At 42.6% G+C, this 144,179-nt stretch overlaps 2 protein-coding genes and 1 pseudogene across 2 annotated transcripts; 2 read left to right on the forward strand and 1 right to left on the reverse strand.

Moving 5' to 3' along the window:
* Positions 1–2,423: 2,423 nt before the first annotated feature.
* On the forward strand, positions 2,424–45,768 carry HGD (homogentisate 1,2-dioxygenase). Its single transcript, XM_036448305.2, has 14 exons — positions 2,424–2,612; positions 7,675–7,746; positions 8,550–8,638; positions 12,507–12,612; positions 23,830–23,889; positions 25,570–25,661; positions 27,263–27,297; positions 28,114–28,193; positions 29,109–29,208; positions 31,289–31,413; positions 34,092–34,196; positions 36,436–36,562; positions 42,409–42,590; positions 45,407–45,768. Exons 1-14 carry the CDS (start codon positions 2,598–2,600, stop codon positions 45,554–45,556), a joined length of 1,338 nt encoding a protein of 445 aa, XP_036304198.1. The 5' UTR covers positions 2,424–2,597; the 3' UTR covers positions 45,557–45,768.
* Positions 45,769–57,221: 11,453 nt separating this feature from the next.
* On the reverse strand, positions 57,222–66,427 carry NDUFB4 (NADH:ubiquinone oxidoreductase subunit B4). Its single transcript, XM_036448315.2, has 3 exons — positions 66,180–66,427; positions 58,994–59,140; positions 57,222–57,339 (listed from the first exon to the last, which is right to left on the reverse strand). Exons 1-3 carry the CDS (start codon positions 66,357–66,359, stop codon positions 57,277–57,279), a joined length of 390 nt encoding a protein of 129 aa, XP_036304208.1. The 5' UTR covers positions 66,360–66,427; the 3' UTR covers positions 57,222–57,276.
* Positions 66,428–143,115: 76,688 nt separating this feature from the next.
* Positions 143,116–143,346, forward strand: LOC118724702 (annotated as a pseudogene).
* The last annotated feature ends 833 nt before the right edge of the window (positions 143,347–144,179 follow it).

Below are 144,179 nucleotides of genomic sequence, written 5' to 3' on the forward strand. Positions count from 1 at the left end.
TTATTATTCAATTTTTAAATGTTTTCAGGGCCCTCAAAGTAATTTTCAGTCAAGGATCTGTTACCACTCTCTAGGAAATCTCTCACACCTCAAGAAGAACCCAAACACCAAACACCTCTTCGGTCTACCTTCAAAGCTGATTCAATGGAAAGAGCATAGAAAGTTTATGGAAAAATAAAGCAGTAAAGCTTTTCCTTTGTCTCTTACTGGCTAATATTTATTTTATTTTTTAACCACCAAAGACTAACTTTTAAGATCAATAAGATTCAAGATTCAGTGTACTCATAAACAGTTGCAAAAAGTATTTTTCTTGAATTCATGTTTTAAAAATATATTTTTATTGATTCCAGAAAAGAAGGGAGAGGGAGAAAGAGAAACAGCAATAATGAAAGAGAATCATTGATTGGCTGCCTCCTGCACACCCCACACTGGGGATTGAGCTCACAGCCCAGGCATGTGCCCTTGGCCAGAATTAAACATGGGACCCTTCAGTTCACAAGCTGAAGCTCTATCCATTGAGCCAAACCAGCTCTAGCTAGGGCTTGAATTCATTTTTTATTTTTCTTGAATTTACTTTTGAATTTGCAAACTACAGGAAATATAAAAACTCAGCCTTCATAAAGCTGAGGTCTATACCTCTTTCCTCCCAGGTTTGCAGATAAATTGCAGGGAAGCTTATATAATACCACCATGTCATCTGTCTATGCTGATATGTGCTGAGATGCCCTATACTAAGCTGCCTGGTCCACACCAATTGCTGTCAACCTGTCACTTGTTCCTATCAGCATGGCCCCTTTGGTCTGGCTTTCTCTGTCTTAATTCTTTAGACAAAGGCAAATCACTCTGCTGCTGCCATGGTATGAATGAGTCAGCGATTTGGACTCGGTTTAGCTGGTGTTTCTCCAGGTCTCACCTGGAATCACTCATATATCTGCAGTCACCTCGCAGCCTCATTCACATGGCTGGCAGTCAGTGCTGAGCTTTGCCTGAACTTCTCTTCCCATGTGGTCTCTCATTCTCAAGGAGGCCCGCCCAGCTTTGCGTGGTGGTCTCAAGTAGCAAGAAATGAACAAGTCCTAAGGCACAAGACACTTTTCAAGCCTCTGCTTGTGTAGTGTTTGCTATTAAACAAAGTAAGATTCAAGGAGGTAAAAATAAAAAATAAAAATACTCCATCTCCTGATGGGAGGAGCAGCAAAGTTACTTTGCAAAGGGGCATGCACCCAGGATGGGAGGGCACCGGTGGGCATTTTTTGCAGTCTACCACAGTGGTTTTATTCATTCACTTATTTAGTTGCCAATGTTTCAAAATTGGAGCTTCATATAAAAGTCTTCTCTGGGAAAGAGACTTAACCCAATTATATTTCCTGCCTGGTCTGTTGCACTTGGAGTTTGTAATAATAAAGCCTGGCTTACAAGATTTTTTGTGTGAAATTAAATGAGGTAATGTCTGTGGGAAAATCTGGCAAGAGGACGCATTCAATACATGGTTTCTTCCTTCCTGAATACAATTAGCCTCGAAGTTGATACCTGACCATGGCTAAGGAGAATAGCCAAGATGAAGGACAAGGAAGTCATGGGGAAAGTGACTGGAAAGTAATCCCTTGGTCTGTTTTTTCAAAGAAACAAAGGCATTAGGAAGCAAGATTCTTAAAGAACTTATAGGAATTTAAGGAATTGAGGGAGCAGTAGTAAACATCTCAGGTTGCTTTGCTGCGAAAGCTCTGAACAATTCACCCAGCGCATCCTTAGGAGGCACCTGTGGAGAGCTGTCGAGACCCGGTCCCTGTTTCAGGCAGCTGTGCCAGTACCTGTGCCAGAGCACAATTGTCTTCTCACTGCTCTCCAGAGAATGACACTTCCTAGCCCTTCCTGTCCTGAGTCAGGACTGAGTAGAGCAGTGTCTGCCACACACAGCAGGCACTAACTACTTCAGTTCCTTTCCTAGACAGCTTTAAATTCTCTGCCTTTAGGCCCTGGCTGGGTGGCTCAGTTGGTTGGAGCGTCACCCGTACACCAAAAGGTCACGGGTTCCATTTCTGCTCAGGGCACATACCCTGGTCAGGCTTGTGTGGGAGACAACCGATCGATGTCTCACTCTCACACCGATGTGTCTCTCTCTCCCTTCCCCCCTCTCTAAAAAAAATTTTTTTTAAATAAGTCAAAGCCAAATCTGGGCCAAATTTTAAAAAATACAAATAAAAAATAAAAGCATGTCTTTGTGTGAGGATTTAAAAAAAAAATTATCTGCTTTTAGTAATAAGCTTTCTTTTAAACGGAACAAATAATTAGTCAATCTTTACCTCAGGTGAAGAGGAGGCAGGCTCTGAAGACTCTTCCAGAAGCGTCAGGGGTCAGTAAACAAATGCCATTGTGTAAGCAGTTAGTGGAAAGTGAGCCTGCTGGACTTTCTCCCTGCTTTACCAGTTAGGCAATTCTGTGGCCAGTTTGAGCGACGTGCTGACCAGTGCGTACAGCGAAGTGGTGGGAATAAGAGCATTCAGCAAGCGGTTTAAAGAAGAAACAGAAGCATTTAGACTTCATACCCTCTCTGGGCGTGGGTTTCCTGAAATCACCAGGCCTGCAGCTGAAGGAAAATGGATACACTGAAGGTAAGGAACTACCAGATAACTTTGCTGTGGCTTCTTCAGCCAGAACGTATGGAAGCTTCAGAGAATGCCATAGTGTCAGCGTTAGAAAGGACTGGGCCCTGGTCCAAGCCCCCATCGTCAGAGGTTTCACTGTGGCGTCTGTGGACCTGGCTGGGGGCCATGAGTGGGATGAAGGAGAGATGATTTTTAAAAAGGAGAGTTGACGCTTTCATTGTTCATTTCAAATATTGTCTTGGGAATCTGTAGATATCAGAGGGCTCCCTCCCACCATGGCAGACACATGTCTTGCTGTTTTTCCCCAGACCCTTCCATCCCCACACATACTCTCCAATACCTGCCTGGTGCCAAAGCTTCCTGGGATGGCCTCTAGCTCACCAATTACATTTGTTTAATCTACTGGGTCATTTTGAGGCCCTCAACCAGCTCTTGGCCAGTAGAAGTTCTCACAGTCCCTCTAGGAAATCATCCCTTTTCATCATTTTATGTGCAGTTGAATGTGAGGGTTATGTACAAAGGCATGGTATACACAAGCCTGCCTGTTCTGGGGCCCAAGAGTGATTCAGCTAAATCTGAGTTGCTCCAGGAACAGTCAAGTTGAGATTCCCCCAAGAGGTGGTTGGAGGTGTAGACCTGGATCTCAGGGGAGTAGGTAAAGCTAGGAGAACAGATATAGGAAATCATCCAATCAAAGGTGTAGCTGAAGTCTTGGAAGAGAGCATAAAAACTGTGCTTCTTAACGAAAATCCTGTGGGGGAGTTCAGCAGCAGTTGGAAATATCCTTACCATTTATAAATAAATTATATTTAAAATCCTCCCCTGCTGAAATTTCTAAGCAATTTATTATGCACAGAGCCAGCACACCAATGTAAATTGCATGCTGGTCTTTGTTCTTAGTTTCAAAGGCATTCATCCTAGTCTGCTGTCTAAAGGTTAGCTCTAGAGATGAGGAATCCAAACACAGAAAGCCAGATTGCATCTTTCTGATCAATAAGCATTATATATTAAAAAAAAAAAAGTATTTCTCAGCTTTTATTTCTTCATTTTAATAGATATGTCAACACAAAGCCTCATATCAAATCACATTTACATAAAAGCAAAACTAGGGGGAAGAAAATTCAAAAGATAAAATTAAATTAAATTTAAAATAGACCATGCCCTATGTTCTTAAATTGCTTTGCTTCTATAAGTCTTGATTTCCTCTCTCCCTTTCTATTCTCTAAAAATCAATGGGAAAAATGTCCTTGGGTGAGGATTAACAAAATAATAATAATAATTATGGCTAATATGCACAGTGTCCCCACAGGAGTTCAACCAGGAGACCAGGAGACTGGGAGTTCTATCATTCACTATGACATGATCTGACTGCCAGGGTGGCAGTGCAGAATGAAGGAAGGCCCCCGCCAGCAGCCGGAAGGCCCTGATCAGCCCTGATTGCTGGCCAGGCCTAGGAACCCTACTCATCCACTAATTTTGTGCATCAGGCCTCTAGTATAATAATAAAAGGATGAGCTCTTTAACAGGCAGACTTCGGGCCCCACCACCAAGTATTTTGATTCACTAGGTTGGGGTCTGCATTTAACAAACTTCTGGGGTGATTCTAATGATTAGCTAAAGATAGGTCCCACTGGTCTATGTAATTATTATTTCTGCTGTAACAAATTACTATGTATGTAGTGGCTTCAAACTGCACATTTATTCTCTTATAGTTCCCCAGGTCAGAACTCTAAAATCAGTTTTATTGGGCTAACATCAAGGTGTTGGTAAGCCTGCTTCCTTTTGGGTACTCCAGGGGAGAATCTGTTGCCCTGACTTTCCCAGATTCTCCAGGCTTCCTACATTCCCTGACTGTGGCCTCTCACCATCTTCAAAGCACAGCACTCCAATCGCTGTTTTCATCACCTTTTCCTTTTCTACAGTAAAATCTCCTTCTACCTCCCTCTAGTAAGGACACTTGTGATTACATTTAGGACACACCCCAAAAATCTAGGCTTATTCCACCATCTTAATCCTTAACTTAATTACACCTGCAGTAGAAGATCTGCAAAAATCGTTTCTCTTTTGCTATTTAAGGTAACACCTACAAGTGCCAGGGATATAAATATTTATAAAGATATATAAATATCTTTGAGGGTCATTTTCAGCCTACTGCAATTATCTGCAAGTTCCCCTAACAACCTATAGTCTAAGTTCCCAATAGGTGAAGTAGAAATACTGGACTCCTTACAGAGTGAAAATGGTAGCTGTAGCTCCATATCTACCCTGACTCACTCTCTCTCTCTCTCTCTCTTTCTCTCTCTCTCTCTCTCTCTCTCCCTCTCTCCCTCTCTCCCTCTCTCTTTCTGTTTCATGCCCAGTGAAAGGAAGGGAGGTGCACCATCTGCTTGTCCCATCAGGGTGTTACCAGATCAGAGTCAGTAGAAAACAACTCATAAAACCACGCTTTACAAATAAATCATATCCTGGGGACTAGGTGAGAATTAAAAAACTGTATAGTAGGGAGCTGTCAAAGAACTGATGGTACTGAAGTTACATGGAGCTCAGTAATTTGTTCCTTTATTTAGAAAGGATGCATATAATTCTCTTGGAGAGAAATGAAGTCATACTTTTATGTTGGATAAAATTATTCAGAAATCTGGACTGAAGAAAACATATAAGCACACTTGCTAAATGTTAGACTTTTTTTGTATAAGATATATTTGCACATAGCCACTGAATCAGCTGGAGTTGAAGGCTTGGGTTTTTATAGCAAATGTGAGCAGAGTTGGGATTTGCTCCTTGACCTCAAAGCCTTGGGAAAGCAGCTGCAGACAATGGCTTCCTTAATTCAGATACCTTCAGCAGTGAGGGACCTGGAATTTTAAAGCTCTAAAACACTCACCTGCCATTTTTTTTCTCTCAGAGGATTAGGAAAACCAACTGATGTGATAGTGACTCAGCGGTTTCCACCCTCCTCTTCAGTCAGTTCTCTACAGAAAAGGTTGAGAAAGCGATTCAGAACTCTCACCTCTCCGGGCGGCTCCCTTCCAAATCACCAGCTAGCTGTGCAAGCTTCTTTCTTTTCCATTTTCTTTAAAGCAATAGGAAGCAAATGCTTCAGAACTCCATCCACTAGCACTAAATCTCTCTTCCCTTGTTCTGAGCATATAGTAGCATAACCGTGGATTCTGTTCTGAGGCCAGCAGTTGTGAAGAAGGGAGAAGACCCCATGCCGGTCAGATAGATGGGCTGCCTTCCCGTCCCCGCACTCACCCCTCTCGCCTGGTTTGCTGAGAGAAACAATGAGGCAGCTGAACCAAGTAAAGACACTGTGACACTCAGTGGCTTCAGTCACAGATTGGCCCAAATTCCATTTCACAGAATGTAGGGTCATTACCATTTCTCAGCAGCTCACATTCCATCCTGTTCATGGTGAGCAGGAGGTTCATTTAGAGAGAAGGAAAGTGTGCTCGGTGGAGAATCAGAATGCTGGATGGTCTCTGCTGTCTCCCCAAAGAAATCATTCCAAGCTGCATGCCGCTGCTGTTAACCGATCTGTGTATAATAGGACTCGGTGTTTTTAGTGCTGATAGATTTTCATATATATTTTTTTAAATGTGTATGGAGGCAAAAAGAGGAATTTCACTTCCATTGCTTTCTAGGTCATAACATTTCACATTTGATGATCCTTTCCAAATATAGACAGCTGCTGGCCTGCTCTCGCTCACACACGCAGGCCCGTGGCATCAAGCTCGTCCTTCTCCATGCTGCTGAGCACTCTGGAGGACTGGCCCTCCACCCACTTACATCCTTCTTATATCTCTGAAAGGCATGTGCTCAGATGGTGGCATTTCCCTCCCTGAGCAAGGCTGCACTTCCATCCTGGGCTAAAATTAAGCACATGCATTAGGAACAGCTGGGGTGGGGTCGGGAATGGTCCTTTGTTTTGGTGTTTAAGTTAGGAAAACAAGGGGGTTCTAACCTCACTTAACAGCATACAGATATTCTTGGGATAGGATCTAAGTGACTACTAAGTCAAACAATAAATATCTATTGAGTACCTTCTATAAGCCAGGCACAGGGCATATGGAGGTACATAAGAATGTTGTAGTCTCAGACTTCCAGGAGTCAGACAGCAAGCAAAAACTCATAGCTGTGGTAAGTGTTGTAACAATGAGTTTCATGGACTCCACAGGCGTTACTTTGTGAAGAAACCCCCTAACTTTATTTTCTCTGGGTGTAAACAAATGATAATCAGAATAGACTCCATCTTGTAATGGTAGGCAGATTCTGCTTTTCTACTGATCGGTCTAAATTCCAATTTAAAACCAGACGGAGAGAGAGATATAAACATCAATAATGAGAGAGAATCATTGATTGGATGCCTTCTGCATGCTCCTGTGAGATGGAGTCTACAACCATAGTGGAATATGCCCTTGACTGGAATCAAACCTGGGACCCTTCAGTCTGAAGGCTGACTGACTATCTACTGAGCCAAACTGGCTAGGGTTTCAAGCTTCCCATTTTTATAGATGAGCCAGATTATGTCGTCTTCTATCTGCAGTAAGGCTAATTTGGAGAGCTTCCTTTCAAGAATATTGATATCAGAATGGATCCAGGTGCCTCTTACAGTTGCTTGTTTCAGAGTATGAATGGGGACTGGAGCTCCCCAAACCCAAGGAGGTTGCCATCCAGGCCCAGCAAAATCCTATTAATCTGGATGAGGTGATGCATGAACCTTCTGCCCTATCAGGGAATCCTTCATGGAACCAGAATTAAAGAACCTGTTCTTGGAGTAGGATTAGTAAGAACAAGCCCATAAATTTACTAAGTATAGCGAAGGGTGAAGAGTCTATGTCATCCAACATTCTTCTTCCAACTAATTGGTGGTCTTTAAAATTCACACAGAACATATTGTCTTTCCTAAATGCTTCATATGTCAAGACATAGCAAAGGTACTATTTATGGAAAATCATACACAAACACATGTTCATGTAGAAACTCTTTTACCTTTGTAGACCGTCAGTGTTGTGAAATGCTCTTTAAATCCCATTAATGGTGGTCTTTTTGCTTTGGTCACATGCAGTACATTTCTGGATTCGGGAACGAATGTGCTTCAGAGGACCCCCGATGCCCTGGTGCCCTGCCAGAAGGACAGGTACAAGTAAATAGAATATTAGTTTAGGAAGCTCTGAATTACAGGAATGAATGACCAGCCCTCAGGCAAAGCACCTCTACCCACCATAGCTCTCGTAATTCAGCCTGTGAAGTATCTAGAAGTTTTACAATCTTTAAGACAATTAGGATACAGACAATGAAACACAAAGATTAAAGTTGGATGATAGTTACTTTATGACAAAGCACTCAATCCAAAATAAGAAGACTAACCATGGGATTTTCAGCAGGATCTCCTAGGTCCAGGGCTAAGGGAACTGTTTTTATAGTTCCCTTGAACAGCGTCAGATGTGACAATGATGACAAAATAATCAGTCCTAAAAATGTTATGTACAAAGATGTTCACACTAGTGTTGGTTACGATAATAAAAATATGGCAAACCGTTTTTCAAAAAATTTTAAGTATATTCCATGGCAAGAGAAAATGCCTATGACATAGTATTTTCCTCTTTTTAAAAGTCCTAATTATTACAGAACTATACATTCCCATTTTGGAGGACAAGAATGAGGGGAAAAATCAATATGAGTACATTGGATTATTTCTGGATGGTGAAATATGGGTTATATTTTATAAATTTTCTACAATAGGCTTGTGTTACTTTTCTAATAAAGGGGGAAATCACCTTAAAAATTATTACAGAAGTATATATATGGGTGGTGGACGGTCATATTGCAGTGCCCAGTGCATCCCCCATTCAGGACAGAATCCTCTGACAAGTTGCATGGTGGGAGGGTAGGATGCATTTTTGATTGAAGTGATGCTATTTATTGCCTTCTCTGTTTTAGAACAATCCTCAAGTTTGTCCCTACAACCTGTATGCTGAGCAGCTCTCAGGATCAGCTTTTACCTGTCCAAGGAGCACCAATAAGAGAAGGTATGAGGATTAGGTTCATTCCGACCTGCAGACTGTGGGAGCTATAACTGCTGCTTAGTGTTGCCTCTTACACCTGGGCCACAGCCTCCTAGGGCTGCCCAAGAGCCTACTTCTCGCAGACTGTGCTCTGGATCATGGGCCTTGTCTGCAGCTAGAATCAGGTGACTGGTGGGTGAGCTGAGAGAACAGCGGCACAGAGGCTGGGAACACACGTCCACTTCCACTTACAAATTCTCACTTTTACTCAGAAGAAAATGTTCCCAATAGGATTGTCCAATCGAGTTTTGGATTTTGGTTTACTTGTTTGTTTGTTTGTTTGTTTTTTATAATGATTAACTCAAAATTATAGAAGACTCAGCACAATATCTTCCTCAGCTGACTGTTCTTTGCATGAAAAGATTGGCTAATCCAAGCTCAAGTATTTTAAAGGTCATGTATTACAGCCCCTTGTGGTCTGAATTAATAAGGTTTTTACTCTTTGAAATTTGCCTTTGCTGGAAACCAGCACATTCATTGGCACAAGGTGTCATATTCCATGTCTGCTCTCCTCCTAAAACCCGGCCAATGAACCCACTCCCTTGATGAACTCCTAAGGGACAGGTTAGATGCAGTAGTTGTGGGTTGGGAAGGCAGTTTTGATTTAAACATGTAGTGTCTAAATGTAGGAATTTCAGGCACCAGTGAGGAGATCTGCTACTGGAGATTTAGAGAAACAAGCAGGAGGTCTTGTATTGCTTAGTGAAAGGGACTGGGTGTATCTCCACAAACTTCTCCTGAGAAGCAAATAAGATAGTGAGTACAGAAGCATGATGGACCACACAAAACAAAAGACAGATTGCTCCCCTTAGTGGTTAATCATGCCCACTCCGCTGTCAGGCACCCTGAGTTTCAGTCCTGACTTCTCTCCCAGCTATGTGAACTTGGGCAAGTCATCTACCCGCTTAGAGCCTCATGCTCCTCACTTGTCAAAAAGATAATAATAGTGCCTACTTCATAGTTGTCCTGAGGATTAAAGGAAAGAATGTAAAGTGCTTAGCACATTGCCTGGCACATGATAGGTACTCATTTAACATCAATTATAATACCTTATTGCCACCATAGCAGATGAGTTTCTTCCTCTGATACAGAGTATTTATCCCTAAGAGGCTATCAGCGAACTGAGTGTGAGATATGGCAGGTGCTAGGCTACCATGTCAATATCAAATGGCTTCTCTCTCAATAGATATGTGCACGGGGGGAAGGAAGAACTAGTTTCCCATACTTGTAAAAAAAAAAAAATCAGGAGTTAATTCTATTACTATTTGCAAGCCCAATAGTCAAGATAAGGTAAACATAGACAAGCCCTGTCCAATCCAATGTATAACAACTTGACCTCCATGACTGTGTTCTTGACTTTATGTCCCATTCGCTAATGGGACACCTGGATTCTGGATTCTGCTGCCTGCCCCCATTATTCAGCAATATCTTCAGCCAGCAGGAGCTAAGCTCTGATCCAGGAGGCTGAAAATGAGCGGTTGGCATTTCATTAAGAAGCTGGCACCATTCCCTGAATCAGAATTAAATCTCTGTCCAGGGCAATGTATTGCTGCTTGGGGATTTTTATAAACTCAGCTAAAAAACAAGGGATCCTAGGCATGGCTCACCCATCTGTTTAGAACTTTTTAAAGATAGCCACACGAATTTTGCAAAAATGATCAAAATCCCCAAGGAGAAGATGGAACCAATCCCATCCTTAGGTGAGTAAGCCTAGCATGCCTATAGTCACCACCCATGTGAGCCACAGAGTGCAGTGCAGAGCCTATCTTAGATCAGATCGACCAAGAATTATTTTTTATAATATTAATTAACTGACTCCTTAAGTCCTGAGAAAGTAAGAGTCAGGACAGGGAATGTGGAAAATTTTGGACCATCATAAAAGCACAGCTGATTAGGAGTTGACATACAATTCAACATGAGTCTAATAATTGAGCACCTACTCTGCACCAGGCACTCTAGGTACATAAACTCTGAAACCTCACAGCAGGGTCAAGAAAGTGTTTTAACTTGCCCAGGATCACACAGATACATTCACACTCTCAACTCCATAGACCACCGAAAGCTGGAGAAGCTTAGTTTTTCATGGCCTAAAAGTCCAATGTCTGGGGTCACATCATCTAAAGCTGGACAAATCTAGCCTTTTAATCTCTGTAATGGTTCAGTGTGCTGTCAGGCCAACTTCTCCCTCCTCCCCCCCGCCCTGAAATAGACTGTCCTAGGGCTTAAGGACCAGAGCCTGTTCAAGCTTCTCTGGTCTCCCATTGTCAGAAGTAGTATTCTTCTTCCTTTACTCTGTCAGGGTAATGGCCTCTGAAAGGACTTTGTTCCATTTTAGTGAGTTTCAGTGTCCCTCTCAGCTTCTGGAGGGTTGTCCTCCAGGTGTCCTTCAAAGTTTCCTCATCAGAGTCTTCTTTTCCTCCTCAAACCTGAGATCTGGGTCCTGACAGGAAGATCTTTGGCTCAGGCCTTGACATATACAGATAGAAAAACTGGAAGGAAGGAAGGAAGGAAGGAAGGAAGGAAGGAAGGAAGGAAGGAAGGAAGGAAGGAAGGGAGGGAGGGAGGGAGGGAGGGAGGGAGGGAGGGAGGGAGGGAGGAAGGGAGCGAGGAGGGAGGGAGGGAAGAAACAAAGCACCATAGATGTACTATAAGAAAATAAGAACAGATAGTCTTACAATTTTGGAATACAGAAGTGTTAATTTCCTAAACTTCTTACAAATTAATATTAAAAAGACAAATAACCCAATAGAAAAAGTATAAAGCACTTGTACAAGAAATTCATAGAAAAACGACAAAGGTCCAATAAGTGTAGAGATTCTAAACCTTGCTCATAATAAAGGAAATACAAAATTAAAATAAAATATTTTTTTTACTTGTAAGGGCAAAATTATTCATAATAACTTGTATTTGTAAAGATGTGGGTGATTAGACACTTTCACATATTTTTGTTGTGAGAAGTAAATGGTATAATGATTTTGTTCATATATGCATTGGACATACTGAGATAATACACAAGGACATTGTGGAGCTCTCATGCCTCTAAGGATTGGCTCTGAAGGAGAAAGCCATTTACCTTTCAGGACTTTTTAAATTATTTGAATTATTTTTACCCCTGACATGTTTCACTCTTTATAATTTTATATATATTTTAATATATTTTATTGATTTTTTACAGAGAGAAAGAGAGAGGGATAGGGAGTTAGAAACATCGATGAGAAAGAATCATCGATCAGCTGCTTCTTGCACACCCCCTACTGGGGATGTGCCCGCAGCCCAGGTACATGCCCTTGACAGGAATCGAACCTGGGACCTTTCAGTCTGCAGGCCGACACTTTATCCACTGAGCCAAACCGGTTTCGGCAACTCTTTATAATTTTAAGGAATAAAATGTATTTACATATCAAAAGTAAAGAAAGCACCCATATCTTCCAATCTACAAGGATTCGTTGTCCTCACCTTCCAGAGCAAGGACTGGTATTTAATAACATATACAAATTAATGTTTTTCTATGGGTTATCCTACACAAATGTCCTTCAAGGTGCTTCCTTTTCCTTTATAGTTGTCACTGGGGAAGACAGTTCTTCATTTTTGGTCAGTGTGGGAATAACTGAGGGCTAGAGCTTTAATATGAAGAGTTGTGGGTAGAGTAGAAAGGCGAGGAGAGGCCAGGGTAATGGGCAGCAGTGGCTATTAAGGAGTGATGCTGTGTCATTGCTTTTCACATTGAAGTGCATAGATCATTGTTGACTTAAGCATCTTCCTGATAGCGCTTCCTGAGCCAGTCTGTATATCACAACATCTCCCTAAGTCATGTGTCCTTGTTTCCTCCCAGTTGGCTGTACAGGATTCTACCCTCCGTTTCTCACAAGCCCTTTGAATCCACTGAGCAAGGCCATGTCACTAACAACTGGGATGAAGTTGATCCTGATCCTAACCAGGTAAACAGGTTCTGTGAATTGCAACATGCCGTGTATCCAAAGCCTTGAATATAATAGTTAAGTCACTCCTGGGTCTTCAAGAAATTAGTGTTTTTAAAATAAATATTAAGTTATATCTTTTGTTTTACTCAAACTTGGGTAGGATTTTTGAATTTGATTGATTGCAGGAGTGTGTGTGTGTGCGCGTGTGCATGTGCCTCTGTGTGTGTGTGTGTGTGTGTGTGTGTGTGTGTGTGTGTGTTTCTGTAAGCTTGTGTTTTTCTAGCCTAATGGTGACTATGTGGGCACTGAGTGGTTCAGACTTGGCAGGAGTGCCAAGGTGAGTTGGATGAACGGAAATTATACAGGCTAGTGAAAATATCTACATGTCCATAGGTTGGTTAGTTTGTTTTACTATAAACTTACCACAGAATATAAAAAACACATTCAACATTCACTGAAAAAAAAGGCCTCTGATATAGGGATGAGAGACCTGTCTGAGCTGGAGTCTGCAAGTTTATTGTGGTTACAGATTGCCGTCACATTCTCTGCAGTCCTAGGAAATTCCATTTCTTGCTAAACTTCCTTCTTTTGCTTGAGTGACCAGAGGGCTTTTCTTCTGGACATCAGTATTTAGATATTCTCTGCTTTTAGTAATGAGACAGACCCAATGCTACAATGGACTGACTTTTATTTTTATTTTAACCTTCTGAGAACCCTAGTATATCCCCTTTGTCCCTGAGCTTAGGTACATGCCACTGCTAACAGCTATATAGTGCAGGAAGAAAAACAGGCCTGAGTTTGCATCCCTGTTGCTCTGCTACCCACTGTGTCTTTGAGCTGTGGTATTTTACCCGTAAATTGGCATGATGAGCTGCTGTGCAGTGCTGTTGTGAAGATTATGTAAGAGAACAGGTGTGAGCGTGCTTCAAACAGTGCCTGGCACACCAGAAGGAGGTGAGAACCTTGATTCCGATACAGCCATTTGGCATATTCCCTTAAAGACAGTGGTAGGACATATTGTATTCAGAAATTGTATTCAGGTAAATTTGTTTTTTTGCTTCCTATTATTTTTTATCCTGAGTTCCTGTCGGCCCAACCAGCAGAAAACAATTTCGTCTCTGTCTTGGCTGGGAATTGCTGGTCTTAAAAGATGACAAAATAGGAGTGAGGCTTGGGCCTTGCTGGTTGGACCTTCTCCCTAGGTAGTGTTGAGACACCCACTGTTCTGCCGCTGTCTTGCCATGTTTAGGTGTGGAATCATCTGCAAGGCCACTCTGGTCCTGTCGTACTGGATATGCCACACAACCATTCCCTCCTCTGGGAGTTTCCAGGTCACAGGTTCAAGAACCTCCCTCCATATCCAAAGTCCACACAGAACAAGAAGTCTCTCTCTCTCCTCCCCTATCTCCCTCCCCTTTCCAAAGCCCAAGAAAAACATGCTGCCTCCCCTTGGTTTACCAAAACATTATGTCTATACCTACAAATCCCTCCCCCCAAAATGCTTAGGGTTTTTTTGTAGATCCAGAATAATTCATAGTCACTTTTGGTTTTCTGCTCTGTCTCATCTCTTCTCTAGTTATGGAAATCTCAGAGAATTACTGAATGGATACTCCCCTCCAGCAAGAACAGAAAAGACATTCAGGGTGGGGGGAAATAGGAGTTAACAACTTCACATATTATCCACCTCACAACCATCCTGAAACCAGAATATTTTATCTAAACTTCCAGTTGTATGAAGTGTAATGCAGGAAGCAGGCATCCTTCTCAGTTGACCACTGGCCTGTATATTGCATATTAGCTTTTGAACATATTGGAAAAGTCATGCCCAGCTCCATCTTCTAACCCCACAGACACGGTCCCCTGCCAAGACAAAAGGTTGGGCTTTCAGCTCCTGCCCCTGCCCCTTCTGCTGGTCAGGGCCCTTGTGTGGGGGACAATTTGTACAACCAACCTGGGGACTCTGTCTTCACTTCCTCCTTAAGTCTCATCTGGGTTCCTAATCCAATACATCTTACCACCTTCTCTCCCACACTCTTGGGTAAGGAATGTGTCTGGCATACCTTCCTCATTTATCTTCTATATATATAAAAGCCTAATATGTTAAATGTCCAACCATTCAACTGTTCAGCGGTCACTATGACACGCACCACCACCAGTGGGCAGACACTCCAACTAGTAGGTTAGCTTGCTGCTGGGGTCTGGCAGATTGGGACTGGGCAAGATGGGCCAGACATACCCTGGAACCAACCTCCTGCAGTCCCTCCCCAGCCAGCCAATCTCCCTCCATCCCTCCCTATCCTCTAAAATCTTTCTTCTAATTAATTTCAATGTGCATGAATTCATGCACTGGGCCCCTCGTTTACCATATTCAATTAACCATTTACTTCTTCCCTCAGCTCATAAACCATTCTAGGCAAAGTCGCTGTTTATTCTCTGAGAATTAGCCTGACTCCTCAATGGGTTGCATTTCAAATTCTCTAATTTCTCTATTAGAGTTACAATGGCCACATTTGTTTGCTTTTGCTTGATAAATAAACCCAACTGCTTAATGATGTGACTCCATCATCCACTAGAAAATAAAAAGAATAGATAAATGTACTTTGGTAGAATTCCCAGTTGAATTAAATTAAGCATTTATTATATACTAGTTTTGGAAGATTGAGAGGTTATTTAGACCACACTGCGTGTGTTTTTTTCTTTCCTTCAGGCAGCATAGAGAATCCCCAATTAAGTTTCTGATAGTTCCCTTAAATAGAGGGGAAATGTAACAATAGTTAGATGTTCTACAAAGGAACAGGGTGGTTGTAAAATGAGCAAGTAGGACAAAAATTAAGTATAATCAAAATTATCACTGATAAAAAGCCCTTAAATCATCTCCCTCCCCTCTGTATATGATACATGGTTTTGTGTGTGCCACCCTATATGGTAATTCTTTTGTGCACTAAATTTGAGAATCATTGAGCTGGGCTAAAGGAAGGATTACAGGAAAAGTCCATAAGATGTTTGTGAATTCAAACCATGGCCCCTTTAGATAACTATTTAAAAAGGAATGGTTATTTAATAATTAGGAGTGGAGTGGGGAGTTTCAGTGTCCCTGCCTGCTCATGTCATCCACTCTAGTCACTTAAGCCTCTATCACCTTAATATGTGTTCTTAGATTTGATTATGGTTGTGTGGGCAACAGTGGAGCCCACTTATTTTATATATAGGAGGTAGATTTTAAACCTAGCCTTTAAAGAAAATGTGAATCTACTGTGAGTGTGATATGTAATATGTTCAATATTATCCTTTTGTTATATACTAGAGGTCCAGTGCACAAATTCGTGTACTGGTGGGGTCTGGCAGATTGGGGCTGGGCCTGTCTGCGGACTGAAGGGTCCCAGGTTCAATTCTGGTTCAATTCTCCTCCTGGGAGGAGGAGATGGCAGGAAGTTGGCCAGTGGGCCTGCCTCAATTGGGGCCTGATCAGGGCCAGGCCAGCTGAAGGGAGGGGCCACAGGTGATTGGCCAACAGGCCCCACTCCTAATTGGTGGGATAATTGGGGGCGGGGCCATCTGTGGGGAGGGACTATGAGTAGTTGGCTGGCCATCCCTGCCCCCTATTGGGGTGGGGGAGGAGCAATTAGAGGTGGGGCAGACTTGGGGAGGGGCCACGAGAACTTAGCTGGTCGGCCCCACCCCTCAATTTTCCCATTCACTGACTGCAGTGATAGCGACCAGTCATTCCGGTCGTTATGGTGTTCCAGTCACTGGCTTTTTATATTTATAGATCTTTATTTCTATGACTACTATTGTTACATTTTATTTAACATAAATATAGCCTTTTATAAAGATTATTGGGGGGGGGGGGGTAGTACAGGTGGCTCCTCAATGGAAGCTAACCTTGTCTTGATAAAAATATTTCTGGTTTTCTTTTATTATAAAGGTAATAGAAACTTATAAAAACTCAAATGATGTAAAATTAACAAAATAGAAAATGGAAGTCTCCCACAATAGAGAGTCAAATATTCTATTTGGGTATGTTAGTTCATTATTTCATAAACTGAGAGGGACATTTGAAGCAACTGCATTAAAAAGCATGAGTTAATATGGAGGTATCAAAATAGCTGTATCAAAGGTTTCTGCTTACTTTCTAGTAGATTCTCAGTACATATTTATTTCCTTTTTAAAAATATATATATATTTTATTGATTTTTCACAGAGAGGAAGGGAGAGGGATAGAGAGCTAGAAACATCAATGAGAGAGATGCATCGACCAGCTGCCTCCTGCACACCCCCCACTGGGGATGTGCCTGCAACCAATGTACATGCCCTTGACCAGAATTGAACCTGGGACCCTTCAGCCCGCAGACCAACGCTCTATCCACTGAGCCAAACTGGTTTCGGCTACATATTTATTTCCTTCACACTACCCAATGTATCCCATTTAAACCTTTCTTTGAATTTCTCCTTGAGCTTGTTATCTTTCCCCATTTTTGAATTCCTTCAAACACTTTCTATCTGGTGGCCACCAAAGAATTTTTTCTCCAATATTTCCCCTGCTCATTTTTGACCCATGCTCACATACTTTGGGATAGATGTTCCCCAGAACTCAACAATGCCTCTGTCAGCACCAGCCCCATCCAAGGAGCAGTTCATTATCTTCCTCCTCTGTGATTCACGTCACCTGCCATCCCGCATCCCTTGCCATGATGCACGCACCCTTGCTGTTCTTGCTACATTAATGCTTTTGTCTTTTCATTTATAACTTCTTGACAAGTTAACAGCTCTTTCCAATTTGGTGCTTCATTAATAACCACAGCAATTTGCATTCATCACTTTCCCCCCTCATAACCTCTTCTAAATATATATTCTAGACTCCCACCAGGAAAGTCTGAGAAAATTATATTTAGGTACCTATCCAACAACCCTTCCAGCTGAAGTCTGTATGTTAGGTATGTCTTCACCTGTCACAGATCAAAGCAAATGATTCGTCAGCTTCCCCATCTTAGTCATCTCTGGGTATTTGAAGATCTGAGAATTACCTAATGTTTTCTCCATGAGAACATCGTGGGATATGGTATCATCACTATTATCTTGTTGATACCCTTCTAGGAAAACTGGGGACTCTACCCACAACACATTCATTTTCTTTTAGTGTTTATTAAATGAATTATGTAAGAATTAATGTAAACTCTCTTTGAGTATATGCAGATTTAGCCTGTGGACATGACAAGTTCAATCCATTAATCACTTACATAAGAAATACACCTAATTGTGTTCATCATTCACCTTCCTCTAATTTCTGGAACCTCATAATTTAACAAACAAATCTGCGTCCAATTTAACTGATTTCACAGATTTCAATTAGCATTCCTGAGTCAGTATTCTTCTTGAAGGTCAGGTCCTTTAAAGTTTATCTTTTTTTTATTACTAAACACCCAACCTCTTGATTGTTGGAAAGTTAGACTCTTGACCCAATTAAGCCTCAGCTGAGGAAATTACCTTTCAGTTCTCAGTATAATTTGAGCTAAGTGAGAAACACCTCAATGCTAATTAAAGACCACATCATAAAGTTACCTTCCAGGATATGCAAATTATAACAAATGTTTCAAACACTTGTCTGATTTGTCAAACTGTTCAGGCCTCACAATCCTAAAAGTCTCTTTCCTCTAAAACTTCTTGGGTTCTCCACCTCTTTAAGTTGTTAACCCTGTGTAATTCAACCTGCCCTGGCTAGTCTATTGAAACTATGTACACTTCTCTAAACAACAGTAATGCACCCCCCATCGTTAATATATGTTTTTATTTAAGACTTAGATTAAAGTGTCAATACCCAATAATCCCACCAGTGCAGAGTTAACAAATTCTAATGTTCTGGTTTCTTTCTTTCCAGTTATTTATATATATATATATATATATATATATATATATATATATATATATATATATATATATATGACTGGATATGTATATATGTAAATAAATAAGGTCCAGGGCCCCATGCAGCCAGAGACCAAAAATAATTGAAAATAATTTCAAGCTTCACTTGTTTCTCCTGAAAAAAATAAATCAAGAAGACCCACACTATGGGCCACAACATAACTTTTTAAAATCTCCTTCTGCCAGTTTTTCCCAGACTGCAGCCCTCTCACACTCTGAGAACTATGCCTTCATCGTCTTCATAAACCTGCATGGTCCAGCATATGCCTTCTTTTAAAGCAGAATGACTAGAATTTGTTGACAATACTCCCTGATGGCATGGATCCCATCAGCCTGCAAATAGACTGGATTTCATTTCCCTAAATGCAATCATGGGCATTTGCCATCACTGCAGGGCACGTTGCTCTGTTCAGCCCTTTTTGACGGCTTGCTAGCACTTTTACCAGTAATATCTCCATCAACTTGTATTTTACTCCTTAGAAAGAGGTTGGAGCTGTCTGCAAACCAGATTACAGGTATTTCATTGCATCTGTCTCTTATTTTCCGTGTGTAAGAATATTAAATGGGCCCTGTGTCAGGACTTATTCCTGAGGGAAACATTTCTGTTTATGTTTCTCTTCCAAAGTCATTTCTACTTATCCATTTCCTTGTTTTCCTATCAGAAAGTGTCCACAGTGCCAGGATCTTCTGTAATAGGTTCCCCAGGGGGTAGAGACGGTACTCGCTGTTTATCTCCAGAACCGAGCATAAAACTTGGCACTCAGAGAGGTTCAATAAATCATTTGAATGAATTAATGTAAAATGACTGCACAAAAAACATTGACAAAAAAGGACCTCAGCGGGATTCAGGTCCCAAAAGACAGACTGGGCCAGGACAACGTGCATAGGAAGAGCATAAGTAAGGTCAGATTGGAAGACCCAGCACAAGGCCATTAAAAGGAGGCAAAGCCTGGGTTCAGGAGCCAAGGAGATCATGAATAGTTTGGGAAGCATATCAAGACAACCTGAAAGTAAAGGGATTAGGATGTAGGTTACTAAGAGAGTCTGAGAGTACTGGCATCAGGTTTTAGAAAAAAAATATTACTTGGTCTACACCATCTGTGTTTTCACTTCTAAAATAGAGACAATAGCCCTAGTTGGTTTGGCTCAGTGAATAGAGTGTCAGCTTGTGGACTGAAGGGTTCCAGGTGCGATTCCGGTCAAGGGCACATGCTCAGGTGGCTGGCTCTATCCCCAGAAGGGGGCATGCAGGAGGCAGCTGATCAATGATTCTTTCTCATCATGGATGTTTCCATCTCTGTCCCTCTCCCTTCCTCTCTGAAATCAGTAAAACAAATATATTTTATTTTTTTATTTTTATTATTATTTTTTTAATATATTTTATTGATTTTGTACAGAGAAGAAGGGAGAGAGATAGAGAGTTAGAAACATCGATGAGAGAGAGTCATCAATCAGCTGCCTCTTGCACACCCCCTACTGGGGATATGCCCGCAACCAAGGTACATGCCCTTGACCGGAATCGAACCCGGGACCCTTCAGTCCCCAAGCCGACGCTCTATCCATTGAGCCAAACCTGTCTCAGCAAAACAAATATATTTTAAAATAAAACAGACACAATAATAATCATAAGAGTCTCTCAGAGTTGTGATAATTAAATGTCATCCAACAAATATTTATTAAGTGACCGCTATTCTTTCATGCTCTGTGCTGGGTATGGAGTAATGGATTTAATGCCCTTAGCTTTATACTCAAGGGCAAGGCCAAATGGGAATCCAGCTTTTGTTTGTTGGATTTTTTTTTTTCCATGAAAAAAAATGTTATCCAGATCCCACGAAGGCTCGCCTCTTTTGTAGCCTCATGATAGACTTTGAAAGCCTAAATAAAGTACAGTGACTTGCATCCTCCTTGTGCTCTTGTCTATTACTCAAAAGAATTCCAAAGAACTCAAAGCCTGATTTTTCTTCCACATCAATCATGCTACCTTTTCCTCAAATTGCTGAGGCATTCAGTGAGTTACTGTTTTATTCAGTCTCCCACCCCCACACCCTGGCCCTGCCACCTTCCCTATTTGGGACTAAAACTCACGGTAGTGGATTACCCTCGGCCTCTTTTAGCCATAGCAGGACTGACACAGTGTAAGTATTCTATATCTACAAGTTACTTCCAACCTCTTGGGTAGTAATACCAACTTCTAACGATATGTCTATCTCTAGCCACCCAATGGTGTTGAGAGGGTCTAACTCACTTTATCTAAAGTCCAGGGTAATTTTGTAGTGAATCTCAGTAAATCAAAGAATCTTGGTGTTGAAAAGTATATTTGAATCATCCAGTCCAACTACTGATCTTCTGACTCAAAATAACTGAGGTCAATTCTCTTGTTTTCTTTTTCTCCCTGGGCATGAATTTCAAATCTTGATAACTAAATGTTGCCACTGATTCCAGTCTTTCTCCTTTGGTAATCTTTAAAAAAATTTTATTCTAACTTTGGACTCCCTCAAATTATTTTTGATCACCTCATTTCTAATAAGAAGAGTTTATTTTCCAATAAAACTTATAGAATATAGCTGCAACATAAATGAAGCAATGATAGGAGACTGAAAGTAGAATTAGATGAATCCCCTGTTATAGTTGGAGATGTCTACACCTCTCTCTCAACAGCTGATAGAACTGGCCAAAAAATGAAAAGGGATGTGAAAGAATGGATGAGTTTTTATATTTATAAAGAATCAACTTATGTTTTAGAAATAATCATTGTACTTTTAGAAACATTTATCAGTTTACTATTGCCTGAATGTCATTTTGACTTCCAAAAATCTCATAAATTTGCTTTATTCTTGTTCTTTGAGATATTAGCAATGTTCTCAGTACCTTATATTTATGCATTCAACCATTCACCACACAAATTTATTAAAATCTATTAGTATCAAGATATTGCATTGGGTTCTACAATGGATTTCATTATTTTAAAATGTTTAATAATTAAGTTCTTAATTATTAAATTATTATATTGATAAATAGAAGGCTATTTATCAATAATATATAGCATGAGTAAAATAAATGATTAAAAAGTTATAGGACTGCCTAGCTGGTTTGGCTCAGTGGATAGAGCATTGGACTACAGACTAAAAGGTCCCAAGTTCGATTCTGGTCAAGGGCATATACCTTGGTTTTGGACATATCCCCAGTAGGAGGTGTGCAGGAGGCAGCTGATCAATGTTTCTCTCTTATCGATGTTCCTAATTCTCTCTCCCTCTCCCTTCCTCTCTGTTAAAATCAATAAAATATATATATTTTTTAAAAAGTTATAGGACTAAATCAGGTAACAAAAAAAAATCCCCTTTATTACTTTCAGAAGCTCTTTTCTGAAGTGAATTATGGGTTTATAGTTTTTCTTACATGTAAGAAAAAACACAATCCAGGGAGAGGAAATAACTGCCTGAGCTTACAGAGTAAATGGGAGCAGAGGCAGTAACAGAGCTCAGGTCTCCTGGCTCAGCCCAGTGCACAGCCCCCTTTGGGTCAGGGGGTAATTGCCCCACAGCAGGCAATTAAGTTGAACATCTGGAGTTAGCAGATGGTTCTATCCTTTACTCCATGGACTTTTCTTTTTTATCCTTTCCCCAGATCTCCCTCCTTACATTCGGCAGCACATCACACCAAAGCTCCTAACCAGAATCTTGCCTGAGGATACAAAGCCCGCTTCTTCTTCTGGGAACTGGGTTTGATAGAAGCACCTTGCAGTCTTTATTATCCTTCATGATAGGCTGAATTTAGACCCTGTACAATCTTCTGCCATCAGATCCTGCAGGTGAATTACTCCTCTCCCCATACCGTCTCTGTCATTTGAAGGGCATCCCTCTTTGCATTAAGAAAGCTTCTTCGAGGCCCCTGCTCATGCAGGATGTGAGCCTATTGAAGTGCTTTGCTGTGATCCTTCCTAATGTCAGGGGACTATCCTCCTAGCTCAATGGCTCTCAAACAGGGGAAAGTTGTCCCCCAGGTGACATTTAACAATGCAGACACTTTGGATGGTTATAATTTAAGAGATTGCTACTGCGTCTAGTGAGGAGAGGTCGGGGATGCTGTTAAACATCCTATGATGCATAGGACAGCCCCTCACAACAGAGAATTATTCGCTGCAAAATGTCAGTAGTGCCAAGGTTGAAAAACAATTTCTAGATCCTTGTTCTCAGGTTTCCTCTCTTTTCCCAGGAAATATCATTTCAAATGAATTAGTCCTAAATATTTTCCTTCTTTCTGAAGCATGACTTCAACAACGTTCCTTAAATCAACATTTTTCATTCCTTTTACGTAGTCCCAAAATGAGATCATCTGTGTTGCTTTTAAGAAATAAAGGCTGCTGTGTGACTGTGTATATCCGAGAGGCCGGAATAATCCCAGCACTGCCTTTCCATTTGCTGCTTGCTTTCCCCTTCCCACCACCCCAACCATGACTACCTCTCTGAAATACAGAATAAGCTGAGCCCAGTGACTTAATGGGCCCTACCTAGCCGGTGGGGGGAGCAGTTCACTCCACGAAGTGGCCCGAGAATGCTAGGTTTATCAGCTGCCAGCCTGGCTGGGTCAGGCCTGCTGCCAGACTGATTGATAAGTGCGGGGCTGACTCTTTGAGTAGGGCCTGGGCCTGCTGATTTTTCTCCCCACTCCCTTAGATCATTTCATTATTAAATTAAAGATTATTGTGATTTAAACTGAACTGTCAGGCAGCCTGGGGACAAACGTGGGGTTTGGTGAAAAAAAATTGAACCTGGTACTGCATTTACCAAATTCAATCTCAGTTCAATCTCAGCTGGGTGCTTTTTCTTTCACTTCAAGAAATAATTCAAAACTCCAAGGGCTGGCAGGAGAAGTGGAACCTTCTCCTGCAGTGTCCGGGGCCCACACAGAGAGGCTGGCGTGCCAGCAAAGGGAGCTGATTATAAATAGCATTAGAAGCAGCATCGGTCAAAACTCACTGGTGTGCCTGAGCAAAATGCTGAAAGAAATAAACAGTTTCTGAAATAAGAAGCAATGGTCTTTAAAAAAGAAATATAATTCCAAGTGCTAATAATGAATGAAGACAATATATATGCATATGAATTAAACACACACACACACACACACCAACTGAGCCCCTTTAAGGAAATGATGGATAATTATTAAATCTAAAATAATTAGATTTTATTTTAATATCTAATTAAAAATTAGATATTAAAGCAGCTGTCCTTTCTCTGTGTAGCTGGTGCTTTTTATTTAGAAAGTCTATAGCTTCCCCTTGTGAAATCATATTCCTGTATGTGTGTTTTTTTCCAGCTAAGATGGAAACCATTTGAGATTCCAAAAGCATCTCAGAAGAAGGTGGACTTTGTGGGTGTAAGTCAACGCTGCCCACACCTTCCCACTGCTCCTTCTCTCTTCCTCTGTGAGCGAAGCATTTGCGGGCTGAATGCCAGGCCCAAGCAGCCTCAGAGGCAGGCAGCCGGCACAGCACCATCTGCCTCTGCTTTCGGCACTGCCCATTGATGTCTTACTTACGGGCACCATCTCCCCCCTGACACCAAAGGGCACTGGAGGGCTATTTACAACATCTCCCAACAGCCAATGGAAATGGAGCTTTTAACTTCCCAGGTTCCTTTGTTTTGGGGAACAAAGACTCCTTTGGTAGTCTGGTGAAGTCTGTGCTCTTAAATGCATAAAATAAATTACATAAAATGACAAAGAAGCCGATTACATTGAAATGCAATGATGAAAATATTAAAATAAATTAGGTTTGGTCTATAGTAATAAGCATGCTTCCTTATTAATGCACTAAATCACAAAATCTATGAGAAGATCTAATAACTCTGGTTATTAGAAGTATGAGTATAAATGATATTTTGGGATATCTGTAACAACTCTAACGTGATGTAAAATTATCCATGGTTTCTATCAGTTGTCAAGGTTACAGGCATCTCTAATACTGTTGTAGTTTGTTCCTTATGTCCACATTAATTGAAAGAAATGATCAATTTTAGCCATAGATTAGTGAAAACAAATATATGATTTCCCTCCCTCCCCCCATCCAAATTCAGAAACTCTCCAAAACGAGCCCCTGAATAGGATCAATGCAGGCCAGCAATTCTGGTTAAGACAATGCTGCTTAGAAGTTCTGCCGGTAATAATAGGTGCTGAGAGTATAGGAACACCTGCTCTCAGAGCAAGGTGTATTGGGGAGGAAGAGAGGAGCTGTAAGGAGCTGGGGCTCAAAAAAGTCAGTAGGAGATTCTACAGACCAACCTCAGGTTGCGGTTTACACAGGGAGAGTCCCGATGTCCAGCCATAGGCCAGATTGTGTGTATCATGTTGACCTCCTCACTCATATGAAATGCTCCCCTTCGTAGACTCATCTACATAGCTCCCAAACTTGGAACTTGAATTAAAATACAAAAAGAAGTCCTCCACCCTGTGTGAATCATGGATATCTGAAGGAACAGAACGCTCTCACTGTACAAGCTTGGGGCTAAGGGCAGCTTTAGATGGCCTGAGTGTTACAGTTCCTTGGGCTGAGGATGATCAGCAGAGGGTGACAGTTGGTCCGAGTGCTTCCCTTTGCCTTGTTCTGGAGAGATTAGTGCTGACCCTATTCCTAAGCAGAGGAGTGGTCTGGTGTATTTGAGGGGCATTAACTGCTCCCTAATGGTGCAGTCTTCTTCCCAAAGCCTCCTGGATACCTGATTTTACCTCCAATAGAAACTTTCCTTCAGGTTGACCTAAGTACAAAAATGATAAAAATGCTCTAGTCAATTGATGCTCTGTAAGTTCATCTGATGCAGCAATTAAGGCAATCCAAAGTTAGGGCCGTGGCAAGTAACAAAGGTGAACCACCATCTATCAAACATAAGTCAATAAAGTTTGGGCTCCCCATAAAGTTTGGGATCCCGAATGTCCCACTGGTCCCGAAGGGAAAGCGTTTGTACTAGAACCTTTGCCTCATGGTCCTCGGGTGCCAGGAGGAGGGTAGCCTCTTAGGCACTATTCCTGTTCACTCTTCCTTCTCCTTCGGGTCTCTCCCAGGGCCTGCACACCTTATGTGGAGCTGGAGACATCAGGTCTAACAATGGGCTTGCTGTCCACATTTTCCTCTGCAACACCTCCATGGGGGACAGGTAAGTGACTCCGTAGGACATCTCCTTTCCCCAAAAGCTGCTTTGACCATAGCGTAAAATCTGGATTGGGTTTTTTGTTTGTTTGTTTTTGTTATTGTTTCTTCTCCAGCGCAATGTTGACTTGCATTTATTAATAATGACAATAAATGCGTATCTTGACAGACTCCTGTGACATAAACAAGAATGTCACATAACAATGCAAATAGAAAAGTCATGACAGGGCACTGGAAAGCAGTAGTAGTCCAAGAAGCATTTTGTCTTTAACCAGACTTTAGTTATAATATTCTTAATTTCTTAAGGTTCCCAGGACTGTTCTTGAGTCCAAAGTCATGAAGCATGGTCAGCCATTAGGATCACCTGTAGGTGGCAGGTCAAGCAGACAGACTTTTGGCTTCAGCCATCAACTTTGTAAGCTTAAAATTCCTAAATAGAGGAGCTTTGATAATGGATTTTTTTTTTTTAATCAGAAAAGTACGGGAATGGCCTTCCTGCCTTTCCTTTGGGAAGCAGAATATCAGAACCATTCTTGAACCAGACCACTGTGTCCAAAAGCAATTCTACTCTTCCTGAATGACCTTGGGCAAGACATTTAACTTCTCTGAGCCATGAATCAGGTCCAAGACCAAAGCCATACGACAAGGCACAGGAAATGTCCCTTTGGGTCCAGCTCATATCAGGCACCTCCTCCTTCCCCACTTGAGCCACATTAGCCTTCATTCAGTTCTTTCCACCTGTCATGTGTCCTCCTGCCTCAAAGCATTTGCACATACTGTTCCTTCTGCCTGGGATAGTCTCCTCCCTCCTTAAACCCTTGCCTAGAAGATTCTTTCATATCACAAGTCAAATGTCCCCCTTTCTTTTTTTAAATTAATTAATTTATTTATTTATTTTTAATTAATTTATTTATTGATTAAGGTATCACATATTTGACCTCAACTCCCTATCCCCTACCCCCCACCCCCACTCATGCCCCCACCCTCCTATTGTCCTTGACCACTGGTTAGGCTTATATGTGTGTACATAAGTCCTTTGGTTGATCTCTCCCTTTTATCCCCACCCTCCCCTTGAGGTCCAAAAGTCTGTCCCATGGCTCCTTATCTCTGGGTCTGTTCTTGTTCATCAGTCTATGTTGTTCACCATTTCCCCTAGATGAGTGAGATCATGTCCTACTGGAAATATACTTATAAGAATCAAAAATGAGACAAGCAATAATCGTTATGCTAAAATTGGGTCTCAAAAGAACTGGTGGCTCAGAAAGAAGCTCACTACAAACTGATTCATATGCCTTTCAGCAAATGTCCCTCTTTCAAGGAAGCTCGTGCTGATTCCTCAAGCTAGATCATGTCCATTATTTTTTCATTTCCCAGGGCTTAACTTTCATAGTGCTGTTACAGTTTACGATGACATAGTTCTGTTTGATTGCTGTCTGATTTCCTACTAGACCCTAAGCTTCATGAGGGCAGAGATTGATAATTCTGCACATCATTTTATACCCAGTACTAAATCTGGCAGTGTAGGTACTGAACAATAATTTGTGCAGTGAATTAATTTGTCTGGGTGATGTTAAAACAGGAAATCACAGGAATGGTTCTATGTTTCAGATGCTTTTACAATTCAGATGGGGACTTCTTGATTGGTAAGTTTTGAAGATTTAGGCCCTTCGCTATGAATTTAGCCCTAGTCATAAACTTCTTTTTAATTTTATACATACTATTTTCTGTCATCCTTCGATCTGTCTTATTTAGTGGAATCTGAAAACTAAGGACTAAAGATAATTGGAGGTCTGGAAAAGATTCCTCTTATAACTCAAAGCCCTTACTCTAGGTTCTGGTCTCTTTGATTTTGCCCATTTCTATTGGGTCCTTCTAATATGGGAGACCTGAGCAGCTGAAAAGAAATGAAGAGTAATATCAAGATGATGTTAACTTATTAAGATAACTCTATTTGCCTTCATACTCACCACCCAAGTAAAAGCTATCTGTCATTTATAACTGTAATTTAAATACAGATTTTCATGACAGCCCCTAAACTGGAATGTCAATTAGGACTTTATCTAGTCTGCCCCTTCTTTTTGATGGCTTTGGTATAAATATTTTGGAGTGGACACTTTGGTGTAGACATTAGAGATGCAAATAATAGCCTTCTGCTGGAAGTATCAAAAATAGGTGATTTTTCTAACCTATTTCAGTTGCCCTTTTTGGTCAATCCTCAGAATTGTGCACAGTCAAGATCCTTACTTGACAACTAAAAAAAAGAACCCCAAAAAACAGAACCCCATTTTTTCATGCGCCTTCTTCTAGATAATAAAATAGGTAACCTAGATTGTCATAAAATTTTCCCTTTGTGACTCAATAAAGTTCTGTTCGTTGGGAATGAAAAAGCAAATGCAGTCCTTAAGCTTCTGACTCTCCATTAAAAGAGAGACTCACTGCCGCCCTGTCTTTTTGGTTAGTTCCCCAGAAAGGGAAACTTCTCATTTACACCGAGTTTGGCAAGATGATGGTGCAGCCCAATGAGATCTGCGTCATTCAGGTGAGTAATGTGTCCCCTCTCTCTGCCTCTCCCTAATTTGGGAGCAATCAGATGTTGCAGCTGCTGCTATTTCCAACTCTAAAATTTCTCTGTCATGTCTGGGCAATGGGAAGGGAGGTTGAGTTACCCAGAAAGCTCCCTGTGCAGAAGGATGAGCAGGCTTGGGGTGTTTGCTTTGTTTTAAAATAGCACACAATCCCAAAGCAAAGAGCACTGTCAGTTCACCTTCCCGAATATCTACTCACACTCTGGATAAGGCCAGGGATGTGGGTGGAGGGCAGTGAAGACAGATTTCTGAAAATGTTTGCTACATCAGGGCACTGTTATCTCTGAACCAAATAAGATAATACACTAGAGTTGGTTTGGGTCACAGATGTGATTAGGATTTACATTTCTTTATTTCTAACTCATCTTTGAGTTGGTTGTCTCTCAGACCTATTATAGTTCGGCAGACTATAGCTTGTGCATGTGGGGTTGGCTGTGGCTCTGGAGCTTCTTTTTAACTAACCTAGAGGCCTGCTGCACGGATTATGTATCCGTGGGGTCCCTCGGTGTGGCCTGCGGGGATAGGGCCGAAACCAGGAGTCCAACCCCGCCTGCCGCTCCGGCCTGCTGCTCCTACTCATCCCAGCCTTGCTGCACCTGCCACGGCTGCCACTCCACTGAGGTCTCCCCATCTCCGTGCTGTGGCCGCCAGCTGTGAATCCTGCATCTGGCACCCATTGGTCAGCTGAGTGGCACTCCCGCTGTGGGATTGAACTGACCACCAAGGAGCAGCTCCTGCATTGAGCATCTGCCTCCCGGTGGTCAGTGCTCATCATAGTGATGGGTCATTTGGTCCTTCGGTCACTTAGGCATTTAGATATATAGATGTGTGGTCTGGGAGGGCACATGAGTGTCTGCTTCTCATTCCAGAGAGGGATGCGGTTCAGCGTAGATGTGTTTGAGGAGACCAGAGGCTACATCCTGGAGGTCTACGGTGTCCACTTTGAGCTGCCTGACCTGGGACCAATTGGTGAGTCTCCACCACAGGCCTCTAAGCCTGGTTTGACATATAGGACACAGATAATTGCATGAGAGTTAAACATTCTTCTCCCCTCATTACCTCACTCAAACTTTAACTTTCCTCTAGACAACTTCTTCTCTAGACCAAGTACAGTTGGGGAATTTCAGAAGCTCCCTGGAACTCCATGAGTGATGCCAGACTTTCTTTTTAGACCTCTAAGTTCAGGGGCTCCATGTAGTATCACTGATCCAGCTGCTGAAATGGAACCTTCATTTACTAGCTCATCAGTGTATTAACCCACTAGTTTGTTTCAACTCCCATTTGTGCTGAAGATGATGACAGAAACCTCATCGAGGGTAACACAAACCTCTTCCCATACATGAATAATGTGCATAACAGAAAATGACCCAATATAATCTATTACAAATTTCTCCCTATAACAGTACACAGGCCATTGGAGAGCAGTGTAGGTACATACACTCTATTGGAGGTAGAAGTTGGGATACTGTGAGCCAAGTCACCAAGAACAGCTTCACAGAAGAGATGAGCGTTAGCTAATTCTTGTTGAAAAGATGAGGGAAAATAAAAAATAAAAAAAAAGACAGGGAACAGCTTACACAATACGAATGGAAAAGAGCTTTGTGACTAGAAGTTATATCATTGTCTTGAGTTTATTGCTTGTGTGGAGACAGTACAGGGTGGAAGCCATAACAATGGCAGGTGCTATATTCCTATGGAAAGAGGAAACAGACAGAGACACGTAGTCTATGAACCTCACATTCCTGATTAGCACACTCCACAAAATCTGAACACTTAACAGTCAAAAAGGGTACATCACTCAGTGCTATGAAGAAGCTAGAAACCACAGCCTCCATGAGGCACATTAAAACATTCAAAAGTGAACTAAGATGCCCTACTCCTGATTTTTCTGGCCAGCTGGAGGCAGGAAATGCAGGAAAGAATTGGAGGCGGTAGGAGGGGTTGTTCTAAAAAACATCTCTTGGAGTGAAAAGAGTGGTTGGAAAAATTGGCCCTTGGTTTTGTCTTTGGCATGTTTGCTGAAGGTGGTGGCCACACCTCCCAATGCTTCCCTTTTTTTGTTAGCAGCTTTTTTAGAGCCAAACAGGGACAGGCCAGCATGTGCCTTCTGGACACTCCTCTGGGAGGAACCAGTCAGAGGAAGGTGGGAGGCAGCAGGGAGGCAGCTGGAGCCATGGTGAGCCGTCTGTCATCCTGCTCACCGCCCGCTCTTCCCACTTTGGTCTGGCTTCCTGCTGCTCTGCTGTGAGCATAGCCTCCGGGTCTTATGGAACATGTGCCCTCCTGAAAATACATATAATTTTCTAACCAGCTGGGGCCTTTTTTTTTTTTTTTTTTTTAAACCCCAGGAGCTAGAAACTATAAAACACTCCCCAGGTCTCTCTTCTCAGAGTTAAATTAAGTTTTTGCACTTATACTTTTCATTTTTGGTCTTTTGATTTATTTATTCTTCTCTGGAGGGAACACTTGCCAAGCAAAGGAAAGCAAGGAAGTCCCAAATCCTTTCTTCCTGACAGGCTTGTCAGGCTGGAGAGCAGTTTTCCAGACCTGGGTTTACTGTGAGCTCTGTCTGAGGAGCAATGGCTCACCTGGGCCACCAGCACGGAATCCTTTCTTTCTCAAAGACTAAAGATCAAGGACTGTAGATGAGTTCTAGAGTCATCAGGGTTTTCTTGGAAAGAAAAAAGTCTAGTATTTCTATCACATCTTCCCTTTTCCTCTTTTCTAGTCTCTTCTCCTCACTCTTCCCTTCACCTGTAGTGATGGAATAATGTATGTAAAGTGATTTTATAAACCACATTCACTCTAAAATTTTGGGAGATGATGCTGACAATGATGATGATGACTTTCATGATTTATTTTACTGGATCAAATTCTTTGGGTCGTCTTAAAAAGGTACCCTACTGGGAGTCCAATGAGCCTTTGAACAACGAAAGCTCATTGTAGGGTGGCTCTTGATGTAGAAAGCCCTTTTGCTTTGTGCAACCATGAGCATCTTTCCTAAGTGACTTCGAAAGTGTCTAAAAGGCTATTGGTCATTGTCTTCTAGGAGCCAATGGCTTGGCCAATCCTCGTGATTTCTTGATACCTGTTGCCTGGTATGAAGATCGTCAAGTGCCAGGTGGTTACACTGTGATTAATAAATACCAAGGAAAGCTGTTCGCTGCCAAACAGGTAAAGAGGGTCGGTAGGCAGTGGAGGGAGCAAGCACCTACTTATTGCCAAGGCCAGTGTTAAATACACATATCATATTTCTTCAGCTTTACACCACTAAAATACTACAAATAAAATAGTGTTTGTCTTATTTGCAGTCATGAAAACAAGCCAGGTAGTGACAAATAATTTATCAAATGTCATAGTAAAAGGTAAAACCATATCTGTTGCACATGTTCTTTCCATTCACCAAGTAATGAAAATCATGGGGATATAAATGGTGGGGAAAACATAATGTACAGACAGGGTAATATGTTCTAAAAGGGAAATGAGTTAATAGGCAGATCATCCAAGATTTATATTCATCAATGGCCACCATATTTCAAATACTATTAATAACCATACAAAACAAGTAGAACTCAGTTAATTAGCTTGATTTAGTTTATACTACCTGCCTGGTAAACTCAAGAGATAAACAAAGGCATAGATAATAATAAAAATAACAATTTATCACTGTATCTCACATTTATGTTTATCTCTTCCTTCATTTCTAAAAACAATAAAAATAAATAAATAACAATTGTAACATAATATGTAATTTATAATATAACATATGTGAATATTAGTATATATTTTGTATAACATGTAGTATATAATTAGCATATATTATATTATTACTTAATACACTGAATATATATTAGCCTAAAGTGATCATATAACAAACATAATCCTAAGATCTCTTCTACCATTATTTGTTTGCTTTATTTTTGCCCATTTGACTTGTTGCTTACATTTTGCCAAGGCATATTATTGGACAACATCTAGAAGGTATGCTAACCAGAAGAGGCCAACTAGTTTGGCACTTAAAAATTAACTCCTGAGGGCTAATGGTTACCCTCATTGACACATTGTCACCCTCTTCTTCTCTGGGTGGTTTAGAGACCATTTGCATCAGAAATTATCAGGGAGGCTTCTTTAAAACACAAAAACATTAACCTCTGAGAATGGGGTGTGGAACTCTTCGTTTTAAGCATGTCCTCCCTATTATTGTTGACATACAGTTGATAAAGAACCATCATTCTAGAGGCAGCCAGCAGCCCCAATAGTTTCCTCTTTCCAAGTGGACCCTATGCTGATTATTCTCTGTGTGAGCTCCCTCTGATCCATTCTCCCTTCTCTGCCATGATCTGGGCCCTGGGAGCTTGACCTACATGGATTCTATCACTAGGCTTCCTAGCCCACTGGCTTTTGGTTGGGTTCAACTATCAATACTAAAAGGCCCTCATAGGAAACTGGAAGGCAGTTGGTTTTTTTCTCTGTTTGTTTTTAATTTATTTTTATCGTTGAAAGTATTACAGATGTCCCTCTTTCCCCCCCCCCCTCAATGATGCCCTGGATGTTGAAGTTTTTCTTCCCCCTGCTTCCTACTTCTTATGTTTGCAGCCCTTCACAATCTCAGTTCATGCTGGGTAGCCCCAGTGGTATGCTGGAGCCAGCTTATATTGGTTTGTCACCTCTTCCCAGCTTTGTGCTTAATGACAACACATGAGTCGCTCAAAAATGATCCTGGTGAGAGTATTGATACCCCAGAAATCACCAAATGCTATCCATCAGAGTTTTAAATTTTTTTTCCAAGATTGCCATTTGTAAAATATTTATCAACCCACCACTGGGAAGCCCTTTTTCATGTTTTTTTAGCTCTTGCTGGAGTCCTTACCACTTCCTTCCCCAATACCACAGGTCTAGGAGTGGCAATGTCTTCCCGCTATTCCTAGGCTCAGATACCACAATACCCACTCCAATCAGCTCACTTAACACTAGCCATACCCCTGTGAGCAGTCTCTCCAGTGGTCTTTAGAACATTCTGAATTGGATGCTATTGTGGGGCAGCCTTCCCATAACAAAACACCGATCCTCTCCCACCCCAGGGCAGGCTCAAGAAGCATCACCTTAGGGTTGCTTTGAAAACTCAAGTCCTAGAGTAGGGGTGTCGAACTCAATCAGAGAAGGGGCCAAAATCTAAAATCCAGCCTAAATCGCGGGCCGAATGGTTTACTGAACAGTCGTAAACTGTCATTGTGATGGAAACGCAGCGGAGTGCAGTGATGACAGCGCGGTGCGGGCCACATTGCAAGGCCTGGCGGGACGGATTTGGCCCTCGGGCCTTGTGTTTGACACATGTGTCCTAGAGTCTCTGGGGCTGGAACTCCTAGAGACCCTCTCTCCCTCCTGCACTCACCACCCAGGCACTGTGTCTCCCGGATGCTCCTCTGGGCAGCAAGAACCTGGAGGACAGTCACAGTGCGCACCTGCCCTTCGCTCAGATGGTCTGGGAGTTGCTGGCATCCACAGATTCTCACATTTGCGTTAAAAATTGTTGAAAAGGCATTATTTGGAGAATGTGCTGTGCTTCTGTTGCTGCACATGTGACCAGAGGCAGCTGCAGTTACGAACTAAAAAAAAAAAAAAAAAAAAAAAAAAAAAATGGGGCTAGTGGCTAAACTAGGGATAGTTTGAGGGTGTGTGTGAAGCTGCCACAGAATGATTCAGGGTTATGCTTCTCCCCAAGAATGGCATTATTAAATAACAAGAACAAAATCAAACCCAAAAGGAGAGAGAGTCATGCCACTACAAAGTGGCATCACAGCTACAAAAGCATTAGGTGCTAAGATCGCCTTTTCTGCTTCTTGTGCAACCAGAATGTCTCCCCATTCAACGTCGTGGCCTGGCACGGGAACTACACCCCCTACAAGTACAACCTGGAGAACTTCATGGTCATCAACGCGGTGGCCTATGACCACGCAGTAAGTCTGGCCCCGGGGAGGGCCGTGGGGAAGGGGGAACCCATGGGTGAGAGGGGTTTACAGCAGGCCCCTACATGCACAGATTTCACATTTCCAGCATCACCCTTGGAAGCCGGACATACACTCACTGGTCCCTGTGCTCACAGGAATCTGAGTCACCAGCAGCAAGGCTTTGGTGAAGGAGCCATAGCAGAGCTGAGTGAGGAAGCCAGGCCAGACCCCAGCCTGTGAGCACAGCTCCATTCTCTAACACAGTCGTCACAGTTGATGGCTGAAAATTAATTTTCTTTATGGAAAGTTTATCCCCAAAAGAAAACCAACTGCTAGTGACAGTGATAGAGTGATAAGAAAGAAACATTTCTGTTCTTTGTTCTGCCCACAAATGCCAAGAGTCGATTTGCTCTGGCTGCCTACTCCCGGGTCTCCTCTCCTGGCTGTTTCTAGCAGCGAGGGAGCCGGCGGCTCTCTAGTCAAGTTACTCATAATGTTTAGTGCTTGTGAATTCAAACCAAGGAAATTCTAGACTAAGAACTTGGTCGTATTTTTCACTCAGTTAAGGGGCCACAAATAGGCCCCGGGTCCACAGGGCAGGCCCCTGAGGCCCCACATTCTTGATAAAGTTCTAGTCCTGGGGGGAAGCTCAGTGTGTCGCCTCCCTCATAATAGATTAACTTAATCCCCAAGCTGGAGGGATCATTAGAGCAGAAGGGAGAGAACCAAAGACAGACCGAAAGATTACTCTGGGCCAGTGCAGCTTATCTCGGGGGTCGCAAGCACAAAAAGACCTTTCTGAATGGCAGCAACTCTGAATAAAACCAAATAAAAAAGAAAATGAGGCATCATGCCCAAAGCAAAATGAAAAAGGATCCTGCGAGGCTGACGGAGCTTTATTTGAGCCTCGCGCTGCCTTTTCGCTAAGGGTTTCAGGTCATTTCTCATGGCAGAGGAGGTGTTAGCACTCACAGCAATGAGCGTTGGTGTTTTGACTTGCATTTGCCCAGGTTCGGCCTCCTCAGCGCCGCTGCTGCAGTTCCTTTTTCAGAATTCAGATCCGATAGTTCCACCAGTGCAGGAAGCAAACCTTTGCAGGCTCCCTGCGGCTGGGGATTAAGTCTGAGCTCTGAAGTGGGTGCTGAGGCTCCTCACCATCTGGCCATGGACTTGTTTGCCAGTGCCACCTCTTGCCCCTCTCGCCTCTTCACAAAACCTGTGGGCATGTTTATGCCTTTTCTGTTTTCTACGCTTGCAATACCTTTTCCGTTCTTTCCCTCCTTCCTCCTTCTTTTCTTCCTTCCTCTTTCTTCTCTCTCTTTCTCCTTTCCTTCTTCAGCATAGATCTCAAATGTCACCTCCTCTTTGAAGCCTTCCCTGATCCTGTCAGGAAGAGACAGGACTCCTTCCTCTGTCCTCCCTCGGGTCTCTCTTTACAAAGTCAGATTGCCCTTGGCACTTTGCTGTGATTAATCATTCATACACCTGTTTTATTACTCCTTTAGTCACCTACCCCACCTCTCCACCAATAATGCTAAAGGGGGCAGGGAATAGCTCTTAATCATCTCCGAATGGCATCTGAAAGCAAACATGATCCCTGATTTCAATTAAACCGAACCTCCATCTTTTCATTGAAGGATTGTACAGTTCTTTTAAAATTAGTATAGTGTCCCAAAGCCTACTCCCCTCTACACTGTCGTCACCCAAACTAGTGATGTATGTGGTGTGTTTTAAATCTGAGAGTAAAAAAAAAAAAGGTCAGAAAGCAATAAGGATACCATCTGGAGTCTCTGTGACCCCCACCCCCTCAAAGAGAAGCAGATCCTACATTTGTACTAAAGCTTGGATGTTTTATTTCTATCTCCACCTTACTCTGAGCATCCTTTCCACCCAGAGCTCCCTGCGGTTCAGCCCAGCTCTGTCACCCTGACTTCAGGTTGGGAGGCAGGCACCACTGGTTCTCAGGCCCACCGGGTAGTACTTACATGAAATGGGCTCAGCAGGGTGAAAAAGCAGCTCAGAATCCTCCTCGCTGGTGTTAATTCATTTTGTTTCCAGCACAGCAAGGGGGGAAGGTCGGATGAGTGATTACTGCACCTTGATGGCAAGCCCAGACTTCTCAGCCTGGCCTGTGTGGTTTGATCAGAAATTAGTGTCCCTCCAAACCCCTTCTCGTGAGGGAGCCATGTGTGTCCTCACCCAGTCACCCCCTTCCCTCTTTGCTCAGCCTCTCCTTGTACTTTCGCAGGACCCGTCCATTTTCACAGTATTGACTGCCAAGTCTCTCCGCCCTGGAGTGGCCATCGCTGATTTTGTCATCTTCCCACCTCGATGGGGGGTCGCTGATAAGACCTTCAGGCCTCCTTATTACCACAGTAAGTCTCTCTTTCTCGCCAAGTCACATCTGGGAAGCAAAGAGACAGCAAAGCAGTGAGCATTGCCTGTTGGGAATACTGCTGGAGGTGTTTCTGGACGCCCTGCCCTGGCTGGAGTCCAGGACCCTGCCTCCCGAGACCTTTAGATAGCACAACTTCCCCATGGGGTGGCAGCGACACGTTGACCCTGCGGAGAAAACACTTTGTAAAGCCTAAGCTCAGTTCCTCTGGCCCTGAAGAGAGGTAGAAAGGTTGATGGAGTGTGAAGCAAGAGGTTTCTTTACATTTCAGATGCTTTTTTGGAGAGGATTTGTTGTTTTGAGAAACCTCATTACCTAAGTCTGGTGCAAGAACCAGTATAATGTGCCTTCTGGAATTATTTTGGCCGGGTAGTGCAGACTACAGTCCATACTAGGGGAGGGACCCTATTCTGGAAGCAGTTTCTGCAAAGCATTTGTGGCCTAAAAGAGAACTTATGAAATCTATCATTTTTATTTTATTAATATCCTTATTGCTAACAGCTACCATTATTGACCTTGTTCTATGGCTCTGTTGTTAGTTCTTTTAAAGTAGGGGTGTCGAACTCAATCAGAGAAGGGGCCAAAATCTAAAATCCAGCCTAAATCGCGGGCCGAATGGTTTACTGAACAGTCATAAACTGTCATTGTGATGGAAACGCAGCGGAGTGCAGTGATGACAGCGCGGTGCGGGCTACATTACAAGGCCTGGCGGGACGGATTTGGCCCGAGGGCCTTGTGTTTGACACATGTGTTTTAAAGCATAGCAGTTGTCAGAGATAGATAGCATCATTATCCCCTTTGTTTTAGAGCAGGGGTCTTCAAACTTCTCTCATTATGAGAATCACCTGGTGGAGGTGTTAAAACACAGATTCCTGATAGCACTTCTTATAGTTGGGATCCGGGAATCTGTGTTTTAACAACTCCACCAGGTGATTCTCATAATGAGAGAAGTTTGAAGACCCCTGTTTTAGAGGATGAAACTGAGACAAGAAGGATTAGGTACTTGCTCGAGGCCTCACAGCTAGTCCAGTGGTGGAGTCAGGATTGGGTTGCAGGCTATCGGATGCCAGAGCAGATGCTCATGACCACTGACCGATGTGCCTGGCACAGGGCTGAGGCATGATGTGCATGGAATAGATATTTACTCAGTAAGTGAATGCATCACCAAGGACTTCATGGCTGTTTTTAATGAGGCTGGCATTTTTAATTGTGCAGTAGCTAGCTGTAAATGCAACCTAAAGGCCAATATACAATTCTGCTTCCTGGAGATTGCATTTTGTACAGAGAATTCTGGAAAAATTCTGAGCAGGAATGTTCTTTTGTTATTATTGTTATTGTTTTTGTTAATCCTCACCTGAGGATATTTTTTCCATAGATTTTTATAGAGCGTGGAAGGGAGGGGAAGATACAGAGAGAGAAACATCAATGTGAGAAAGACACAAGACACATTGATTGGTTACCTCCTACACGTGTCCAGACTAGGGGCAGGGTTTGAGCATGCAACCAAGGTACATGTATATGCCCTTGATGGGAACTGAAACGGATACTCTTCAGTCTGTGGGCCGACACTCCAACCACTGAGCCAAAATGGCTAGGGCTGGGCAGGAACATTCTTTAAAAAAAAAAATATATATATATATATATATATATATATATATATATATATATATATATTTATTTATTATTATTGATTTTTTACAGAGAGGAAGGGAGAGGGATAGAGAGTTAGAAACATCAATGAGAGAGAAACATCAATCAGCTGCCTCCTGCACACCCTCTACTGGGGATGTGCCCACAACCGGAATCGAACCTGGGACCCTTCAGTCCGCAGGCCGATGCTCTATCCACTCAGCCAAACCAGGTAGGGCAGGGCAGGAATATTCTTAAAAAACTCCCTTCCCTAGTTAACCTCAGGGCCTTCAGTCTATTATGAGGCTCCTCTCTGTAGTACCAGCTCCCACGATGCCAGCACAGCAGGATAGAAAGGTGCACTGAGTGGGCAATTTAGGCATTTGCAGAGGCCCTCAGAGTGGAAGGACACTTCATGGTCAAATCCCAGCACATTTCCAGGTGACACCATTATGCCTGAGAAAAGGATTCAATTAGTTACCATGACAACAACACCAGATGCTTTTGAATCAAGTTATAATAAACTATGTCCTTTCTGAAGAGTGTCAAGCCCCTATCATAGGCCCTAACTGTCCTTCTGAAAATTCATCCCCCAGAGGCCCTTTTGTCAAGGAGAGAGATCTGCTCTGGCCTACAGCCTGTACCTCACACGCTAGTCCTTGATAACACCGCACTTCACGTGGTGCTTGTATTGAGATTGCTCTGTGTGCCTGAGGTAATGGCTTTCAACATTCGCAGGTTCTCAGTGTTAGTCAGGCTATAAGAGGACTTACTGAAACACACGTTCCTGGGCCTCTCCCTCCGTCTTTCTGCTGGGTATGTCCAGGACCCAACAATTTACATGGATTACAAGTTCCCACATGAAGCTGATGCTCCTACTCCAGGGACCATGATTGTCAATGTTTATTCCCAGGACCCACTCCCAGAGAGGTTAATTAGTTGGTTTTGAGGTGGAACTTCAGTCTGCATGTGCACTAGCCAGTCGGGAGATTCTGAGGCAGGACGTGTGCAGTTCCATGTTGAGAAAACAGCAGCCTCAGGCTGCCTCCCCACCCTGGGCGAGGGGCAGCAGAGCAGTCTGACTCAGACAAGTCTGCTACCTGTGCCACAGCTTCAACCCACTCCTTGATTTTGGTTTGTATTAGCTCAGGTTTGATAGCTCAGATTGCCTGAAACAAAATAGCCTTGAGACTAAAGACTCTCAAGTAAATGGGGCCCCGGATAGATAGATCTCCAGAAAGGTATGGTTGCCCCGAGTTAGTTGGAAAAACCATAGAACCCCAAGTTAGAAATTATTTTTTTACTAGACATTTTTAAGACATTGCTTTAGTAATAATCAAAATCTTGCTACTTTAATGTGACTTTATAGTAGAAGTGGGGAATTATTTGTGTAGAAAGATTGCTTTCGGTCATCTTAATGCACCTTGGTCAACTGGTTGCATCATTAATCAGAAAGGCAAAGTCTACCTCCCACTGTCCTTTGAAATACAGAAAATGATACAGAAATGTCATCACCAAACTCATTGCTACCTACATTAATATTCAGATCAAAGCTGAATTCCGTCTTGCTCTCTTCTTAAAATTAGGCTGTGAAGGTGACCCTGAGTATACACAGTGGAGTGAGGAGTGACAATATATCTAAATCACGAGCAGAACTGCTTTTAAAAAGCTTAAAGAGCTGAAACCGGTTTGGCTCAGTGGATAGAGCGTTGGTCTGCGGACTGAAAGGTCCCAGGTTCAATTCCGGTCAAGGGCATGTACATTGGTTTTGGGCACATCCCCAGTAGGGGGTGTGCAGGAGGCAGCTGGTTGATGATTCTCTCTCATCGAGGTTTCTAACTATATCTCTCCCTCTCCCTTCCTCTCTGTGAAAAAAATCAATAAGATGTATTAAAAAAAAAAAAAAAAAAAAAAGCTTAAAGACTTTATGCTTACAGTCACATCTTTGCCTCTATTTTCTCTTCATGAAAAAAACAAATGGAGCCATGACCTGGGTCTTACCTTTTCTATAGGGCCAGTAGCAGCATTGTGTTGTCTGGGCAGGGAGGGTATGGCTGCTCAGTCAATTACAGAATTATTTTGGCACTTGGTTATACTTCACATGCAAGGAAGGGGGGTTGAGCATTTATAATGTCAAATGTTTGGCTGTGCGAGGGTTGTCACTGCCATATCTCTCTACTCTATTCATTGTTTGTACTCTTAGCACTCTCTTGGGACAGACTGTGAGTAATTTTAAACAGGCTATTTCTTATTCATTTCCATCAGTACTTAGCACAGTGTCCAATTATATATATTGGATGGGTAGATAGACAGGTGGAATGGGTGAGACATGGACAGATGAATGGATGAATGGGTAGATGAATGGAAAGGCACTTAAATTTACTCAGATGTTATATTTATTTAATTCTTGCGCTAAATGTGTTGCCATTCTAATAAAAAGCTTAATTTCAATCAAAACCTACTTTTGAAAGAGTGGGAATATGGTTGTTTTTGTCAAATTTTGTGTGACTTCAGAAAACACAACTAGGACCAGTGTGTTTAATTTATGTGAAAGCGAAGTTTCATTTAACAAGAAAGAAGTTTTTAACACTCTCAGCTTTGTTGAGTAGAGCACACAAGTAGTTTAGAGCTCAGTAGCTTTGTTGAGTAGAGAGCTTCCATTCACAGGAGGCATGCAGGCTGAACACAGGAGACCATCTGTTGGGAATGATATAGAAAATTCTTCTGTATTGAGTATAAGTAAGGATCCCTTTCAATTGTAAGATTTTAGAATTCTATGAGGATAATGTCAATGGAAATAGAAAAGGATGAATCTAACAGCCATTTTTAAGATTGAAAGAATAAGATGATATCAGGTTAAGATATAGAAGATAACATTTGTTATAATATAGAATTTATGGACTGGGTTTTACAAATACTAAGATCCTTTTACACAGGTTATCTTAATGCCAGGGGTCTTGACCCAGCATCTAGAAGGGTTCAGAAATCTGGAGAAGGTGCTGTGTGTAAATTAAATAAGAGTCCAGTGACTCTTATTTCCAAAACATAATTTTGGAAGGTATTATGGGGAGCCAGAGAAGCTTGGCTAAAGAAACCAAGTTCTTCTTGTCTCAGGACCCCTTGCTTTTGTATTAACACAATTTGTCCTAAGGCAAAGTAGATATACACTTCAACGGCAAGGGTTTAGTACACAGAATCCATTGTCAGAGTATCAGGTTTGGGAGAAACTGCCTTTGGCTATTCAGGTGTTTTGGCCTGCAGGAGGCAATAACATGTAGATTAAGATGCCTTTAGCTGTCTGGCAGCAAGCAATCATCCATTCCACCTTTTCAGGCTTGAGGACATGCCCTCAGCCATTTCCAGATGATTCAGCTCTGTTGAAATGCTGTCATTGGCTTCCAGCAGTTATCATTTGATAACGAAATCTAAGTCCAGAGTTCTTTCCATTGCATCACCATTCCATACACACACACACACACACACACACATACACACACACACACACACACACACACACACTCCACTTCAGTGTTCTAGATTGGGAACTAGAAATATGGTGAAATATGTGTTACTGTGGGGTTATTTGGGAAGCAACCCAGATCATAAAAGAAGATAATTTTTAAAAAATATATTTTATTGATTTTTTACAAAGAGGAAGAGAGGGATAGAGAGTTAGAAACATCAATGAGAGAGAATCATTGATCAGCTGGCCTTTGCACACCCCCTATTGGGGATGTGCCCACAACCAAGGTACATGCCCTTGACCGGAATCAAACCTGGGACCTTTCAGTCCACAGGCCGACGCTCTATCCACTGAGGCAAACCGGTTTCGGCAAAAGAAGATAATTTTGATATGAGGCTTGGAAGCATAAACAAAAGAGTACATCCTCTTTTTATTACAATGTACATTTTAATTATTATGAGAGTTCTTGTCTGGGCTCTGCTTTTCTGTAGATCTAGTCTACTCTCTTTCAGGCGGTGGAATACAAAATCTCCGCTAATCCACATGGCCAGGAGGGAGTGGGGCTCTGCCTACCAAGAATTTGTTCCTTTGTCAATCTGTATTCTTTATTGATCTTATAAAATGTATCAGATTCTTCAATCTTCTTGTCATTCTGCGGAAATAATGTTTGAAGGTTCTTAATGTTTATGGGTCTGCTTTGGATAATAAAAATAATGCTGCTTCCACCTTCCCAGGGAACTGCATGAGTGAATTCATGGGGCTCATCAAAGGACATTATGAGGCAAAGGAAGGTGGGTTCCTGCCAGGAGGAGGCAGCCTGCACAGCACCATGACTCCCCACGGGCCTGATGCCGAGTGCTTTGAGAAGGCCAGCAAAGCCAAGTTGGTGCCTGAGAGGATTGCTGATGGCACCATGGTAAGCAAGTTAAATGCCAGGCCTCGGTGGTCTCTGGACTCCCCAGTCTTGTTGAGAGAAGAGTCTATTTTTTCTTTTTTTTCTCCAAAATCACAGAGGAGGAGTCAGGAGCAGAGAGTGTGTGTCTGTGTGCCTTTCCCATGTGCTTATGGATGCAACTTGCCATGTGTGTACTAGATTCCCCATGTAGTGAGGGTAGAAAGAACTTTGGACTTAGAGTCAGGCCTTTGTTCATATCCTAGCTCTTTGTTCCTGTGTGACCTTGACTAAGCCATTTAACTTCTCTGCTTCATTTCCCCCATCTGTACAATGGGTATGGTATCCAACCCAGCAGGTGGTTATAATTTAACTTTAAAGACTGTCCAGCCAAGACCGGTTTGGCTCAATGGATAGAGCGTCGGCTTGGGGACTAAGGGGACCCGGGTTCGATTCTGGTCAAGGGCATGTACCCTGGTTGCGGGCATATCCCCAGTAGGGGGTGTGCAAGAGGCAGCTGATCGATGACTCTCTCATTGATGTTTCTAGCTCTCTGTCTCTCTCCCTTCCTCCCTGTACAAAATCAATAAAATATATTAAAAAAAAAAAAAAAGACTGTCCAACACTGTTCAAATGTCAGGATGTATATTTAATACTGAGAGAAGGATCTTCCCTTATCTGCATGCATCCCCGTGTATATGTGCTTGTCTCAGAATCACCTCCTGCTTTTGAAGTGCTCCTCTGGGGCCACAGCAGCTACCAGACGATGCAGATGTCACCTTCAGCCAGTTCTCAAGCCAAGGAGGCTCAGAACTGTGAGCAGCACTTCTCTGCTGTTTCCTCATTTTCTTTTGCTCTCCTTTGGCATGGGATGAAACTGATGGGATTTAAAACCTGTTTTGTATTCCTCTTGAGTCCGGCTGTAAACATTGAGGCTGAACACAATTGCAGACGGCTGCGGTTCTTGATTTTATTTTATTTTTTGCATTCTTGGAGGTAGAGTTTATGGACCACAAGGAGTAATTTTATGCTAAATCACATGCAAATTTGCATTGTCTTTTTCAACAAATGCTTGCGATGCTACCTGGCTTTTAAAATCAACAGCACAGACCCACCGGACTCCATGCCCAATTTGCAAACTGTCTAAGCGGGAAGTTTTATCTGTCCCTCTGCCCAGGGCAATTTGCTTTTACAATAGTCTCCATCCCAGGGCCTGAGTTGGTGCAGCTGGTCTGCAGGTGGAGGCTGAGAAGATTCTCGTCTGCTTGACCTCAGCTCTGCTGCTCCTTGTAAGGGCCTCTGTAGAGATTTTGTACACCCTTGCTTCTCTATGAGGCATGGCCTGAGAATATCAGTTAAGCTTTTGCCTCTGAAGGCTCCTTGAGGTGCACTGGCTACTCCAGAGTTGTCGTTCAATAAACGTTGGGATAGTCAGTGTTACCCGGGAGCGGTGTTCTGCAAGGGTGAGGCCTGGGACAGGGCTGCTTTTGTGAGAGCATGGCTAGGGCTCGGAGCACACACAGATGAGAAAGTGCTCTCCTCTGTGGGGGCCACAGGAGCTGGGAGGCCTGGGTAGCCAGGAAGCCCAGCCTACCTGGTGGGAGAGGGCCCAACACCTTATCTAGACCTAACTTTGGGCCTCCCTCACTATTTCTCGTGGTACAATTTGGACCCAGGCCCATCTATATGCCTCATCCTTATTCCAGTTTGGAATAAATTAACTTTATACAATACCATCTTCATAGCTCAGTGGGGCTGGGGTTTTATTACTCCAGGAAGACAGCAAGGCGCCTATAAGAAGCAGTCAGCCAAGAGACAACAATAATAATGGCCATGATAACAACCTCATATCTGAAGAGTTCCTTATACCGTGTAAGGCACTGCCACGTGATCTCATCCGGTCCTCACATCAAGCCTGTCCCGGGAAGTCGGGAGGGACAGTCAGCTCCATTGTTTTAGGCAGAAACAAGTTAATGTGTATTGGACACCAAACAGTGACATGGGGCCTAGAGAATTTTTAGTTCCTTTTTGCCCATCTATATTTTTTAAATTTCTAATAATGTGAGCACATAAGAATTGTAGGGTCTTATCTTGTTTGCTTGGTTTTTATTATTTTAAAAAGCCATAGAGAGTAGGAAATTCAGCCATCGGTGAAGCTGGAATGTCTACAGAGAACAGAGCACTTACGTATTCTTAATGTGGCGACAAAAATCCTCCTGAACACACAGGACATCCGCCATCCATTCCCTTCTGGGATAGGGTTTCTAAAGGAGCTACAGACATTCCTGCCTCCTACTTCTCTTTTATTCCTCACTCTCTCTTTCCCTCTTTTTCTTTTTCCCAACTCATCTCTTGGTCAGAGTCCTGAAAAAAATAAAGGCTCAAATCCCAGCTTTGCTACTTCCTGCTACCATCACTTTAGACAAGTCATTTCCCAGGGCTGAGCCTTAGTGTCCACCTCTGCAAAATGGGGAGTGTGTCCTCCCTCACACAGACATAGCTACAGTCAGTGACCGCCTCTGAGTGGGTGAATATTCCTAGGACTCTCTCTCCGCTGCCCTAGGATCTAGCAAATCTAGCTCATTAACGCTACAAGGATCATGTGAGGCTTAGGTGTCCAATTTCAGTTTTTAGAGTGAAACTGGATGCCCTGAGAAGTTCGAAGCCTTCCTTCCGTAAGGTACCACCTACTTAAGATGGTAGGGTCAGAGCCAGAAGCCAGGGCCTAGGCCTGCTCTCCACCCCGTGCTAGCATACGAGACTTACTATTCAGAGCTTCTGCCTACTCACCCCTTGTTTTGTTATCCACCTCATCTCTTCTTTCTCGTCATTTCCTACAGGCATTTATGTTTGAGTCTTCTCTAAGCATGGCCGTCACCAAGTGGGGGCTCAAGACCTCTCACTGTTTGGATGACAACTACTACAAGTGCTGGGAGCCTCTCAAGAGCCACTTTACCCCCAATTCCAGGAGCCCAGCAGGACCTAAGTGAGACTGGAGTGTTGCTGCCTAGTTGAGAATGGATTTGTCTCCCTTAGAATCTGGTGACTTCCGGCAGTGTTGGGTGAGGGGGTGGGTTCAAATGAGAACGCACAGGTTGATAGTCAAGTGACTGACACATTGGTAGAAATGTATTTGGGAAGTCCTGTGGCTGTCAGCTTAATTACTCAATAAATACTTCCTGGTGTTGTGTGGAAGTGGCAATTGGTCCTAATCAGCACTTGATGGAGCAGACCTGTGGCGGCCAGCACTGGAGTCCTCACCATTGACTGAGACCCCTTCGCATGCACTTAGCCTGAGACCCTTTATTCCAGAAGCACGAGTCCAGGGCATCTGCCACAGACCACAAGACCAAGTCACAAGGAAGGGCAGGCCAACATAAGGACCAGGAGTTCAGGCTGAAGCCAAAGCCAAGGTCCCAGGAGTCAGCTCAAGCATAGGGAAGCAAAGGGAGTCAGCAGAGCTTTAAGCATCCAGTGTCATCTTTAAACAAATGGGCAGCCAGGGCAGCCACTGTCTAATCTTAGTCACACAGCAGCCAATACAGTAAGGTGACCAGATCGTCCAGGTATTGGCGGGACAGTCCTGATTTCTAACAATTTTTCCTGCGTCCCGCGGTGTTTTAAAAAAGTCCCGATTTTTGGAAAGATTGGAAACATTGGAAAGATTCTTTCCAAAAATCAGGACTTTTTAAAAACGCCACCGGACACGGGAAAAATTGTTAGAAATCAGGATTGTCCCGCCAACACCTGGACGACCTGGTCACCTTACAGTACAGTGATAATGGACAAGAAGCTCAGCCACTGAGAGTGAGCATCATTCACTGAAGGTTCCAACTGCCCTGATTTTCACAATGAAAGCCCCACATCCCAGAAAACCCCTCAGTCTTGGTCCAAGGAGGACAGTTAGTCACCCTACTATTCACTCACCTACCAGCCCATTTGCTAACCATGCTCTGAGTCCTTACTATGTGCCAGCTACGGAGTGAGACGCTGGGGATGAGTGATTGAAAAAGAAGAACTGAGATCATAGTCTGGGAAGATCTGGGTTGAAGACGATAAAGGGCTGCTGTGCTCAGACCACAGCAAAGCAGGTAATGCTGTGTGGGAAAGCTGCTCCTAACAGCTCCCTTCCCAGGGCCAGCAACACCCCCCCCCCCCCCCCCCCCGAGTGCTGGGCTGCCCAGAACTTTGAGTTGATTAGATTCTCCTGGAATGAGGAGACAGGCACATTAGAACAGAAAGGAATGGGAAGTGGCATTTAGTTCTGTCGTTTTAGCACATTTCCCCCACTTTGTTGCCATAGTAGCAGTGTTCATATGCTGCTACCAGATTTTTGTCCAGCGATGTGCAGTGAGCGTCAGCCATGTGTCAGGGTCTGGAAACGAGGGTTGCCAGATAAAATGCAAGACACCCAGTTAAACTGGAATTTCAAGGAAACCCTGAGTAATTGAATATGTGCTTTGTACATACTTGTACTAAAAAAAAAAAAAAAAAAAAAAAAAAAAAAAAAAAAAAAAAAAAAAAAAAATTATTCAGGATTTATCTGAATTTTAAATTTCACTGGGAAGGCTGTATTTTTATTTGTTCAATCTGACAACTGGGTGAGGGGTATGATGGTCAAGCAGATAGACGTGTCCCTTACCCTTACAGAGGTTACGTTCTAGAGAGGGAGACCGATGAAATAACATAAATACAAGCTGTGAAACATGCCAAGAGGAAAACAAACAGGAACTGAGTTGGGAGTAACAGCTGGGATGGGGAGATCTTTCTTGAGAGGAAAATCTTCAATGAAGGAGTGACATTTAGCCAGACCTAAAGGATAGGAAGGAACAAGACCTAAAGGATAGGAAAGGGGAGGGTTGGGCTGGAGTGGGGTCAGGAGGAGGAGCATTCTAAGAAAAAGAAGGCCTTGTGGGTTCAAGGAACTGAAAGAAAAGTGGGTGTAGGGCACCCAGAAGTGACCATTGTGATGGTGCAGGAAAAAGGCAACATTGTCCTGGACCAATGAGGTTGCAGCAGAGACCAAAATTGATGAATTCCAAAATGTTCAGTGAGGACTTACTGTCCATGGTGGCAATTCTGATCATCAGCCCCTATTTGCTTCCTTCCCTCCCACTTCCCCACGCTCCCTGGGCTCATCTCCCAAATAACCCAAACTAGGACAACCACTAAAATATTTTATTCCCAAACTCAACCTTTTCATAATGAGCTCTATCTAACCCTACCTTTATATATACCTAGGTGCATTTGTCTTCTAGCCTTCAATTAGATATTATCAACTTCCTAGAATTGCATCGAAGCCTTCCTAGAGCTAAGGCAACGTTATGGGTTTGCATCCCTTTAGCATCGAAGCCCGTGTACTTTCTTCCCGTTGCTGGCAGCAGCTCGTCAGCTGGAGACAAAATTTCACCCAAGCCAGGCTGTTCACACTAATTAAAAAAAGATTTAGTTTTCTCCTGTTGTGCTTTAGATCGGCTAGAAAGATCTGTACCGTTTCCTTAATTCCCTATTCTCAAATGTCATCGGTTCGTTTGCTGTTTCATTATAGCGATGAGATGCCACAGGAACCTAACTCACTGATCTCAGTGAGCCTCTGGTAACTTTCATTTCATTATTTGTTGTTTCACTTCAAGACACAGAACCTATTGACAACATTCAGTGAGGACTTGACCTTCTCCTACTAGGCTCCCCAAGAAACATTATCTTTTGCTTAGAATTAGAAAATCTTTTATAAAAAGGCACCCTGGTTAGGTTTCCTTTTAGGGAAGGATGGTTTCTGCCAGATCCCCTTAGCATCCTATATAATAAAAACCCTAATATGCAAATCGACTGAACTACGGAACGACTGGTTGCTATGATGTGCACTGACCACCATGGGTCAGATGCTCAACACAGGAGCTGCTCCCTGGTGGTCATTGTGTTCAGCCAGAAGCCAGGCTCACAGCTGGAGAGCACAGGGCTAAAGACCCCTCAGGGGATGTCCTCCTGCCAAAGTGGGCCTAAGTCAGCAGGCAGACATCCCCTGAGGGGTCCCAGACTGCAAGAGGATGCAAGCTGGGTGGAGCTTGCACCCTCTTGTGCACAAATGTCATGCACCAGGCCTCTAGTCTTCATGTATTTTCCTGTTGAAGAGGATGCAATAGAAGCCATCCTTCTCTTTTTTCTTTTTGAGAGATTTCAGGATACTAGTAATGGCTGTAGAGTAGACCAATGGTTCTCAACATGGAGGACTTTGCATCCCCCCACACCGACATCTGGCAAAGTCTAGAGACATTTTTGGTTGTCACAACTGGGGAGGGTGCTTCTAGCATCTAATAGGTAAAGGCTAGAGATGCAGGTAAACATTCTACAATGGAATGATCTGGAATAATTCATTCTACTATAGTTGAGTGTCCATAGTGCCAACGTTGAGAAAGCCTGCTCTGGATACAGTTTGTTTGTCAACTTCAGCTGTTCACTGGATCCTCTGGCAGCATCTAAAACTCCAAGTGCCCAGGCTATACCTCAGATCAACTAAATTAGAAACACTAGACATGAAACCAAAATGAGTTTGTTTGTTTTTTTGGAAACTGCTCAGGAGATCCCAATTGCACAGGCAAGGCGGGGCAGAGGTGTGTGTGTGTGTGTGTGTGTGTGTGTGTGTGTGTGTGTGTGTGATTTTTTGGCATGCTTGTTTTTAAGCATAATTATTAGGTACTAATATAATAGCCATTACATATTAATTTAATTTGTTTGGAAAAACAGTAACTAAGGAATCCTGACCGTGCTTTCATAGCTGAATAGAGTAGTTTAGAAACTACTTTAAAATCGGTATACAAAACACCCTCTGTTCCAACCTCAAATCCTGGTCCTAACCAAGCTTTCCTAGAGTCTACAAAAAGGAGGTGAAAAAGCTCCTAAACCTCCCAATGTTCTAGTAAACATGAAACAGGTTGGAATGTGTAGTGAGGGACTACCCAGGAGGAAAAGCAGGTTATAAGGTAGTGGGAAGGGGCTCAGTGAGGAGCGTGGGGAGAAGGAGGAAGTTAGGAAACCTAAGGCCTAGATGAAAACTGCTTAGAAGTTATAAGTTCATGTGCAGTTTCTGGGTTGAAATTTCCCAAAGTGATGACATAGTTATCACTTCTGGGGTTTGTCCTTCTGGGAAGATATTTTACTACTAAGATGAAAATGAAAAAAAAAGAAGAAAAAAAAAAAAAAAAAAAAAAAAAAAAAACTTGAGAACTGACATTTAGATGTCTTCTGTTTATTTATCAGCTAGCCTTCAATTAGAATCTAATTGACCCACAGGTTGAGAACTGCTAGCAGGGTCACCTAAGGCCATCGGAAAACACAGATATTTATATTATAATTCATAACAGTAACAAAATTACAGTTATGAAGAGCAATGAAAAGAATTTTATGGTTGGAGGTCATCACAACATGAGGAACTGTATTAAAGGGTCATGGCATTAGAAAGGTTGAGAACCACTGAATTATATATTATCAGCTTCATGTAATTGCATCACTAATCTGAGGTATGTCCAAATTTATTTGTGTGGGGGGGAGCCGGGGTCACTAATGTGATACACAGTCAGGAGCATATATTCTAGAGCCACACAGCCTGGGTTCAAATCCAGGCTCTATCCCATCTTACTTGTGTGACCCTGAACAAGTTCCTTAACCTCTCTTAGACTCTGTTTCATTACCTGAAAAATGTGGATAATGATAGTACCTACTTCATAGTGTTAGTGTGAGTATAAAATGAGCCAATTATATTATAGATAAACTAGAGGCCTGGTGCATGACATTCATGCACTTGGGGGAGGAGGGTTCCTCAGCCCAGCTTGCCCCCTTAGCAGATTGGGAACCCTTGGGGGATGTCTGACTGATGACTTGGGCAGTGTGGAAAGTGAAACTAAGCCATCAGTCAAACATCCTTAGTTCTGTCACCACTGCCACTGCACTCGCCAGCCATGAGCCTGGCTTCTAGTGCACTGACCACCAGGGGACAGCTCCTACATTGAGCATCTGCCCCCTGGTGGTCAGTGCACATCATAGTGACGGGTCATTATAGCACATTTCTGGTCACAAATTCGGTCAATTTGCATGTTAGCCCTTTATTACAAAGGATTGCTTAGAATAGTACCTTGTCATATAATGAGCATGAAAAGCAAGGAGCTATTATTCAGGGTTATTGGTTGGGGAAGGGGGAATTTTTATCTTCACATGCTTGTTTTAAAGTATAATTATTAGATACTTATTAATATAAGCCATTGTATATGAACTTAATTTGTCTAGAATAATAACTAAGGAATCCAGACCATGCTTCCATAGCTAAATGAATTGGAGCAAGTGCCTTCACCTCTCTAAGCCTGACTTTCCTTGTTTAAAAGAAGGAAATGATTTCTTTCACAGGGATTTGGTGGGGGTGGGGAATGGGGAGTGTAAGACCAGGCATTAAAGCACCCACACTGCTTTCTGCGCAGTGAGCATAGACATACATTAGCTATTGTTATTGTTAGTTATTGCTATTGTGACTCAGTGAACACTGATTAGTTCCTGCCTCCCAGAGGCTATTGTGCCACCTACAGTAGGAGACACAAAAATGAGTAAGCCAAGGTCCTTGTCCTCAAATAAACTAACATTGAGCTGAAGATTAAGGAATGTATGTACCCTTCTAAGGCAATAAGCAACAGAAGTTAAAAGTCTGAAAAATTTAGAAGTACTGCCTCTTTTTCATCATCTTTTAGGTCTTTAAACAAGAAAACATATTGAGATCAATGGTACATAGTAGGTATTTGCCCCCTCAAAAGGTTATATTGTATAAGATTTAATTTTATATAATTTCTGAGATCCATGAAAAAAAGAGAAAATCATATTGAAGTTCAATTTAAGATCACAACAATGCATATTAATAGTTCAATTAAAGTGAAAGTTAAGATAGAACCTAAAGTGGCTTTGATACAAAGCCCAGTAAGTGCTCACTTCATTAATGGGTTCTTGGGCACTGACTTTGAGTGAAACAACGTATGAAGAAACAATTTTACCATAGGATAACTGCCATAAACAACAGTCACAAAAATATCACTAAACTTCTAAATAAAGACCCAAAACATTTGTTGTTGTTGTTGTTGTTGTTGTTGATAATCCTCATCCGAGGATATTTTTTCAATGATTTTTATTTTTTAGAGAAAGTGGGGGGCGTGTTGGGGGGAGAGAGACAGAGAGAAACATCGATGTGAAAGAGACACATTGATTGGTTCCCTCCCGCATGTGCCCCAACCAGGGCTGGGGATGGAGCCTGCAACCGAGGTACATGCCCTGGCCAGAATCAAGTCCAGGACCTTTCAGTCCACAGACTGACACTATCCACTGAGCCAAACCAGCCAGGGCCCAAAACATTTTTAAGAGTAAACACTGAAGACCCTGAACTGAAAAATAGTGATCTTATTTTTATTAATATTTATTAATGTGAGCTATACATGCATTTAATAAATATTAATAAAAATAAGATCACTATTTTTCAGTTCAGGGTCTCCAGTGACTGGAGCCTATGCAAGGCAGCTCAGGGCGCAAGGTGGACTCAGCCCTGGACAAGACACCATTCCATGCAGGGTGATAAAGGAATTTCCACCATCTCCTGGAAAAAAAAAAAAAAAATGGGTTCTATCAGAAGGAAAGAAAGGGGAGGTGGAGGTCAGTAGACAACAGCCAGTGCCCACTATGAATGCCTTCTTATGAGAATTTGGCAAGAATAATATGGGAGGTATTAGGTTTGAATCCAGTATCTTTACTCTCACAACCCCCAAAGGACAAATCTGCTAATAATTGCTTTACCCAGAAAATGCTCCCTGGTTCCTCTCTAAATCTATGCCCATTTAAATGACTTTTCAAGTCCTCTGTTTGTATAAGAGAAGGAAGTTAGCTGGCAAAGGGCTCAGTCGTCCCAGCAGTCTCATTTCTAATCACAAACCCGTGACATGGGCCATCGGGCAGTAGGTCTTAATCACATCCTGCACTCCTAATCCTTAAATAGACGGGCTTTCTTAAAGAATTGAACAAGTCATGTTTCCTGTCCAAGCATTTCCTATAGCATTAGGATGTGAGACTGGCAGTTCTTTAAAGATCTTTCCAGCTCTAACATTCTATATACCGTACTTACGAACGTGCATAAAATCTAAGCATGCAAGTGGCTGTCTCTGCTCTTGAAGGTGTTATCTATTTCCTTTTTTTTTTTTTTTTTTTCCAATTACAGTTTGCATTTCACAAAGCGTTCCCTCCAATAATTCAAGTGCCCACTTGGCACCAGTTATTGCAATATTGTTGACTGTATTCCCTATGCTGTACTTTACATCTCTGAGCCTATTTTGTAAGTGCCAATTAGTACTTCTTAAGGCGTTATCCCTTAAACCCTCCAGGCTGAGTCAGATGTTTTCTCAGGACTGGACTCCCCACAGCGTTGATCTTTATCCCTTTCAAAGAACCGTTAAAGACATGCCCTTTCTTAGTCAGGCTGCCTAGATTTAAGTTCTGTCTCAGCTCTTATTAGCAAAAGGACTCAAGCAAATTATTCAACCTCACTAAATCTTGCCCGCATAATGGGAATCGTTAAGATATGCTGGGAGGTGTGTTAAGCTCTCACGTTAGCTTAATGCCTGGAACACAAGTAAAAGCATAATAAATGTGACTGCTGTAATTGCTTTTCGTCATTGTGTTCCTCCAAAGAGCTGTATCTCCTTCATATTAGTATCCTCGGTGCTTAATAAATAATCAGGGCTCAGTGAGTGTTTGATCAATGCAGAGGAGATCTAATGGCCAGTGTTCTACTAAAATTCTGTGGGACAGACTCCTCCTCCCCAGTGGCTCCAGGAAATCAACCATCCCCAGTTCCTGCAGGCCAACAGCAGCTCATTCTCCTTGCAACCTGCAGTGGCGTCTCCTCCCAAACACCCTGATGGGACCAAATCACTTGTGTCATCCCTTCTGCAGAGCATGGTTTTGGAGAAGCTGCCTGTCATCTAACAGATGGCTTCAGGTAAATTGACCACTCCCATCCCCATCTCCCCTCTCCCAAGCCACTCCATGCAAAACAAGAATACTCTTCAATGGTGTCTCCGTCTTTTATAAAGTATGAATAAAACCCTCTTTAGAAAGCTTTGTGTTCTTAATTGATATGATACATCCTATATAATACAGATGTAATATGCAAATGGTCATCAACAGATGGTGGGTCAGAGAACTACAGGAGGGGGCAGAGCAGCAAGCTGAGAGGATGCGGGGGGTGGGGGGACGGCTAGGGAGGGCAGGGACAGCTATAGGAGGGTGGCAGCAGGTCGAGAGCTATGCGCAGGGCTACTAGTATACTGTAAGTTCTTAAAAGTGCTTAATTATGCAAATGTAGTTTTAATAGGAGTCCCCTACCACTTTCTTCTCATGCCCACGACAATTTCATATCGTATTGCAGCCCCTGAATCCCTCCTATTGATTTCTGGAGCAGCCTCAGCCAGTTGCCTCCTTCCCTACCTACAAGATTGTTTCAGAGCCTAATTTTTAAATAAGAGATGAATGATTTAAATGTAATTGGTGAAAGAAGTAAAGAATTAACTCAAAATACGATAATAGTTCTTGTAATTATGGGGGAAATGAACTTGAACTTTAGTGACGAGTTTGCTCCAGAAATCACAGATGTTTCACCAGCCATCCACCCCCAGGTACATTCAGAGGTCATATGTCAGACTGTGACTTTAATATTTTAAATCCTGAAGCTTGGCAAGTTTTACACACACTGAATTTTCTTGGGATGATGGTGTCCAAGTATATGCTGCTGCTCAGTGTCTCTCTAGGCCACCGTAGGCATCAGCAAAAGAAGTCTCTCTCTCAGCTGGTGAAATGCCATTAAACAAGGCAAACCAGAGGGGAAACTATTGAAGTATCACAATCATAGTTATAGTGTAAATGGGTCCTCTGATAGAACACAAAATTATATATTTAAGAAGTGAAAAATCAATAAAATATATTTAAAAAAAAAGAAGTGGCGGTGGAAGCTTTGAAAATTCAGAATCTTTGAAAATACTTTATAGCAATATATTTTTATTAACTGTAAAGTGTTGTCAAGGCAGTTTCTTGTACAGATTCTAATTTTTTAAAAAATATATTTTATTGATTTTGTACAGAGATAGTTAGAAACATAGATGAGAGTGAGTCATCGATCAGCTGCCTCTTGCACACCCCCTACTGGGGATATGCCCGCAACCAAGGTACATGCCCTTGACCGGAATCAAACCCGGGACCCTTCAGTCCCCAAGCCGACGCTCTATCCATTGAGCCAAACCGGTTTCGGGTCTAATTTCTTAAAATATCCCATTAATGATCCTGAAGAATGTACATAATCAGTACTCTCTATCTCCCCCAAAGTTATTAGAAGACTGTGTCAGATGCCACTAGGAATGAGAAGAAAAATAAAAATAAGCCAGAACTGAACATGACAGGACTTCAATCAGAGTATGAATGCAATCTTTTTCTCTAGGCAGGATCCACAATAAAAGGTTCAAGAGAACATAGTATTGAAACAGACCAGCCTGTTAGAGACGCAATTTTGTTTCATAGAGGAAGAAAGGATGTCATACAAGGTAAGGACTTATTAAGTAGGCTGGCTTCTCACAGACACGCATAAAAGGTAACGAATAGATAATATATTTAGACTTTCATAAAGCTTTCAACAAGTTCACATCCCAATGAGTCATCCTGCAATTGGCAGAGATCCTCAGGGATCCAGAATGACCTTCCAGGAATGCAAGTTCAATCAGCTTTCTCCTGCTTGCTACCTTCAATGGCTCCCATTGCTATCTGAAGTCTAAACTTCTTAACTGTGATAAGGGACCTATCTGGTCCTGGTTACCTCCCTCAGTACATATTTGTCACTTGTTAGCTCAGTATTTGAATCACTTTCTTATGTTTGAGAATTCCTTACCTGCCTCACATTTTAGAGATGAACATGCCATGTGCCTGCTTTTTCAGCCTTCTTGCAGCTAGGACTCAAGCAACATAACCTACACTTAGCCAATCATATTCTCCTGGACTCAGAGAAGGTGATGAAGATGAGTTTTTGACCCAACAGATGCAGGGTATGTGCCCAGTGCCCAAAGCTAGTCAGACACAGCACCACTGACTGCTCAGATGAGGCCATTGCTGTCCTTACCAGACCGCTTCTGGGTGTGATATGGGTCACTGTTTGTGATTTAAAAAATCTTTTAAAATTAAACTCTTAAGAACATATACTGCTCAATAATTCTCAATGTTAAAAAAAATGTTTTAAATATTCTGACTATGCCTCTCTGGGTAGTTTTTCTTTCAAAGCTTAGGCACCAAAGATATACTGTAAATGTTTTTTGTTTTTTTTTTTCTTTTACTAAGGTGTACTATAGTAACTCCAGATGAAAGGTGACTGGTATGATCAAGGACTAATATCTTTTTTTAATATATTTTATTACTTTTCCACAGAGAGGAAGGGAGAGGGATAGAGAGCTAGAAATGTCGATGAGAGAGAATCATCAACCAGCTGCCTCATGCACACCCCCCACTGGGGATGTGCCCGCAACCAATGTACATGCCCTTGACCGGAATCGAACCCGGGACCCTTCAGTCCCCAGACCAATGCTCTATCCACTGAGCCAAACCGGTCTCGGCAAGGACTAATATCTTTATCTTGCTTATGCCTTAAAATCTTTAAGAAAAAAAAGACATATTACTTCAAAAAAATTGGGCAGTGGATTTGAGCAAGCAAAAAACAAATATAAATGAACAAAAATGTTTTAAAAAAGTGAGGCCTCAATAATAAAATGCAAATTAAAACTTTCATCAATCAGGTTTAAAATAATGTAAATACTCACTGAGATCTGAATGTGTGCTTCTAAATTCTTTCAATAACTTACTAATGAGTTCAATAACAATATTCCTATATTGTTTTAAAGATAAGGAAACTGAGACAAGGAATCAGATACTTTCCAGCTCAGCAGGGATACAAAGCCAAGGAGATAGGGAGTGGGACTGAAAAGTTTCAACCCTCTAACCACAGGGCTGGTTCTCCTGGCAACCTGCCCTCCTCAGGTAGGGTCCAAAAATCACCTAATTAACATAACAAAAGCCACCTTTATCTCATCACTTAGGAAATCCCAAGGGTTTTAGAAGCTCCATGCTAGAAACAGGGACAAATATATATATATATATATATATATATATATATATATATATATATATATATATATATATATATAAAATCAATCATAGTTATCCCAGGATTTGGCTTTAATCTGAAGCTATAATATCACCTGATCATTTTCAGTTCTTGCACCTGAGGAAAAGTAGACAAAAAACGCACACCACTACAGTTTTCAGAGTTGCTGTTACACAGGAGAGCAGGAGGGGATAGGCCTGGAACCCAGGGGATTCACTAGTGCATCTTGGTGCTCCCATAACTATAAACAGGCAACTGCTTCAACAATGGCCTGATGATGCTAAAGTAATACTGTGCTGGCTTAGTGTAGGCACCTATTTGTTGAATGAGAAAACGAATAAGATGCATCTGTTTCTCCATTAAACTATGAATGCTCACAAAGTTCTACAATGTTCAGTAAACGTTTGTTGAATCAAGGTAACATTAAGAATGAGAAACTATTTCATGATTCATAGATTTATTAAACAATAATATATATAGTCATCATTGTCAGCCTTAATAGGAGATGTTATATTTTCGGTCCAATTTTCCTTCCTGGATAAGTTTTTCTTTCCTATCCTGAGTAAACAGAAAACAAACAAACAAGCAAACATTAAAAACAATGTATTCTGGCACAACCCATGATACAACTCTAAAAACAGGACTGAAATGCTCCAAACCTAATTCCACCTCCCTCGTTTTAAAACCTATGGAGCATGAGTGAGGAAACAGTAGTCTGAAAAAAAGTAAAGAAACTAATGCTATTGGAAAATATCTTACCCACATTTTAGTAAATAAAATTGTATTACTCCACTAAAAAGTATATATAGCAAGCAAAATGCAAATACCCGCTGAGTAAGTGTGGCCTATCTTCCTGTTAAGCAATATTTATCAGATAATCAAAAAATATACCCTCTGATAGGAGAGTGGATTGGCTGGTTTCAGGCACAGCTACCCTGTTTCCCTGAAAATAAGACGGTGTCTTATATTAATTTTTGCTCCCAAAGATGTGGTAGGTCTTATTTTCAGAGGATGTCTTATTTTTCCATGAAGAAGAATTCGGTACACATTTATTGTTAAATGAAAATAAAGGAAATTTATTACCTGAATACGGTACAGTAGTACGGTAGTTGTCAACACAAACCAGACAAACTGTGAATCCTACAGTATCAAGAATTTACTTTTATTCAATGACAATTATGTCATCATCTTCTGGAACATCATCATAACAATCCAATTCCTGAATTTCCTGGTGAATTTCTTGTGACTCCATTTCTTTCAGAATCAGTGGACCAAATCTCTCATGTTTAGCAATAGCACTATCTTTAAATGAGTAACGTCACTGGTTGCTAGACACCAGTTGGGGCGGCCCTAGCAACCAGTTTATGGTAAATTAATTTTCATTCTGAGACAGAGCCTAGAGGGGCATTATTTTCGGGGGGATGCCTTATATTTCACTCAGAAGGAAACCTATAAGTAGGTCTTATTTTCGGGGAAACACGGTAGATAGGTGGCACTAGTGTAGATGGCACTGTGAGGCCTAGAAGCTGGGACAGGGGTTCCAGCATTAGAGGGTCCAACGTCAGAGGTAAGCATGGCTTTCTCTCAATCATATACCCAAGCATCTGATGGCAGTGATGGCCAGCACGGGCTGCTTTTGCTTTCTAGTGTTAGCCTATTAATATTTTTTAACATTAATTTGCAAAGTGTAACCAATATAACTAGAATTCACATAAATAGGGAACACACTAAATGATTTGCATATTTTGTTAATATTTACTCCCCAAAAACATCTTTGTAAAATAAATGAATTCAGAAAACTAATTGCAAAAATTTGCAAAAATGATATCTACAGGTGAATCAGAATAAGTTTAACTTCTACACATCTTCTAATGAGAAAAAAAAGAAATTAAACTTCTTAAAAGTTATATTTTATATTCTCTTGTGTAATACCCACAGTATAATTTCCTCATCATCTAAAATACATCAGGAAAACTCTTTCTTGAGTAAATTCCAGTTTTAGAAACTTAAATTGACCATTTTATTACTTTAAATTCTAGAGCATCTGTTAAACTTGAAAGACCCAGAGATCAGTGATTTTTAACAAAGCATATTTCTATGAGTTGAAATGATAAATAAAATCAAACATATAACTCAATTATGTTTTATCTTGTGCTGGAAAAGAATAAAAATAAAAGAGCACAAAAACTAAACCTCAGGTCCTGATACTTACTCTGTCAGTTTTGAAAACATAATACCAGAAGAAGAGGGGCCCAATCCCCACCACAGCTCCGAGGAGGGAGTTTTTGGGAGTGGGTCTGAAATTGGGATAGACATTTGCTGTTCTTGCATAAGTCCAACGAGCCAAGGCAGGATCTTCCTAGAATTAATAACAAAAAGTAACAGAAACTTAAGCAGGGCCACACTAAGAAACAACCTCATCAGGACTGTTCTTGATACTTTCCTTTTGTTCTCTACTACAGTTAAAGGTACGCTCTGAATATTCCTAAGTAGCTTCAAGGAAAATCTTTTATTTCTATTGGCTGAATAACTCTCTGAAATTTAAAAGCACTTTTATAACAACCTTAAGCTTTTTATTTACTTAAGATTTAAGAATCCTAATTTTTTTCTTTTCTTTTTAAATATATTTTTATTGATTTCAGAGAGGAAGGGAGAGGAAGAGGGAGAAACATCAATGGCGATAAAATCATTGATTAGCTGCCTTCTGCACATCCTACAATGAGGATTGAGCCCACAACCCAGGCATATGTCCTGATCGGGAATTGAACTGTGAGCTCCTGGTTCATAAGTTGACGCTCAAACACTGAGCCACACTAGATAGGCAAGAATCCTAATCTTTTTAAAGCTGTCAGAGAAACTACTTTTTCTTTGATCATTGTGATCTATTCTTTTTTTTATTGTTTTTAGCATCATCATTCTTCTTGAAGTGTGACCAACAAAAGCACATAGTATTCCCAATGACGACCAATAAATTTCATATGCTCTGTCATGCTTTGTACTTTGTTGCCAACTCTTTATAATGTTACCTCCACACTGATCTTTCCAGGCTACAGATAACTTGCAGGAAGGGATAGAGTGAGGTAGGCTAACTATGAACTTTACGTTTTTTTGCTGATATTTTTAAGAGCAAAATATTATATTTCATACTATTAAATAGTTTTGTAGCAAGAAGAATGCTGTTTTTGAAAAATAATCAGTCTTTTTTTAAAAAAATTAATTGTTCATTTCAATATGTTTACTAGAATAACAATGTAATAACAAATATACTCCAAATACATAATTTAGCAAAATCCCCAAATGATTTTACAAAATTACTCACTCCAATTAACTAATTGATAAAAATAAGCAAACAAAATAAGCTTTAAAATCTTAATACTAAGCAGTAAGAACATTCAAGGTCCTAATCCAATGGTCGGCAAACTGAGGCTCGCAAGCCACATGTGGCTCTTTGGCTTCTTGAGTGTGGCTCTTCCACAAAATACCACATGCAGGGGTCGGTTTTCAGCTCTCAAAATAAATTTCAATCGTTGTACTGTTGGTATTTGGCTCTGTTGACTAATGAGTTTGCCGACCACTGTCCTAATCAATACCAAGAAGTCATAATTGGTAGGACTAAATTACTTAAACTGGATCTTTCACAGTAACATTTACAACAAACTGTTTGCAGAAACAGCAAAAGTGAAGACATCAGATATAAATTCAAGGTGAAATTTGAGCTTAATACATCTATTCTTTTACCTATCCTTTCTGCTATTAATGTATTTGAATGACTCTCCCATGAATTATCAAATGGCAGTCAGCTCTCTACACTTTGATATGTGATAGATCTGCCTTCTAGAAACACATTTCATAAAAATGAAATACCCCATGACCATAGTTCACTGAGCCCAGTACTGTTAAGAGATGTTTCTATACACACAACATGGGGAAAGGTTCTCCTTTACCACCACTTCACATCTGGACTACCAGCAGCATGTGACATGGGGAACAATCCTTCCTGAAATCATGGCTTTCCATGACATACACCGGCTTAATTTTCCTCCTTTCTCATCATTCCCTCTTAGTCTCTTTTGCTCTTCTTCCTTACTCGCCAATCCTATATAATACAAGGCTAATATGCAAATAGACAAAATGGAGGAACAACAAACAACCGGTCGCTATGATGTACCCTGACCACGAAGGGGCGCACGTGAAATATGGCGGGAACGTGTTACCAGGGGTGCCAGTCACGGTGGGTCGCTGGTCACTGTCACTGGGGCAAGCTTCTGGTGGTTACTGAAAATTCTTTGCTCCCATGTGCCACAATCCTGCCTGGTGCTTGCACCTGCTGCCAGCACTGGTCCAGATCGCTCGGCGTCGTCAGTGGGTGCAAGCGGCAGCTGACAGTCCCAATCACCACTGAGGGCTTCTCCACCTTCCCCTGCTCCTGAGGGGTGATCAGGGCAGCTGCCACTCACACCAGCTGACAGTGCTGGCCCCATTCATACCCGCTGCTGGTGCCGGCCCCAATTGCTCTGCACCGTCAGTGGGTGTGAGCAGCGGGAGTGGGGCTGCTGACAGATAAGGGACCAGGGGCAGCAGTGGAAGGGGCCAGGTGGGGGCTCAGAGGATGGGCCAAGACCTGCCCCTGTGCCCACTGCAGCCTCACGGCCCACAGTTCCTTTCAAGGTGCATGAATTCATGCACTGGGTCCCTAGTCTTGGACCTCAAAATTTGTTGGCCATTCCTATTTACTTTCACTCTATTGGTGATCTCCAGTCATATGGCTTCTAACATCCACCTATAGCCCTTGATCTCTACCCTAAACTTATACCTGTAGCCCTCGATCTCTACCCTAAACTCCAGACATAATATCACTATCATGCTGTCTAACAGACATGTCATATGTGAGGTCTCATCCCAAAGTGATTTCTCAGCATGCACTCCACCACTATCCCTGCTCCTCTCATTCTTCTTTATCTTGGTAAAAAGCAGGTTCATTTTTCCCATCGGCTAGTTCAAAAACCTTGGAGTCATCCTTGACCGCCTCCATCTCTTACACTTTCCATTCAATCTGCCAATGACTTACAAGGCCTGGTCTGATCTAGGCCAGGTGTCCTTCTGACCTCATTTCTTCCTACACTGCCCTCATCTTTCTCCCCATTAGCCACAATTTCTTCAGTATTTTTGCAATTAAGTAAGCACACTACAGACAGTCTTTGGGTTATGTTGGACTCAACATACGTCGTTTTGCGGTTACATCACCATCTTCCATTTATTTATATATTAAAAAAAAGTTCCATCATTTTTATGTATGTACATATGTACTTTGTGTTTGTTTGTTTTTAATTATTTATTTACCACAAGTAAAGGTCAGGAGTTATCTTTTATTTATTTATTTATTTTTACTGTTTCACTTTATTACTGCTGTGTATGTGCTCCATATGATATAGTTGTTTACCTAGGTGGGTTCCAACTTACTGTGAAAATCAAGTTACACTGCGCCATAGGAACGGATCTCCAAAGTAACCTGAGGACCTACTGTACTATCTAAGGACCCTTGTACTTGCTGTCCCCTCTGCCTAAAATGCTACTTTCCTAGCTCTGTCCCCTCATCTTTCAGATCTTCACTCAAATGTCACTTTATAAGCAAGGCCTTCCCTGGGCCTATCTAAAACTGCCGTTGCTCTCTCTTCCTACACACAATCTTAATCCCCTTCCTTGCTTTATTTTTATTATCATGGTCACTATCTAAATTGCTAAATGATTATTTTTTTAACTTACTACTTGTCTCCCCCACTAGAAAGAAAGCTCTATACGGACAGGAGTCTCTGCCTGTTTTGTTCTCCACTGTTACTGCAACATCTAAAACAGGGCCTGGCCTATAATAGATCCTGAATAATTATTTATACACTGAGTCAATCATTCTTAAAGATCAGGCAGGTAATTTTCATGTATTGATCGATCAGTACATAATTAAGTATGAGACACTCAATGAATAGAAGAACCAATTAGGCAAGTATTACTATCTCTGTTCTAAATGACAAAATTGAAGTTGCCCTAGGTCACAGAACTGGAAAAGAGAAACTCTATGGAGCTGAAACCTCAACTCTGGTTCAAGTCCTTATCATTTTTAATGACATCATACTATCTGGCACATCAAAGCTAATTGTGTATATATATAATAAATGTCTCGCTCTGCACCTTTTTTCACAAATAAGTTTTGGCAAGAGATGGTACAGCCAACTGGTTCAGCAGATGCTCTGTGTTACTTAGACCAAAGTTCAAATTCTGCTCAAACACTTGCTAAAAGAGTATCCTATCTATTATAATAAAGAGGAAATATGCTAACTGACCATCATTATATCAGAAAGATGGCTGCACCCACAGCTGAGGCCAAGTTCCCATAAGGAGCCTTAACAAGAAATCAGCAGGGACCTGAGGTTATACCCTCCCCTGCCTCCATGGGGCTTGACAGGGGACCTCAGGCCACACCCCTCACCCTGGTGTCAGGCTGGGGGACCTCAGGCCGCACACACACCCCCAGTGCCAGGCCAGGGGACCTGAGGCCTTGCCCCCTGCCGAGGGCTTGATGGGGAGGGGACCTCAATGTGCACTTCCGATTCTGGTGCTGGGCTAGGGGACCTTAGGCTGCCCCCCCCCCCCACCCACCCCAGCGCCAGCCAGGCTGGGGGACCTCAGGCTGCGCTCCCCACCAGGTGGGGCTTGACAGGGGACCTCAAGGTACACTTCCAGTGCTGGGTTAGGGGAACTCAGGTCGTGCTCCTGCCCAGCAGAGCTTGACAGGGGACCTGAGGCTGCACCCGCCCCTACCTGGCAGGGCTTGTCAGGGGAATCTCAGACCGTGTCCCCCACCTGGTGGGCCTTAACTGAGGACCTGAAGCCACACCCCGCCGTCCTGGCACCAGGCCAGGGGACCTGAGGCTACACCCCCTGCCTGGCAGGGCTTGTCAAGGGTGGGACTGGCCAGGTCTGATCTAGCCCAATGGGGGGGGGGAGGGGCGGCCAGGTCTGGGTCTCACATGATTTTGAGGTGTATGTGGGTGGGCAGGGACTTGACTCTGGATCCTGTGGTGTGCCCCAGACTCTGATAGGAGGAAGGTTTTCATTTACATTTTACTAATTTTCTTTCATCTCTGACACTTCTATTATAGAGAAAAGGCAAATAGCAATGTTAAATTATTTCCTCCAATTAATCCCCTTTTAATGTGCACAAATTTTGTGCACTGGGCCACTAGTCTATATTAATAAAAGGGTAATATGCTAATTAGGGTGGGTGTCTTCTGGACGACCATCCAGCCGTCCTTCCAGATAAAGCTGCAGCAGCTGTGAGGGCTGAGGCTCAGGCAGCCCCAGGCAGCCTGCAAAGGTCCGAGGCACAGCTTCAAAGGGCCCAGGCTTAGGCCCACCGTGGCAGCAGCAGTGGGGTAATGGGGGCGGCACCTTCCCCTGATCTGCCAGGTCCCCTCCTGCAGAGGGAGGCCAGATTGTGGCTTAGGCTGGGGCCAAATTAGAGGCAGTTAGGGGTGATCAGGCAGGCAGGCAGGCAAGCAGTTAGGAGCCATAGTCCTGGACTGCGAGAGGGATGCCCTGTGGGATTGGGCCTAAACCAGCAGTCGGACATCCTTCAAGGGGTCCCAGGTTGGAGAGGGTGCAGGCCAGGCTGACGGACACCCCTCCCCCCTGCCCTGTTGCATGAATATCGTGTCCCGGGCCTCTATAACTCTATACACTTCTTGTCCTTCCCATGTTGTCTTCTCTTCTGTAAAACAGGGATAGTAATAGAGTTTAACTCTAAATAATTGTGATATTTGAATAATATTCAGGAAAGTTTAGATAGTCTCTGGAACAATGCAAATTTCTTTCAATTCTCACAACTTCCAAAAATTCCTACAGAATACCAATGCAACTGTTGGGTAAAGAAGTCTTTAAAATCACATTTCACATCATATTTCTGCTCTTGTACAGAAAATTACCAAAAAGCACCCCTGTTAAATAAAAATAGCTATCAGTTTGATGGGCATATATTATGTACCGGGAATTTTACACAAACTACCTCATTTAATCTCACACCGACTCTAATAAAAAAGTTAATACCATTCCCATGAAGATCAGAAAACAAAGGTTCAGAATGGTTCGGCAAATTGCCTAAGGTCATACACAGGGTGGGGCAAAAGTGGGTTTCAGTTGTTCTTATGGAAGATAAAACAATAATAATACATGGGCCCTGGCTGGGTAACTCCTCCCACCATAGATCAAGGATGTGGGTTGGGTCTCCTTTTAGGGCACATACAAGAATCAACCAATAAATGCATAAAAAAGTGGGACAACCAATCGATGTTCCCCTCTCTCTAAAAGTCAATAAATAGCCGAAACCGGTTTGGCTCAGTGGATAGAGTGTCGGCCTGCAGACTGAAAGGTCCCAGGTTTGATTCCGGACAAGGGCATGTATCTTGGTTGCGGGCACATCCCCGGTGGGGGGTGTGCAGGAGGCAGCTGATTGATGCTTCTCTCTCATCGATGTTTCTAACTCTCTATCCCACTCCCTTCCTCTCTATAAAAAAAATTAAATTAAATTAAATTAAAAAAAACTATTTTAAAAAAATTAAATTAAAATTAATAAATAAAAATTAAAAAAAACAAAAATAATAATACAAGAACAAACTTGTGTTTTGCGTGCTCACAACCTACCTTTGACCCACCCTGTAGTTTGCTAATATGTAGCACCTTGGAGTCTGACTCCAAAGCCCAAAACTTCAACAAGCCGCAGGGTCTTTGGGTCTTTAAAAATACGAAGTGAAGAATCACTGTGTTCCCATCAGGTGGGAGCAGCATTACTATGAAGTGTGAGCTGAAAGGTGGGAAACAGCTTAAAATAAATAAATATATATATATATATATATATATATATATATATATATATATACACACACACACACACACACACACACACACACACACACACACACACACACTTTCAAACACTCATTACAAGCCCGGCAATGTATTGGTCACGTGCTTTATCTCAGTTAATCCTCCTAAGATGGGAGGACTGCTCCCATTTTTCAGGCAGGAAAACTGAGTGCAAGCGGCAGAGTTGAGTAACTTTCTCAAGATCATCAGGTGGGAAGCGATGCAGCCAGAGCTCAGCCCCAGCCGGGTGCCAGGGGTGGGAGCCCCCAGCCCTTCCTTCTCTGGACCCCCAGCCTCTCCGCCCAAGGTTAACGGGCTGGTGAGCAGTCCTGCTCTCTGGGCCTGGACGAGGGCCAAAGTCTAAGACCCTGACCCGGGACGGCGGCCGCCCCGCCGCCAGGCCCCCCGGGGCGGGTCTGGGCTGCCCCGCCGGAGCGGAGCGCCCCAACTAAGACCCACGATTCCCGCCCTGAGACCCCACTCACGATGAGCCCGTGGCGTTTGGGGTCGTTGTACTGAAGCAGGTACTCCCTCTTAAGCCGAGATCTTATGGCCAACCGCTCGGCTTGCGCCTTCCGGGTTTCCGGAGATATGTCATATTCAGCTGGGTCAAGCGTAGGGGGCAAAGTGGCCAGGCGCGACGGCTTGTACTTGGGGTGCGACATCTTGGGACCCTGGCGCGCGACTGCGCCTGCGCGGCGCCCTGTCTTTCTCCTGACCTTACGCCCGAGGACGTGCGCCTGCGCGCTGGCCGGAGGTGGAGTTTAGCTGCGAGTCAGCGAAGTTCCTCCCCCTCCTTCCGGGCCGCTGAGAGCGATCTGCGCGTGCGCGGTGCTTTCTTCACCTAATGACCCGCCTCCACTTTCCTTCTATGCCCTTTTGCCCTTTTTATCGGTCTCTGGTTGTTTTGTGTGTTTTTTTCTAGCAGCCTTGTCTACTGACCTGTCAGGCCTTATGCTGCGAGTTGAACTGTGTGTGATCACTTGCCCAAACAGGAAGTGGGGACTGGTTGTGTCAATGTGGACCCATCCAAGCAAGCTGTGTGACCTTGGACAGGTCACTTAAAGTCTCCTATGCATGCATATAAATACAACCAATGGACACAAAACTCTGGGGAGGGAGGGCATATTTGGGAGTGGGGAGGGAGGGGCCAATGGTAAGATATGTACAAAGATAATAATTTAATAAAAAAATAATAATAATTTTTAAAAATAAGGTCTCCTAGTTTCCTTGTCTGGAGATAATGACCCCTACCCTGTCCACCTAGCAAAGTTGTTGTGAGGATTACAGGAGACAATGAATAGATGCCAAAGTGCTTTGCAAAATGTAATTACCTAGCCAAAAGACAATAAGAGTAAGCCTTTCTGTATGTTGCAACATTAGACCCATATAACATAAAAGAGTGTGCTTCATAGGCACAAAATAATCTTTAGTAGGAGAATGATGTTATAAGACAAGTGTTGCCTGCCTGACTACAGTAAGCAGACAAAAATTGAATAAAGCTCGTGAAGAAACAATGATGGTTAAAATGCCAAAACCTCTTACCTAAAATCCTTAGCACTGTTCAGGTGCTAAGAATGAGAAACACCCATAGAGATATGAAAATATGCATAGGGGAATTGTATCTTACTGAGAAAGATGATTTAGGGAGAAAAGGAAAGTAACCTAAAATAAAGCCTTCTCCATCCCTATTGTCTTTCCCCCACCCCTACTATGGAACGAAAAAGCAACTTCAGGTAGCATGGCAGAATCTTTAGGTGCCAACCGGATATTCCTCAAGGGAAAACAAGTAAATAGTATTTCCGTAACTCGGGCAAGGAGAGTGGGATCAAAAGAGAGCTTCAGCTTGGATGTACTGTCTGGGGACCTGCAGGTATGCTGGGAAAATGGTTGCTAGGCAGAGAAAGGACCTAGAAAGTGTTGGCACTTGAAGTGATGAAGAGCAGCATTGCTGTCAAATTTATTCAACATTTTAATACTGTTATAAAATATTTATTAAGTCCCCACGGCGTGAAGCATACTGCACACTAGCAATCAATCTCCTAGGCTCAATGGGGGAAATACAGAAGAACTGAAGGATGTGATGTTTGTCTTTGAGGAGCTGACAATCAGGCAGTAGAGAAAGAACAGACAGAATATGATAATATTTGCAAGACAGTTTAATGTCCAAATGATTAGAGAGCAAAATGGGCTCCTGAGAATGCAGGCTAGGGGAATGCAGAAAAGAAAAGGAATTTAAGACAAATCACTTAAGCTCAACTTTAAAGGAGAAAAGAGAAATTCTGTTTTTTTCAAAGTTGTTTTCAAATATTAAAAATATAAAATAAAATGAAAAGCAGGAGCAGGTTGTAAATTCTAAAAATTCTAAAGGCTACATTAATAAAGTTTCAAAAAATCTGTTTATAGATTAGACACTGATCTAGGAAGAAGGGCAGTCAAAAGAATGAAAGAAAAAAGAAAGGAGCCGAAACCGGTTTGGCTCAATGGATAGAGCGTCGGCTTGGGGACTGAAGGGTCCCGGGTTCGATTCCGGTCAAGGGCATGTACCTTGGTTGTGGGCATATCCCCAATAGGGGGTGTGCAAGAGGCAGCTGATCGATGACTCTCTCTCATCGATGTTTCTAACTCTCTATCTCTCTCCCATCCTCTCTGTACAAAATCAATAAAATATAGTTTAAAAAAAAAGAAAAAAGAAAAAAGAAAGAAGTGCAATGAGTATAAGCCAGCTGACAAAGATAAAAGCGACCTTTAAGGCTTAGAGAGAGGGAGACTGAGAAGATAAACATCATTTTGCTTTAGTTAAGGTGGTTATTCCCACACTTGCTGAATTATCATAAGGCTCTCTTAAGATGTTAAGAATATGTAATTCTAGGTTGTTTTTTGCTCTTGGAAATTCAGATATGGTCTGGCAGGGGAACCCAGGGGTCTGTATTATTTTACAATTTCCTGGGAGGATCCTAACAATATTGTGTATTTGAGAAACATAGAGATGGGTATAAGAGGTCTTCTTTCTATCTTCCTTTTCCCAGAAAAGGCACCCTTAGAGAGAATCTATTGAAGATGGAGACCTAGATTCCAGAATGAAAGAAAAAGACTTGATTGGGATGTTATCTTGCAATAATGCAACCAAAGAATTATGAAAATGAATTAATCTTTTTTTTCTTTATTGACTAAGGTATTATATATGTGTTTTTATCCCTCCATTGCTCCCCCAACCCCCATCTCTTCCCTCATACCCTCACCCCCCTGGTGTCTGTGTCCATTGGTTAGGCTTATATGCATGCATACAAGTCCTTTGGAATTAATCTTATATTTAACACATTTTAGGTTACAATTACAATTATATGCTAAGCTCATTATTCTTTACTTTGCATTTGATTTTTGCAGTAGGGTCATTTTTTAATAAGTTTTGAAGGCTTTATCCAGTTTTCCCAAGGCCCTCTCTTAATCCTTTAAAACAAAATTACTTCCTTTACAAGCATTGGTGTAATTATCTTGATTATTGATTTTTTCCTCCCATTTGTTATCTGTCCTGAGTCTGTGAGATTCTCCTTATTAATGACTTTGCATCAGTCAATTCACCAGCATTACTTCCATCAATTTCATGAACTTTCACATCTTTTGCAAGATTTTTTAATATACTTACTTGTATTGTATTTGAGGGCTGGATATTCCCAAATGGATGACCAAGACTTTGTTAGAGGTGGGTGTAGGCACTCTGGTTAGTAGATGGAATAGTTTAAGTGGGCAGCAATTTTACAAGTGGTCAGTAGATCAATGTATATTTCATGTTTTGAAGACTCTTACTTTTCTAAGAAATCTCCCAGTAGAACTTATTGGAACATGGGTTAGAAAGATTAAATATATTTACCTGCATTTGGCTGGGATGGGGAGAGTATTGGAGGAGGAGAGAAGTGTAGATGTGCAGGGTGGTCAAGCTGTGTGAGTGTGGCAGAGTTTCAGGGAACAGAGATGGACAGGTGAGTGCAGAAACTGTAAGAAGCAGGCAACTCCCAGCTTGCAACACTATGAAGAGCATTTCTTCTTTTAATTGGTAGGATCACAGGCACATTTGTGAATAAATTCCTAACTTTGGGTTGAGAAATGTAAATGCCAAAAGAGGTAGAAGCCCTTTATCAAAATTAAGAAAACCCTTTAAGAAAATTCCCTTATATTCCCTGTCAAAAGTTTGGTTTTTTTAATCATAAATGAGAGATAATTGATCAAATGCTATTTTTACATTTTTTATCTGTCATCACATTTTTTTTCTCTGCTAATATGGCAAAGAAAGATGGAAAACCACCGAAGCTGGTTTGGCTCAGTGGTAGAGCGTCGATCTGCGGACTTAAGGGTCCCGTGTTCGATTCTGGTCAGGGGCATATACCTTGATTGCGGGCACATCCCTGGTAGGGGGTGTGCAAGAGGCAGCTGATCGATGTTTCTCTCTCATCGACGTTTCTAGCTCTCTATCTCTCTCCCTTCCTCTCTGTTAAAAATCAATAAAATATATTTTAAAAAAATAAAAAATAAAATAAAATTTTAAATATGTTTTTACTGATTTCAGAGAGGAAGGGAGAATGAGAGAGAATCATTGATCAGCTGCCTCCTACACACCCATACACTGAAGATGTGCCATGACAGAGAAACGAACCTCCTGGTTCATAAGTTAATGCTCAACCACTGAGCCATGCTGGCCGGGTTTTAACAAACTTTTTTTTTTTAATTAACATAAGTTTAGAAAAATGCACAACACAGCTGGGTTTGCTTAGTGCTTGAGTATCGGCCCAGGAATCAAGAGGTTGCAGGTTTGATTCCTGGTCAGGGCACATGCTGGGTTGTGAGGTTGATCCCCAGTGGCAAGTGTGCAGGAGGCAGCCGATTTATGTTTCTCTTTCATTGATGTTTCTATCTCTCTATCCTCTCTCTCTCTTTTTTCCTCTCTCTAAATAATGTCAATGGAAACATATTTTTTAAAAAGAAAAATGCACAAGTCATACATATGCTGTTCAATGAATTATTACAAAGTGAACATACCCTTGAACTCATACATAATCATTTTTATAATAGTTCCATCTGAATTTAAAAAGAATGTATATCCATAGACATTCAGTAGATTTGATATCTTATATCTGTATTCATCTTTGTCTACTTGATCTATTTCCAATATAATGGCATATTATAGTTTCCTGTGCCATTGTGGGCTATTAATTTCTTGACCAAGTCTAAAATACATGGGATAAATTGAATTGATATGGAAACATTTTAATGCCCAGGCATCTGTGAATTGTTTTTACCATAAAGACAAAGCAATTCATACTAATGCCTGGTTCATTCCATCCATTTAGTGTGCTGAATACAAACCAAGCAAGAAGAGAGAGAGAGAGAGAAAGAGAGAGAGAGAGAGATTTCTACTTAAAATACACAGTACACTTAGAAACACATCTGTCATGTAGACATTTCCAAAAGCTTATGAATATTACATTTTGCATTCCTCTTCTTCAAAGACAGTTTTTTGTCTTAGTCTTAGCATAGATCTGTTCTTATTAATAAAGTCACTTACATAAGCATATATTTATACTTGGAAGGAAAAATAAATTTCCTACAAAGTGTAAGGTGATATTTTCTTGCAAATTATCAATTTAACATAAAATTAATCCTTTTAGCTGAGGCTCTGTCATGGCTTTGGGGCAGGGGAGGGATAAAGTACTACCTTATCATTATCTTTTACTTGGGGAAAGCAATAGCCTCCTAGCTGGTTTCCTTACATTCACACTTGCTATATTCCCACTTCTTTTCCACACAGCAACCAGAGTGACCTTTTAAAATATACATGATCCTAGCTTCCTAATTAAACCCATACATGACTTCAAGACCCCGGTGAGGCCTGCTCCCTGCCTCTTCAGCTCCTCTTGGCTTCTTGCTCCCCATCTCTGTCTGTGCTCCAGCCACACTGACCTCTTCAGTTCCTTCCTTCCTCAGGGCATTGGCACTTACTCTCCACGCTTCCTTAAACATTACACGCTCTATTCCTAGTCATCCTTCAGAACTCACTCATTTCTGCAGGCCCTTCACTAACCAACAAGGTCAAACTGCTTTATGAGCTGTCATAGCACTGTAGACCTCTCCTTCATAACACTAACTACAATGCCAATGCTGCATTTTTATTATTTAGTTAATCCCTGCCATCCTCTCCTTGTCCCTTCCCCTCCACACACTAGAACGTAAACTCTGAGGGCCAGGAACCCATTAGGCTTGCCTCACCCAGCATCCCAGCGCTAGCACGTGCCTGGCACATCACAGCACACGTGAATGAATACAGGACCAGTTGCCTTTCTTCACTTCAAAGTGAGTATAGTAAACAAATATAACTACACCCCTCTTGCAGCCTCTGCTTTCATCCCATGCTCACTGAAATATAATGGCAACCAAACTTTGGTAAAAACTGCTGTTTGAATTTTAACCCTTCTATTTTGGCTCTTGCACCTGATTAAACATGGGGGGGGGGGGGGGGGAAGCTACTATTTGCCTTAGCTTTCAGGTAGAGACTTGGAGGCTAAGGCAATTTCCCTTGCCTGGGACCAGGACCATAGGAGATTAATTCCCACTAACTCAGTAACCTTCAGAAATAGAAACTGTAGATAACCTCTGAGCTCTCCTTCTGTGTTATCGGCTATCGCAAGATAGGGCCACATTCCAATGTCCAGCAGGATGTGACTAGCAACTACCCTGCGGGCTAATCCCAGTCTTTAGAATGTAATCTTTTAAGATTTAGAATTATAGAACAAAGGAAAATTCCCGTGGTTTGAACCTTTAAAAGGGACTGCCTACCCCTGAAACAGGGCAGTCCTGTGGAGACCACCTGCGTGTGGTGCTCTCGCGGCTGTCCTGGCCAGGTATTTCAATAAATTCTTGCCTGCTTTTTTAATCAATCATCAGCTTCCAGTGGTCTTATTTTGAACCCAGGGTTCGACCCCACAACACTCACTTCCAGGCATACGCCACACTCATCAATCCTCCCCCTTTCATTCTCTACCTTCCAAATTAAAAATTCAAGTCCAAAAACATTGTCGAGTAATGTAGATGTTTCACTGAAGATTTTGTGTGGTTAGAGAGAATGTGCTACATTTTGCTACAAAGCAAAATTTCCTAACAATGCCCTTTGGAAAAAAAATATTTTATTGTTTTGTTTTGTTTTTACAGAGAGGAAGGGAGAAGGATAAAGAGTTAGAAACATCAATCAGCTGCCTCCTGCATACTCCCTTCTGGGTAGGGGCCCACAACCAAGGTACATGCCCTTGACTGGAATTGAACCTAGGACCCTTGAGTTTGCAGGCCAACGCTCTATCCACTGAGCCAAACCAGTTAGAGCAACAATGACATTTCAACATCTCTGCCTTTCCTTCTAGTCCTATCTGCAACATCAGGGGCTCTCTTCTCCCTCTTCTTTTGCCCCCTTACCAAGTCTGCTCTGGGAACATCCCCAGCTAATCTGCTGCGTCCTCCACCTGCTCCCAAGTCTATATTCAACAAAACAAATCATAGCCATAAGCCATGCCATGATGCATAGGGTACTTGAATTTTTAAAAATTTGGAACAGTGTGGGATCCCTTAACCCAACCTGCGTGGTTCAGGGCCCACTCAGGGTCTGATTTCTGGAGAAGGTCGCACACTAAAATGAAGAAGAGACTGGAAAACAGTTAATTTGGGAAAATGGGGGGCCAGGCAGAAGTCAACCTCTAGTGGGAAGACTACCACCAGGCTCTGGTCTTGCTATCCCTTTTATTGAGGCTATGGGATACACCCATTACCCGTAAGCAGGTTTGGGAGACACCCATAGCCCTTAGGCAGGTAATAAGCAGATTTTCACATCAGTAAGGATTTACATGATTATTCTGACCTTTCAGAGCTTCAAGGTTGACCAGCCTTTTACATCTTTCTATTAGTGAGACAATGATTGGTTTCCAGCAGAACAGAACCTGTTGTCCTTTTTTTCATTTTTTCTTTTGTTAGATGATAGTCTTCCTCCCCCCACCCACCAATCAATGCCATCCTAAGCTCTTCCTGCTGTGTGTGGCCGATTGAAATCTTTTGTTCATCAAGGTCCACTTCAAATGCCCCATCGTCTGGAAACCTTTTCATAAAACCCTTAAGTAGAGGTGATTTTTGCTTCCCTAAATATGCCAACTACTTTTTTTCTTCTACTTTACAGTCAATGTTATGGTTGTTTTTTCTCTCTCCCTTAAAAGCAATTCTGTTTCTTACTCTGCATATCCCCTGACGGGTCTTGCTCCGGACCCTGTGCACACCACAGGCTCCAGTGCTGGCTGAATGGTAAAGAAACTTTTTATATTTCTTTTGTTGTTATTGTTAACTATCCCCAGAGGACATTCTTTCCACTGATTTTCAGAAAGAGTGGAAGGGAGGTGGGGAGAAAAAGGAGAAAGAGAGAGAGAAAAATCGATGTGAGAAAGACACTCGATTGGCTACACGCCCCTGACTGGGAATTGCACCTGTGACCTTCCTGTGAATGGGCTGATGCTCCAACCATGGCTAGCCATGGCTACCGTATTTTTCGGACCATAAGACGCACTTTTTTCCCCCAGAAGTGGGGGGGGGGGAAAGTCCCTGCGTCTTATGGTCCAAATATAGCCTACACATATACTTTTTAAAAACAGTTTTTTTACTTGCACGGCTGTGTGGTCTCTTGTGCTTGCCCGGCTCTAAAATGGTTCTAAATGCTGCTGTTTACTTTACAGGGTTGATTACATGTGTTTATGACTGTGATGTTGGGTTTTAATGCACATAAAATATTTTAGGACACTATTTGTTTCAGAATCTTTTTTTCTTCATTTCCCTTCTCTAAAAACTGATGCGTCTTATGGTCCGGAGCGTCTTATGGTCCGAAAAATACGGTATATATTTCTTTTATTAGGTTTTGATAAAAGCCTTTTCAAGAGAGCTATCTAATGTCACGTTCCTGAATGATAGATTTCTAATATTTCAACTTCAGAATTAGTCAGCAGAAACCACTCTCCCTTGTGAAGGGAGATATTGTGAGTAGATGTAGTATATTTGCTTCAATAATCTTGGAGAGTAGGTCTCTATCTAGGTAAAAGATACATTTGACACATTTACCGGTTTTTGTAGTTGGCAGTTAAAAAACACATGAGCAGAATGTTTCTCTCTCAGGAGGATCCAAGATGGCTGCACAGGTAAACACCTTACCACAGCCGCACACAACAATTTCAATAAAATACAACTAAAATATAAAATGGACAATGCCCAGAGCTACAGGAAGTCAACTGACTGAAAATTCTACAACAAGAAGGAAAGAGAAAACCAGAAGGAAAATCAGAGGAGCTGTAAAAGCCTAAGGTACGGAGACATGCTGCACGCTCGTGCAGAGAGGACGGAGCCGGAGAGGAGGGGAGGCTGAGTACCTCCTTTCCCAGCAGGAAGGAAATAAAAGCTCCGGACTGGGCTGAACCCCAGTCCAACAGCGCTGAACCCCAGTTCTAGGCCAGACCCTGGGGACCCAGGCTCAAACAGAGGGAGACGGGGCTGTGAGGCAGAATCCCAGGGGAGTGGCGCAAAGCAGAGCCCCCGCAGTCACGCACATTGCGGGCAGATTGTTGACTCTGATGCTAGATTGCCCTAGCAGGAAGGAGACAAAAGCTCTGGACTGTGCTGAGACCCACTTCCGACTGCTCTGAACCCCAGTTCTAGGCCAGAATCTGGGGACCCAGGCTTAAACAGAGGGAGCCTGAGCTGTGAGGGGGAACCCCAGGGGAGCAGCGAAGGGCAGAGCCCCTGGAGTTGTGCACATTGCGCGCAGAGGACGGACTGTTGACTCTGGTGCTAGACTGCCCTGGCGGGAAGGAGACAAAGGCTCCAGGCTGGGAGGAGCACAATGAGGAGCGGGAGCCACCGCCGGCAAGCCGGGCACTGGCAAGGAGCTGGGCGACAGGGCCCCTCGGGGGAGGTGCCGCTGGACCCTCGACCGCTGATCGCCGGCCACGGAGCCAAGGCCGGGGGCTGCTTCCTGGGTGGTGCCGACCCTGGAAACAGGCTGAAGCCACGCAGGAGGCCGAGGAGAACAAAGGGGCGCCCCGGGCCAGCCTGCTGAGCTTTCAGGACGAGGAGGAAGAAACCAAAGAAGTTTTCAATGAGAAGAAATCAAGTTATAGCAAAAGATAGTAAAATTACTTAAGAAAGAATACAAAGAAGATCTTGAAAAATCAAAGATTAAGACAGAACTCAACTCAGCAGCCAACATAGCAATATAAATGCGTTAAAAAAAAAAAAAAAGGACAGAATGTTGGAGCAGCAGCGGCCAGGCCCAGAGTGGCCAGGCCCAGGGCAGTGGCAGCCAGGCCCGGAGCAGCAGCAGCCAGGTCGGGAGCGGCCAGGCCCTGAGCGGCCGGGCCCAGAGCATCCAGGTCGGGAGCAGCCAAGCCCGGAGCAACAGTATCCAGGCCCAGAGTGGCAGCAACAGGGCCCCAAGCAGCAGTGGGCAGACCCGGAGCAGCTGGTTGTGGATCAGCCCGGAGCAACAGAGGCCAGGCCCAAAGCAGCTGGCCTGGAACAGCTCGCTCCTCACCTGCCCATGCCCCGGGGCTGCTTCTCAGACATGGCTGGAAACTTTTGGGGGCACTTGAGGGTCTGCTGAATCAAGTGATGAAGGCTTAGATCTGGATGTGCTGAGTTAGTATAGCGCTGGGGTGTTGATCTGTGAGTGCCTTGTGTGGGGCCTAGATGAGGTTGGTTGATCTATTTGGAAATGTCTTTTGTGTGAAGTGTATCCTTGGGCATGTGGAGGTATTATTGATTTGAGAAAATGCTAAGTAATTGATTTACTACCTGAAAAATTTAAAGTTCTGAAAGTTTAAGGTCTCTTGCCAAAAAGAGGTTTTAAAGCTCACACCTTAATTTTAATGGAGAAAGGGGAGGACAAGCCCTTCCCACCCAGAACAGGTAATCCAATTCCAGCCAGCAGCTATCTTTAAACAATGTGTTCATTTACATTTGAATGGCTACACCTTTTGATAGCCTCAGGGCAAGTTTACATGTAAACAAGTTTGCTTCTCAGTTCCCAGGGCAGAAAAAAACAAGGCTTAAAATTATTAGATTTTAAAATTTATTCTTAAAAATATAAAAGTTTATTAATTTAAAAAAAACAAGGAAATTAAAAAACCTGATGAACAATATTAACTGTTGATTATAATACAATCAGAGATACGGGAGGGGAGTGGACTGACAATTCTCAGGGAAAAAGGGGAGTGGTGGATGAGGGAAGAGACTGGGCATAAACTGTGCACCTATGGATGAGGACAATGGGGGGTGGGGAAAGGGCAGAGGGTGGGGTGGGAACTTGGTGGAGGGGAGAAGAAATGAGGAACCTTTGTAATAATATGAACAATAAAGATTGATTTAAACACACACACACACACACACACACACAAAAATAAAATAAAATAAAATAAAAAAACACACACACACATGAGCAGAGCAAGGACAATAGGCCAGGTACAGGAGGTCACCAGGTTTGGTTCTTAGCAATGGACAAAAAGCAGAAAAAAAAGACCTCACCACCAAGGTAATCTTTGCTCTCCTAGCATATTACTGGTCATGCTATTTAGAACCCCTGACCTTTCATATTGATGGTCATGGGGTTTGGACCCTCCCCTGACCTTTCTTCCCTTGGTGTGTTGCTAGTCATTTGAGTTAAACCCTCTAGAAGGGAAATGAACAAGGAGGCCAGAGAATAGCCCTTGCACATTAAGCTTCCAGGATCGTGAGGTTCTGAGCCACATCAAATGCACCTCAGTTGTGCTTCAGCGCCAGGCCCAGAGAAGAACCAAAACCAGACAAGCGATGCCATGGCTAACATCAGAACTAGCTGCATGGACTAATGACCTCTGCCCTGGTGCTGACCAACCAGTGGAAACCTCCACCCTGTAAGGACACACCTGGAAAGCTGATGAATATTCTATTGAGATTCCTCCTCCTGCCCAAGACCTCCCCATCCTTAAAAATCCTTAGGATGGAGCACTCAGGGCACTCTCCTTCTCAGGAACAGGCAGTGCATTCCCTTTGCCCTTCTCTCTCCTAAGCTCCAGGAGCCCCATTTTTTATTTTGCCTCTGTAACTTGTTTCCTAAACACATTTCTTCTTCAGCTCACTTCTTCTGCCTCATTGATTTTCTAGATAAACTTTATCTTATCGTTTGAGTCTTGACTCTGAATTCTTTCTTAGCCAGAACTCAAAAACTGAAATAGCTGAACTGAGGTCTGGTCTGACTCCACTGGTCTAATACCTAGTGCCATTATTGCTGCCTATAACTTGACTCTGGCTTTCTAAAATGCAGCACCAGTCTGGCCCCTGAAAAACGATCAGGGCCCCTGCAAGAGTTACAGGCTAACTTTTGTGACTTGTTAAGATTGCCAAGGAGATGGCTGACTAAAAATGTTGGCATATGAATGTAACCCGCTGAGGTATATAGAGATCCCTATTGTAGTGGTCTATGTTCTGTTTTCACTAGTGTGATCTCCAGGTGAACAGATTTCTCAGTGTTTCACAGTCATCTGATTAGTGAAGAGGGTGGAGGCCCAGGGATGAGGGTTGCTTCCTGTATCTATGGCTCACTGAGGGCAGCTAAGATAAAACTTATGGTTGCTTTCTCAGATTTTCTACCAAATTTTATCTCCTAAATGTGAAACCATAAATAAAACCTTAAACTTCTTTACCCTGGATTAAACAAAGATAAGCAGTAAGAGGAAGTTCTTTGGTTTATTTTTTAACATTTTTATAGGAAAATAAAGAATGGAATGAAAATTTTAAATATTAAAAAAAAATTATAGTTCTACAAGCTAAGGACAATCCCACAATTTTTGACAGTTTTTTTTTAATTTCCTTCCAATTATTATTTCCTTCCAATCATTTTTTTCCATATCTCTCTCTTTCCCCTCCACCCCCCCCCACCCCCCAGATAATCCCTTTATTTCAAAGTCCCATTGTATGAATAGACAGAAGCAGAACGTGCCAAGTCGGTCAAGTCTGAGTTTAGATCCCAGGAAACCAAAACTCTCCTTTGCCCCAGAGCAACTATTTTTGTATGTGTGACGTTAACCGCTTTTTTTTTTTTTTTTTTAAATCGTGGTCTCTATTACAGATGTTCCCCATTTCCCATCTTGTTCCCCCTCACCCTCTCCCAGAGTAAATTTTGAATACTAATCCATTTCCCAGAGTCTAAAGCTGATTACCTATTCAGATCTCATTTGCATACCTAGAGCACATTGCAAACGACGTTTTCCAAGTTTAAAACTTCTTTCCTACTCGAGTTCTCTAAGCATGAAAAGGTTATTTTCAGAAAAAAATAAACGTTTGCTGGCAGTTACTCTTGTGATACATAGTCACCATCAATGCTTTAGGAGTTGCCCTTTCCTGGAAAACGCGTAACAGACACCTAAGCTTCTTAGCTTTTCTCGGGGGCGTGGCTATCATTATTTCCTTTAAAACTCCAGCCCAAGGTCCAGATCTCTGCATTGCTGGCGCCAGGCTCTGGGCTTGCGGATCCCTGGGTTCTGGTTGTCCCAGGGTTCAGGTTTTGGGCACTGGTGTCCTTTTGTAGGTTGCGGGCGGTACTTGGGTTCTGGGTAGGAAAGAATTCAGAGCCAAGACCCAAACTGTAAGAGAACATTTGTTTGGTTCATAGCTGTGTAGAGGTTTCGAAGCGGGCCGCGGGAGTTGGGTGCAGGACGAGCTGCACTTGGGCTGAGCGAGCCGCGCCTGTCCCAGTTCCTCATCCGCAAGTCATCGATATGCGGGCTGGCCGGGGACTTCGCCCTGGGGCTGTGGCACGAGGTACCTCTGGAGGCGGCGACGGAAAGGAAAGGCCAGCTCAGGCAGCCGAGCGCGAGGCCTGCCTCCTGCTGGAGAACAACCCCTCGTACAAGTTGCGGGAGGTCAGCAGTGAGGAGCAGCTGAGTAGGGCTGGGAGCAGCCTCCAGAAGATGCGTACACTACTGGAGCACCTCACGGAGAAGTGCGAGGAGGAGACGGAGGAGGAGACGGAGGAGGAGACCGAGGAGGAGACGGAGGAGGAGACCGAGGAGGAGACGGAGGAGGAGACCGAGGAGGAGACCGAGGAGGAGACGGAGGAGGAGACCGAGGAGGAGACCGAGGAGGAGACCGAGGAGGAGACCGAGGAGGAGACCGAGGAGGATTCAGAGGAAGAGGAGATGGAGACGGAGGAGGAGGAGGAGACGGAGGAAGAGAAAGAGGAAACGGAGGAAGAGGAGATAGAGGAGGAAGAGGAGGAGGAGACAGAGACAGAGACGATGGAGACGGAGGAGGAGATGGAGGAGGAGGAGGAGACAGAGGAAGAGGAGACGAAGGAAGAGGAGACGGAGGAGGAGATGGAGACAGAGGAAGAGGAGGAGGAGGAAGAGGAGGAGGAGGAGGAGACAGAGGAGAAGACGGAGGAGATGGAGGAGACGGAGACAGATGAGGAGGAGACGGAGGAGTTGGAGACAGAGACGGAGACGGAGGAAGAGACAGAGGAGGAGGAAACAGAGAAGGAGGAGGAGACGGAGACGGAGGAAGAGACAGAGGAGGAGGAGACAGAGAAGGAGGAGGAGGAGGAGGAGGAGATGGAGACAGAGACGGAGACGGAGGAAGAGACAGAGGAGGAGGAGACAGAGCAGGAGGAGGAGACGGAGGAGACGGAAGAGGAGATGGAGGAGATGGAAACAGAGGAGGAGGAGGAGGAAGAGGAGACGGAGGAGGAGATGAAGGAGAAGGAGGAGATGTTATTCCGTGCAGTCAGGGCTGGTTTTGTTGCTTATCTGAGCCTGGAGCTGGGGCTTTCCTTCTAGTGACCTTCCTTGCCGAAACCGGTTTGGCTCAGTGGATAGAGCGTCAGCCTTCGGACTGAGGGATCCTAGGTTCGATTCCGGTCAAGGGCATGTACATTGGTTGCGGACATATCCCTGGTGTGGGTGTGCAGAAGGCAGCTGGTTGATGTTTCTCTCTCATGGATGTTTCTAGCTCTCTGTCCAGCTCTTTTCCTCTCTGTAAAAAAATCAATAAAGTGTATTTTTAAAAAAAGGATGATTACCTGTTCAGATCTCATTTGCCTATCCAGAGCACATTGCAAACTATATGTTTTTCAAGTTAAAAACTTCTTTCCTACTCGAGTTCTCTAAGTATGAAAATGTTATTTTCAAAAAAAAAATACAAAACGTTTGCTGGCAGTAACTCTTGTGATACATAGTCACCATCAGTACACTATGAGTTGCCCCTTTCTCGAAAATGGGTAACAGGCACTTACGCTTTTTAGCTTTTCCTTTGGGCGTGGCTACCACCGTTTTCTTTAAAACTACGGGACGAGGGCCAGATCTCTGCCATTGTTCGCGCCGGGCTCTCGGCTTGGGGATCCCAGGGTTCAGGTTTTGGGTATTGGTGTCCTGTTGTAGGCTGCAGGCGATACTTGGGTTCTGGCTAGGGAAGAATTCAGAGCCAGGACCCAAAGTGTAAGAGAACATTTGTTTGGTGAGTCACAGCGGTGTAGAAGAAGTCATCCCTGAAAAAAATGGGCGACCTGCCCAGGGGCCAAGTGGTGGGTCCCAAAGTGGAGCTGGAGCGCTGGGTGCAGGACGAGCTGCACTGGGTGCTGGGGCTGAGCGAGCCAGCCTGGCCCTGTTCCTCATCTGCACAGAGGTGCGAGACACCCGTATGCTGGACCTCAGCGGGCGGGCCAGGGACTTCGCCCTGAGGCTCTGGCACAAGGTGGAAAGGAAAGGCCAGCTCAGGCAGCTGAGCTCGAGGCCTGCCCCCTGCTGGAGAACAACCCATCGTACAAGTGGCGGGAGGACAGCAAGGACTGCTGTGAGCACCGGTGGGTAGGGCTGGGAGCAGCCTCCAGAAAACATGGAAACGACAGGAGCCTCCATGTCTTATGCATATACCATCCTCTGTTTTATCACTTAGGTTTTTAAATAAGCATTTTCTACAGTCTTCATTATAGATAACAATACCATAATATTATCCTACATAATAAAAGGCTAAAATGCAAATTGACCCAATGACAGAATGACTGGTTGCTATGATGCGCTCTGACCACCAGGGGCAGATGCTCGACACAAGAGCGGCCTCCCGGTGGTCGGTGCGCTCCCACAGGTGGAGTGCCGCTCAGCCAGAAGCTGGGCTCACAGCTGGCAAGCACAGGGCCAGTGGCGGGAGCCTCTCCCACCTCCACAGCAGCGCTAAGCTGGCAGCCGGACATCCCCCGAGGGCTCCTGGACTAAGAGAGGGCTCGGGCTGGGCTGAGGGAACACCCCCCTTCCCCCAAGTGCATGAATTCCATGCACCAGGCCTCCAATGGATACATACTATTGTATTTCAGTGAGAGGATATAATTATAAATTACAATTTAACTATCATCTTTACTTGACCTTCAGGCTGGCTTTAAAATATTTATAAGAACTTAAATAAACACAGCTTTTATAAACATTTTACATTTCTCATGGAATTATTTGCTTTGTGATAGTTCATTTTTTTTCTTTGCTTCTTACCCTTGTTGACTCTTCTAGGTGCTGCTCTCCAACCTGAAGCACCCCTTGTTGATTCCATGAGGTCCTGGGTACACAGGCTCTCTGCTTCCTTGACACTCCTCGCTTGTTCTATGGACTTTTATCACCCTATCATCCCTGCCCAAGAGGGCATACTCTTTTTAAAAATATATATATATTTATTGATTTCAGAGAGGAAGGGAGAGGGGAGAGAGAGGTCGAAACATCAATGATGAGAGAGAATCATTGATTGGCTGCCTCTTGCACTCCCCCTACTTGGGACTGTGGCTGTGAACAGAATGGAACTCGGGACCCTTCAGTCCACAGGCCAATGCTCTATCCACTGATAGAGCAAGAGGGCATGCTCTTAATTTCTCTTGATTTAGGTTCTCAATTCCCAAAAAAGTCCTTTCAGTGGGAGCCCATGTGTGAATGACCTCTTCTCTGAATGGCAGGCATCTAGGGCCAACCACTGAGGTGAACAAGTCTGAAGACTGCAACATAGCAGACTTTGGAGCCAGTCCCATGGAGCTCCAGACCCAGTCCCCTCTCCCATTCTCCTGTTTGCCAACCTGTGGTCTTTAGGCAGAAGCCCTGACAGTTCTAGGCCTCAGTTTCCTCATCTGTGAAATGAATCCCTAGACAGAGTTTTGAAGATACAATGAGATCATGCATATATAGTACCTACTGCAGGATAGCACCATCCTGGAGGAACATGATCAAAAATCATTAGGATTAAACAGTGGGTGAAATGTATAATATTTTACCTTTTTACATCTGAATCCTAGTTTCTTCTCTCTTTTAATATCCAGTTCCTAACAAGTCTGTTCCTTAAAAGGACTAGCCTTCCTTTTCTTGTAAATAGTCTTAAAATATAAATCCAAACCAACGTTTTAAAACACATTTTTGTGGTTGTATTTCACAAGTGTTAAAGATATTTGAATATGATATCCTCTCTGGAGCATTTTTAAAATATCAAGGTTACTAGGTTACTTCTATCTTTTAATATGGAAAGATTTCAACTACACAGAAAAGTAGATGGAATGGTTTAATGAACCCTTTGTAATTATCCCTGAGCTTTTATAATTTTAAATATTTTTATCTATTCCCCCAACATACACAGTTCACTTTTCTTTTTGCTGGATTATGTTAAAGCAATACCTAACAGTGTTTCGTTTCACCCATAAATACAGTACTTCAGCATGGGCTTCTAACAGTTAAGGAGTTTTTTCCCTACATAACCACAATGCTATTATCACACATAACAAAATTATCAATAATCTCAGGAGCATTTTAAAAATAGGATTCTGGAAAAAGCCAGCCAAAGAAATGAGTAATATAGAATTTCAAGCACTGTGGTAAGCAGTTTGGGAAGATGTTTTTGGCAAAGGCAGTACTTTCACTCTTGCAAATGACATCACAGAGCCAGATGCCACATTCTCCTACTTATATGAAACTAGAGGTCTGGTGCATGAAATTCATGAAGTGGGGGGGTAGGGGGTGCTCAGTCTGGCCTGTACCCTCTAACAGTCCAGAAGCCTCATGATTGATAGCCCCCAAAAGTAGGTCCCACCCACCCAGCTAGGACTCCTAGATGGACCACTCTAAAGAGGTAGGCCCTGCCCACAGGGCCAGGGCTCTGCAATGGATTGCACTTGCAAAGGAAAGCCCGCCCACCCACTGCAGCCCACCAATCGGTGGCCTGGGCCTCCTTCTTTGGGGTGATCATGGGACAATGGCTGGGCCCCCGACCAATCGCATTGCATCTGCCTTGGCTGGCCTGGTGCCAGTGGGTGTCACAGCGAGATCATCTGGAAGGTCTTCTGGAAGGATGGTCGGAAGGTCGTTCAGGTGTCTGGTCTAATTAGCATATTACACTTTTATTATTATAGATTAAATTTACTTCCTTACCTCCAAACCTATTCCCTAGTTTAGTTCAAGACATCAGCACCCACCCAGGAGTTCAAGGTCAAGACCCAGAATCCTTGTAGAGTCTTTCCCCCCATCTCCTCTCCCTGACATGCCATTTAACCAGTTTTGAAGTGTTACATCTCAGGGTAAATACTGCTCATATCAACTCCTCCTCCCCATTTCCACTTCTCCCATCATTAAGGCCCCCATTATCCATCTCTACACTGAGGTACTGAATGGTGTTCCTCCAGAAACAGCCTGAGACAAAGATTTGGGTAGACAAAATTGACCTGAGAGGCAATCCTAGGGGACTCTGGCAGCTGAGTCTGGGAGTGAGACAGGTAGATGAAAGAAGCCAATACGTACAGCGTGTTATCAAGTCCTGCAAGATGCTGGTGCTCCATCCCACTGGGGAGTTCTGGGAGATGGAACAGAACACACCTTGGAATTATCTATCAACTCTCTACCCATCATTGTTTCATGGCTGCTCTCAGGGGCATGAACTCCCTAGCATTTCTGTGCCGTGTAGGGCTCAGCAAGCAGCCAGAACAGAGAGGGTCACAGGCCTTCTGTGTGTGGTGGTGAGTTCCAAGGGTACGTGGGCAGGGCACAAACAGCACCCACAACATCGCCTCCCTGCTTGCTCTCTCCTCACACAGAGGCCAGGGACAACTTCTCAATATGATGCTGGCACTCCCATTCAATGACAAAGGTATGTGGATGGTGCTGAAGACCAACCTTGCTTTTTAGACTACTTTATAGATCACAAACGTGCTCCTGACAGAGGTGACTGTCTTGAGGGGTACTGAACCCTCTGACCCTGGGCACCTTTGGCATACCTTCTGCAGATGGCAGAAGTTTGGATTGGACTTTGCGTAAACTACCTGTGAGTTTAATGGATAGATAGCTTTACTCATGTTTATAATTAAAACCATGTTTATTTACAGAAAACGTTGGGAGGGGAAGGGACAAATGACTATCTCATATCGATTTCATTGGGCAGGCCTTAGTTCCAACAGTTTTGCATGACCCTCCCCAGACAGGGCCTCTGCACCAAAGCTATTGTGAATACTTAGTTCTTCTATTAAAAAAAAAATTAAATATGTTTTTATTGATTTAGAGAGAGGAAAGGAGAGAGGGAGAAAGAGAGTAAAATATCGATCTATGAACCGGGAATCAAATCGGACAATCTGGGAATGTGCCCTGACCTAGAATTGATCCGGCGATCTTTCCGTGCACAGGACGATGCTCAACCAGCCAAGACACACTGGCTGGGGCTACTTCTTTCTTCCTTACGCAGTCACATTATCTGGGAATCTCAGTGTGATTTACCAGCTTACATAACTCCCCAAATGAGTCAGCATAGTGGAGTGGAAAGAACACGGCATTTGTGCCAGAGAGAACAAGTTCAACGCTTGCTTCTGCCACTCCCTAACAGTGCGTTGTCAGACAAGTGGCTCTACTCTCAGAGCCCCAGTTTCCTTCTCTAACAAACAGGGGTGTCAGTCAGAGCGCTACCTGGGATGGAAGGAGGTAAAGAATACTCAGTGTGATACAGAAGAAGCCGGACTCTGTTCACTTTCGCCATCCTACATACTGATTTTATTTTTTAAAAATATATTTTATTGATTTTTTTACGAAGAGGAAGGGAGAGGGATAGAGAGAAACATCAATCAGCTGCCTCTTGCACACCCTCTACTGGGGATGTACCTGCAACCAAGGTACATGCCCTTGACCGAAATCAAACCTGGGACCCTTGAGTCCGCAGGCCGACGCTCTATCCACTGAGCCAAACCGGTTAGGGCCCTTGATGCTGATTTTACACATCTAGGCAGCCAGTTATAGTTCTTGAACCTCACTGACCTGCAGTGAGCAGAGAGTGCTGATTTATTCTCTGTCTGAATTTAGACGCAAATCCAAACCAGCCCTTTGTCCAGGAAGAGGAGAGCTCTTGCTCCACTCTGGCAAAGCAGCCACATGCGAGTGAAATAGATCCGTCCCAGAAAGGGCCCGGCGCTCTAGGAAGGGCAGGGCTGGCACAGTCTGCCCGGGCTCCGACTGCAGTGGCAGCCAAAGATCACAGGCATGGCATTCGAGGCGACTCTGCAGGCCCTGGCGGCCAGGAAAGCAAAATGCGCACAGAGGACGTGCGCTGCTACCCGGTGAGCAGGTAGGGACCGAGCTGAGCTGCAGATTGCCTTCCCCCAGACAAAGCTGCCGCCGCCGCGGCATGCCGATGAGGGTGCTGCTGCGCCAGCCAGGGCTGGGGACGACTCCGGACCTGCTTTTGCAGAGTGGTTGGAACAGATGCCTGCGAGGTAAAAATAAATAATAAATAAAAATCCCTGGTCAGCAGCTGGGCGCTATTGCAAATGTTCCTCCCTGCTGGTGGCCACGCTATTAGGCAGGATTGCCCGGCAGGCTCATTTCCAGGATCTTTACAGCCAGTATCACACGCAGTTAGCAGTCAGCGAGGTCAGCAGAGAAAAGTATTTATAATTAAGGGGTGATCGGTGAGCGGGTCCGTAAGAGCAAAGACACCTCTGAAACAAAAACCAGGAGCCAGTGTTCAAGCGTAGAACTTACAGAATGTTAGAAGAGGAAAGCCTCTTTCAGATCATCTGGATGTTCTGGTGATTTTTAAATGAAGAAAAAATAAAAACAAACACAACAACAACAAACACACTCACACCACACAAATATACAGAAAACCACTACCCCCAAATAAAATCTTATAGCTCCTCCCCCCCCCCCCCCACCTCTTCTGAGTAGGGGAGAAGGACCAATCTCCACCAGATGGCCAAGCATGGTCCCCATCTGCCCTGAGAATCCTGAGGCCCCACTGAGCATGGTGAGAAACCTGTGATTAGTCTACCACACACATTGTACAAATGAGGAGTCTAGGCTCAAAGAAGAGAGATGGATGAATGGTCTAAGGTCACCCAGCAGAACGATGACTAGAGTCTAAACCTCTTGATTTAGTTCCTTACTCTCTCCTAAAAACCATCTCCTCTTAAAAAAAAAAAAAAAAAAAAAAAAAAAGTGTCTTAAGAGAAAACAACCTCATGAAATCACTTGTTAAAATAAACGAGGAAGCCAGAGACATCCAAGTGCAAATACTGGCTCTGGAAGGGATCTGATTCTATCTTCCTGCCTGCTGGACCCAATTGCAGCTTCCTGTTGCATTTATTTTTAAGACCTTTAGCACAGCGGTCACAAAATCCAAGGAACCGTGCTAAATCAATGGTCTCTAGAGCCAGGATAAGGCTAACCAGTGCACGCCTCCTAGAAAACAACAACGTGAAATAACTACAGTGACTTAGCATCTTGACCATTTTTAAAATGATGCCAGCACAATAAGGAAGAAATTGAAAACGCATGGCAGATGGAAATGGCCACACCAAAACTCTCACACCGTGGAGCACAGTGCATTTCAGACTCCTGGCTGCTTCCCACTGTGAGACCTTGGGCAAGTCACAAGCTCTCTAGATTTCAAATTAAAAAAAATCATTAAATCATTAAGTCATTAAAAGTCAATAGTCAACACAACCCTGGCACAGGACTCCCCAGGAAGCTGAGTGAGCGAACTTGTGCCTATGTCATGTAAACAGTGTCTGTCTCCAAGCGTGAAGAGCTGGCAGTGTAATTGCCACAGAAAGAGAAGCAGCAACTTGGAGACAGAGACAGCTGTGGGTTAAGAGGAAGAGGAAGGAGGGAAGCAGATGGAGAGAAAAGCAAAGGCTCTCCTTTCATGCTTCAGAGGACCGGATTCTTGGCCCGGATTTTGGTCAGCTTCCATCCCGTAGATTTATGTAACACCTTTCACCCCGAAGTCCTCTAAATGGCAAAATAAATAGCACATGCCTACGCAGAAAAGCCTGTGAAGACATAAACAAAGTGCTAACCGAGTTTTCTCTGGGTGATACGATTATGAACACCCTGCATTTCTTTCTTTCTACCTCCCTCCTGTCCTCCTTTCTTTCCTTTTTTCCTTCTTTTCTCCTTATATATATTTTCTAAAGTTTGTGCCTTACCTATATATTACTGCTTCCCCACCAGAGGGTAAGACCCATGAGTACAGTAATTTTTGTCTCTTCTATTCAGTGCTGCTGAAGCATAGTAACCTCCACCTTGTATTAAAAAAACTGCTGTTTGAAACTCTCTGCTATTAAATAGTCCCTAGTCCTGAAAACTCCATCATTGTAAACTCTGTTACTTTAAGACAGCCCCTTATTTTATAAAATTTGTTTTTAGTTCAAATAATAGAAAAAGATAAAGTTAACTATCTGACCTTGAAAGCTAGCCATCCAATGTAATAGACTAATATAGACTAATACTGATAATAATTCCCATATTCTTTTTTAAAAATATATATTTTATTGATTTTTTACAGAGAGGAAGAGAGAGGGATAGAGAGTTAGAAACATCGATGAGAGAGAATCATTGATCAGCTGCCTCTTGTACACCCCACACTGGCACCATTTGTTTTTTAAAATGCAGTATCCTAGGCATTTTTAAAATGTTCTTCAACTAAATCCTTACTACAACTTTCAAATTAGGTCTCATTTTTTTTTTCCTTTCCATTTTGCAGATCTAGATGTAGAGAGTTTAAGCAACTTTTTTAAAAGTTACAGGTGTTTTGTAGAGCTTGGACTGTAAACTCCCCATGGACAGAAGCTGACTTTCTCATGGTGCTTCTCTTGTCAGTGCCTAACACAGTGACTGATCCACAATAGGTGATCAGTACATTTACTAATGGAAAAACGGAAGGAAATGGCCAAGTGTTCAATGCAGACCTACTCAACTGCCGAATGCAATTCTTTCACTACTGAACTCAGATCCTTTGTTACAAACCATTGGTGTTTGGACAGTTGTTTTTAACCCTTATTTACTGCATAATAAATGTAAATAAGCTTGTGCTCGAGCTCTTCCTGTCTCCAATGTCTATTTGGAGCTCTAGTTACATAATTAGCTTACTCAATTCCCATCTCTTGGTTGAATCTATAATTAGGCAGGTTTTGTAAGACAAACACAGTCCCCAGTACCTTAAAATGTATAACATTCTCCCAGAGGACCCATCTTAGAGAAAAACACAGGACTGGAAAATGTTTTTAATCATACTCCAGTATCATTGCTCTCCCTGGTCACCATAAGCAATTATAGAATAGACAAGTGTGTGTGGTTTTTTTTTTTTAATCAGTAAACACAAATTTTAAAAGGTATTTTCATAGTTTTTTCACAATGCAGTTTATTTTAAAATATATATTTTTATTGATTTCAGAGAGGAAGGGAGAGAGAGATAGAAATATCAAGGACGATGAGAGAATCATTGATTGGCTGCCTCCTGCGTGCACTCTTCTGGGGATCCAGCCCACAACCAGGGCATGTGCCCTTGACCAGAATCAAACCTGGGACCCTTTAGCCCGCAGAGCCAAACCACTGAGCCAAACCAGATAGGGCCACAATACAGTTTACAAGTGAAGCCAATTACGATTAGATAGCACACAACAATATAAATATATTACAGTTTCTCTCCAGGAATTGGATGAAGATAAGAAATGGAAGCGACGCCAAGCATGCTGTACCGGAAGAGCGTGCTCCTGTGTGCCTGGAATCTTGCTCTGCTTAATGCTTCAGGACTCAGCAAGTCAGGCCTTGTGACTTGTGAATGGGCAGTTCTGATAAAGAGGCACGAACAAAGTCATTCCTCCTTGTCTTTCTCACTCAGAGGTAGTTCTTCTCTGATGTGTTGACCAATGCTGTGCATGGCTCCCACCGTCCCAGAGTACTTCCTTGGGCCTTTGCAGTTGTATGCTCATCTGTTCCTTGCTCCTCCACTTTTCCAAGTATTTCCCAGCTGCTCTCATGAGCTCAGCCTCCCCAAGGTGCTGTGGGGTTACGGGAGGAACAGAGTATGAGCTCTAGACTCAGGGTATCACTGATAACATACCTGGACCTTGAGGCCCCAGACGCTGAGCTGGTGATATCACTGCTATCACCTCCCTTCCTTGCCAGCTCTTAAGAGCTTTGGAAGTCTTTCTTGTTATTATGACCCGAGAAGTGATTCTCCCTTACTTCCCGCTGCATAGAAAGTCACTGTGACAGCAACACAAACATGGTCCTGTGTCCTGGAGTGAAAGAGCATCCATGTTACCATGGCTGTACAACCAGAAAGGTACCAACTTTTCACAGTCAGTCAATTGGAGAAAATGCAGTATCAGTTCAGCTTTGTGGATAATTCACGCTTCCTACACTGAGTTTGGCTATCTCTATTTTCAGCTGCACTAAATTTATTGATTTTACATATATATATATATATATATATATATATATATATATATATATATCTCCTATCTACTAAAAGAGTAATATGCAAATTGACCATCACTTCAACACACAAGATGGCTGTCCCCATGTGGACACAAGATGGCTGCCACAAGATGGCCAGCAGGGGAGGGCAGTTGGGAGGGACTGGCTTGGAGCTAGGACAGGCTTTCCCAGAATTCAAATATTCTTTTTATTTCCTGCTCTGAGTTTCTTTCTATAACATCTGTCCTGCTCAAATTACTTTTTTAAAATAACAGTTACATTGGGATTATTCACCCTTTTAAAGTATACAATTCAGTAATTTGGTGGTTTTTAGTATATTTGCAGAGTTGTGCACCAGAACATTTCACCCCCAAAGAAATCACTTATTTATTAACAGTCACTCCCCATTCCTCCCTTCCCCCACCCCCTGGCAGCCACTAATCTATTTTCTTTTTCCAAGGATTTGCCTATTCTGGATATTTTATGTAAATGGAATCATACAATATGTAGTCCTTTGTGACTAACTTCTCTCAATTAGCATAAGGTTTTCAATGTTCATCCATCTTGTAACATGTGTCAGTACTGCATCCTTTTTTGACTGAATGCTATTCAGTTGCATGGATATGTCACATTTTATTTATCATTTCATCCATCAATGGACACTTCCTAGTTTTTGGCAGTGATGAATAACACTGCTATGAATATTCAGGTTTTGTGTAGACATATATTTTCAATTCTCTTGGGTATATATCTAGAAGTGGAATTGTTAGGCTGGCTTTTTAAAAATACATATATTTTGTTGATTTTTTTACACAGAGGAAAAGAGAGTTAGAAACACCGATGAAAGAGAAACATCGATCAGCTGCCTCCCACACACTCTCCACTGGGGATGTGCCCGCAACCAAGGTACATGCCCTTGACCGGAATCAAACCTGGGACCCTTCAGTCTGCATACTGATGCTCTATCAACTGAGCCAAACCGGTTAGGGCTGGCTCAGATGGTAAGGAAACATTTCTAATGGTCTTCACTCCTACCTCTGTTTCCCAGAGAAAAGGATTCTCTATATTTATTAAACCAAAGGGAAGGACCAACAGCAGGAGCTTCTTCACCAAATCCTAGACACAGCACCTGCCTTTCCAGGTCAGACACAAAGACCAAGCACCTCCGCTCCAAACAGTATGTGGCTTAGAATGACTGGAAGGCCCGGATGGGGCCAAGGCACTGCAGTGGCTCACAGTAAACAGCAGCTCGCAGCACCCAGGGGAGGTACAGCCTGTTCTGGTTGGGTCTTCATCTCAGCAACCAAGGCACATGAACAGACAAGCCATTCCCTGCTCAGAAATGATTCCTTGGAAGCTCATCTCTCGGGTCCTGTCGGGCATCTTGGACTATGATCTCCAGCAGTTGCCAACCTTGGAATCCTCAATTGCCCTTTTCCCACCGTCCCCTCTGCAGCCTCCGTTTGTAACGGAAGCCTGCCCTCTGCTGGTCATGAGCGGCCCAGACCACCACTGCACAGCTGAGCAGTTTTCTTCTAAAATCAGCTCTTCTCCAGAAACATTTTGGAAATAGCTACGATTTAATCAGCTGTAGCAATACAGAGAAACAGCATTTTCTACAGGGAGCTCCTCTTTTATTTCTTACATTTTGACGTTTGTGGTTCTTTTCTCCTTTTATTGACAGAAGCAGACCTGGGCCAGTTTCAGTTATTTATGAGCCACTCTCATTTGTGATAAATACCCAGTATTTGTATCTAGGCAGTGCCTACCAAGGCCTTCCGCTCCTACCGACTCACGAGTTACTGAAATACTTCTCTATGGCCCTGACCGGTTTGGCTCAGCTCGGGCCTGTGGACTCAAGGGTCCCAGGTTCTATTCCAGTCAAAGGCATGTACCTTGGTTGCGGACACATTCCCAGTTAGTGGGTGTGCAAGAGGCAGCTGATTGATGTTTCTCTCATCCATGTTTCTAACTTTCTATCCCTCTCTGTAAAAAAATCTATCCTTCCTCTCTGTAAAAAAAATCAATAAAATATATTTTAAAAATAAAATGAAATACTTCTCTATGGTAGCAGTGGACAGGGCTAGCTGGGATAGGAGATAATATGATTTATGGGCTGTCTAGTCATTGTCCAGAGGTGATTTATAGGCTGAGTGCTGAGTAAAGAAAGACCCAGAGCCTGATACTTCTCAAGGTCTGCCACTATCCATTTGCCGTGTTAGTACTCTGCAGGGCATCAGACATTTAGGAACCCCAAGAAAGCCTGGCAACCCTTTCATCCCTTCCTTCCACAGCAGCACGCTGACCGGGCCAGCGGGTCCAGGAGGGGCATGAGAGGTGAGTGGGGAAGGAAGCCAAAGCCTGGGAGAGACCATGAGACACTGTGAGCCAAAGACTGAACCAGCAATAAGAGGAGAGGAGAGAAGCTAGGGGAGGGGAGGGGAGGAGGATCAGAGACAGAAACAGTGGTCAAGGGCGATCAGGGGACTAAGGAATGAATGCCTCTTGCCCAGAGAGCCAATACCGCCTTCTGCAATGCAAATAACTGTAACTGACAAAGGAAAGGGAAGCCTTTCACCCAAAGTCCTTGAAAATAACCCTACGCCTCTGACCTACTGTTTTAGGAACATTTATACTTTTACAGCCCTGAGAGAAACACAGCATTTTTATTAAAGGAAACTCAATTTTTAGAGAGATGATTGGAGTCTCTAACCTCTGCCAGGAAGTTTTAGGATTCCCTTTTGAGAGCATAATCCTAGTCAGAGGTCTGGAGATCTGTCCTTCTCCCCTAAGGTGATCCCCAGGCTCTGCCAGAGTGGGGATCCACGGCTGACCCCAGGGCCAGCCCCGGCAGTCTGCTTGGGGGTGTAGAAGCCAGGGCTCAGGGTGCAACAGACATTCTGTGTCCTGCTCTTCCTCTTCCCCTTTTCCCTCTTGCCTCCTCTCTCTCCCGTCCTTTTGCGACCCTGCGGATTTTTGTGCTCTCCTGTCCCAATGCCCCTCTCCTGGCTTTGTAAATCAGACCTCAAACACTGTAGAAAAGCCAAGGCACACTGCCTTCCGATGACTGGATGCTGTCCCTTTAAAATCAACCTCATCTGAGAGAGAGAGGAGAGAGGACCAGGTCTCCTGCCTTTCCTCCCAGAGATAAAGGCTATTCTTAGCAGCAAAATCCACTTAGCATTCGGGGAGACTTGTGTCTCTCTCCTTCCCGCCCCAGGGGCTTTGCACATTGCAATCCCTCCCCTTCTTGCAGAGAAGATGAACGGGGTGGAAGAGAAGGAAATGGAAGAGGGAAGGGTGACCACACTGTTGGTGCCCCTCAGGACTGAAGGCTCCTCTAGGACTTGTTTTGGAAGTCTGGTCCAGTTGGTCAGCCCTCACCCCAACCCCAGAAGGCCAGTTTACTATTGTAGCAGCCACTTTTGAGGCAAGAAGACAATAGGCCAAATGAGCTCCCTTCAGACCTTGCCACAGTACTTTGTTTGTGGCATGTGTTCCATAGTGTTTGCCCAGCCAGCCTCCTGTGGGCACCCTCATTAGAATGGGTCTCTCAAGACTGTCCTCACTGGCAGATAGGACCGGGGCAATCTGTCAAGACGTTCAAACCCCAGAACTAGACATCAGGCTTAGGAAAATAACAAAACAGAAAAAAAAAACTTGGTAAATGAAAACAACAACAAACAAGCAACAAAGAAAGAAATGGGGGAAATGGGTGGGCAAAATTCAAGACTTACATAATTCCATTCCACTTTAGAACCAGATGGTGAAAATCTACAGAGCTGCCAGCAGGGGGCGCTCAGACAGTGTCTCAGAAAGCCAGAGCCAATGTTGCCTGGAGCCCAAACCTCTGGACAAACAAAACAATGAGCCTTTGTGGTTTCTCTTGAGTTTTTAATTCAAGATGCCCGGTCTGATCTTCATCCTGGGAGAGCCAGCTAGATCCTTGCATAATACCGCTTTAATAGGTCTCAGTCTCTCCCTCCTTCCCTGCCTCCCTCCCCCAAATTGTTTCCTCTCTGGGTTCCTCTACTTATAATCCCGTTCTCTCAAGCTCTCTCAGTATCTCTTTGTGTGGATTTCTTTTTGTAATTCTGTTTTCTTCTAAATCTCGGTTTCTGTCTGCTTTTTGTTGTTGGTATGTCTCTGTATCATCCTAGATTCACTAGTAAAATGTTAATGAAAAATAAACGGAGATGAACCCATCCACAGGCTGAGCTCTGAGAGATTTCCATATCTGGCAAAAGCTAACGCTTTGAAGAAAATTTAGACTATGCAGAATATCATACACAGCAAAAGTGCCTAATTCTGCCAGCACTTAGCTGTGCAGTCAAGCTTTCCACATATATTTTCCCATCTCTGTCCTCCCGACCTGCAGCCCTTACAGGCCTACAGTCTCTCTCCTGCCCTGGGGTTGTCGGGCTGCTGCTCGCTTTTCCCAAACCACTGACGGCCAGTGGGCATCTCCCTCCCCAACTGGCAATACAAGGTCTCCCAGGCCTTTTAGAGAAGAAGCCCACACTAGAAGAGTTGTTCCTCTAATGTAGGGGTGTTGAACTCAATCAGAGAAGGGGCCAAAATCTAAAATCCAGCCTAAATCGAGGGGCCGAATGGTTTACTGAACAGTCATAAACTGTCATTGTGATGGAAACGCAGTGGAGTGCAGTGATGACAGCGTGGTGCGGGCCACATTGCAAGGCCTGGCGGGACGGATTTGGCCCGCGGGCCTTGTGTTTGACACATGTGCTCTAATGACTCAGTTTCTTGCTTCTTAAGAACCAGCCCCCTCCTTTCCAGGACACACTTTTAGGATTGGGGGCTGAGGGGTCCAGGTGACAAATGGAAGGACTCAGCCCTGCTCTCTACCTGGGACCTCTTGTCCAACATTCGGGTGCACCAGCTGGATCTGGTCCACTCTGCCATGGTGACTCATGGTGACCTTTTTTGGGGGCCGGGGTGGGGGTTCCTTCCTTATTGTCTTTCTCTCCAGATTGACCTCTGGGGGCCTCTGGCTCATTATACAATCTGTATATAACTGACCCCTTGGCGGGGACAGAGTTTAAATTCTCTTTCTAGGCTTTCAGCCTTGGGGAATCAAGAACTGTAGCTGAGCATGTGTTTTAAGGTTCCATGACAGTCAAGAAGCATCCCGGCATCTAATAGACAGCTGCTTTACCCAGAGCCCACAAAAGCCAAATGAGGACCCTGAGCATGGGCAGTCTATGACGGCTCCATGGCAGCGCTACTCAGCAGGAGCTTGCCTCAGTTCCAGCCCCCAATACTACCCTGTTTCCCCAAAAATAAGTGTCTTATATTAATTTTTGCTCCCAAAGGCACTAGGTCTTATTTTCAGTGATGTCTTATTTTTTCATGAAGAAGAATACGGTACACATTTATTGTTAAATGAAAATAAAGGAAATTTATTACCTGTATACGGTATGGTAGTACAGTAGTTGTCAACACAAACCAGACAAACTGTGAATCCTACAGTATCAAGAATTTACTCATTTATTCAACGACAATCATGTCATCATCTTCTGGAACATCAGCATAACAATCCAATTCCTGAATTTCCTGGTGAATTTCTTGTGACTCCATTTCTTTCAGAATCAGTGGACCAAATCTCTCATGTTTAGCAATAGCACTCTCTTTAAATGAGTACTTCTTGTCAAGGTAGTAGCCTGGTTGCAGTGCATTTGCAATGCAACTGTCTACTCCGCCTCCACACAGCAGTGACGTCAGGACTCTGCATAACATCCCTGGTTGCTAGACGCCAGTCGGGGTGGCCCTAGCGACCAGTTTACGGTAAATTAATTTTCATTCTGAGACAGAGCCTAGGGGGGGGTGGGAATCTTATTTTTGGGGGGATGCCTTATATTTCACTCAGAAGGAAACCTGTAAGTAGGTCTTATTTTCGGAGAATGTTTTATTTTCGGGGAAACACGGTATAGCTAAAGAAGTGATGGCGATATATCCCGCCATTTCTACATTTCATGGTCCCTTCCTCCAAATCTATTCTGTTCTGTCCAGGTTCTCATTATTTTTCAGATCCTAATCATGTGTCTCTTTGAGGGACAGATGGTCCCATAGACCTAGTTAGACATGATACTCTTCAATCTTAGCGCTTGAACTTTGTTTAAGCCTTCTGGAGGGGAAGAGGGTGGTTGAGGTATGATCTAATTACACCTGCCCCTGCTATACTCCATACTCAGTAACCATTATCGCTTCCAGTTCTAGAACCTATTTGGACTAAGTTTAAGAGCAAAGCAGGGGTCAGATAGGCTACACAATGCAATCCAACATGTAAAGGTACTTACCCTTTGTTTACCCTTCCTAGGCCCTGGCCTCACAGAGACTGAACAAGACATGGGCTCTGTCCTCACAGAGCAAACGCTTCCCGTAGGCTGACCCACTGTGTCTCTGAACGGGAATAAAAACGAAAGTGCTGCAGAAAAACCAAGTGCTGCAAAGTGCTAACATTATCAGGCAGGTTGCCTCTGCAGTGCAATCCACAATCCCTGTGACTTCCAGAACCAAAAGAATTGTTATATGGCTTTCTATATTAAGCCTCACATGTCTCTGGAAACTTACAAAGCATTCCTTCCCACAGACACTGTTCTAGAATCAAACAGTTTGTGCTTGTACAGCTGCTGAAACGCTGGTGAACTGAAGATGAAAACGTTCTTGGGGAGAGAGGTGAGTGCCTAAAACGGAGAGGGGGACACTGTGAAGGGGTGTTCTTTTGGGAGGCGGTTGACTAGCAGGGGGTCAGGTAGAAGAGATTATAAAACAGTTGGAGAAGGTTATAATCAAGTAAACGAGTGTGTTTTAAATTCTTAGGTCTGGATAAGTATAGGTTGAGGAGCCATTATGGTCAAGTATTTGAAAGCATACGTTTAAGTGGAAACCTTGGTGAGGGGCTATCACCCACTTCTAATTAGTAGGAGCCAGAGGAAATACACAAACGGGTAAGGTGGTATCTAAAGTCACTGGGGGGCCCACTTTCCAAGCTCTGACCACAGTGAACGCTGGAATGGGTCACAGAGAACAGCAGGGCACTCTGCTCAGGGAGCCTTTGCCGAGAGAACAGAGCCTTGGGTTCTGCAGTGCTGCCGGGAGCAGCCAGGGTAGAGACAGAGACAGGGCCTGGATGAGCCAGCTCCCCAGGTCCTCACCCAAACCGAGAAAGAAAAGAACTCATAGAGCGTTAGGCACCTTTAGCAGCGGCTGAGAGAAATGGACCCAGGAAAGGCCTGTGGTCCCCACTGGCCATGTCTCACCAACATGCCAGGGCCCCTTCAGTCAAGCTCTCTCTCTCTCATTTGTTTCATGACCTTGTGCCTAAATGTTGCTTGAAGTTACGTGAGCCATCTTGGCAGAAGGTTCTTTAGAAAACTCTCCCTCACAGAAATTCTGCCTGCAATGTTTGGATTGCACTGCAATATTTACATTGGCTGCCAGGTCTCTCACTTTTCCGTACAAGCTGTCCCCGGCTTATCTCTGGATCTCTCCCAGACGGGCACCAACTATTTGATGATGACATAACATGAAACCCAGAATCCCTTTGGAAGCTCTTAAAAAAAAAAAAAAAAAAAAAAAAAATATATATATATATATATATATATATATATATATATATATATTATTGATTTTTTTACAGAATGGAAGAGAGAGGGACAGAGTTAGAAACATCGATGGAGAGAATCATCGATCAGCTGCCTCCTGCACAACCCCCACTGGGAATGTGCCCGCAACCAAGGTACATGCCCCAGACCGGAATCGAACCTGGGACCCTTCAGTTTGCAGGCCAACGCTCTATCCACTAAGCCAAACCGGTTTCGGCTGGAAACTCCTTTCATATAATAGAAGCTGGCTGGGTGATAAAGAGTGAAAATGGGGATTGAAGCAGAGTAGAGTGAGGAGGTAAAAAAAATCCAGGTTTAGCCAGATAGCATTTTCCATGAGGCTGAGGGAGCAAGAGGCTCTGCCTGCAGCAAACAGGGACTCCCACTCACAGAGGCTGTGAGCTGCTCTGGACACTGGCCGCCTGGCTCGCAACAGCAGAGCCTTAAGGAGGCTGCTCTGGTCTTGCCTCTGCCCCAGATTAGCTATTTATCCTTAAGCCACTTTTCCTCTTTCATGGTTTGCAAGAGGAAAATATTGGCATAAACATCTCTAAGTTCCTACAAACTCTATGTTCTGTCATTCAGAATGGCCTTGTGTTTAGGTTTTAAATATCAATGATATTTATTACCTATATGGTGTTTTATGATTAAGTAAGTGGGACAGATGTCTGTTCCCATGTTTGACCACTTGTCCTACAAGAACTGGTGTCCTTGTACATGTTCTGCCCTCGACGGCCATCTGCCTGCCACACTGTTCCCCAAATTCCAGAACACAGCACAGGATCCCATGGTGGCAGCAGCAATATCCTCCTCGGCATGATTTTCCAGGTACAAGATGGGCTCATAAGCACAGAAACATGGCCTCAGTGATCTCACCCACAGGAGCCTGATGTCAGTGAAGAAGGCAGACTGGCTGCCTTAGCTGGAAAGTGGGTTTGATGGCCGAAACCGATTTGGCTCAGTGGTAGAGCATCCGTCTATGGACTGAAAGGTCCCAGGTTCGATTCCAGTCAAGGGCATGTACATTGATTGGTTGCAGGCACATCCCCAGTAGGGGCTGTGCAAGAGGCAGCTGGTCAATGTTTCTCTCTCATCGACGTTTCTAGCTCTCTATCTCTCTCCCTTCCTCTCTGTGAAAAATCAATAAAATCTATTTTTTTAAAAAAGGAAAAAAAAAGAAAGTGGGTTTGAATTAGTGGGGCAGGTTACTAAGAGCTTCATTTGAGAGGGAGAGGTGGTGCTAGAGCAGGAGCGTCTAAGGAAAATTGCAGAGGGCATGAGGTGAAGGAGAGAGTGGGAGGGGCCGGCAGGCCTGGGGAATGCACCAATAAGACTGAGCCCATGGCCTGTGTGGTTCTCTGACCACGTGCGCTGACTTGGCACTAAGCCTCAGTGCACTCTTGCTTCATCTCGCTAGACCTCTATCTACCCTCATCTACATCTGTGACTTCAGTCCTTTCATCAGGATGGCAAAGAAGGAACACTCAGTGATAATTCAGAAGCTAGGACAATTGACCAGATAAACAGAGGTGGCTCTAGTTCAAGACCTATGCCCCATTGTTACCCTGCCACCTCTTCATCATCCTATATCCCAAGTCCTTACTTTTCTCAAATTTGGTGGAGACAGAGAAAGATTCCAAGACTATAAGTAGGGCCACTTCCAATAAATGAGACCATCCCATACCCAGGGACTGACTGACTTGAGCTTTACTGGCTAGAAGAAGAGTCTTAATTCTGGACAAATGAAGTCCCTGTCTTTCCCCTTATAGATACCAGTGACCCCCCAGTATGAGATGAAATTTAGGGTGATAGAATATTAGAGACAGCAGGGACCCTAGAGGTTACATATTGATCCAACAACCTCAATGATAGATGAAAAAACTTGAGAATATGGTAATGACATCAGTGTCCCAGGCCACTCAGAAAGTTAGTAGAAAAATCTGGACTACAACTTGGAATTCTTGACCCAATACCACACTAGCTCCTCTACTATTTTACCTCACCCTGCCCTATTAGATGCCAAAGGTTTCCACCCAGAGCCAAATCTGAGCAGCCAAGCAAGAAGGTCTGAGTTTGAAAAACTACTTTGTGGAAGCAACTGCTGTTTAAGAGACTTCTTTGTGTTACAGCCAGCCCTGGACTCACCCTGCCTCTCTGCCTCCTGCCAAATCACTATTCTAAAAGTCCATCTGGCTGCCAAGCCTGCCCCTTTCTGGCCAAACACAGCACCTGCGCAACCTATAAACCAGACCTGGTGCCTCCTCCTAGTGTGAGAAGAGTGCACTGACAGGTGAAAGGTGGAAGTGGAGCACCTTGCACAGACGTTTTGTAAATGTTCTTCAAGTGAATAACAAAGGTTTCAACACCTCTACACGCCCTTTAGCTCACCACTGCCATAAGCACTCAACAAACTTGCATTCAACCTGTGGGTCAAATCAAGTCAAATAAACAGGTATTCATTGAGTTACTATTGGAAAGGCAATGTACCAAGTGCTGAGCATTGTACAGAGATAAGCCTGAGTCCTGTCTTTAGAGAATTCACAGGCTAACTGGGGAGACCAGATGAAATCACATTTGAAGTTAATATCACAAGGTGGCCATACAAGAAGTGTTATGAAGGAACAAATGAGCATTTGCACAATTATTGGGGTAGATAGTAAGAACCACTGGAACATAAGAGAATGAGGGAATGGTCCAGTGGCATTGGGGAAAAGAAAAAATCTGATCAGGGCTTTAAAGGATAGGAAGAATTTAGAGGGGCGGAGAGAAGGGAAGACCATTCTAGAAATTGGTAACAGTGAGAAAAGGTATAAAAGTAGAAAAATGAAAATGTTTAGAAGATAGTGAGTAATCACAATCATAATAGTAGATGATGCTTACCATGTATTAGACACTTTTCTCAGCAACTAACATTTATTAATCCTCTTGATTTTCATGCATTTCAAATTATTACTATTATCCCATTTTTATAGCTAAGGAAACTGAGGCAAAAAGAAGTAACCCGAAGTTTTAGTAACTTATGGCTTGTAAGTCACTGAGCTGGGATTTGAGCCCAGAGGCTATATTCTTAGACACTGTTTTTTACATCTTTTCTCATTTTGGCTGGAGGAGTTGATTTATTGGAAAGGTATATTGGAAGAACATCCCAGAGGATCTCGAATACTATGTTAACAAACCTGGACGTAATTTTTGTGGGTGGTAGTGAATCACTAAAGGTTTCTGAACAGGAAGGTAGAGCTGGATTTAGGTGTTGTTGTTTTTAATTGAAACTCACAGAGGAAGAAAATCCTAAGGACCCGTTCCCATAGAAATAAGCACAGAGAATTATATTACACAGATAGATGCCCTCCTCGGCATAGAGTTCCTTGTCCAGAGGAAGCCTTTCAGATCTCAGACAAACAGGAGTTTGAGTCCTTGGTGTGTGGCACTGAGGGAACACCAAAAAGTAAGCAGCCTTCCCATCTACCCAGGCACATGCTCAAAAGCATAGACAGACTTGGAGGATGGTATGTACAGGGAGGATGGTATGTACAGAGACATCAGGAGAGAGTGGAAAAGGTGGTGGGACAGAAGAGGCCAGCAGGTAAGAGGTCAGCAAAATGAGTCGGGAACTTGGGTGTGTAATTCATCAGTATCTTAAACATGGCTAAAGCAAAGTTCTGGAAAAAGAAAAAAAAATATCGTCAGCTATCTCCTTGATTATTTTGTAATAGTAGGTCATCTCTTTAGTTCCTTCCTCTTCATCTACTAAAATGGAAAAACTTTTTTCATGCACAGAATGCATTTCTTTCTTGCTCTGTTTTTTTTTTTTTGTTTTGTTTTTGTTTTTTTTAATTCAATTTTGCTAATACATTCCATCAAGGACTATAAAGCTGAACTTGTTCCCATGACCACTCCCGAAATGAATGTGGGACAAATGAAGTAACGGGATCTCGGAAAGGGTGGTAATTGAAATAAGAGCATCTCACTCCCGCCCCCCAGGAACTGTATGCACAAAGGAGCCTGCTCTCCCCAATGGAGTAAAACCATTAGGTAATTTGAATCCTGAGCACAGATTAGATAATTGTCTTGGATGGGATTTTGGGAATAGTCACAGGAGATGAGACATCATCCTGTCAAGATGGTCTCCAAGGAATACTGGGTCTGTGAGAATGTTGTCCGGCTCCGGAGTAACAAAGCATGGGTTATTTGCCTTAGTCCGGGTTCCAGGCAAAGTGTGCTTTTTGTAAATTGCAGTATTCAGTATAAGCATTGCCTCAAATCATGGTTATGCCTTCATGACCCCAGTTTTGGGAATGGACTGCAAATCTGGGTTCCAAGCAGCTGCTTTATGTCCACTCACAAGAAACCAACAGATAGATGTGTGGGTGGTACAGAATTGCATGTAAGTCCCCAAATCTTGTTCTCTTGAGCAGAATTTTTTTGTTTGAAGAATTAGTTCATTAACTTGTGCTTAAATCATTCTAAGAAAACAAAATGTCATTGCATAGACATTCCCTCCACAATCACAAGCACGGCCCTGGAAAACACAGCCTGCTGGTCTCCTGCCTCTGCTTTCTTCTCAGCTGCTACTATTTGAAAATATTAAGTCCATGACCCTGAATCATTTCTGGTTGGGGCTGTGCATAGGGGATTGGAAACAAGTCCCATTCTCAGACTCAAGTTCTAGGAACCAAGATACTGCTCCGTATTGATCCCAAATTTTCTTCCCTTTTAGCCAGATCTGGAAATATCTGGCACCAAGAACAAACCTGAGTACTCGTGTGGCCCCAGAGCCACAGTTCACCAAGTCCCACAGGTGAACTGTTACTCTGGTACCTTCCTCCTGCCCCGCCTCCATAAGCTCTGGCTTATGGTCCCGTCTCAAGCTCTGCTTCTCCTTCTAAACCTGGTCACTCTACCCACGTCTCATCCAGCCAGGCCCCTTCTTGCTGACAGCCAGGGTTTTCTGTGATGCAGGTCATGGAGTGATTGTGTCATAGGACAGGGAACGTTTGGCCTATTGGACCTTCATATTGACTCCTGTTCATTTACTAGTAGTGTCTCTCAACAGGAGAAATACCACCCCCTAGGGGAAGTACTGGAAACTGGAGGGGGCATCTTTGTCACAGTTGTTGGGAGGGGCACGAGTGGCATTGAATGAGAGGGAACAGCTATCCGGGCATGTGCATCACAGGCACCACAACCAAGAAGTGCCATGTGTCCTGTGTAGCCATCAAAAGTCACACCGGACATTTGTGCAGAAAAACCCATTTATAATTGTCTGGGTTGAAACTTAATCTCATTTTACTTGAAAATACAAGTGATCCCTTTGCATAGTTTTAATATACACTGTTTTTTTTCATAAATGCCCTGTATTTTAAAAACAATCAGATTCCCTTTCCAGTAGAGAGTTTGTTGTTGTTGTCGTCATTGTTATTTTAGTGACTTCCTAAACTAATTCTGTGGTTTCTCATGTGACCACTGATGTGTCTGCTGTTAGCTTAGTGGTCAGCTAATGACAGAACGGAGATTTTTCTTAAAAGCCTTACACCATAAGTTCTCCATTCCCGTAGCTTCTCCTGTTCCTCCCCTGCCCAAAGCCCCATTATCCAAGATCGTTGTGTTTATATGAGAGACTAGCTAAGACCAGCCAACAACCTAAAATTCAGTATGAGATATCACTCTTTGTAGATAACAATCAGGAAAACTGCCCCTACCAACCCTAATGGGCTCTTCCCGCCCCCCCCTTCACCCACCCCATTGCTCCTTCCTCAACCTCCCCCGTCCCCCTAACCCCTCCCCCAGCCAGCTCCACCCCTGATTGGCCCCACACACACCATTTGGAAGCAGGGCCAGCCAGCCCACTGCCCACAGCCCCTCCCAATGGCCAGCCAACCTCCAGCTGTCTCCTCCTCCCAACAGGCCAGGCCTCAATCTGCCAATTGGGGCTGGACCAGCTGGACCCCATCTGTACATGAATTCATACACTGGGCCTCTAGTTATTTAATAATAGAATAATTACTTCAGGTAAGATGATGATTCCAGAATACCTTGTCATTTCAAGCACAAAAATACGACGAGACCAATTTTTAAAAAGTATTGCCTATCTATGACATTAGACTTTTAAGATTGACACCTTTGAATATGTTAGGACCCGTTACATTTGCTGATCACCAAAGGATTTATTTGTGCCTATAGCATCAGCATACATAAAAACTACTCATTGTATCTTTCCTATTTAATAGTATGCTTCTATTTCCTCTTCATTCTTCTAAAACCATGGATAATGACTTCACTTGGAAAACAAGTTAGCTAGCTGTGCCAAAGCAGACCACTTCCATTAGCTTAATGAAATAGTTCAGGGACAAGACCTTCATCAGCTATATGTATCTTGGTTGGAGTTCACTCATTACCTGTCTTTAAAAATATAACTTTACTGTAGTTTCATGTTCAGCAATTTTTTCTAGCCACACATCTAGCTTCTAGTATATCCTTTTCCTGGAAGCATATGAAGGTAAGCTATGGAATTTCTTAGAAATGTCATGTTCTATCACTATTTTTCACCAAGCTCTGAATGTCATCAATCAGAAACCACATATGGCTCAGCGAGGTGCTTTTTCTCATAAAAACTCTTTAGTCTTCCTGAGCTGGAGCCAGAGTAGAGACGCTCTCTAAACATTGAACCAGGACTATTCACTGTAATTTAAGCAGAATGTGTCCATCATTCAACAACTTCATTTGAGTCAGAACCAACAACGAAATGGAGGAGCAGTCGTTTCTAAGCCTCGATGCCTTATCAACTGGCCAAGCTCAACTCTACTATAACACTGGGAGATTTGAGATGTGGCCAGAGTGCAGGGCTCTCAGAGGAGGGAGAGGTTATTAAAACCCTGAGGAGGCATTCTATGCGGTGAAGAGTTAAGACTTTTGGTTGATGGAGCAGAAGAGGACTGGGGAGAGGAGCATAAAAACCTTGGCCTCCCTCTCTTCCCTCTTTCTCACTTCCTGCTAGTACTCCCTATTGACTAGACACAACTGGAAAATAGAAGACAAGCTTGGGGCAGACTCCTTGGGTGCAGAGTGAGCTGGAGAAGGGATCAGAGGAGATCTGGAGGGGGTCGGCAAGCTAGCTAGCACAGGGTGCTGCTACAACTGTCTAGATAAGAGACCACCTACGGATCGGTTGTAAACTGTATGCCTGTGACTTTGTGGAAGCCAAGTCTCTGAGACACGGTGTCCTATTCTGATAAAATGAGGGCAATAGTTTCTATCTACCTCACAAAGTTACTGTGAGGAGAAAGCTAATATGTATAGCATGTAGTGCAGTGCCTGGCACACAGTAAGTGCTAGATGCATGATGTTATCTTCCCTTCTTGGTTAAACTTATCCTCTGCTTCTTTTAAGGCAAGCCTAGATGTTTACTTTCTTTTTCAATATTAGCATACTTTAGCAAAATCCTCTTATTCCTCAAGGCTCTGGGGGAGTGTCAGGATCATTCCTATGTCAGACACATTACAGTAATAATTGCCTTGGGCCGGGATACTATTTAAGCAGAAAAGCATTCGTTTCTTTGTTCTTCCGAAATGCTGTGCACACACTGCAAGGGACTAATTCGGCCCTTAGCGAATAATTCTACATAAATTACCCACTATTTATCAGAAGCAGCAGTTCATTTCCAAGACTGCCAGACCTGACATGAGCTCTACCCTATTTGTTGTGTCAGGTAATGAGATGCTGGGCATGCAGAACACTTTCACTGGATCATTATTTGGGGAAGCTCAGATTTGCTGCAAGCCAATTGCTTGTTCAAGGATCCGAGCATTTTTATTATTATTATTATAAACCACACACCAATTTGCAATGTCATTTCCAAGTTCTGATGGAAAGTCTATAATGTATTCCTATAACCATCTAATGTTTTTTTTATAGATGACCCTGCAGGCTGGAATGTTTTCTGCTAATTCATTCATCTGGAGTAATTCCAAAACAATGATGGCTGCCCTGCTGGCCAGGCTTCCAGAGGAGTCTGGCCCATGTGCAGGCTTTTCTTGCAGGGCACTCTGAAGACAAGGGGATGAGACGGGTATTGAGTGCAGTGCTGAGAAAATGTCACAAAATGATAATAATGTTTACATAGGCATCCACTTTCCACTTCACTAAGTGACTTCACGGCCATTATGTTGATGGAGATGGGGATAATTACCTCCTTCCTCTTTACTGATGAGAAAACTGACTCTCAGAGATTTTAAGTAACGTGCCCAGGGCCCTCTAACTATTTGGGTTGGCACAAGGATTAGAATAGAGGCTTTCTGATTCTAACGTACTTGTCCAGGGATGTAAAAGTAAGTTGATATCCTAGAGTCATTTGCTGACTGCCTGCTCTCTGTAAAAGAATGAAACAAAGACCACCAGAGCTTAACAGTAAAAGAAGCAGAGTTTAGAGTTTATTTATTTGCCTGGCAAGAAAATACTCATCAGTAAAAAAAAGAAAAAGAAATTCACTGGCTATTTGGCAAAGGGTGAAAAGTTAGAATGCTGTTAAGTGTTTTAGAAAGATGGAAGAGATTCAAGGTGGCTAAACCACGGAAGCATTGAAAACTAATGCTCTAGAATTCAGTGGTTCTCAACCTTTCTAATGCTGCAACCCTTTAATACAGTTGTTCATGTTGTGGTGACCCCCAACCATAAAATTATTTTCACTGCTACTTCATAACTGCAATTTTGCTACTGTTAATGAATTGTAATGTAAATATCTGTGTTTTCCGATGGTCTTAGGTGACGCTGCTAGTGGTTAGAGCCTAAGACCATCGGCTTAGTGCTTTCCACGACCCACAGAATGAGATTTAACTGCTGGTGAGAATGTGGTCGCGACCCACAGGTTGAGAGCTGCTAGTAGGGTCGCCTAAGACCATCAGAAAACACAGATATTTAAATTATAATTCATTAACAGTGCAAAATTACAGTTATGAAGTAGCAATGGAAATAATTTTATGGTTGGGGGTCACCACAACATGAGGAACTGTATTAAAGGATTGTGACATTAGAAAGGCTGAGAACCACTGGTCTAGATCGAATGAAGTCAAACCATACATTTTATATGATTGGTTAAAGCAAGTCCCATTGTCCATTGGTCTGGAGAGTCTTCCAGTAAGCCTAGTCTGCGTCTGAATGAGGGGGTCACTAAAAGTTGATATTTCTTTCCCAGCTTCAGCTGGTTGTAATAATTAAGCACAGCATTCAGTTTTGGCAACTTCTCAAACTCTTAAACTTTTCAAACATTCATCAGAATCGCCTGGGGAACCTGCTAAAACACAGATCGCTGGGCTCAACCCCAGAGTTTCTGATTCAGAAGGTTTAGCATAAAGCCTTAGAATCTGCATTTCTAACAAGTTCCAAAGGAAATTTTGTGGCTGAGAATCACTACCCTAGACACCATAATTCTCAGAGGAGGAAACTACTCTTATTGGGGGTGGGAGGTGGGCAAAGAATTGCTTCTGAAATCTAAAGTCAACACAACTTCATACCACAACCCTGATCTGTTCATTTCACTTCCTTAGGAGGAATCAGTACTAAATTATTTGACTTTTAAAAAAAATAGTATTACATGCATTGATTCAATCTCATTACATTTATAGTTTGCTTTTATTACCTTATCCTCCCTAATCAATAATCACATTTTCTTATGCCTATAACTTTCTCCCATCTAAATTTTGGTCAGTGTAAAATCTGATTTATTGCTTCTGTGACTCAGTCTTATAGTTCTTCAAGCTTACAATTCTTCTTGTAAAAATCCATTGTTCTCCAATTATACCTTCTTTGTTCCTTTGTTGAGCACATATCCCCCATTGTCCCATGGTAGTTACTTGTGCACCTGTTTCTGTCTTTCAGTGGAATCGTGTCTACAGAGAGAAGGAACTGATTATGAGGCTTTGTTTTCCTCATACCTACTAATCCAGGCCCTGCTCATAATAAGCACTCAATAAATATTGATTTGGATTCTTTGGCAGTTTCAAATCAGATATGCCTTAACTGATTCTTTTTTTATTCACACAAGTGAAATTTTTATGCCTTTTGACACATAGTTCTGACTCCTGACAAACACACAGAACCATGAAACCACCACCACAATTAGGATAGAGAATAGTTCCATTGCTGTAAAAACTACCTCATACATGCTGCCCTTTTGTAGTAAAAACTTCCACTTTCCCTAAGTCCCTGGCAACTATTGGTCAGTTCTGTCCCTGTAGTCTTGACCCTCTCTAAGTGTCATATAAAGGGAATCATGTGGGATATAGCCTTTGGATACTACTTGCTTACTTAGAAAAATGCTTTTGAGTGCCATCCATGTATCAATAATTTATTCTTTATTACTGAGTGCTATTCCATTGTATGGATGTATCCATTTACCAGCTGAAGGATATTTGTGTTGTTTCCGGTCTTTGGCAATTACGGGTAAAGTTGTAAAAATTTGTACACAGGTTTCGGGATAAACATGAATTTTCATTTCTCTTGGATAAATACCTAAGAGTGGGATTGCAGAATAATATGATAAATCTATGTTTAACTTTATAATAAACTGCTAACATTTCTAATAAAGTAGCTGTACCAATTGTATTCTTATTAGCAATGTATAAGACTTTCAGTTGCTCCACATCCTCATTAGCTCTTGGAATTGTCAGTTTGTTTTGTTTTAGACATTATAATCAGTGTCTACTGTTATCTCCTTGTGGTATTAATCTACATTTTCCTAATAAATCATAATATTGAGCATCTTCCCATCCATGTATTATCTTCTCTGATTAAATATCTGTTCAAATTTTTGTTTATTTTTTAATTAGCTGTTTGCTATTTCTTTTCTTACTGTTGAGTATATATGTATATATATTGAGTGGCCAGATTAATATGATCTCTGAATGCATAATAATCTAACCACTCAGTTTGTGTGTATATGTGTGTGTGTGTGTGTGTGTGTATATATGACATAAAAGTCCTTTGTCAGATGTGATGTGCAATATTTTCATCCAGTTTGTAAGTTATTTTTCATTCTCTTAAAAATTCCTGTGCTAAACAAAATTTTAAATTTTGATAAAATCCCATTCATCAATTTTTAATTTTATTTTAGGGATCATGCTTTGCTATTCTAAGAACATTTTGCCTAACTTAAGCTCTCAAAGATTTTCTCCTATGCTTTCTTCTAAAAATTTTATAGTTTTACATTTTATATTTAGGTTCATGACCCATTTTGAGTTAATTTTCGAATAATGTTTGGAGTGTAGTTTGAGGTTCACTTTGATGCATATGAGTATTCAACTGTTCCTACATATTTTGTTAAAGGAATGTTCTTTCTCCATTCAATTGCATTTGAACTTTTATAAAAATCTACTTGATCATATTTGTGTGAGTCTATTTCTAGAGTCTGTATTCTGTACCTTTTTTCCTCCTATACCACACAGTTTTGAATACTATATCTTTTTAGGAAGATAACATAAATCTTCCAAACTTATTCTTTCATAAAATTGTTCAGACTATTCTAAGTCCTTTGCTTCTCTATATAAATTTTAGAGTAGATTGTGAATATCCACAATCTACCTCAGTTGATTAACTGACACTGTTTACTTTGGTAGCCTATGGTTCTCAAACTTCAATGTGTTTAAGAATATAAAAAAGCAGGAGAAAAGGCATTTGCATTTTAGCACTATCCCTAAGTTGAGTTAATGTAGGTGGTCATGCACAGTAATTTGAACCTAGGAAATGCTCCACAGGCTTTGAATAATCTATATATAATAAAAGGGTAATATGCAAATTGACCAAGTGGCAGAACGACCAATTGCTATGATGCACACTCACCACCAGGGGACAGATGCTCAATGCAGGAGCTGCCCCCTGGTGGTCAGAACACTCCCACAGGGGGAGTGTCACTCAGCCACAAACTGGGCTGACAGTTGGTTAGCCTCTCCTGCCTCCCTTCCACCATCAGCCGGACATTCCCTGAGAACTCAGACTGCTAAAGGCTGCAGGCCCGGCTGAGGGGACCTCCCACCTCAGTGCACAAATGTCATGCACTGGGCCTCTAGTTACATATTTATTACATCCACAAACTTGGTAAAAGAGTGTTGCATTAAGTTAAATCTAATAGCTGATAATATAAGTCATATAATATTATGGCAAATCAGTACTGTCCAGTCAGTGCTGGAATACAAACCAGAACCTCATAGATGTCTAACTGCTCTGCTTTAGGCAATGAGAATAGTGAGGTGGATTTCCATGTCTCATGAGCAGCTCCTCTGTGATATTTACCCCTTGGGCCAATTCCATGAACATATTCTTATACTCAGGACAGCATTTCTAAAACAGTCTCAAATAAGGAATAACTAGGTTGGACAGATTCACAAAGTAAGTGAAAGGGTTACAAGGAAAAACATTAATCAAATAAATAGATTCTCCTGAGATAAGTTAATGACTGTAACTATTAACTTTGTTTTACATTGAAACATGGATTGACCAGCTTGCTTTGGGAATAGTACAATCTTGTTAATTTCATTTTCTAGGTAATGGAAAATGGAAGGTTAACTGGAAAAACCTTCCATTAGAAAAATCTCTCTAAAATGGATTAGTGTACTTTTCACATCAATTTATTACTAAGCATTCATTGCTTTGCTTGTTTCCTAAGGGCAGAGCATAGCAATTTAGAAAAGGCCAAAGTGAATTTAAAAGGCTTCTCACAGGTCCCTTCGTCCAAGAGGCTCGCTGAATAGTCTTGGAAAATAGGTGGGAAGAAATTTTTAAAATTATTATAGAATGCCACCGAGGAAGTAAACTCCTTTCCAGGTGTTAATAGGCCAAGGCTGCTTAGAAAGGGGAGCTGAGGGTAACAATTTAAAGGGAGGTCAACCTTCACACTTAAGACAGAGAAGCCCAGAATCAGCAGCCCTCGCGAAGAGGCCAGGCACGTGGGAGATACAAATAGGCAATCCCACCCAGCACAGGACCCTTTTTTGTCTAAAATATTTTCAAGTAGCAACCTTATTTTGAATCTTCCAATAACATTTCTCAAGGCACCACTGGTAGATTGATAAATCAATGGGTAGTATTTTCTAGGGATTTCTAGGTGGGCTTCAAGCCTTTATTCTTTACCCTGCTTTATTCTATACCACATGTGTCAAACACAAGGCCCGTGGGCCAAATCCGTCCCGCCAGGCCTTGCAATGTGGCCCACACCGCGCTGTCAACACTGCACTCCGCTGCGTTTCCATCACAATGACAGTTTATGACTGTTCAGTAAACCATTCGGCCCGCGATTTAGGCTGGATTTTAGATTTTGGCCCCTTCTCTGATTGAGTTCGACACTCCTATTCTATACCCTGGCTTCATCGCCTGCTGGTGAGTTTGGAAAAGTCACTGTACTTCTCTATTCCTCAGTTTCACCATTTATAAAATGGGGGTGCGGGGAGTGGGGTGGGGGTGGGGGACAGCACCTGTCTCAGAGAGCTGATTGTTATGTGAAGCGAATGTGTTAATGTACAATTATAAGATCCTCAGAACATCCCTGGATAGTAATTGCTAGCCATCAGTACCAAAACAGTTATGTTGTTACAGAAAACTGGAGAACCAAGCAATACTTTGAGATGGAGTTACATTTATTATGCACGGGTCCAGAGGAAAATGTCTCTCAAATTCTGGGCCCCAACATGGAGGAATTTTCCCTATTTATATGTTTTTACCTTCTTTGTCTCCCAAATATGAGGTGTTTCCGGCCTCCTTTGCAAGTTCTTAAAGAGCCCCTAAGTGCTGGGGCCTTGAGACCTCAACCAAAGGCTTGGCCTGGTGCCAGCCCTGATAACTTCATCTGGGGAAGGTTTAATGGCCTCTCTGAAGTGGGAGTAGTCTTATTTTCCTTATTATTAAGCAAGCAAGCAAACATTTTCAGAAGCCAAATAGCAGGATTAAAATTTCAAACAGCAGTTTTTATATAAGATGGATGCTTCAATGTATTTATGAGAAAGGATTTAAGACAGAGAAAATATACTCTCTGAGGAAAATGGTATAGAAATTGAAGGGCAGGTGTGGTTTCTCTTTTGCTTGAGTTGTTATGTGTGTATGAGGTAGCCGCATAACAAATATTTGTTATGTGTGTATGAGGTAGCCGCTGTCTTAGGAGAGAGAATGCTAAGGCTTGATGAAGAGCCCTGTGGGAAATGTGCCTCCTCCAGGCTGACAGAAGAGGACATCCTGCTGGGGATCACCTTGTCTTCAGGGTCTGTCCTTTTATACCGAGCACCTCCTTGGCAGAGGCTGTGATCAAAGCATAGATGAATGATCCCTTGCCTGAAAGCTGCAGCACGGCATCCTCAAGGCAGATTGTTCAGATAAGGCTGAACTATACACTGGGGAATAACAAACGGGGAAAATGAACACCACCAAGCAAGACAATATCTAAGTCATATGTGTGGCTTGTTCTCCAGCCTTAAATCTCTCCCATTCCTTTCAATCTTACAATAAAAGGGCTCTTGCCTAAGTCCTTGTACTCAGACAATAAAATCTTTAACCCCATCCAACCTACAGTCCACTCATAAAAAATAAGGCCCCTTGGCATCCACCCAAGGACAGGTGAGGTCACCTCCAGCCTGCCTATAGCCCACCCTCTCAGTTAAGTCTTCCATGGCTAATTTCCTGCCACTTGATTGGGAAATGGGTAACTGTCTTCAACTATTTCCATGCCTACCTGACATTCATGTTAGCAGCAAAAGTATTGCCTTTCAACCTCTGGTGCTATGGCTTACCAAATAATCTTAAATAAATTGTACTGGAAATAAACCAGAGATAAAAAATATTCTGAGGAGGTGGAGATGACACAAAATACCTCTCAAGAGGTTGAAAGTAGAAGAAGGTGCCTAGTGGAGCCAGAGAACCCATGGGTTTTCCCCACAGGCTTTCCCCATGGAGGGAGATCCAGGGATGCAAAAGCATCAGCAGGGTATCCTACTTCACTGGGTACTGAAGAGCACATGTTCTTTTAGCCTTCAAAGCTAGCTTCCCCACGAAGGGGACTGCTTTATTTTACAGACAAGACCTTCTTCCCTTCACTTTCAAACTAGATTTCTAGGCCCCCTGATGCTGTGTCGCCCTGCAAAACCACTGTAAGCAAGGATCAGTGACTGTGCATAAGAGGGCTGAAAGTTAGTATCCTAGTGCCAGGGGCCCTGAGTCAGCATGCTTTAGCAAGGTGAGGGCATGGAGGTGTGCTGCTCAGATCTTCCTTCAAGAAAGAACTTGCCTCTCAGCTGCAAAGAGCCAGCTAGTCAAGGGCCTGTAGCTTCCATGCTAAGGCCACACTCTTCCCAGGGAGCCCCCAGTCAAGAGCTTAGCATGGCTGGGGCCAGGGCCTGGCCATTCCTACTGAATGCAAAACTCCTCTAGCAGACCATCTTTGATACAGAGCTCCCCCGTGGGCTGGCTAAGACTGTCAGATGGGCATTGCAATCTGACACGTGCTGCCCCCAGGCAACGAGGACCCACTGTGGATAGTATTGTAAGCAATGGGAGATGCAGTTCTTCCCAATAACATCCGTCTTCTAAGTGTCCCCTCAGGAAGAAGGGCCCACTGCAATCCCAGAGGAGCTACTCCCTGGATAGAGAAGACTCTCCTGGTGGAGGGAGAACTGGGGCAGCCATGAGGCTCTCCACTTGGATCTCCCTTTGAGAACAGACTTGGCACTCAGCTGTGAGTAGTGCAGTTTCCTGACAGTCTCCTGATGCAGCACCATCGGGATCAAGCCCAGGTCATGCTCCTCCCAGGTGCCCATTGCAAGACACCTCGAACAAGAGTCTTTGCTCCAAATCTCTTCCCATTGGGTTGGCCAAGACTGATCTGCAGCTCAGTCTGAGGCTCTCCTTGTTCACTTCTGCTTCTTCTCAGCTTTCCTTTCCCAGGTGTCAGATCTGCCTCTCACTCTGAAATCCTTTCCTGCCCTAGCTTGCTTCCTCCCCCTTATCTTGGCTCTTGAATTCTTGACTCTGTCCTATCACAATTTCTGGAGGGCCCAAACCGACACCCAGGGCTCACTGGCCCCTGAGAACTCCAGGCTATGAGCCCACTGAGCCCTCCCTTGAGAGGCAGTGCCCATCCTGAATCCCCTCAGTGGGCGTCACTCAGAAAGAGGCCCCTGAGCTGCTGGCAGGAAGGTAACAGGTGGAGGATTGATTCCGCCAGCATTATCTCAGCTGTTCCAGTTGAAAGCTGTGCCTTTGTGGGATTAAGAAGATTACTAGAATGGAAAAGGTGTCTCAGAAGAGGGTGTCAATATTTTTCTTTTCAACTCTGATTTATAATACCAAAATGACAGACTCCTGGCAAGCAAGAAATTTATGTTAGGAAGATTTTAAAAAAAATGTTTTAGGGGCAAAGGTGACTAGTCAAACAGCTTCACATGAAGTTTGAAGGAAAGGAAGAAAAAAAGGCTCAGAAGAAACTTCTAAGTCACATAAATGGAAGCTAACATGAATGGTATAGAAAGATTTCTAGTGAGAGAAAGATAAGCAGTGTAATTCTAAGAAAATGCCAGAGAACCAGTACTGGGAATAATATTTAAGGCTCAATTATTCATATTTCATATTTCAATGCACAAGATAACATAATATAATAAGATAATATGAGCAGCCAGGCTGATATGGCTCAGTGGTTAAGCGTGGGCTTATGAACCAGGAGGCCATGGTTTGATTCCCAGTCAGGGCATATGCATCAGTTTTAGGCTCCATCCTCAGTAGGGAGCATGCAGGAGATAGCCGGTCAATGTTTCTCTCTCATCGATGTTTCCATTACTCTATCCCTCGCCCTTCCTCTCTCTAAAATCAATAAAAATATATTTTTTTAAAAATTAGCAGATTGTCCCAGTTTGGGTTTCTCAGGAAATGGACCCTGAGATGGAGATTGGCTTGCAGGAAGCTTATTAGGGATTGGTCTTGGGAAAAGAGGGTGGAGGGAGGGAAGAGAAAGAAGCAGAACTGAACAGAGGGAGAAGTGAGCTCCATGCCATCAGTGGAATGCCTCAGTGCCCTTCTGAGGAGTTCTGAGATGACCCTGCAGAGCTGTCCTGACTTGGGGTGAGGCCTTTATCCATACATCAATCAATCATTGGACAAAGGCCACTCTGGAAGGGGATGGCCTTGGGAGATGAGGCTCTCTCTTAGCCAAGGCAGTTCGGAAGAGACCACCTTGGATGACACTCCCACTTGCTGGAATAATAATTCCATTACACCTCAAGGGGAACCGGTGGTACGCCATAGCCTCCTTACACAGATAAACCTAATTTCCTAGATGTTCCTTAGACTTGGGGAAATGGAATTGGTTTAAGCAATGAAATGGTATGTTTTCCAATATCAAACAAATCTGATAAAAATGGATATATAGTACCTCCATGTGTCAAAACTGCAAATATGTGAACCCAAAAGTACAGCATAACAGCATATGGAAAGGATTAAATAAGCGTGAAGAGCGTATGCTATTTGTGGGAGCATGCTAAGACTGCCAGGCTAAATTAAAGAGCTGAAGAATGCTTTTTTAAATCACATGATAGAAACGTCACAGAGTTAAGATATAATGCTGATGTGTCACTTCAACTACTTAGATATCTATTTAAAACCTCTAGAATTTAATACATTCTTGTTTTGTCTTTCTAATAATTCATCTTTCTTTTTTAAAAGAATATGTTTTTATTGATTTTCGAGAATGTGAGAGAGAAAAAACAACAATATCAAAACATTGATGAGAAAGAGAGAAACATCAATCAGTTGCCACCCATAGGGCCCAAACCAGTGATCTTTTGGTACACAGGATGATGGTCAACCAACTGAGCCACATCAGCCAGGGCATAACTTCATTTTTCAAAAAGTACAAAAAGGCATCAAGGGAACTGCTACACTAGACTCAATTCTGACCAGCACGGAAGGATTTTTTGCTGATGTTTAAATGATAAAAATATTTCAACAAACATATGAAATAAAATGTATCTCTTACCTTCCTGAAGATGAAAGGGTTCCTGTCATCCCAGAACCTGTAAGAGAGAGAAAACAAAACAAAACAAAACAAAACAAAACAGACATGTAATTGAGGCTTTAGGAAAACAAACTTTAACAAGTTCACATAAATATAACCTCAGGGCGATGATAAGAAATATATTGAGCCCTAGCTGGTTTGGCTCAGTGGATAGAGCATCAGCCTGAGGGCTCAAAAGTCCCAGGTTCGATTTGGTCAAGGGCATTGTACCTTGGTTGCAGGCACATGCCCAATAAGGAATGTGCAGGAGGCAGCTGATCATTGTTTCTCTCTCATCAATGTTTCTAACTGTCTATCCATCTTCCTTCCTCTCTGTAAAAAATCAATAAAATATATATTTTTAAAAAAGAAAATAAATATATTGGGGGTTTTTTAATTGTCAAACTGAGCAATTGTTAGAATAGTAACCATTATCTGGAGAATCTGATATGAGCCCACATGGCATTCTCTGATGAGTCTATATTCTGAAATGACACATCCAAAAGATGAAAGGACACAGACCAAGGTGAAATAGAGAGTTATACCAACCCTAAAAAAAAAAAAGTGACAAAAGGCAAAAATCCAGAATGAGCTGAGGAGTGCTAAATGACAAGGACCACAGAAAGGGCTTTAAAAACACACACATGGTTTGAAGCAAGAAGATGAAGGGAAGGATAAGCTGGCTGCTTAGGGAAGATTCTGTTAAATGATAACAGAAAAAAGGCAGAGCTACTCAATTGCTTCTTTCTTCCCCAGCAAGAAACATGATCTTCAAACCGAGAAGAGTATAATAGATACACAGGGAATAATTTGAAGCCCAGCCTAAATGAGGAGTGAGTCAGAGAGAACCCGGTATACAGGCTTTGCAGACTGAACAAAAGAATATAAGTCTCAGAACCACTGCCTCTCATCTCAAAGAAATTGAAAATAGGACAAGTGCCAGAAATCTAAGGCAGGCAGAAATACAGATTTTCTTGAAGAAGAAGAAGACGAAGACGAAGACAAAGACGAAGACAAAGATGAAGACGAAGACGAAGAAGGAGGAGGAGGAGGAGGAGGAGGAAGGGGAGAGGAGGAGGAGGAGGAATGGAATCTATAGAATGAGAAAGCTTAGCATTATTTTTTGCAATATTATAGAATGCATATTACATAAACACTTGTTAACTAACCATTAAAACAGGGTAAACTAATTTCATATAGAGCTAAAAGATAGATTTGGCCCTGGCCAGGTAGCTCAACTAGTTATCAGTAGAGCATTGTCCTGATATGCCAAAGTTTTGGGGTTGATCCCCAGTCAGGGCACACACAAGAAGCAACCAATTCTATTGTATATAATAAAAGCCTAATATACAAATTATCTGAATGGGAGTTTTACTGCTTGCTATAATATGTGCTGACCACCAGAGGCAGCGTGGAACATGAAGAATGTTGGCGATGCAGCACTGGCAGCAGGCAGCAGTGGAAGCACTGCCCAGCCTGATGGGCCCCAATGAGAACAAAACTTTGGCAGGATGGTGGGGCAGATGACCAGGCAGCACCAGGCCAAGGTGGGTGCAATTGGAGGCCTGATTACCCTGCTGATCAATCACCCTGCAGATGGCAACCAGGGGAGGTGGTTGGGGGGTGTGGCTGCTGCCCAGCTCCCAGTCACTGTGGGGCTGTGAGGCTGGGGCACAAGCTGGGGCTCAATTCCCACAGGCCACCCTGAGGGACCCAACCCATACACGAATTTGTGCACCAGGCCTCTATTGAATCCTATATAATAAAAGAGTAATATGCAAATTAACTATCACTCCTCAACAAAATGGTGGCTCCCATAGCCACAAGATGGCGGTGCCTCCAAGTCCAGCCAGCAGCAGCAGTCCAAGGTGTCTAGCTGGGAGGTGCCTGCCCCCCACGTAGCCATTCCTGCCCAGTGGCTGCAGCCTGGAGTGTTTGGCTGGGAGGCACCAGCGCCAGGCGTGATCCTGGCCGGCGGCAGCGTGGCTGGGGTCTCAGACTGGAGGGCCTTGCACCAAAGCTACAGGGGCAGCATGGGCTGGGATCTCAGGCCGGCAGGGCCACCCATCCCCACCACACAATCTTCAGGTCAGCGGCAGCAGCCAGGGCTGGAGTCTCAGGCCAGTAGGGCCATGCACCCCCACTACACGAACCCCCGGCTGTAGCAACAGCTTGGGCTGGGGTCTAAGACTGGCAGGGCCTCGCACCAAAGTGCACCAAAGCCGCTTGATCCCCCAGCCATGGTGACAGCATGGGATCTCAGGCCAGCAGGGCCTCACAACCAAGCTGCATGATCCTTGGCCGCTGTGGCAGCCAGGGCTGGGGTCCTAGGCCAGCAGGGCCGCGCACCCCCACTGCATAATATCCCCGCCGTAGCAACAGCTTGGGCTGGGGTCTCAGAATGGCCAGGGTGCAATCGCCTTCCAGTGGTGGCAGACTGGGGTCTCAACCATTGAGTCACACCAGCCAGGCAGATATGGAGGAATTTTAAATGTTCCTTTTTAAAAAAATATATTTTATTGATTTTTTACAGAGAGGAAGGGAAAGAGAGAGAGAGCTAGAAACATCGATGAGAGAGAAACATCAATCAGCTGCCTCCTGCACATTCCCTTCTGGGTATGTGCCCCCAACCAAGGTACATGCCCTTGACTGGAATTGAACCTAGGACCCTGAGTCTGCAGGCCAATGCTCCATCCACTGAGCCAAACTAATTAGGACTGTCCAATACGTTAAAGAAAAAGCCCTATCTAATAAAGAGGGAATATGCAAGGGAGGGTTTGGGGGTGACTGGGGTTTCAGTGGGGAGGAGGGCAGTTGGGAACAACTGGGCTGGTAGGGGAGCAGTTAGGTGTCGATCAGGCTGGCAGGGGAATGGTTCAGGGGTGATCAGGCTGACAGGCAGAAGCGGTTAGGAGCAATCAGGAAGGCAGGCAGGCAAGCAGTTGGGAGCCAGCAGTCCTGTATTGTGAGAGGGATGTCTTACTGCTTGTTTAGGCCTGATCCTGGCCTAAATGGGCAATTGGACATCCCTCAAGTGGTCCCAGATTGGAAAGGGTGCAGGCTGGACTGAGGGACACACACACACACCCGTGAATGAATTTTGTGCACTGGGCCTCTAGAAATAATATAATTATGAGAATATATATTAAAGAGAATAAAATAAGAACTCAATAGAAAGCATCAAGAGTAGACTAGAAGAAGCAGAGGACGGCATCAGTGAGCTAGAAGACAAGATGGAAAAAAATACCTAATTAGAACAGCTTCTGGGAAAAAAAATTAAAAAGCAGAAGGAAAGTCTAAGGGAACTTTGGGACAAAACAAAACAATATTAGAATAATAGGGGTTCCAAAAGGAAAGGAAACCGAGGAAGACATAGAAAACGTATTTCAAGAAATAATGACAAATATTTCCTGAGATAGAGAAGAAAAAACCCATACAAATCCAAGATGCTCGCAAAGTCCCAAGCAAAATGAACCCCAGAAGACTGATCCCAAGGCACATTATAATTAAACTGGCAAATACCAACGAAAAAAAAGAATTTTAAAAGCAGCCAGAGAGAGACAGATAGTTACATATAAAGGAACCCCCATCAGACTAGCAACTGATTTCTCCACAGAAACTTATCAGGCCAGAAGGGAATGGGATGAAATATACAGTCATGAAAAGGAAGGGTCTGAATCCAAGAATACTGTACCCAGCAAGGCTATCAATCAAAATTGAAGGTGAAATCAGGAGCTTCACAGACAAAAACAGACTAAGGGAATTTATCTCCACCAAACCAGCAATGCAAGAAATGCTAAAGGGTCTACTGTAAAATTAAAGAAATAGAAAGCAAAGAAGGAACACAGGGGTATAGAATAAAAATGGAGTCAAATAAGTACCTATCAATAATAACTTTAAATGTAAATGGACTAAATGCTCCAATCAAAAGACATAGGGTAACGGATTGGATAAGAAAACAAGACCCATATATCTTTTGTCTACAAGAAACCCACTTCAGAAAAAAAGATGCACACAGACTGAGGGTGAAGGGATGGAAAAAGATTTTCCAGATGAATGGAAATTAAAAAAAAAGCTGGGGTAGCAATAATTATATCTGACAAATTAGATCTCAGAGTGAAGGGCATAACAAGAGATAATGAAGGCCACTTCATAATACTAAAGGGAGCAATCCAACAAGAAGAAATAACCCTGGTAAATATATATGCACCCAATATGGGAGCACCCAAATACATATAAAAAAAACAAAAAACTGCTGGAGGACATTAAGGGAGAGATTAATAGCAATACAATCATAGTAGGAGATTTTAATACCCCACTGTCACCCTTTGACAAATCATCTAAACAAAAAATCAGCAAAAAAATATCAATCTTAAATGACTCACTAGACCAGATGGAATTAATCGACATCTTCAGAACATTCCACCCCAAAGCCACAGAATATACATTCTTCTCAAGTGCACATGGGACATTCTCAAAGATAGACTACATTTTGGGACATAGGCAAAGTCTCTTCAAATTCAAGAAGATAGAAATCATATCAAGCATCTTCTCAGATCATAGTGGCATAAAACTGGAAATTAACTACAATAAAAATAATCCAAAGAAATCAAACACATGGAGACTAAACAGCATGCTATTAAACAAGGACTGGGTTACCAGAGAAATCAAGGAAGAAATTAAAAACATCTTGGAAACAAATGACAATGAAAACACAACTATCCAAAATCTATGGGACACAGCAAAAGCAGTTTTGAGAGGGAAATTCATATCCCTACAAGCCTATTGCAAAAAACAAGAAAAAATGGTAACAAATGATCTAACTCTACAACTCAAAGAGTTAGAAAAAGAGCAACAAGAAAAGCCCAGTGTAAGCAGAAGGAAGGAAATAACAAAAATCAGAGCGGAGATAAACGACATAGAGATCAAAGAAACAATACATAAGATCAATAAAGCCAAGAGCTGGTTCTTTGAAAGTATAAACAAGATAGATGAACCTCTAGCCAGGCTAACCAAGAAACAAAGAGAGAGGACTCAAACAAAATCAGAAACGAAAGGGGTGAAATAACAACAGACCCCACCGAAATACAAAGGATTGTTACAAAATACTATGAACAACTCTATTCCAACAAACTGAACAACCTGGAGGAAATGGACATATTCCTAGAAAAATACAACCTTCCAAAACTCGATCAGGAAGAATCTAAAAATCTCAATAGACCAGTGACTTGGGAAGAAATTGAAATAGTCATCAAAAAGCTTCCAGCAAACAAAAGCCCAGGGCCAGGTGGCTTCACAGGAGAGTTTTACCAAACATTCAAGGAAGAACTAAAACCTATCCTCCTCAGACTATTCCAAAAAAATTCAAGAGGAAAGAACACTTCCAAACTCCTTCTATGAAGCCAGCATCACCCTAATACCAAAACCAGATAAAGGTAACTCAATGAAAGAGAATTACAGGCCAATATCCCTCATGAACATAGATGCCAAAATCCTCAACAAAATTCTAGCAAATTGGCTCCAGCAGAGCATCACAAAGATCATACACCATGACCAAGTAGGATTTATTCCAGGAATGCAAGGATGGTACAATATCCGCAAATCAATAAATGTGATACATTACATAAACAAATTGAAAGATAAAAATCATATAGTCATATCAATTGATGCAGAAAAAGCATTTGATAAAATCCAACACCCTTTCCTGATAAAAACTCTCAACAAGGTGGGAGTACAAGGATCATACCTCAACATAATAAAAGCTATATATGATAAACCCACAGCTAGCATCATACTCAATGGGCAAAAACTAAAACCATTCCCTCTAAGATCAGGAACAAGACAGGGATGCCCACTATTGCCACTCTTGTTTGACATAGTACTGGAAGTACTAGCCATTGCAATTAGACAAGAAGAGGAAATAAAAGGCATCCAAATTGGAAAAGAAGAAGTAAAGTTATCCTTATTTGCAGATGACATGATATTGTACATAAAAAACCCAAAAGACTCCATTACAAAACTAATTGACTTAATAAATGAATTTGGCAATGTAGCAGGATACAAAAATAACGCCAAGAAATCTATGGCATTTCTATACACCAACAGCGAACTTATAGAAACAGAGACTAAAAAAGCAATTCCATTTACCATCGCACCAAAAATATTAAAATACCTAGGAATAAATTTAACTAAGGAAGTAAAGGACCTATATTCGGGAAACTACACAACACTGAAAAAAGAGATAGAGGAAGATGTAAGGAGATGGAAGAACATACCATGTTCATGGATTGGTAGAATCAACATCATCAAAATGTCCATACTTCCTAAAGCAATCTATAGGTGTAATGCACACCCCATTAAAATACCAAAGGCATATTTCACTGACCTAGAAAGAACTCTCCAAAAGTTCATTTGGAACAATAAAAGATCCCGAATAGCCACAGCAATCCTGAGAAAGAAGAGTAAAGTAGGAGGGATCTCAATACCAAACTTCAAACTGTATTACAAAGCCACTGTTCTCAAAACAGCCTGGTACTGGCACAAGAACAGACATATAGATTAATGGAATTAAATTGAGAACCCAGATATCAACCCAAATCACTATGCTCAGTTAATATTTGACAACAGAGGCACAAATATACAATGGAGTCAAGAAAGTCTCTTCAATAAATGGTGTTGGGAAAATTGGACAGATACATGTAAAAGAATGAAACTAGATCACCAACTTACACCATACACAAAAATAAACTCAAAATGGATACAGGACTTAAACATAAGACAGGAAACCATAAAAATACTAGAGGCATCCACAGGCAGCAAAATCTCAGACATATGCCAAAAGAACTTCTTCACTGATACTTCCCCTAGGGCAATGGAAGCTAAAGAGAAAATAAACAAATGGGACTACATCAAAATAAAAAGCTTTTTTACAGCAAAAGAAACCATCAACAAAACAACAAGAAAGCCCACTGTATGGGAGAACATATTTGCAAATATTATCACTGATAAAGGTTTAATCTCCAACATCTACAAACAACTTATACAACTAAATAAAAGGAAGATGAATAATCCAATTAAAAAATGGGCAATGGATCTAAATAGAATATTTTCAAAAGAAGACAGAAGGAAGGCTAAGAGGCACATGAAAACATGCTCAAAGTCACTAATTATCTGAGAGATGCAAATCAAAACAACAATGTGGTACCATCTCACACCTGTCAGAATAGCCAACATCAACAAATCAACAAACGACAAGTGTTGGCGAGGTTGTGGAGAAAAAGGAATCCTTGTGCACTTCTGGTGGGAATGCAGACTGGTGCAACCACTGTGGAGAACAGTATGGAGTTTCCTCAAAAAACTCAAAATGGAACTCCCATTTGACCCAGTAATCCCACTCCAAGGAATATATCCCAAGAAACTAGAAACACCAATCAGAAAGGATATATGCACCCCTATGTTCATAGCAGCACAATCTACAATAGCTAGAATCTGGAAACAGCCTAAGTGCTCGTCAGCAAATGATTGGATCCAAAAACTATGGTACTTCTACACAATGGAATACTATGCTGCCATAAAAAATAAGGAATTCTCATCATTTGCAGAAACCTGGATAGAAATAGAGAACATCATGCTGAGTGAAATAAGCCAATAAATGAAAGAGAAATACCACATGACCTCACTCATTTATGGATATTAAAGAACATTATAAACTGATGAACCAAAAGTCAGATATAAAGACAGTAAAGCAACAAGCAGACTGTCAAATAACAGCCGGGAGGGTAGGGAGATCTGGGGGAGATAAGAGATGAACCGAAGGACTTGTATACATGCATATAAGTACAACCAATGGACATAAAACTCTGGGGAGGGAGGGTATGTATGGGAGGAGGGGGCAATGTTAAAATATGTACACAGATAATAATTGAATAAAAATATATTAAAAAATAAAGAGAATAAAACAGCCGAAACCAGTTTGGCTCAGTGGATAGAGCGTCGGCCTGTGGACTGAAAGTTCCCAGGTTCGATTCTGGTCTAGGGCATGTACCTTGGTTGTGGGCACATCCACGGTAGGGGGTGTGCAAGAGGCAGCTGATGGATGATTCTCTCTCATCGATGTTTCTAACTGTCTATCCCTCTCTTTTCCTCTCTGTAAAAAAATCAATAAATTTTTTTAAAAAGAGAATAAAACATTTTTTAAGACTGAAGATAATGCAGTTTCCACATCCATCATTCTGAAGATCCGTGATGACAAGCATAATCCCTAGACATAGGAGAGTAGGTTGAACCTATACTGCCAGTTGATTTTTAAAAATGTGTTACCTTTGTATGACCTTGTTTCCTTGGGATGTTCTTTTTCTAAGCAGAGTGCAGTGGAAGCTTCCATTGATTTGTTGCTGTGTCACATTAGTAAAAGTGTTATGTTCAGAGGATTCTGTGTTACAGGTGGCAGAAATGGCTGACATCTGTTAGATTGTGGGAGGAAATTACCCATCAATCAGAAACAACTGGGGAAAACAGCTATTTAAGCAAGGAAGCCCTTTGTAGAGTTTTATGAGAATCCAGACACATGTAATTTTTCTCTGTGTTAAAGAATTCACTCAGGGTGCTAATTCAGCCTTCTCATAGTGGTCCTCTCTGAGGAGGCACTGTTTCAATTGTAGTGTGGGCAAGGCAGGAGCAGTGTGTACCCCTGTGTGCTGCTTCTGGGACTCCTTCTCCTCAGCTGCTAGCAGCGGTTTGCCGCAGAACCAGCCAACACACATTTACAATACCTCTATATGGCCCATCTCCCTCCTGTACCGAAATGGGCCTCTAATTCATGATTTTTTAGAGCTTTTAATGCCGTACTGCCAGGACTGGCTATAGCTGTAGACAACAAATTTTAAAACCCTGATGACAGAGGCCCCCTGCTGTCATAATTTAAAATATTGTCTTCCTCTAACTCAGCCGGTAATTGGGTTTGAGAAGGCAACAAAAGGAAATACATGACAGCACTCTGATTGGTGAGATGGGAAAGCAAGATGCAGGCATGTGCCCCAGTGGGGATAGAGGTGTTCTTCATGATCTAGGCAGGGAGCTGACAGAACATGAAAATGGGACTGAAGAGTTTAAAAGAAGCTGTTTACAAGGCGTGGAGAGGGGTAAGGGAAGACACAAAGGTTGGATAAGTGCCCACGGGTAGCAATAGTGGGGACCCTAGTCCTGAAGGGACAAGAGAAAGGGGTGGTAGCCAGGGCTCCCTCTGCAAGAGAGGCCACCCCAACAAGGGCCTTGAGGAGAAAAACAACCTACAATCCAGCCAGGAGGAAATTGAGAGACTAAATGCCGAAACCTTGTCCTTCTACCTTGCCATCCCTGCCAGCCCTTCCCACTGGCCAACCCAACTGGAGGTGGAGAGCAAAAAAGCTGATCCATGCAGTGCATATGGTCAGCCTCCAGGGCACAGCACAGTGGGGAGGAGGGTGGAGAGTGCAATTAGAGGGATAAGTGGAGAATATCTAGCACAATGCTGGCCTTGCCCCATATGCAACCCCATGGGAACTTTGGCTTCTTTGTTTGCCCATTTTCATTTATTAAATACTAGATGCCCCTTACAGGAAGATTCCTGTAATACGGCTTCCTGCTGCAGTCTCTGGTGCCCCCCAGCTTCTCTTTCTTCTCCCTGCCCTGCCTGCTTCTCTGCCTTCTCTGCCACCCCACTTGCTTGCTTCTCTGCAGCTTCTCTCCCTTCTGCAGTGCTTGGCTTCTTTCCACACTGCCTTCAGTCTTCCTCTGACCTGGATATGCAAATTAATCGCCATATTGGTTTGGTTGATTTGCATACTCACACTGATTGGCTGGTGGGCGTGGCTGGTGGGTATCACGAAGGTACAGTCAATTTGCATGTTTCTCTTTTATTAGAGAGGATAAAAAACATTGGCAAACTCTCTAGTTGCCTGATACCTGGACTTTGGTGCTATATTGGGGGAACTTTCCACATTCAGAACCCTGGTTCTCCAAGAAGGAAGACAGCCCCTCATTTGCAGCTGGCTTGTTAGCGTGCGAGCCATAGTACATCAATTAAACAGAGCCAGCACAGCGCTTCCTGCTCCAAGAAGGAAGCTTGGCATGGAACCCATTTTGCTGCCGAGGATGGTGGGAGAGGACACTGGATTTCAGGGCTATCAGGGGCTACAGCTGAGCCCCCGTGACTAGAGTAGTATAAATACTCTGCACAGTTCAGAGGGTGTCTGCTGGAGGCTAATGCCAACATGTCAGAATAAATGTAAGAAGTCCTCAAAAGGTGAAGGGCTTCTATATTCAGCAGGGCTGAGTACATATTGTTGCCTGCTGGAATGGCTGAAAGCATTTCCCCAAACCTGAAAAAGATGCATATATTATTGCCGACTGCCAGCCAGCTGAGGGCATTTCAATCTACATGGTATTACCTGCTAGCACAACAGCTGGGGGCAGTTTCCCCTACCTGAGAATGCCTACTGTATACCAAACCTTAACCTTGGATATGCATATCTGCTTTGCTTTAGAGAAATTTGTGTTAATAAAATTCTAGGGGTCCAGAGATTCAGAGAACTTGATTCCTGAAGCTAGGTCTCCTCTGGCTCCCTAAATGCCTTCCAAATTTATATTTCTTCTTTAGTCTCTTTATTAATTTACACGCAGCCCTTCTCCAGATTCCCGAACCCTTCTAGATGCAGGGAGAAACACCCTGGCAGGTGTCCTTCACAGAGCGGCGTGCTCTGCACAGAAATGGCCTTGCTGTGGTGGCAGCTGTAGTTTCAGAAAAAGCCAAGTTCCCGTAAGTGCCTCGTTTGCTATAGCATCTAATGCTCAGTGCTTGCAGCAGGAGTGGTTTTCTCAGAAGGCTAGTTCTGAAGTATGAAGCCTTTTTCTGGAAGCTTATCTTCAGGCCTGATTCTAGCCTCCCCAACAATTTCTTAAGCTACACAAAACCCTTGTAATAAGTTACTTTCCTGCCAAACCAGCCAGAGTCAGTTACCTGTAACCATGGACCCTGAAATGCAATATACTTCTATTTTCATCTCTACTTTTATTTTTTTTCAGTCTCTTATGTTTATCTAAATTATACACTTTGCAGGACATGGACATATGCGAGACTAAGGATCTTCCTGGCTACCTCTCCTTTCTATCCAGAGCATGAAATGATGCTATGCACATATTTGCTTTTAAAAAATCACATGGTAGATTGAAATTGAGAGCTTATGAAACCTGGATGTGATTTGTTCTGTGAAATGCCTCCACAAAATTAAGTGCTGCAGTAGAAACCATATATCAGCATCCTGGTTCTATCACTTCTAATTTATACTATGGACAACTTTGTTGGAGAAATACAAACCTAGTTTAATCCACTTATTCAAGCATTAGCTTTTATTACCAGTATATCACATAACCTTGAGCAAGACCTTTCATCTCTGTCTTTGTTTTCAGTTCCAGAAGTGAGGGGCCAGCAATATATGGTCCATTGAGTTCTAAAATCCTACAGCTACCCATCTTTTAAAAAAATCATTAGCATTTTCAGGATTTTAAGTCTTGAGGGACTACAAACTTTGCTAATCAATTCAGATACAATTTTTGATCCAGTGAGAACCATTTGGCCCATGACAGGAAAATCATGTCCTATTATGTTATTATTTATTGGGATAATATTGGTTTGCAAAACCATACAGGTTCCAAGCACACAACTCAACAAAATATCATCTGCACATTGCATTGTGTGCCTGCCTCCCCAAGCAAAGTCTCTTTCAGTCTCCTTTGTCCTCTTCCACCTACTCCTTCCCTCTGACTATCACTACACTGTTGCCCCTTTCTATGTGTTATATATAAACTAGAGGCCCGGTGCATGAAATTCGTGCAGGGTTGGGGGTCCTCAGCTTGACCTGCACCCTCTCCAATCCAGGATCCTTCGGTGGATGTCCAACTGCCTCTCACAATCCAGGACCGCTGGCTCCTAACTGCTCTCTTGTCTGCCTGCCTGATCGCCGCTAACTACCTCTGCCTGTCTGCCTGTTTGCCCCTAACTGCTCCTCTACTGGCCTGGTTGCCCCTAACTGCTCCCCTGCTGGCCTGATCGCCACTAACCAACTCTGCCTTGCCTCACACCCAGGACCCAGGATTTCCTTCCTCGAGCTAGTCCAGGCACTCAGCACCCAGGTTTCCCTCATTTGGCTGGCTTCACCTGGGCTGGCTGTAGCCACAGGGGACTGTGGGCAAGTGGCTTTGCCCAGGCCGCAGCCCAGGCACCCAGCATCATGGGGTGGGTGGCTTGTACCTGTCCGGGCCACAGGTGGGCAGCTTGTCCCTCTCCTGGGCCACAGCCTGGCTGGTCCCCATTCCTCTCTTGTGAGCTCATTTGTGCATGGCTGGTTCCCATTCCTCTCTCCTCAGTGTTGAGTGTCTGAGGAGTTCCTGCTGGAGGGTGTGAGGGTGTGATGACCATTTGCATATTAGGTTTTTATTATATAAGATGTGGTATTTTTTTTAATCCCTTTACTTTCTTTTATCCAGTTTTCCCAAACCCCCACCCTTTTGATAGCTATCAGTCTGTTCCATGCTCTATTATTTTATAACCAGATGTTCTAAATACAAAATTCTCATTTAGTACTTAAATATACAACCCACAGCATGTGTACTAATTAATGGTCACTTGTCTATCACAGAAAAATATATACCCCACAGCATGGGTACTAGCTAATGGCAGGGTATATTTTTAAAACAGCTGCTGAACTTCTAATAAGATGGGATAAGAAATTCACACTGGGATATTTCGGTTCTTTTGCCAAATATATGGAAAAGAGAGAAAAACTATTTAAAAAAAATAAAACAAAATAGCATTGCAGAGTTGAAGGGCGAAATAAAGATTGCTAACTGCATGAATAAATTTAAAAAAGCAACAGAATGCCAAAGAGCTGAGCCAAAGCCATGAGCCTGTTGGTCTGTAGGTCCAGAATTAGGGGATAGTGGCTGCTTCACAGCCTATTCCACTTAAGACAAGGGACCTGAATTAGGATGACTTCCTTAGCCAAAAACTGCCCGAGCTATGACTTAGGAGAGGCCAACTGTCTAAGGAGCTGGGAGGATACAGATCCAGCCTTGAAATCAAGACAAGAACCAAGCCACTTGTTGGTCAGTGACTGAACCTGAGAGATCCCTGACATCACCATGACCAAGACCCTGAATTGCCTTTATAGCATCTGATTCTGAAGTAGAATTCTAGGGGGCCAAGCAAAAAGATAACCACAAACCAGTGGATTTAGAGAAACAGGCATGGGAAGGAAAGGATAAAATCAGACTGAAAACAAACAAACAAAAAACAAATCAATTCAAAATAAGCTTGCAAAGAAAAATCCCAAAATCCATAAAGTCTAATCCTAAAAAATGCAATCAATAAACTATGAAATCCAAACATAAATTTGCTACAGAAAGAAATTTTGATGAACAGTATAACAAATTGGTTAAAACAAGGAAGTGCAAGGAGATAAATAAGAGTATAACTATAAAGGGAACTTAGTCATTATGAAACAAAAACAGGAATAAATGGGGCAAGAATAGATGGAGATGCAAAATAACCAAATGGAATTCTTAGAAATTAAAAGGTAGCCTTTGAAATTTTAAAAATACTTAATAGGTGGAATGAACTTTATACCTAGTAAAGGAAGTACTGATCCCTGGAAAGGTCAAACTGAGGAGTTTACCCAAAATTCAACAGAGATAAAGGGTAGGTATATGCACATAACATGAGTACCAGGGGGAAAAAGAGAAGGAAAAGAATGACAGAGAAGCAATGTAAGTTGCTTAACATAAAAATAAGGGCTGATAAAATTCTCTAGAATAAAAGAAAGATGTAAATCCTCAGATTGACAGTTTACCCTTTTAAACAAAAGGATAAATAAAAATAAGTCCCCACCTACGAACACTGTAATGAAACTTAAAACAGAAAGAATAAAAGGAAATCTTAAATGTGCCAGAAATAAAACCCAGGGGGAAAAAAGTGCATATATATAAATGTATATATATAAAGAATAACGTTGTCAGACTTCTCAGCAGCAACATTAAATGGTACAAATTATGAAGAAAGCAGTCTTCATAGTGCTGAGTGAACAAAACTCTCAACTTAGACTGTTATATCCAGCTCAATCACAACTTAAATGGGAGAAAATAAAGATATTTTCAGACACACAAACCTAAAACTGTAATCTGCAGACTCGACTGAAAGAAACTCCTTTGCTAACCAGACTTCCTACCCACCCCTCCCTCAGCAGTTCTCCACTGCCAAACCACCCTTTCCCCACTCTTCCTCGCCTATGCCATGTGTGTGCCCTGTTCCTGCTCATGTTATTAACCCTTTCCCTAGGGTTTCTCACTACTCTTCTTCTCTAACCTGGATCTCCTTATCCCCACAGCATGAGCGCCAAGCAACTTCATCCTCCTACATCTCACACCAGAAGCCAGCAGCCACACCTCTTACAGCCCAGAGTTTCTGCTGTCTTCTTCCCTAGAGCATGCAGGACTGGAAGCATTATGCATTGGAAGGATTATGCTGCCCCATTATCCTTCAAGTACCCACTTTGTGCAGGGCATGGAGTAGAGTGCCAGGGAGAAAAGGAGAAGTTTCAGGTAATGGACAGAGATCTGACAGGAGGGAACACTGAAAATTCCTACTACTGCTGTAATGATAACTATCTCTACCTTTGCACTAGTGTGTGTGTGTGTGTGTGTGTGTGTGTGTGTGTATGAGTGTGAGAGAGAGGGGGAGGGGGAGGGAAGGGAAGAGAAGGGCAGGGCAGGGCAGAGCAGAGCAGAGCAGAGCAGAGAAGAGAAGAGAAGAGAAGAGAAGAGAAGAGAAGAGAAGAGAAGAGAAGAGAAAAAGGAAATAGAGATTTTTTGTAGTCCTTTAACACATGTGTCTCAAATCAGGAGCAGTTAGTATAATAACTTTAGTTTCCTATCTTAGATAATGGGTTCACGGAGTTTTCCATCTAACCAAAAGCCATTCTCAATTGTGGTGGAGAGGGATCCTCCCACACAAGAATGTACTAACCTGATCTTTCTCCAGTGCTCAGTCTTACAGGTCAAAGCCTCAATTATCCATCTTCAATGAAGTAGCTTCATCTGTGCTCCGAATGCAGGAGCACTCTGGTTTAGCATGTGTGTCTTCTTTTCAGTTTCTGGGGTCTGCATGTTGCTTGGAGGGTGGAGTTTGTCCACGGAGGTATTTGTAGTAACAAAGGACTGTTTTATTTCAGGTCTGGTGGACACTTGACCAATTTAACAGCCTATTAACACCATCTAACAACTCTTAAAGAGGCTTCCCAGAAACAAAATAAAAGAAAATTCTGATTACTTTGGCACAATCAAGTTTATTTCCCCTAAACACCACATAAGTAGAAGACAGAAAACTTCCAAATACATTAGGAAGTGACAGATATTTTATAAAAGTGATGAGAACTATAAGCAGTAGGTGCAGCTCTAAAAAGCCAATTTGAAAGCTCTAGTTTAAAAATAAGAAATTAAAATATGCACCATCTCTCAGCAGATTTTGCAAACAAAATGTCCTTTTGTGGCATTTATTTCTCTTTTCTTTGATTACAGAGAACGTATGGAAAAGGGCAGAGAGGGGGAAATGCAGTTTTTTGGCAATGCCCTAGAGACAGCCATGATTAATGTTTGGAATCTACTATTTTTTAACTTGCTATTTTCTCTTAATATATATGACTAGAGGCCCAGTGCACAGATTCGTGCACCAATGAGGTCCCTCGGCCTGGCCAAACCAGCTCTCTGACATGCCCTGAGAGGTCCCACATTGTGAGGGGGCAGTTCTTGGGTGATGCACCCCAGAATTGGGCTCCTTGCTCTCTGGTTCCGGGTGCATCACCTGAGACCCACAGCAGCCAAGTCACTACAGCTCCGCAGCTCCTGCATTGAACGTTTGCCCTCTGGTGGTCAGTACGCATCATAGATACCTGTCAGCTAGGAGCTTAGGCTTTTATTTATAGAGACTAGTGGCCCAGTGCATGAAATTCATGTATGGGAGAGGGATATCCTTCCACCCCGCCTGCACCCTCTCCAATCTGGGACCCCTCGGGGGATGCCTGACTGCTGGTTTTGGCTCCTAACTGCTCACCTGACTGCTTGCCTGATTGCCCCTAAGTGTTTCTACCTGCCAGCCTGACTGCCTCCTAACTACTCCCCTGCCAGCTTGATAGCCCCCAACTGCCCTCCTCTTCCAGGACCCGCCTCCTCTGCTGGGACCCACCTCCTCTACACAAGATAGTAGAAATGCAGGGACTGGCCTCTTCTATGCTGCACAGAGCCATGGGACCTCTGGGCTTCACCGTGCAGAGCTGCCACCGGGCCCCACCTCGACTATGTATATGGCCATCATGTGGCAGCCATCTTGTGGTGGCCATCTTGTGACAACGTTGCACGTGAGGACCACTTACATCTTTATTAATATTGATAATTAGCTTAACGTATTATAAAAAAATTTTATGAACTCTAATCTATAATAATAAAAGTATAATATGCTAATTAGACTGGATGTCCTTCCGGATGACCTTTTGGATGAAGCTGGGCTGCAAGGGAAGCCCAGATCCCAAGTACCTGCTGGCGGCCAGAGGGAAGCCTGTGTCTTGGGTGCCTGCTGGCAGCTGGAGGGAAGCCTGGGTCTTGGGTGCCAGAGGGAAGCTGGTGCTGGCAGCCAAGGGAAGGAAGGCCTACTCTTGCACAAATTTCATGCATCAGGCCTCTAGTATTATTGTCATACTAGAGGGGGCATGACCTGTGGGGATTGTCCCACTGTGGGAGCACGGCTCATCCCAGTTAGCCAAGTGGCTGCTGAATGAGGAAATTAGTCTGAGCTAATATTTTGGCGTAATGTCTTGGGTAAAGGCATGGTCTGTGTCCTGGAAAAACCTGGTGGAGAGCTTTTCACCCCAAAGCTCTTGATGTGTGATGCCAGGTCGGGGACACCATCAGGGATGTTCAGGGCAGCCATGCTCCAGGATCCTCAACCACCAAGACAGCCTCCTCCGGGGGTCCACATTCATGTCCCCTCTTTCTATCTGCCTATGCCAGCTCCCAAAACTCTTTCTATAACAAACCTTAGAGGGCCAGCATCAGCTGGTGGGGTCAGACCAGAGTCTGGATTGTCTCAGGTATTTGATAGGTGCAGAGACTCGGCCTCATCTTGGGCCTGCTTGCTCCCACTGCAGGAGCAGCCACTCATCCAGGTCAACTGAGCAGCTCTCCCACTGTGGGAGCACACTGACCATCAGGGGAAGCTCCTGCTTTGCGTGTCTTCCCCCTGGTGGTCAGGGAGCATCATAGCGACTGGCCGACCAGTCGTTCTGGTCATTCTGCCGTTCGGTCGCTGGGTTTTTATATATATAGATTACTTTTTATGATTGCAGAATATCCTATTGTTTCAATGTATCATAATTTGTTTAACTAATCCTCTTTTTGGCTATTTGGCTGTTTCCAATTACTCTTTGTGATAAATGATGTTTCAATACCCACCCTTTTACAAAAATCTTCTTTGCACATCTTGGATTATCTTTTAAGGTGACTTCTGAAACTCATTATTTTTTTCTTCTTAAAGGTTGGAGTAACTGAGTTGAGAGAGAACTTTAAGTGCCAATTTTATTCTAGAACAGGCTCTCCCAGGAGTGTTGACTTTCTGGTTCACAGTGGTGCCAATTACCAGAAAGCTTGATGTTAGTAGCTAAGATAGCTGCATCATTCTTAATGGACAGGCTCATGACTAATAAACTCTTCATTTCCATCCTGAAACCCTAAAATTTTTTTGCCCCCTTTCTATTCAAACCAATTAAAAACAAAACAAAATAAACCCTGGTACTGACTCACATGCCAACTTTTTGATGCAGCTGAAATTAATTTTGATGTGTTTAATATAAGGCTGAGAACCGTTCTCTGAGAACTGTTATTTTTAGAGTTTTAGTAACTGTTCCTATGCCTTCCAATGCCAATTTTTTTGTTAAGTTTCTCAGATCTGTAATGTACCTTTTAATTAATTCCATGGTTGAGCCAAGTAAAATTCTGCAAAACGTAATTGAAATTTTGGAGAAACTTGATGGGCATCTTAACACACAATTCAATCTTATTTAGCATGAGTCAGGAAAAAAAAGGAGACATCTTTGGCTCATGAAACTGGTCCTTACATTAGTAGTCTCTCTTAAACCCAAGCAGACAGAAAATGAAGTCACTTTGGACCAAAGCCTAAGAACACAATGACTTCAGAACACAAAATCTTTGCTTAGGGAGGAGTTTATAACAGTCATCCTAGAAAGAAGTAGAATTTAACTCTCCTGGATTTTAGTGACAGTTTATGTTCATAGCCAAAAAAGATGGAGGAAGAGGGAAAGGGAATAGACATTTCTCCTATTTATTTGTTTCATTTCATTTCTTTTTTTCTTATTTTAAATATATTTTATTGGGCTTTTACAGAGAGGAAGAGAGAGGGATAGAGAGTTAGAAACATCGATGAGAGAGAATCATCCATCAGCTGCCTCTTGCACACCCCCTACTGGGGATGTGCCCGCAACCAAGGTACATGCTCTTGACTGGAATCGAACCTAGGATCTTTCAGTCCGCAGGCCGACGCTCTATCCACTGAACCAAACTGGTTTCAGCCCATTTCATTTCTATAATTTTTTTTTTGTACAATATCTAAATGCATTATTATGAACTACAATAGTTCTCATAATTTCATCACAAATAAAGAAGAAGAGGAAAATGCAAGTTTATCCCAGCTGACCTAATTACTGGTGAACTAAACCTTATTGGTTAAAATAATTTTTTTTCTGAATATAAGTAATAATGTTCTGAGCATCTTAGATTTCCAAGATGCAGCAGCTGAAAATTAAGTTTATGGCTTAGGGCAAAAGAAACATATCTCAAACATCAGCTTTTTATGGCTGAAAACAAATAATTAAAGAAAATGGGCATAATAAAAGCATAGAATTTCCAAGTCATCTGCTAATATTTTTAGCAGTCCTGACCCCAGAAGAATTATAACCAGTTTTTAATAAAGGCCAATTCAAAAGCAGCAGTGTGGAACTTGATGTTCATGACACCTTTCATAATCATGGCTTGTTTTCTTCTTATAACCCTCTATCATTTGGTTTATAAAAATTGGAAAACACTGTCTGGCTCAATAACAGTTTACATGAGTTCAGACTGAAAGGATGCCAGAGAAAGAAAAGGTTCAGAAGGGCTGGGCAAAGAATCCAGAGGAGAAACAGAGGCTGTGCTGAATCCTTGGGAGAGGGAAGACTTGGGGTTCAATTCCAACCAACCACACCCTCCTCTCCCATCCCTGAGTCAGAGCAACATGTGGGAAGCACAAGAGTGACTTCAAGATTTAAAGCTCCCTCGCATTCCCTCTTTATGATCAAAATGAAGGAAATTATGTGATCTCTCATCATCCATTTGTAACGCAAGGTGAATTAGAGTTGAGGAACTAGGGAGAATGCCTGAGGTCAATGAGCACAAGTGTTGCTGCGACTTTGGGGAGGAAGAGCAGGATCAGGATCTAACAAGATGAGTCTGGGCATATTGCCAAGCTGGCCAGGCCAGCAGGATGGGCTTGGGCTTCACCATGAGGGATATGAGCATATAAATCACCTGATGACAAGGCACCATTTCCTGACTGAATGCATATTAAATAGGAATCACTGGGGAGAGGGTTCATGAGGTTTACACACCAACAGCAATAATAAACAAGACCAGCACTTTAGAGTGTACAGAGTGCTTTCATCTTTGTTTCTCATCTCTATTCCATGGACTCCTCACATTCCCAACCAGGGGTAAACTCGTAAGAGACATGATGCCCTATTCCCAAGCCAGGGAAAGGTTTGAGGGAGTACTTAGCACACAGCAGTGTGAAGCACTGGACTGGGCTGAGCTGGTGGGCTCACTCAATAGGCTCATTTTGTTCTGCTTCCCTAGGGTCTTCAGAGAGATAGAATGTTCCACTACTATGGAGAAGAGCATGTTTAGACCACTTTTACCCAGACTGTGATAAGGAGCCAGTAGACGGGACTGGGAAGACCTTGCTGCCTGCAAGCCTTTATTCCCCTCCCAGGTGGCCCCATGACATTTCCAGAGGGAAAGAACACAATTCATCCTTTTTTCCAGTCTAATGAGGCTGGCACCCCCACATGGGTGAGTCAAGGACCAAGACCATACTCTCTTCCACACCTCAGCTTCCCCGTGCATGACTTGGTTCTGGGAAAGAAGGATCCATATTGATATAATAACGCTCATGAACTTTTACAAGCAGCGTGCAAATTCCAGTAGCAAGTCTTGCCTTCAGTGTCATACCTGTGTGTTGTTAACACACACCTACTTCATCTATGAGAGGTAGTAACTCATGGAGAACCACTTTAGGCACCAGCTCTTCAATGTTACCATAGCAGGTTGAACTATTTCAAGAATTAACCAATTCATGGAGCATAAGGGGAATCTTTTTTTCTTTCTTTTTCTTTTCTTTTTTTTTTTTTTTTTTTTTGAGACCCTTTCTAAACTAACCATGGAGACTGGCAGGGACTGGGTGGCTCTCCTTCCCTATGCTCTTTACTGGGTGAGGAACACATAAGGGGAATCTTTGGCTTTAGGTGTTGGAGAAGGCAGTCAATGTCTCTCTTTTCTCAAGCTTAAGTAAGTCCACATTCATCCTAGCAGCCCTGGGAGTGCTGGAGAGAGGTCAGAAATTCTCTAGGCCTTGCAGTTAAGCCTGCAAGTTGGTCAATTTGGTGATAAGGGACCAAGGACTGCTGGGGACTATATAAAGCCAAATGGTGGCATGCAGGACTTTAGAAGGCTCCATCTCAGGTCCTGCTAAGCTTCTCACTATTCTAGGGGCCACACAGTCACCCATGAGCACTAGGAAAGGAACTATAAAGGACTCAGCAAGAGAGAAGTAGCAAGGGAGAAGAAAGGCAACAAGAAAGTTGAAGAATGAGCAATTTAAGCAACTGCAAGGAGGAATAGGACAGAATATTGAGAAAGAGCAGTTACTATAGTTGCACTCACTCTGTGGCTCTCAGTGTCTGATACACACAATTTGCAGACTACTTTCTGACCAAGATTTTTGCAGTAACAGGTAAAGGTAGACATGAAGGGTCAGGGCAGAAGTGTCCTTGCCCAAGAACACACAGTGAAACAGTCCATGATTTCCCCAGTCCCTCGCTTGTCCTCTGACCTTTGGAGACTAAAATGCATATTGATTAAACCATCGCCTACATGTTCTCTCAACCCTTTTCCTCACTGAGTTACAACATACAATCTGCCACCACTATTCTGTATATTTCTTGATCAGAGAGCAATGTATTGCTGTTTTAACAGAATTGTACTGAAGCATCAGAATAAGGAAAATAATTTAGAGAATTTTGAAAGATGGAAGCAACTTTTGACATCACTGAGCTCATTTTCCTCATTTTCTGGATTAGGACCCTGAATGCAGTTCAGAGAGGTGAAGAGGTTTATCAAAATCACATGGCTACACAGGGAAATCTGGAGCTGCAATCTAGATACTTTGGTTTCTGGGAAGCTGTCTACCCAATTTGTTTCTTTTCTCATCCCAATTCAAAGTAGTTAGCATTCCAGGAGCATTCCAAATGGGTGAACAACAGCAAAGAACTAAGTGTGATCCAAAGCACTGATTTCTGGTGTTTCTTCAGGGGTATTTTTGGCTTTCAGCCTGTTAACCATCAGGAATATTGAATTTAGCAAAGTACATCAAAGTTTTCTATGCAATATGTTATGAACAGCTGAAACCAATTAAATGCTAATCAATTCTACCCTGTCTGATGCAGAGTGGAAAAAATGTTCCAAAGGTCTCTCCACCCTGAGATGTTCTTGGCAATGGGATTCTGGGCTGGAGGCCCCCTCCCGTCTCTCTTAGTCTTGTACACTCAGGAAGAGGAGACTTGGCCAACTCCCTTCAGATCTGAGAGGAAAGAAGAACCCTGCCCAGGCTTTTACCTTGAAGTTCATCCTGGGAGGAGAAGGCTGTAGACTCTGGCACAAAGCACAGCACAATTGTGAAAATGGGAGAGACTGAGCAAAGCAGTGTAGTCCAGCCACATCTATCAATCCTCTACGGCCACCTCAAGGAGTTACCAAGCATCTCTAATGCAATTTCTTCCAAGACCCACCTTCTTCCTGCAAAACAGATTTTCATAACTGACAAATTGGGGTTTGAATGTGCGCTCTGCAATTATTAGATTAGGCAAGTTATTTAGCCTCTGTAGTTCTCTGTTTACTTATTTTTCTTAATTTTTATTTTATTGTTTAAAGTATTACAAGTAGTAGTACATATGTATCCTTTCCCCCCACCCTCATTGACCTCCCCCAGGCCTCCCCTACCTGAGAGCACATATCCTCACCATCTCCCCCCTCTCCCCCACCCCCAGTGTCTTGTGTCCATTGGTTATGCTTATATGCATTCATACAAGTCCTTTGGTTGATCTCTTACTCCACCCTAACCCTCTCCAGCCTTCCCGCTGTAGTTTGACAGTCTGTTCGATGCTTCTTTGCCTCTGTATCTATTCTGTTCATCAGTTTATAATGTTCTTTATATTCCACAAATGAGTGAGATCATGTGGTGTTTTTCTTTCACTGCCTGGCTTATTTCACTTACCATAATGCTCTCCAGGTCCATCCATGCCATTGCAAATGGTAAGAATTCCTTCTTTTTTACAGCAGCGTAGTATTCCATTGTGTAGATGTACCACAGTTTTCTAATCCACTCATCTGCTGATGGGCATTTAGGCTGTTACCAAATCTATTGTAAATTGTGCTGCTATGAACATAGGAGTGCATATATCTTTTCTGATTGGTGTTTCTGTTTTCTTGGGATATATTCCTAGAAGTGGTATTACTGGGTCAAATGGCAGTTCCATTTTTAATTTTTTGAGGAAACACCATACTGTTTTCCACAGTGGCTGCATCAGTCTGCATTCCCACCAGCAGTGAAGGAGGGTTCCCTTTTCTCCACCTCGTCACCAGCACTTCTCTTGTATTGATTTCTTGATGATAGCCATTCTGGCAGGTGTGAGATGGTACCTCATTGTTGTTTTGATGTGCAACTCTTGGATGATTAGTTACTTTGAGCATGTTTTCTTATGTCTCTTGGATTTCTATATATCCTCTTTCTAAAAGTGTCTATTTAGGTCCTTTGCCCATTTTTTGATTGGATTGTTTATCTTTCCTTTTTTAAATTGTATGAGTTCTCTGTAAATGTTGGAGATTAAACCCTTATTGGTGATAACATTGGTAAATATGTTCTCCCATGCAGTGGGCTTTCTTGTTGTTTTGTTGATAGTTTCTTTTGCTGTGAAGAAGCTTTTTATTTTGATGTAGTTCCATTTGTTTATTTTCTCCTTAGTTTCCATTGCCCTAGGAGCTATATCTATAAATATATTGCTATGACAAATGCCTGCTGTTTTGTTGTCTGTGGCTTCTTCTAAGATTTTTAGTTTTCCAACTTACATTTAAGTCCTTTATCTACTTTAAGTTTATTTTTGTGTATGTTATAAGTTGGTAGTCTAGTTTCATTTTTTTGCAAGTATATGTCCAATTTTCCCAACACCATTTATTAAAGAGACTGTCTTGACTCCATTGTATGCTCTTGCCTCCTTTGTCAAATATTAATTTAACATAATGGCTTATGTCAATTTCTGGGTTCTCTGTTCTATTCCATTGAACTATATGTCTGTTCTTGTGCAAGTACCAGACAGTTTTGAGAACAGTAGTTTTGTAGTATAGTTTGATATCTGGTGTTGTGATCCCTCCAACATTGTTCTCCTTGGTATCTAAATTTACTCCTAGGTATCTTACTTTTTTTTGTTGCAATGGTAAATGGGATTGCTTTTTTAGTTTATCTTTCTGTGAGTTCATCATTGGTATATAGAAAAGCCATAGACTTCTGGGTCTTAATTTTGTATCCTGCTACATTGCTGAATTCATTTATTAAATCTGCTAGTTTTTTTATGGAGTCTTCGGGTTTTCTAGGTACAATATTATGTTATCTGCAAATAAGGACAGTTTTACTTCTTCTTTTTAAATTTGGATGCCTTTTTTTCCTTCTTCTTGTCTGATCATAATGGCTAGTACTACCAGTACTATGTGGAACAGGAGTCATGAGAATGGGCATCCCTATCTTGTTCCTGTTCTTAGGGGAAATTGTTTTAGTTTTTGTCCATTGAGTATAATGCTGGCTGTTGGTTTGTCATATATGGCTTTTATTATATTGAGGTATGATCCTTTTATTCCCACCTTGCTGAGAGTTTTTGTTGAGAAAGGGTGTTGGATTTTGACAAATGCTTTTTTTTGCATCAATGGATATGGTCAATGGTTTTTATCTCTCAGTTTGTTTATGTGGTGTATCATGTTTATTGATTTGCTGATATTGTATCATCCTTGCTTTCCCAGAATAAATCCTATTTGGATGGTGTATGATCTTTCTAATGTAATGCTGGATTTTATTTGCTAGAATTTTGTTGAGAATTTTGGTGTCTAGGTTCATGGAAGATATTGGCCTGTAATTCTCTTTGTATTGTCTTCATCTGGCTTTGGAATTCTTAATCTTGGCTTTGTAGAAAGAGCTTGGAAGTATTCCTTCCTCTTGAATTTTTTGGTAAGTCTGAGGAGAATAGGTTTTATTTCTTTTTTGAATGTTTGATAAAACTCCACTGTGAAGCCATCTGGTCCAGGGCTTTTGTTTGTTGAAAGTTTTTGATTACTTCTTCAATTTCCTCCATAGATATCAACCTATTCATATTTTTTTATTCCTCCTAGTTGAGTTTTGGAAGGTTATATTTTTCTAGGAATATGTACATTTCTTCTAGGTTGACCAATTTGTTGGAATAGAGTTGTTCATAGTTGTTTTTTTGTTTTGTTTTTTACTATTCTTTATATTTCTAAGGGGTCTGTTGTTATTTCACCTTTTTTGTTAATGATTTTGTTTTTTGGGCCCTCTCTTTTTGCTTCTTGGTGAGCCTGTCTAGAGGTACATCAACCTTTTTTAGTATCCTTTCAAAGAACCAGCTCTTGGTTTCATTGATTTTTGTGTTGTAGTTTTTTTCTCTATGTCATTTATTTTTTTCTCTGGTCTTTATTATTTCCTTCCTTCTGCTCACTTTGGGCTTTTCTTGTTGCTCTCTTTCTAATTCTTCAAGTTGCAGAGTTAGATGGTTTATTACCAGTTTTTCTTGTATTTTTGAGGTAGGCCTGTAATGCTATGAACTAAAAAAGAAACAAATACAAAGTTTAGATCTGAAAATACAAAAACCAAAATTAAAATCTTAGTCAACAGTAGAATAGAGAAGATAGAGGAAATAGTACAATTAATAATAGAAATTGCCCAATCTAAACAACAGAGAAAAAGTAGACTGAAAAAAAAAATGAACACCTCAGACTTGTGGGATCATAACAAAAGATCTAACAATTGTGTCATCAGAGTCCTCGAAGAAGAGAAAAAGGGTGAAAGTGAAAAATTATTTAAAAATTCTAAATTTGGCAAGAAGTTATATACTTCCAGAATCAAGTAGTTTAGCAAATCCCAAACAGAATTTAAGAATTAAAAAAAACAAACAAAAAAAACACACAAAAACTCATGCCAGGACACATAATTAACCTTCTGAAAACTAAAGACAAAAAAAAATTCTTGAAAGACAAAGAAAAATAACACCTTCCTAATAGTGAAGAAATAATTTGTATGATGGTATATTTCTCATCAGAAATTATGAATGGCAAAAGGAAGTGGCACGATATTTTTCAAGTGCTGGAAGAAAAGATCTTTGATCCAGATTCCTATACCCAACAAAAAATATTCTTCAGGAATGACGAGGAGGTCAAGACATTCTCAAGTGAAAAAAAAAAAAACCTAAAAGAGTTTGTCACAGTAGCTACACTGTAAGAATGGCTAAATGAAGCTCTCTAAGCAGAAAGAAAATAATAAAAAATGGAACCTTGGAACATCAGCAAAGAAGAGTTGCAGGAAGCAAAATTATGGGTAAATTTTCTTGTCCTCTTGAGTTTTCAAATTATATTTGACAATTAAAGATAAGTTTCTAACACTGTCTGATGTGGTTCTAAATGTAAAATATTTAAGACAATTGTATTATAAATGGGAGAGGGTAAAAGTATATAAAGAGAAATAAGCCTTCTCTAACATTACCTAAACTGGAAAATAACATCAAAAGACTGACAGTTAAGTATATATAATGTATTATTTAGAGCAACTACTAAAATAGCCATGCAAATATATACACTCGAAAACATCACAAATAAAGGAAAAATCTAAAAAATATTCAAGTAACCCGCAGGAAAGCAAGAAACAAAAGAACAGAAAAATAAAAACAGAAAACAAAAAATAAAATGAAAATATTTAGTGCTCAGGAGCTTAAGCAGGGCACAGATGAGTATGCAGACCAGCAGAAAAATATCAGGACTAAGCCAGCACTAAGCCACCACAGCCATCTGCCCATTGGCCAGGTCTTGCCATGCCTCACTCTTGTCTGCATCATGTCACCATCCGCCACTGGCAGAGAGGAGAAGAGGCAAGCCTTACAACTGAGCTTGATTGCGCACAAGACTACCAGTATCCACTCACCTTTTACTTTTTTTGTCTTTTAAATGAAGGCCATAGTTTTTATTCAAATTCTTTTTTTTGTGTTTTTGTTTTTTTGTTTTTCTTAATCCTCGCCTGAGGATATTTTTCCATTGATTTTCAGAGAGAGTGGAAGAGAGAGGGAAAGACAGAGAGAATAGTGATGTGAGACAAACACTTCAGTGGTTGCCTCCTGTACGTGCTCTAACCAGGGCCCAGGTTGGAGAGGAGCCTGCAACTGAGATAAGTGCCCTTGACCAGAATCGAACCTGGGACCCTGTGGTCCACAGGCTGACGCTCCAGCCACTGAGCCGAACCGGCTAGGGCTCACCTTTTTCTTTCATGGCAATGTCCTCACAGTACTACAGCTGCTGAGTGAGTCTGGGCCACTATCACTAGGCTATACCCAGGGAACTGGGGGCAGCCAGGTGCCCCAAAACAACATGCTGAGCTGCTGACCATCATAGAAGAATTGGAGAAAGTGTTTAGACCCACCTGCCCTGAGACATCATTAATGCTAGAGGACTGGTCAGGGAGAATTTTGCTGAAACAGAAACGAGTGCCAGATCCTAGCCACCTTATTGACTTTGAAAGGTTTTCCTTTTTTCACAAGATGATAAGTTACAACTCATCTCCTCTGCTTAGATGAAACATGTTTTTAAATGCTAACAGCTGGGTGTTTCTGCCCTTTTCTATGGTTCTCACTAGGCTCTGACTATAGGAAAGATTTTGCAGTTGATTAGGATTTGCAATTAAGTAGTTAAGAACTATTTGATTCTTTTAAAGTGTTGATTAAGAAGATGCTCATAACAGTACTCTAACTTATAGTGAAGTGTAATTTGCCTCTGAGATACCATGTCTCACTATAATCTTCTTTATGAAATACATTATGTATCCCAGATTGTTCCTTGTTCCTTTTTATAAGTCAACACAACTCTCAGGGTTTTGCTTTTAATGAATCCTGGCAGCATATTTTACTTAGTAGCAAGTTCCTGTTTGCCATACATTATAGATTCTGCATAATGGAACTTCTTTATTGCTTAAGTATTTGCATGAGCATTAATGCTTTGATGTCCATTTAAAAAGGCAAAAGTTATTGATAGAAGGTGAAGGGATCAGCCAAAGAACATACATTCATAACCTATAGACACAATATGGTGATGGCCAGTGGGAATGGGGGTTGGGTGGAGGTGGGCAAAGTGTGTGTGTGGGGGGTGATGGGGACATATGTAATAGTGTGAACAATAAAAATAAAGTTAAAAAATAAATAAGTAAAAGGCACAGGTTATAAATACAGAAGAGCAAACAACTAAATAGAAATTTTTGTTCTAAGACTATATAGATTTTAGTTCCTTGTTTACTTGTAAGTCAATCAAAACTTCTGGAAAAAAATGACTAAAATTCTT

This window comes from Pipistrellus kuhlii, unplaced genomic scaffold (genome assembly GCF_014108245.1).
Source record: "Pipistrellus kuhlii isolate mPipKuh1 unplaced genomic scaffold, mPipKuh1.p scaffold_m20_p_2, whole genome shotgun sequence".
Taxonomy (NCBI): domain Eukaryota; kingdom Metazoa; phylum Chordata; class Mammalia; order Chiroptera; family Vespertilionidae; genus Pipistrellus; species Pipistrellus kuhlii.

Bases quoted from the DNA above. Each gene is read 5' to 3' on its own strand.
- HGD (XM_036448305.2), top strand. The intron at 8,639-12,506 runs GTATGAGGATTA...GTTTCCTCCCAG, and splicing joins AGGAGCACCAATAAGAGAAG to TTGGCTGTACAGGATTCTAC. The intron at 42,591-45,406 runs GTAAGCAAGTTA...CATTTCCTACAG, and splicing joins GGATTGCTGATGGCACCATG to GCATTTATGTTTGAGTCTTC.
- NDUFB4 (XM_036448315.2), bottom strand. From the start codon at position 66,359: ATGTCGCACCCCAAGTACAAGCCGTCGCGCCTGGCCACTTTGCCCCCT. The intron at 59,141-66,179 runs GTGAGTGGGGTC...TATTAATTCTAG, and splicing joins CCAAACGCCACGGGCTCATC to GAAGATCCTGCCTTGGCTCG. The intron at 57,340-58,993 runs GTAAGTATCAGG...CTGTTTACTCAG, and splicing joins ATGTTTTCAAAACTGACAGA to GATAGGAAAGAAAAACTTAT.